A 144,179-nucleotide genomic window follows, 5' to 3' on the forward strand; every position below is an offset into this window, starting at 1 on the left:
AAAAAGTTAAATTCTGGACGTTATTTTGCTGGATTCCATTGTGAATCAACTTGATTCATTCCATTAAGTCACAATCCAATTCCACTGTGATGCTTCAAGCATCTGATGCATCTACATCAGTGTAAATGCATTGTTTTACAGTATACATGCAGCTGTGGTTCTTGATCCGATCACAGTGCATTTAAACTTAGATTTTGATGTGGTCAAATGCTACCTGATTCTGAACCGATCAACCAAAATTGCATTTTAGATGTAAAGGGACCTCTAAGAATGTAAATATGTGGAAGGAAAGGGAAACCACTTTTGAATGCATATAATTGAATGTGTATATCGAGTCATTGTAATAATTTCCTATTGTGATTTTATATTTGATTTGATTCCGTAAGCAGAGAAATGCACTCTTTGTATGTTTAATAATGCTACACTGTAAATATTTGTCATAAAACATTGCTGCATATAAAACAAATTCAGAAAGCAGATCTTATGTTTACTTATGTCTACTTGCTTTCATATTTCATGTGTGTTCTGACACTCATGGAAGAAAGTTTTTTGGCACTCCAGTGTGAAAGGCTTAACAGAGGAAGTATTAGGTTTCAGTGTATTATTATGTTCACTTGTTTCTGAATATTATTACGAAAAAAATGAAATGAATATCAGATGCGATGACGTGCTGGAATAAAATGCATTTCTATGGATGCTTCCACATAGACTGCAAACATATGCGCACCGAAAATGTGAATATTTTTTTTTTTCAAACCAGTCTGACTAATCTTTTCAGTTTCGCAGAAGCGAAATCATGAGCCGTCCAATGAGATTTTAGTTAGGATCATGTGACCGGAGCAGCTGCTGTTGAATTAGCAGAAAGCGAATGAATTGTAATTATAAGAATGGCCCATGTTTCGTGCGTAGTATACGACACTCCTCGTTCTCTATTCTGTTGCTTTTTTACACATGCATTGCTGTACATCAAACTTTCCTCTCTTATAAATTCTGAGGGGTTCTTCATAATCTGCAACACAATTAGATCCTATTCTGCTTTTCCTTGGGGAATTTTAAAGTTTATTTTGGGTACATGAAATCAAAAAGAAAAGACATCAACTATTTAAATCCTAAATGCCTTCTGCATTTCTACTCACCTCCCCCAGACAGGAAGGAAATGCAGGAATCTGCGTGCTTTCCCACCATTCACACTACTCAGACAGGGAAGTGATGTCACAGAGGTACATACCGATCGTGCAGTGCTCACTGACACACGACCAGCCATTAGTCATGTCTGATTTGTGACTAGTTAGAATAACTCAGTTTTTTTTAATGACTTACTGATTGGAAAACTGAAAACTTTAGGTAAATGGTATGACTAGGCACAGATAAAATCTGCTGATACATTGTTCTGGTGTGGGTTTCGAGATAAAAATCTCAGAAACATGTTAAAATGTGTTAAACTGAAGAACCTGAGGGTGCTGCATTCTCTGGCATGCATATACTTTCCAAATCTGCCGAGTAGGGTGTACATTTCTTGTGGACCTGGAAATGACTCAAACAGATCACGGAATTATTGAACCCTTTCTTTAAAATCTGATTTCATGAAGTGAATTAGACCTCTCAGACAATGTGAAGATAACTTGTGAGTTGGTTTCAATTCGGACCAGCACAATGTGCCCTTCAAGTGGAGTTGGAAGTGTAATAATCTGGAAATGCTGTAAGTCTGACTCGGAGGTACGAGTTTCACTAGTGCACTCGAAGACAGAGTCCCAGATTTTATTTTATTAATCATTCTTCTCCTTGTTTGTGGTATAGGTTCCTGTAGCGCACTGCTTTGGTCCCGCCGGTCAGAAGAAGAGGTTCTGCTGTGTTTGTCGGAAACATCTGGAAGGCAGTTCAGCTCTGCGCTGTGAAGGTGTGTGTGTGTGTGTGTGTGTACTTGTTTATGCTACATTGTGGCATTGTCCCCATAAGGATAGTAAAGCCTGAAATTTTTGTAATTGTAGGGACTGGCCTGCCGTCCCTAAGAGGGAAAATAAATGATTAAAAATAGTAAATTATGTTTATCTGAAAGTGTAACAGTGCAGAAGTTTTTCTCTAAGGGGCAGGGGCAGTATAAAAGTAATAGAAGTCTATGGAAAATCCCCACAATTCACTGAAACAAATGTGTGTGTGTGTGTTTTTCAACAGTATGATAGCATCAGGATGTTTTCACCATATTAATGATTTTTAACTCCTAATATAAGGGCATTTTTCATGTCATGAGCTGACTTTGCCACAACAGAATTCCAATCAATAGTGGCGATCGGTGACTTTTCTTATGCACATTTCCTACCTCATTAAATGAAATACCCCTCCAATCCTTCTTCTCTCATTTCAGGTTTATCGATAGTTATTGGAATGCCAGAATAACATCAATCTACTTTTCCAAGTAAACTGCCGAACGATGTTACACGTAGTTACGTTATGATCAGAGGGTGGGGAGATGTTTCTGCATCAACCAAATGATTTTTTTTTTAGTTTTTCCAGTGAATAGGAGTTCCTCTAAAACTCCCACTCAGAAAACACTACTCCAATACCATCTAAAATACCAAAGATAATATCTAACAAAGGTAGCCCTTAAAATAAAATCTTCAGAATGTTCAACATTGTCTAATACCAAAAATGTAAGACATTTTAAGAGGACTTTCAGAATTTTCTTTACTTGAGAAAGGCTAGGATTAGGGTTAATATACAATTATGATCTTCAGCTGGCTGGACTGATCCAAGTGTTTATATAGGAGAGGGGGAACGGAAAAAATAGTTTTTATTTGTTGACTGTTTATTAAGTATAATGCATGTATAGTTTGAATCAAGATTTGTATACTTGTGTGAAATTAACCTTACCTTTTTGTAGAAGGTAAAAAAAAAGGTGAATTACCTTGAAATGGATTCTCTCTTGTGGGCGGAGCCTAGACTATAAAAGAGCTGTTTTATAATATTTCTCATTTGAAGGGAAAGTTAACGAGGACAGTTGATAGTGCAAACCATGTCAGTTATTTGAAAACCTTTTCTTAGAAGGAAGCTCAGCCTAGAGCTGGTAGAAAGTATATCTTATAGTAGCAAAAGCAGTCAGAAATTACAAGGGTCAGAAAAGGCGTGGATTATGTTTGTGTTCAATTAAAGTAGAGTCTCGATTCGAAGTGGTATTTTGGGAAATGAACCAAAATAGAAAGATGTAGGTGTGGCCTACTGAAAGTCAGATATTCTTCTCTGCTAATACACATTACGATTGTTTGCTGTGCAATCTGGTTTGTTTGGCTGGTTTTAGAGGTGTTTTACACAGTTGCGGGGCCAAGCTTAAACAAACATAATGGACGAAACTGGGAAGATTTAAGCAGGGTTTTAAAAAAAATGCTCAACATTTCCACTTTATTTTAATAATCAGATCGTTTCCTCTAAAACCTTTATTTTCCCGTTTCCCCCAAACCCTCTTGTTTTCTTCTTCTTATTTTTCTTCTGTTATTGCTCATTTGTCTGTGCTGGTCGTCCCTGTTTGGAAAGCATTTGTTGCCATGGAAATGGCAGAATGGCCTTTTGCAGTGGGCTGAATTCTAAGAACCGAGCTGAGAGAAAAACACTGCACTTCAACTCTCTCTTTCATTTCTCTTCCCCTCTCTCTATGCTTACAAAAGGCACAAATGAAGCTCAGAAGAAAAGTCGGTCTTTAATTCCCACACCTACTCAAACATTTGTTACACTAATGTGAATTAAATGACTTTTTGTATCATCTCGCAGGCAGTACCAGTTCATCAGATTTCCACTGCCCTGTGGAAATAAAAAATCATTTATGAACTGTTATGCCTCAGATGATGTTTGCTTAGTGGATAAATCACATAAAGACTGTAACCTCACCTCACATGTTTTTCAGTGTGTGAGCTGCATGTGCACAGCGACTGTGCCCCATTCAGCGTTAGCGACTGTCGTTTCTGCCACCAAGATGGAGGGCAAGACATTGTGAGTATGAGAACCATGACTACACCATCTACTGATGTATCAACCTCGACATTTAAAGCCCGTAGACCAGAGAATAAAACCATGGGCGACCTCCACACAGAAATTAGAGCTTGCTGTAAATGAAAGTTTTACTTTGTGTATAATCCAAAATTATTTCTGGCATTTTGGCATTATAATCTGGATTGGATTTTTTTACTTCAGAAACTGTCCCACAGCAAAGGATGCTAATAGGGATTAGAAACGAAGGAATGAAGAAAAGAAAGGAAATAAAATTGTATTGTTCCCAAGAGAAAGCAGGTTTTGACAATGATTGGAGAGAGAAACTAGAAACTCAGAGTGCACCCTAGTGAAATAATACATGGGATTTTGTTTATTAAAATTGGGGACTAGATTGCAAGTTCGCAGTATGTGTTCTTTTGCATTTTCACATTACAAGAAGCAGAATAAAAACTGAGCACCCACCGCACAGTGACTGATTTAATGAAAAGAGCTTTTGCCACTGAAGTTGTGCTATAAATGTCACAGATACAAATCCTTTTACTGATTTTACTGACAGAAAAAGATAGAATTCAATGGAAAATCTATCTGATGAATAATTATTATTTATAGTGCATCCTCTTAGGAATATGCTTTCTGTGTAAAGGTGTTATATTTTGTGGAGTTTTGCATGAGGGCATAAAAGTTCCTTATGTAAATTTAGCTCATGTTCAATTTTTTTTTCATGTAAATTCATTGTGTTGAACAAACAGCAAGATGCTTAAAGTGACTTCTATGTAAGCGCTGCTTTAAATATTGCTATATACCTTTTTTGTTCATAAATTACACTAACTGTACTTTTACACTGGCTAATATTTTTATCCTTGGCTGGGGAATAGTCATTAGATTAGTCAAACAACAATTTTGAAGACTGTTGATCTTGTTCCCTAGCACTCAAAATAATTTGCCTTATCAGAACATGATTTTGTCTTAATTCGATTTACTCATAAATAGAATTATATAATTGGATCATTTCTAATTATAGATCAAACTATCCTACTCCTAAAATTGACAGGAAATGATAGATGGATAAGAATGTTCTTTAACGACAGAATAAAGAGTAACACGGATGTTGATCCAGGAGCCTGTCCTGGGTAAATCACATTCCCTAGCTTTATTAATGCTTTAGATTGTGTTACCGGCCACATGGTTTTTCCTAACCCATCATCCCCTGCTGCTCCGATAGGACACGTACCAGCACCACTGGCGGGAGGGGAACATGTCCTCAGGTGCCCGCTGTGAGGTCTGTCGTCGCACCTGCAGTTCTTCCGATGTCCTGGCTGGCATGAGATGTGAATGGTGTGGCATTACGGTAAGTGTGTGAGTTGTTGTTGTTATTATTATTATTATTATTTTTTTTTAAAGTCCACCCAGCCCACACTAGTCTTATCATTCAGCGCTTTCAGTTTGCCTGCTGTCAACTGGATTCATCACACAAACGGCTTCATTATTTAGTTATAGATGGGCTCTCAGGCTGTCGTGTCTCACAATGAGTCAATTTATTATTTAACAGGTGCAATGTAGGATGCAGCTCCTGTCAGCATTTACAAAAATGTACTCTGCTGAAGCTGAATACAGGCAAGCTTGCTGTGTTTTTGTATTCCTTTGTCATCTTGGCAGTGGAAATTTCTTTTATTGCCTGACCTGGTTTCTTTGTTTCAATGTACTGTAGGTAGTTACATTATGTAATGTAGCTACATTAATATCAACTTCAAACCATGACTATAGCCTAAAATGGGGAAAAAAATATTCCAAGGCAGTTGAACTTGAATATACATATCCAAAAATGTTGAGGTTTTTCTTTGTTTTTGACAAGTCTCTTAATGCAGTGATGCATTTTTAGCAAAAATAAAGTAAATATAGTAATATTGTGGGAATTTTTATTTTAAGGTTAATATGCCTAAAAGCTGAATTAGGAGTAGTCAGTTCTCCAGTCTTCAGCAGCACATGATCCAGTTGCTGCAGTTGTTGCAGTTGAAAACAGTTCAAAACAGTCTTTTGGAATTTCAATAGTAGTATTTTGTTTGACTTAAAGGTCCCATGACATGGGTTATTTCCTTTTCTTTAAATGCTTTTTAATGTTTCCTTAGGTGTACTTATATTGTGTACTTATATATGATTTTTACATTTAAAATTTAGAAATAAAAAGCATTTTTAGATCCTGATATTAGCCCTCTGGCTTGAATGCTCTGTTTGAAGGGGCGTGTCTGCTGTGAGACTCCGAGTAAACCACAACTGTTGTGATTGGCTGACATCTTTGCATTCAATGTGCATTCATGTGGAACCCCTCTCAAATATATATATATATATATATATATATATATATATATATATATATATATATATATATATATATATATATATATATATATATATATTTACTATTACAGCTGTCGAGATTAACGAATCGTGGAAGTGTGGATTATATAATAATTTTTTCGATCTTCTCCCATCACATGAAAGGCTGCAGTGATGAGCATTGAGTAGACAGAGTCTGTTTATCGCGTGGATGCAGTGATCTCGTCATTATTGAAACACGTTTTCTCTCACATAATGCTTTCACCACAGCTAACAGCAAACACATGAATGCAGTAAGAGCTCCGTTGTGCAGCATTACAGCGTCATTCATTGTAACGGCAGTTTGGGCAAGTGTGCAGATATACTCGCGATGTGTAACAGCTCCGGAAAAAAGCAAGCGTTCTTTGATTGCTCTCTGTAGTTAAATCACAATTTAAATTAAAGCTGCAAGCAGCGATGAACGGGCCCTCGCACCCGGGCTCACCGCCATCGTGTTGCTTTAGTAAAAAGGTGAACGTTGAGAAATATGCATTTAATGTCCTAAATATAAGTGGAATATATCAAAGTATATCCCATATATGTGCCAATCTTACCGTTGCCAGCAGGTGGCGCTATCATTATAATGGAATATTGGCCTTCAGATGTGTTCAGGCCAGGACTCTTATCGAACATGTGAAGTTTGGGGAAGATTGAACATTTTATGCTTGAGTTACAACAACTTCTCTTGCTGTGGCAAGACATCAAATTTTGTCATGGCGCCATGGAAACGCCCTTTAACAAAAACTCAAGATCTCCAAAAGTTAACATTGCACAGGCCTTTAGATTAGACTGACCACAAAATGTATGTTAATCTCAAAAAAATTATAGGAGTAGTTTTTCACAGCGTAAAACATGTCACTTCCTGTTGCCAATAGGTGGCGCTATGACTATAACTGAATGTGGGCATGTAGATCTGTTAAGGGCAGAAGTTTTATCTAACATTTGAAGTTTGGGGCAGATTGGACATTGTATGTCTGAGTTACAGCAACTTCCTTTTTCATGGCGAAACATCGAAATTTGTCAGGCCGCTATGGACACGCCCTTTAACGAAATCTAAAGATCTTCGCAATTTAACATCACAAAGGGCTTAAGATTACACTGACCAGGTTTGGTGTTGATCTGAATAAATCTCTAGGAGGAGTTCGTTAAAGTACAACCCCTGAAAATGGCAAAAACAACGCCAATTTTGCAGAGAAAATTCTAAATAACCGACTTCCTGTTGGGATTCGGATTTCGTGCCAAGAGACTTTTTTGTAGGTATTGGTGTGTTACATGTGTATACCGATTTTTGTACATGTACGTGAAATATAGCTCGAGGCACACTCTGTTGAATGTGTATAGGTGGCGCTATCGAGCCATTTTGCCACACCTGATGGAATGTTGGCCTTCAGATGTGTTCAGGCCAGGACTCTTATCACACATGTGCAGTTTGGGGAAGATCGGACATTTTATGCCTGAGTTATAACATCTTTTATTCCTATGGCGAGACATTGAACTTCGTGACGGCGCCATGGACACGCCTTTTAATGAAAACTCAAGATCTTCACAACTTAACATCGCACAGGCCTTTATATTAGACTGACCACAAAAAATACATTGATGTCATAAAATTTCTAGGAGTAGTTCATCGCAGTGTAAAATATGACACTTCCTGTTGCCAGTAGGTGGCGCTATGACTATAACTGAATATGGGCATGTCAATCTGTTCAGGTCAGGAGTCTCATCAAACATGTGAAGTTTGGGGCAGATTGGACATTGTATGTCTGAGTTATAGCAACTTCCTGTTTCATGGCGAATCATCGAAATTCGCCAGGCCGCCACGGACACGCCCTTCAACGAAAACTCAAAAGCTTCGCAATTTAACATCGCAAAGGCCTTCAGATTAGGCATACCAAATTTGGTGTTGATCTGAATGAATCTCTAGGAGGAGTTCGTTAAAATACAACGCATGGAAATGACAAAAATGACACAAAATTTGCTCATAATATTAGTAATAACCGACTTCCTGTTGGGTTTCGGATTTTGCTCCAAGAGACTTTTTTGTAGGTATTGGAGAGTTACATGTGTATACCGATTTTCATACATGTACATGAAACGTAGCTCGAGGCGCACACCGTTGAACGTGTATAGGTGGCGCTGTTGAGTCATTTTGCCACACCCACTTCTGAAACCCATATCAGACGTAAATTTTCGCCAGTTCTGAGGTGTGTGCAAAGTTTCATGACTTTTCGAGCATGTTTAGGCCCTCAAAAATGCGATTCATTTTGGAGAAGAAGAATAATAATAATAAATATAGCTGCAAGCAGCGATGTCGGGCTCAAGCCATCAGTGCAACGCCACCCCGGTGGCATCAGGATAACTGTGCCCAGCGGGCATAAGCATTTACAGTAACCCTCTGACAATCAAGCTTTAAGGGATGCGGCAGTTAAAGGGTTAATCCGACCAATCTAGACTTTGAAATCACATACACAGGACAATATATATAACTTTAGTAACACTTTATTTTAATATTTATAAAAAATGTATAAGGTGTGCATTGTAGCTGACACCTATATGAACACATTACAATTGTTTTATGACTGCAAGTCTTTCTTCTCAAATGCTATTGAGCTTCAAATTTGCATTTGAGCCCATGTGAAAAAGTAGCATAATTTACATATGACTTACAGTTTGTTGTAATAAATATCAAACATTCAATTTAATTGTGCATTATAGCTGTCACCTAGATGAACAATTACAGTTGTTTTTATGACTGTAAGTCATTCTCTTCAAATGCTACTGACGTTAGAAAAGTGTATAACAATATCACATGTAACTTTAGAGACCGGCCCTAAATTTGAGACTCTAGAAAGTCCAATGTCAAGACAACTTTATGCCTGTTTTATTTTCTTTAGTTTTCTTTTCTCTGTGCCGGATTGCTGATGTCCTATACCCAGGCATAGATGTCCATCCATCAATTACGAACATTCAGCCGCAAACATGAGGTGTGAGCGGTCGCGAGCGCAGATGGGAGAATGGCGCATGTTTTTTTTTTGTTTTTTTGAGCAACTGGGATGGTGCCCCCTCTGGGAGTTGGTGCCCTACGAAGACTGCATACTATGCATATAGGGAGCGGCGGTAAAATCTCGAAGATATATTCCTCAAACCATCTTACAAGAGGAGGTGATGCTAATCCTTCAAGAATATACAGTGTACAGTTGGATTCTGAATTCTGAATCAAACTGGGTTGTGTTTATTTATTTATTTTATAAGACAACTGAGACTTTAATCTCCTTTGTAATATATGTGCTTTTAAACCAAGAACAATTTATTTATAGATGTATTACTGCTTAATAATGACTATTATTAAGGGAAAAGGCTTTATAATCATGAACTATTTACTAATGCTTAGCTAATGAGTGCAATTATTATAAAGTGTTACCAATGCATATACTAATGTTAACAAATTAGACATTATTTTACAGTGTTACCAAATCCTTAAATAATGTATTAGTGTTTTGTAATGATTTTAATGACCTATAAGCATTTGTGAAATAGTTTTGCTTGCATTGCAGCTTTATCTGTCAGTTGAAGAGTTTTACTGTTACATCCATGAGATTAATAAATGTCATGTCACGTCACAGGTTGTCATAGGTCAGTATCAAATGAGTTTGAAATTATTATTTGCAGCACAAATTAGGGTTCTTAGGATGTTTTTAAATCCCTAAAACTGTCAGAAAAGGATAAGGCCTAAGAGATTTCTTAACCTGTAATGAAAAGAAAAAACACCACCATTAGCAACAACAAAAACAATAACAATTTAAAATACAGGTTTTTTTTTTTCCTGATTATTAAAGGGATGATTAGGTCTCTCTCTCTCTCTCTCTGCCAGACAGCCCCTCCCTACAGTCCACACACACTGTCACAGTCACCAACCCCCTCACACTCCCCCTCCCTCTCCCCCTCCCTTCCCTCACACAGACAGGGTGGCCAGAGTGAGATCATGTCAGTTGAGAAGTCTGACAGTTTTTTAATTTTCTTTTATCCATACAGTGTTGTAAAGTCGTGAAACTATGCATATTTCCTCAGAATGATTTGATCTTTGTATGAAAAAATGCTTTGAAGTGTTTGGAAGCTGCAATTTAAACATACAAGACAATTAATGTTTCCCTTTTTACTGTCATTTCAAAAATTCACCACGACAAAACCGTTCAAGCTAACCAAAATCCGTTCGCAATTTAAGTTCCTCAATGGTTTTTCTTAATGTAGACAAAGTTTGGTGTGTATAGTGTACTTCCCCTGGGAGGAGTATGCATTAATTCCCAAAAGAAAATTCCCAAAAATCCATATTCAAGTCAAAATAGCCAACTTCCTGTTGGTCGTAGCTTATGACTGTGAATTAGAAAGTTGTCCGTCTTGATAAGAACAATTTATGTACCAAGTTTGGTGTCTGTAGCTAAAACTAATCCCCCCACTTTTGACAAAAGGTGGCGCTATAGAGTGCCTCTTCCACGCCCTTTTAAAAGCTTTTGCCATGGTCTAACTATCTTTAATACTGATACCTGTTTCGAGTTTCATGTAAATCTGAGCTAGTTATCTGCCTAAAAATCACCAGAACAGAACATTCAAGTTTGACACGTTGCCATGGCAACACTATATTAGATATAAATATCCCCATGACAGATTGTCTTCGGCCGTGTTTTGTCATTATTCTGATGAAGTTTGAAGCAAATCAAGTAAAAATAAGATGCTGAATTCAAAGCGTTCTGAAAATAATTCACTTCCTGCTGCCAGTTGGTGGCGCTATAACTTTGACTCCTAAAAGGCACATATATACGATCGGTATCATACAATGAACAAACCAATTAAGTTTGATCAAATTCAGCAAATGTATGTAGATGTTATTATACATTTCCTGTTTCTCATTTCTCGCCATAATTTCAACGCCTCGCCACGGGCAAACCGTTCGAGATATCAAAAATCTCTTCGCAATTTCGCATCCCCAATGTCTTGAGATCGTGTTCACCGAGTTTTGTGGTGAACGGGTGGAGTTCCTCAGAGGAGTATATCAAATTCCAGAGCATGTGTTTTTCATAAAACCCTAAATAACCAACTTCCTGTTGGGCGGAGCTTATGACATGCAGTGTGAAAGTTGTTTGGTTTGATGAGTTATATATATGTACCAAGTTTCATATGTATACGTGCAAGTATGCATGATATATGGCCCTCGGTACTACAGGGGGCGCTGTAGAGCCCCTGTGCCACGCCCGTGTATCAGACTCTGCCCGGCCCTAATGGCCGCAGGTTCCAAGGTGTGTGCCAATTTTCAAGAGTTTTTGAGCATGTTAAGGACCCCAAAAGCCCCCGAAACCTTAGAAAAAAATTAGAAGAATAAAAAAAAAAAAAAAAAAAAATAATCCTAAGGAAAACAATAGGGCTCTCGCCCTCCAGGCTTGAGCCCTAATTAAAGCTGCAAGCAGCGATGAACGGGCCCTCGCACCCGGGCTCACCGCCATCGTGTTGCTTTAGTAAAAAGGTGAACGTTGAGAAATATGCATTTAATGTCCTAAATATAAGTGGAATATATCAAAGTATATCCCATATATGTGCAAATCTTACCATTGCCAGCAGGTGGCGCTATCATTATAATGGAATATTGGCCTTCAGATGTGTTCAGGCAAGGACTCTTATCAAACAAGTGAAGTTTGGGGAAGATTGAACATTTTATGCTTGAGTTACAACAACTTCTCTTGCTGTGGCAAGACATCAAATTTTGTCATGGCGCCATGGAAACGCCCTTTAACAAAAACTCAGGATCTCCAAAAGTTAACATTGCACAGGCCTTTAGATTAGACTGACCACAAAATATATGTTAATCTCAAAAAAATTATAGGAGTAGTTTGTCGCAGCGTAAAACATGTCACTTCCTGTTGCCAATAGGTGGCGCTATGACTATAACTGAATGTGGGCATGTAGATCTGTTAAGGGCAGAAGTTTTATCTAACATGTGAAGTTTGGGGCAGATTGGACATTGTATGTCTGAGTTACAGCAACTTCCTTTTTCATGGCGAAACATCGAAATTTGTCAGGCCACCATGGACACGCCCTTTAACGAAATCTAAAGATCTTCGCAATTTAACATTGCAAAGGGCTTAAGATTACACTGACCAGGTTTGGTGTTGATCTGAATAAATCTCTAGGAGGAGTTCGTTAAAGTACAACCCCTGAAAATGGCAAAAACAACGCCAATATTGCAGAGAAAATTCTAAATAACCGACTTCCTGTTGGGATTCGGATTTCGTACCAAGAGACTTTTTTGTAGGTATTGGTGTGTTACATGTGTATACCGATTTTTGTACATGTACGTGAAACATATCTCGAGGCGCACTCTGTTGAAAGTGTATAGGTGGCGCTATCGAGCCATTTTGCCACACCTGATGGAATTTTGGCCTTCAGATGTGTTCAGGCCAGGACTCTTATCACACATGTGAAGTTTGGGGAAGGTCGGACATTTTATGCCTGAGTTATAACATCTTTTATTCCCATGGCGAGACATCGAACTTCGTGACGGCGCCATGGACACGCCTTTTAACGAAAACTCAAGATCTTCACAACTTAACATCGCACAGGGCTTTAGATTAGACTGACCACAAAAAATACATTGATGTCATAAAATTTCTAGGAGTAGTTCATCGCAGTGTAAAATATGTCACTTCCTGTTGCCAATAGGTGGCGCTATGACTATAACTGAATATGGGCATGTCAATCTGTTCAGGTCAGGAGTCTCATCAAACATGTGAAGTTTGGGGCAGATTGGTCATTGTATGTCTGAGTTATAGCAACTTCCTGTTTCATGGCGAATCATCGAAATTCGCCAGGCCGCCACGGACACGCCCATTAACGAAAACTCAAAAGCTTCGCAATTTAACATCGCAAAGGCCTTCAGATTAGGCATACCAAATTTGGTGTTGATCTGAATGAATCTCTAGGAGGAGTTCGTTAAAATACAACGCATGGAAATGACAAAAATGACACAAAATTTGCTCATAATATTAGTAATAACCGATTTCCTGTTGGGTTTCGGATTTTGCTCCAAGAGACTTTTTTGTAGGTATTGGAGAGTTACATGTGTATACCGATTTTCATACATGTACATGAAACGTAGCTCGAGGCGCACACCGTTGAACGTGTATAGGTGGCGCTGTTGAGCCATTTTGCCACACCCACTTCTGAAACCCATATCAGACATAAATTTTCGCCAGTTCTGAGGTGTGTGCAAAGTTTCGTGACTTTTCGAGCATGTTTAGGCCCTCAAAAATGCGATTCATTTTGGAGAAGAAGAATAATAATAATAATAATAATAATAATAATAATAATAATAAACGGAGCAATTCCAAGAGGGTCCTCACACCATCGGTGCTCGGGCCCTAATTAAAGCTGCAAGCAGCGATGAACGGGCCCTCGCACCCGGGCTCACCGCCATCGTGTGGCTTTAGTAAAAAGGTGAACGTTGAGAAATATGCATTTAATGTCCTAAATATAAGTGGAATATATCAAAGTATATCCCATATATGTGCCAATCTTACCGTTGCCAGCAGGTGGCGCTATCATTATAATGGAATATTGGCCTTCAGATGTGTTCAGGCCAGGACTCTTATCAAACAAGTGAAGTTTGGGGAAGATTGAACATTTTATGCTTGAGTTACAACAACTTCTCTTGCTGTGGCAAGACATCAAATTTTGTCATGGCGCCATGGAAACGCCCTTTAACAAAAACTCAAGATCTTCAAAAGTTAACATTGCACAGGCCTTTAGATTAGACTGACCACAAAATATATGTTAATCTCAAAAAAATTATAGGAGTAGTTTGTCGCAGTGTAAAATATGTAACTTCCTGTTGCCAATAGGTGGCGCTATGACTATGACTGAATATTGGCATGTAGATCTGTTCAGGTCAAGAGTCTTATCCAACATGTGAAGTTTGGGGCAGATTGGACATTGTATGTCTGAGTTACAGCAACTTCCTTTTTCATGGCGAAACATCGAAATTTGTCAGGCCGCCATGGACCCGCCCTTTAACGAAACCTCAAGTCCTTCGCAATTTATTATCGCAAAGGGCTTTAGATTACACTGACCAAGTTTGGTGTTGATCTGAATAAATCTCTAGGAGGAGTTCGTTAAAGTACAACCCCTGAAAATGGCAAAAACAATGCCAATTTTGAAGGGAAAATTCAAAATAACCGACTTCCTGTTGGGATCCGGATTTCGTACCAAGAGACTTTTTTGTAGGTATTGGTGCGTTACATGTGTGTACCAATTTTTGTACATGTACGTGAAACATAGCTCGAGGCGCACTCCGTTGAAAGTGTATAGGTGGCGCTATAGAGCCATTCTGCCACACCCGGTGGAATATTGGCCTGCAGATCTGTTCAGGTCAGGACTCTTATCACATATGTGAAGTTTGGGGAAGATCGGACATTTTATGCCTGAGTTATAACATCTTTTATTCCCATGGCGAGACATCGAAATTCGTCGCGGCGCCATGAACAAGCCTTTTAACGAAAACTCAAAATCTTCACAACTGAACATCGCACAGGCCTTTAGATTAGACTGACCACAAAAAAGACACTGATGTCATAAAATTTCTAGGAGTAGTTCGTCGCAGCGTAAAATATGTCACTTCCTGTTGCCAATAGGTGGCGCTATGACTATAACTGAATATGGGCATGTCAATCTGTTCAGGTTCGGAATCTCATCAAACATGTGAAGTTTGGGGCAGATTGGACATTGTATGTGTGAGTTATAGCAACTTCATTTTTCATGGCGAATCATCGAAATTCGCCAGGCCGCCACGGACACGCCCTTCAACGAAAACTCAAGATCTTCGCAATTTAACATCGCAAAGGCCTTTACATTAGGCTTACCAAATTTGGTGTTGATTTGAAGAAATCTCTAGGAGGAGTTCGTTAAAATACAACACATGGAAATGACCAAAATTACACAAAATATGCTCATAATATTAAAAATAACCGACTTCCTGTTGGGTTTAGAATTTCGCTCCAAGAGTCTTTTTTGTAGGTATTGGTGTGTTACATATGTGTGCCAATTTTTGTGCATGTACGTGAAACATAGCTCGAAGGCTGTTGATTTTCTTGGTATAGGTGGCGCTGTCGAGCCATTTTGCCACACCCTCTTCTGAATCCTATATCAGACGAAAATTTTCACCAGGTTTGACGCGTGTGCAAAGTTTCATGACTTTTTGAGCATGTTTAAGCCCTCAAAAATGCGATTCATTTTGGAGAAGCGGAAGAATAAGAATAATAATAATAAACAGAGCAGATACAATAGGGTCCTCACACCATCGGTGCTCGGGCCCTAATTAAAGCTGCAAGCAGCGATGAACGGGCCCTCGCACCCGGGCTCACCGGCAGCGAGTGGCTTTAGTTAATAGGTGAACGGTGAGAAATATGCGTTTAAACTCATAAATATAAGTAGAATATATCAATGTTTATTCCATATATGTGCCAATCTTCCTGTTGCCAGCAGGTGGCGCTATCATTATAATGGAATATTGGCCTTCAGATGTGTTCAGGGCAGGACTTTTATCGAACATGTGAGGTTTGGGGAGGATTGGACATTTTATGCCTGAGTTACAACAACATCCTATTTCATGGCGAAACAATGAAATTTGTCAGGCCGCCATGGACACGCCCTTTAACGAAACCTCAAGATCTTCGCAATTTAAGATCGCAAAAGGCTTTAGATTACACTGACCAAGTTTGGTGTTGATCTGAATAAATATCTAGGAGGAGTTCGTTAAAGTACAACCCCTGAAAATGGCCAAAACAACACTAATTTTGCAGAGAAAATTCCAAATAACTGACTTCCTGTTGGGATTCTGATTTCGTACCAAGATACTTTTTCGTAGATATTGGTGTGTTACATGTGTGTACCGATTTTTGTACATGTACGTGAAACATAGCTCAAGGCGCACTCCGTTTAAAGTGTATACGCACTCCGTTGAAAGTGTATAGGTGGCGCTATTGAGCCATTTTGCCACACTCGATGGAATATTGGCCTTCAGATCTGTCCAGGCCAGGACCCTTATCACACAAGTGAAGTTTGGGCAAGATCGGACATTTTATGCCTGAGTTATAACATCTTTTATTCCCATGGCGAGACATTGAACTTCATCACGGCGCCATGGACACACCTTTTAACAAAAACTCAAGATCTTCACAACTAAACATCACACAGGTCTTTAGATTAGACTGACCACAAAAAAGACATTGATGTCATAAAATTTCAAGGAGTAGTTTGTCGCAGTGTAAAATATGTAACTTCCTGTTGCCAATAGGTGGCGCTATGACTATAACTGAATATTGGAATGTAGATCTGTTCAGGTCAAGAGTCTTATCCAACATGTGAAGTTTGGGGCAGATTGGACATTGTATGTCTGAGTTACAGCAACTTCCTTTTTCATGGCGAAACATCGAAATTTGTCAGGCCGCCATGGACCCGCCCTTTAACGAAACCTCAAGTCCTTCGCAATTTATTATCGCAAAGGGCTTTAGATTACACTGACCAAGTTTGGTGTTGATCTGAATAAATCTCTAGGAGGAGTTCGTTAAAGTACAACCCCTGAAAATGGCAAAAACAACAGCAATTTTGAAGGGAAAATTCAAAATAACCGACTTCCTGTTGGGATCCGGATTTCGTACCAAGAGACTTTTTTGTAGGTATTGGAGTGTTACATGTGTGTACCAATTTTTGTACATGTACGTGAAACATAGCTCGAGGCGCACTCCGTTGAAAGTGTATAGGTGGCGCTATAGAGCCATTCTGCCACACCCGGTGGAATATTGGCCTGAAGATCTGTTCAGGCCAGGACTCTTATCACACATGTGAAGTTTGGGGAAGATCGGACATCTTATGCCTGAGTTATAACATCTTTTATTCGCATGGCGAGACATCGAACTTCGTCGCGGCGCCATGAACAAGCCTTTTAACGAAAACTCAAGATCTTCACAACTGAACATCGCACAGGCCTTTAGATTAGACTGACCACAAAAAAGACATTGATGTCATAAAATTTCTAGGAGTAGTTCGTCGCAGCGTAAAATATGTCACTTCCTGTTGCCAATAGGTGTCGCTATGACTATAACTGAATATGGGCATGTCAATCTGTTCAGGTTCGGAGTCTCATCAAACATGTGAAGTTTGGGGCAGATTGGTCATTGTATGTGTGAGTTATAGCAACTTCATTTTTCATGGCGAATCATCGAAATTCGCCAGGCCGCCACGGACACGCCCTTCAACGAAAAGTCAGGATCTTCGCAATTTAACATCGCAAAGGCCTTTAGATTAGGCATACCAAATTTGGTGTTGATTTGAAGAACTCTCTAGGAGGAGTTCGTTAAAATACAACACATGGAAATGACCAGAATTACACAAAATATGCTCATAATATTAAAAATAACCGACTTCCTGTTGGGTTTAGAATTTCGCTCCAAGAGTCTTTTTTGTAGGTATTGGTGTGTTACATATGTGTGCCAATTTTCGTGCATGTACGTGAAACATAGCTGGAAGGCTGTTGATTTTCTTGGTATAGGTGGCGCTGTCGAGCCATTTTGCCACACCCTCTTCTGAATCCTATATCAGACGAAAATTTTCACCAGGTTTGACGAGTGTGCAAAGTTTCATGACTTTTTGAGCATGTTAAAGCCCTCAAAAATGCGATTCATTCGGGAGAAGAAGAAGAAGAAGAATAATAATAATAAAAAACAAAGCAGATACAAGAGGGTCCTCGCACCTCGGTGCTCGGGCCCTAATAATAATAATAATAATAATAATAATAAACGGAGCAATTCCAAGAGGGTCCTCACACCATCGGTGCTCGGGCCCTAATAACAGATTTGTTTCATGCTACTAAGAGAAACAACGTGAAGTTGATCGTTTAGTCACTGGCTTGATTCACTGATGCATAAACAGTATTAAACGATTTAGAAAGAAAGTCTGTGTGAACTTAATTAGCTACCCATCAGAAATCACTGATCACAGATCAGGCATTAATGAACACTGTTACTCACTGTTTGTGGCGGTGCTGTCGAATCCATATCATAAAAGTCTGTTTGTAACGCCTCTGCTGACATTGCAACTAATTTATATGTAAATATTTTGGCGGGCAAAGCAGAGAAAGGGGAGGTAACAATTCTCGTTGCAACGTCACAACGAGGAGATTCAAGATCAGCCTGTTTGAGCTTCCATTTTCTCAAAGGCAGAGAATCTCAATTTACACCGATTCAAATTTCTAGAAACTTGGGGAGCATATACAGGCTAGGGGAACTCATATTAATCTTAAAAAACCTCAGAAAGTGAAATTTTCATGTCATAGGACCTTTAAAAATTTCAATAGTAGTATTGTGTTTGTCCTCATGATGTCTGTTTCCAAATCAGTTGTCAAGACATTAATTTTACGTTCTGTATTTTTGCTATTGCAAACTACTACTTTGCTGCTGTATGTCTGTGTTGCAAATCACTCACTTTACAAGTTTCCATTTCACCAACGATGCTTACTTAGAAGTCACCTGCCTATGTAGGCAGTGAGGCAGGATTTGAAACCAATGTGTCAATGGTATTACAGCATGGGGTTCCACTGACTCACTCTCCACTTTTTAATGCATTATGTTTTATTTAGCTCCGGGTGATAAAAAGCTCTGCTCTACTGCACTCCTACTATAAGACCATGTCCCTCTGAACACTAGCGTGTAATGCATTTTATCCCCTCCCTAGCACTAGTTTTTCTTCATGTTGGTTAGTATATGATGTAAGCACTAGTGCCTGAGCGAAAGGTTTTTCAAGGACAGAGACTGCAGGGTACATATTTGTAATGGCCATTTGCAACACAAATACTTTGAAAGCACAAACCTCTAGGATTTAGAGGGATTTGAGAACAAAGACATGCAGTAAGGCCTTACACACACACTCACTCAATGTAGCTGTACTTTTATTTGAGTCGAGATGGTGTGTTGTCTTGTGGCTGCGTATCAAGACTGGTAACCAAAAGATTGTTGGTTAAAACCCTGCAAAGGTCAGTCTGTGAATAGTTGACCATTGTGTTCTTTAACAAACACTTATCCTCTGATTAATAGAGCAGACTTATTACATGGCCAATCCTCCTATATATTGCTTTGTGTTTAATTAATGTAGAACCACTTGATGTTATTATAAAACTGCAGTTGTCTTTAAGCTGTACTGTAGCTCGTAATCTCTTGGCTGGACCACTTATCTGTGTTTATATGTTTGCAGGCACATGCGTCATGTTACATAATCCTCCCCCCAGAGTGCAGCATGGGACGGTTGCAGAACATGATTCTTCACCCCAGCTGTGTGTGGATCTGCTCGCGGAATTTCAGCAAGATGCACTGTTACCGAATCTCAGAAAATTCCCAGCACAGCGAGATGGGTAATGTCTGGACATGTTCACACTGTCACTGAAATTAGAGGGAACGCCTTAAACTTACAGGAGTGTTCAGGTTTACGGCAAGTTCTGTGGAGAGCATGATTGGCACGCACTACATCAGGCTTGTAAAGTAAAATTGCGTTTATAGTAATGCACTTAAAATGTGACCAAAAACCAGTCACAAAACCAGTCATAAGTAGCACAGAGATATTTGCATAATGTATGTACATTGTATGGCTCAAAATTATTGATTTATTCTTTTATGCCAGAAACCATTAGGATATTAAATGAAAATCATGTTCCAAATTTCGTAAATATATAAAAACTTAATTTTTGATTATTAATATGCATTGCTAAGTATTAATTTGGAAAACTTTAAAGGCTGTTTTCTCAATATTTAGATTTTTTTGCAGCCTCAGATTCCATTTTTTTTATCAAATATTGCCCTATCCTAACAAACCATACATCAATGGAAAGCTTATTTATTCAGTTTTCAGATGATGCACAAATCAGAATTTCAGAATTGTACCCATATAATTTTGTTGTCCAGTGTCATAAATAATTATAGGTTTGCAGTCTGTAATAATTTCTAAAAGAAATTAATACATGTATACGCCTTAATTTATTGTTAAAGAGTGTCATATTCACGTCTGATTATCAAGATAGCAAGATCACATGTGTGTAAATGCTCAGAGATGTGTATTTTCTCCAGATAACCTGGATGACGTTGATACTCCGAGTCCAGTAACTTCTAAGGAAACTCAGTCTACGGGATCACCTGACACAGGTACTATCCTGGGCAAAAATATCATGGAAAATACTAATCACACTCATGCCCAAATGAATCACCTTCCTCTTGGCCTGCAGGTAAACAGACGCTGAAAGTGTTCGATGGCGACGATGCAGCTAAGCGGAATCAGTTTCGTTTGGTTTCAATCCCTCGAATAATCAAGAATGAGGAAGTAGTGGTGAGATGTTTTTTACCTATTCGAGTTTCACCTGAATTCAACTTTAACATTGCATACCTCAGAATTTTTATGAATAACACGCAATCTTTTTGTCAGTGTTATGCTGATTTCTATACTTCCTGTCCTGACAGGAAGCATCGCTCAGAGCGTTCTATATCCCAGATGAACCGCAGGATTACGAGCTACAGAGTTACAGCCAACAGGGACTGTTTACAGATGACATCATCAACCGTAACGGCACGCCAGACAACAAGCCCATATTTAAGGATACGGTTTCTGATTCCTGGGTGCTCAGATCAAAACCTAAAGAAACGGAAGTGGTGAAGATTTATTCCAGCTCGCGCAAGTAAGCTCTTCTGCTTTTATTGCATATGTGTTGTTCTGTTTTGTGTTGTCCAGCTGTCTTAAATACATAGATTCATACGGAATATTACAGGTTAAAATCATTGAGTCATTTATTTAAACAATTCGTTCAAATGGCTGATTGATCCACTGTCTTTATGAATGGGAGGTTGAATCACTGACTCATCCGATTTATTCAAAAACACATCATTCAGTTACGAGAAACAGCTGTGTGATTCTCAAAGATGCACAACAGTTATTATGTTGCTTTATTTACAACTATTTTCTTTGGGGAAATAAAGCAAACAACAGACATGATTTTGTCTGAAATGTAACACACAATATGAACTTCTTGCGTATTGAACTGTTGTATAAAATCAATATTACATTTGCAATTGTGCTGATGTTCGAAGAAAACCAAATTTTTTTTGTGTGATATTGGCATACTATATCAAACGAAATAAATAAAACAAAAATGCATAGAACAGCATTTAGATCCCAATATCTTGAATTCTGGGGTCATTCTAATGGTATTGCAGCTCGCACTTCGTTATTATGTGTAGGCGATACATATCGCACACTACTATTTAATAGTTACTTTATATAGCTAAACGGAACACGATGGAAAATTTATTTTACATACAAGACGGTGTTCGATAAATTTTAGATGCTAACACATCGTAAAGATGTGCGGGTCTTGCGTAAAAAGGAGAGTTCTAGTTTACAGTTTACTTATGTAAAGGTTTTATGGAACATCAGTACTCTTGCTTCTCCAAACAAACCATAAATCATCGCAAGGAAATAGACAATAGCTGTGTCGTGTACCACTCAGCGAGTGTATATGAAACCCATCAAAACGCACATGGCCTGACTAATGACAAGCTTGCTGTTGTGTGTCTGGTTGCCACAGAGATGAAGTGACACAGCATCCATGGTTTACATTACATGTTGTTGCCATGCCAGTAGGAAATGGATCACAAATGCTGATGGAACCTCGTCGCCTACAGAAACTCAACAGGAAACCTTTAGAGTTCATGCAAAGAATAGAAGTGCCACTCGTGTGCTTGGTGTTTCCATTAAAACAGGCGTTTAGTTTTGTTAACGCACGTCTGGAACTAATTAAGCATTTTATGTTTTATTAACCGTTTTGAATCAGGGAGGGATTGAGTCAGACTTAACACATGCTGCCAGTTAGCGCCACAGTCAAATGTTAATGTTCTTATGCAATATTTGACCAGAGTAAATCAAAACATTGTCTGAAGTTTCAGTGGCAGACCATTGTATGATTTACGCAGTGCCAGACCGCTGGTGAATCAAGGGATGGAACGTTTTTCAGTGCTTAACGTTTTCAAATGTTAGCGTAATGAGGAGTTCTTTCACATGTGTTTCAGGGTTGAAGTCACCTCAGTCACTGCTGGGAAAAGCAGCACAGTAGACTCAATCTTAAAGGAAGTGCTCCCACGAATAGAAAAACAGGTAACTTGGAATTTAATTCTCAGAGACACAGTTTAGGTTTAACCCTATGTTTTGTACCTCAAAACATCTGGAAATCTGTATCATAAACTAGCTAAATATTTTTTGCCTACCACAATGCAGTCACCTGCAATGCCTTTATATTGTAGTGCCAACATTTGCACAGTCAAATGCCACAATATATATTTATATTTTTTTAGAAAATGCAAAAATCTAGTTATCTGTACTTAATGCACAATTTGTATGTTGATCCACATGGTTTCTGCAAATGTCCATAGAATGAAAACCCTGCCGACTTCAACCTTGTAGAAGTTTTCATGAGCAGCAAACAAGGTAAGATCTCTTACATGGGTTGTGTATGTTCCAGTCTGGTTGATCAATTACCAGGCATGTAAATATTAATTAAGGGGGAAAAAAAAGATTTTCGAGACAAGGTGTTAAAATGATGTAAACCATAAACCTACAAAATAAAAGTAAATGAAAAGATCTCTGGTGCAAAGCAATTTTGGGGCCACTGCTGTGAATGGCTAACAAATGTGTATGTTTGACAGCCTACAGTACATCCTTCATTCGTCTCTCAGTATTTACTCTACATGCATGCACTACATGAATTGGTGGGCGGGGCTAAACAGGCAGCGATGTAGAAGCAGGTGTTGATCTTCAGCGAAGGCACCGATGTAGAAGCAGGTGTTGATCTTCAGCGGAGGCTGTGTTTAGCCAGTTGTACATTCCACAAGCTGTCGTTTTGGCAGACTGGCTTCAATATAAGCTGTTTTAAGACTAACAATAAAGTTTTGAGCTCTTCAACTTACAGGATGTTTATATAGTACAATGACATCTTATGTCTAAAGATCAAGGGAATTTAGTTTTTTTTTTTTTTTTTTTTTTTTTTTTTTTGCAGTTCATGACCTTTTTAAAATGGAAAAACTGACATTTAAAAGTGATACATAGTTAATTGAATCATTGAAAAAAGCTCTGCATTATCTACCCCCTGCATTATCTATTTTGCATGTCTTTCTTGTTTAGCACACCTGATTCAAATCACCAAATCGTTATAAGAGATAACATGATTGAACTGTGGTCCAATTACCATGGTCCCTACATAGTAGGGTGACCATATGTGGCAATTTTATGGGACACCTCCTAGCCAGGATTTTTCTATATTGCCTAAAATGTCCAGGTTTTGGCTGTTTTGCACTTCACAGAAACAAACACATCATTGTATGACATCTGCGAGGGCTATAGTGAGCAGACGGCTGCCTATGCTTTCGAATCACTCTTGCTGAACTTTGAGATCATATGAAGATCGGTCTGCGCAGTGGCGCTTCATATGAATGAGCACACCTAATATGTATGCGTATTTGCATTGCTTTGACATTCTCTGTACACGCCATGAGGTACAATGCCTGCAAATTACTGGTTGAGCATTACCTTCAGCAAGTTTGACAACAGGAAAACAGAGGCAAATACAAAAATCATGGCATGGACATGTCCAGTAAAAATGGCACGTATGGCCACCCTAACCCTACTACACAGAGTTCTCTGCTCTCTACTCTCTGCAAATGGGAAATCATTTCAATTCACTTCAGAACACAGATTTGCACTATACCACTGCCTTCAGCATCTTTACACAGAGGCAACACTTACTACAAAAGTGTGAAGAGTTATTTAACCGTAATCATGAGATATGCATAGTAGTTTTTTTGTCAATGTCTCCAAGTATCTTTAAGAATCTGATTGATATTAAAGGCATTTGTTGCGCAAACCCTGCTTAAAACACATAGAAATGCTTTGATAAATGTGGAAGGGTTTCACAATGTCTTACCCTTTCATTTCTTATCCATCTTCAGTGCAACGGCAAGTCCTCAGCGGTCAGGAGATTTTACTGGAAAAACTGCAGGAGATACGTAAGGTATGTTAGACGGGTCATGATGATTTTGCTTGCCATTTGGAAAGGACTCAAGGTGATGTGCCCTGATAAGTGTGTGTGCTTGTTATGGAATAAATGAGAGCTTCTAGGTTGTCTCAAACTCTGAGCTTGTGACTTTTCAGACCTCGTTGCGACAGATGAACCAGACACGGTTTTACATTGAGGAAAGCAGGAATCGAGTGGCACAAGTCAGTCTGCTCTTGGGAGGCTTTCCGACACAGCTTGAAAAAGAGGAATACACACACCTGCTATCCGAACACCTCTCAGTCAAAAGTGAGTGTGTGTGTGTTCATATGATGTGTGAGCTCAAGATTTAAATGGCTTAAATCCTACAAAAGTTGTACTCTTCATAAATATGCATGTCGCCTCTCTAATGGAAGAGAATCGAACGGATGATAAATTGACTGCTGGGTCTTTACTGTTATTGGATCTGTTGGTTAATGGAGTAGTTCATCTAGGAATAGAAATTTATTTTCTCACCGGTGGTTCTCCTGCAGTGAATGGGTGCCGTCAGAATGAGAGGCCTAACAGCTGATAAAAACATCACAATAATCCACAAGTAATTCTCACAAATCCAGTCCATCAATTAATGTGTTGTGAGGTGAAAAGTGCTTGTTTTTTTTTTTTTTTAAATCCACAATTAAGGCGTTTTAACTTTTTAACTTGTTGCTCCTGGCCAAAATACAAGTTTATAATCCATAATAAGACTTCCTCCAGTGAAAAGTTCCTCAATTCCCCTTTGTCCTCTAACATCAAAATCCACCGACATATTTATTTACAACTGTTTCCTCTTAAACAGTATTGATATGTGCACATTTGACTCCTGATTCAGAAAAGAAGACTTGTTCACTTGAGAAAGCAATGCTATGAATTGGTTTTCACAATTGATGGACTGGAGTGGTTTGGATTACTTGTAGATTATTATGATTTTTATCAGCTGTTTGGACTCTCATTCTGATGGCACCCATTCACTGCAGGGGATCCATTTGTGAGCAAGTGATGCAATGTTAAAGTTCTGCAAATTTGGTTTGCCTAAGAAAGAAACTCATTTTGTGTCTGTATTTCTTTCCCCACCTAGGTCATTTGGTCACCATCACTCACGTGTACTCTGAACAAGGTAAGAGAAACTGCATTCAGAAATCATTGGGTTCTGTGGGAGAATGGCCTGTTTCCTTGTAATCCACAGGAAATGCATCCCTCCTTTAGAGATGGCTCATAATATAAGTCTTTGTTCTGAGCACAGCTAAACTGCTTGACTTTATTTGATAACACTGAAGGTCGCCGGTGCATGCTGCAGAACAAACTGCCTGCTTTGTGCATGGGCCACAGTCTGGCCTACTCTTAGTGCTCTGTAAATGAAAGTCCTTGTTCTACACACAAACGCTCCTACATGCTGGTTGTTCTCAGTCATCCACTACATGCCCACTGGCTCACTCGCCTTGATGCTTTCAATGCATTTTTATATTGTTGTTGCAGCAGTGTGTTGGTTTGTGTGGAGATCTTAAATTTTGACACCTAGAGTTATTATTCTTTTTACTTCTCGCTATGATTTCCTGTTGTTCGCTGCTATGCTATACTTGTGAAAAATGGAACAAAGGGTGTTTACATTTTCAAAAAATACCATTCCGCTTGACTGATGCATATAGAAGTGCTACCTTTTTATGCATTTTGAGTAAATATTATGCAAAAGAAACGTCTCAACGAGAAATATTTCAATAAAGATTCAAAAATGTCTGCAGGAAATATTTATAAATATTTACAGCAATTTTGTTTATGTGGTATATTATTTATAACCTATAAGTGAAGTGAAGTGTATATGTAAAATATAAACAAGTTTATAAATATACTATAACATATAGGTATATAGATATTTATATTTCTGATCAAATATAAAATGATATTAAAAATTCTACTAATATATCATGCTAATTATTAGTAATTATCATTAAAAAATATGCTTTCAAAGATGATCACAAAGGTTGCATTTATTTGAACAAAATACAGTAAGAATTATATGAAATATTACAATTTAAATTAACTTTTGTCTATTCTAATGTATTTTTTTAATTTATTAATTCTTTTTTTTTTAGCAATTTTTTTGCTGCCATTAGTCCATGAATGAATTAGTCCATGGTCCATTAGTCCAATGAACAAATGAACAAAAGAAATCTTTGAAACATTAATTTTTACTTTTGGTAAATTTGATGCATCTTTGCTGAATAAACGTGTACATTTTTTTTCTTTTTAAAAAAAAGCCTATTGAACCTAACGTACTGAAGACAACTTTTTGTCTTGTTCCACCATATCATGATAGGTGGTAAAAATAATTGTGCTCAGAGCTAAAAATAACTGTGTCCCAGGTGTGAGCAGGTGTTAGTGAGTGATTGTGTAATTGAGCTGCCGTGCTGTTTTCAGGAGCTGTGGTTCTGCAGATCAGCTGTTTCTCAGAGGCCGAGAGGATTTACATGCTGGCCAAAGACACCACCATCAGCGGCAAACCGCTCTACTCACTCGTCATACCTGAGATCATGGTACACCACCTTTTTACATTTGACACTCTGTGGTTACAACTGACTTATTTTATATGCTTTTTTAAACAAATAAAAAATAAACATCCTGTCATTTACTACGGCTTTCTGCAAAATGCCTGAAAGGACTGTACTATCTCTTTATTTTATTTTTTTTATGAACTGTCCCTTTTAAGTGACCATATATTGTAAATAACAACAGCTGATTGAAAATAATCACCTGTATTGATTTAAATGTGATCAGTATGTCACATGCTGTTCATTGCAACAACAGAGCTCACAATATTGGCCCAATCCTTTTAGATGCACCCTCTAGTGGCCCACAGAGAAACTACAGTACAATTCAACAGTCATTTCACCATCAGTTGTAACCAATGTTATTTCCTCTCCCCACAGCAAAGCAAGCTTGCCAAAGGAAGTTGCCCCTTGCTAGTCTTTGTCAACCCTAAAAGTGGTGGATTAAAGGGCAGAGAGATCTTATACAGTTTCCGAAAACTTCTAAACCCTCACCAAGTGTTTGAGCTGACCAGTGGCGGACCACTTCCTGGGTCAGACCACATTTCCTTTTGAATGATGCCAGATATAAAGCTGGATGAATAGCTTTAAAATCACCTGCACTTTGCAGTTTTTTGCACTATGCAGTTTATATATAAAAAATCTGTTTTGCTAGACTATTTTAGTCTGTATTGAATTCAATGTGCAGTTGACTATTTTGGCTGTACATACATGAAGCAAGAAGGTTTCTATTTCTATTTTTTATCTGTTTGTTAAAAAAAGGTTAAATGCTGTCATTGCCCTTCTCACATATAAGAGCTTGTGTATTGTACAGGCTGCACACGTTCAGGGATGTCCCTCACTTTCGGATCCTGGTGTGTGGAGGAGACGGCACAGTGGGATGGGTGCTGGGGGTTCTGGAGTCCATCCGGCATAAAATCGCCTGTCCTGAGCCAGCGATCGGCATCATTCCACTGGGCACCGGTGAGTGATGAAGGGAATGTTCCTCATTGAATTCTAGTGTTTACTGCTTTATATTTTAGTATTTGTTAATGCACCGCTAGCATTATTATTTGTGCTCAGTTCTGCTGCATGTGTTTTGTCAGGAAACGATCTGGCTCGGGTGTTGCGGTGGGGGGCGGGATACAGCGGCGAGGACCCCTACAATATCATGCTGTCTGTGGATGAGGCAGAGGAAGTGCAAATGGACCGCTGGACAATTCTTCTGGATGCACAGGAAATGACAGAGGATGGCAAAGAGAATGGCTTCCTAGAGCCACCCAAGGTACATCATAATTTGTTAAAATATTAATAAATGCATATAATTGGGATATTTATTAACTAAACTTTAACAAAAAATGCATTTCATTCTACTTTTGCAAGTTACTAGCATTAAGCATCGATCATAACAGGGTTATGCCTGTCTGTGTTCTAGATTGTGCACATGAATAATTATTTCGGGCTGGGAATCGATGCTGAACTGAGTCTGGACTTTCATCATGCACGTGAGGAGGACCCAGATAAGTTTAATAGCAGGTGAGTATTTGTATTTCACCTCAGAAGTGTGGCTCACAGCTAGTGTGAGGGTGGGCTGTGCATCGGGTATTTGATTTTGTCATTGTTCTTGCAGGTTCCACAATAAAGGTGTGTATGTAAAGGTGGGCCTGCAGAAGTTGAGTCACACGCGAAACCTTCATAAAGACATCAGACTGGAAGTGGACAAACAGGAAGTGGAACTGCGCAGTATAGAGGGACTGATATTCCTCAATATTCCCAGGTATCATTGTATTTCAAACAATGTTAGTAAAGTCACTTCCACACTGTTCCTGAGTTTGCTGTTGAAGACTGACGCTGCTGTGTGTGTCTAGCTGGGGTTCTGGTGCTGACCTGTGGGGCTCAGACAGCGAGTCTCGGTTTGGGCGGCCGAGGATAGATGATGGGATGCTGGAGGTGGTGGGAGTTACTGGTGTGGTGCACATGGTGAGTTCTGATGCTCCATCTTACTCTCTTTTATGGACACTGCACCTTTAAGAACTGTTTAAACATTTTAGTTTGTCATGTTTTTGACCGAATTCTATCATGCTCACCTAGTCTGTGCTTATTTGATCAAACACAGTATATAATTAACACAGAATAATATTGTGGTGATCTAAAATATTATTACAATTTATAATAACTTTTTCATTATAATATATTGTTGAAAGCTAATTTATTCTGGTCATGGCAAAACTGAATTTTCAGCAGCCTTCTGTGTCACACGATCTGACAAAAATCACTGTAATATGCTAATATTGTGCTTAAGAAACATTTATTATTATTATTATTATTATTATCAATGTTGAAAAGAGTTGTGGTGCTTAATATTCTTGTGGAATCAGTGACACTTTTCTTTCAGCTCAAAATAGCATTTATAGATATATAAACGCATTATTGCATTTATAATAGAAATCTTTTATAACATTGTAAATATCTTTGTCACGTTTGATCAATTTAATGTTAAAGTATTAAGTATTGCCAAAATTTGTTTTGTAAAAATTGTTTACTGTATACTTTTTATTATTGGTGTGTGTTTGAATGGTGTTGCATATTATGTTTTCACATTAATTAATTAATTTATTATTAATATATATATTTTTTTCTTTAGGGTCAGGTTCAGAGTGGGATGCGTTCTGGGATTCGTATCGCTCAGGGCAGCTACATTCGTATCACTGTGAACAAACCCATTCCAGTGCAGGTGGATGGAGAACCCTGGATACAATCACCAGGACAGATCATCATCTCAGCTGCTGGACCAAAGGTGCTTTTATATGTTTTTAACTCATTCAATACACCCCCTTTCGTCTGGTTGGCTCACTTTAGCTGCTTGGCTGTATAAAGACAACGCAACATTATGAGGAGGTATATCCTTGATCTGAATTTAACGCTCAAGAAAGTGTAAGCCTCATTAATATTCATGAGACGTGTGTTCCCCCCAGTTTGATGTGTAATTCACATCGTGGCCTCTTTTGTCTTTTCACAATTAATTGCAGAAGGGGAGAATGCAGGATTGTTAATAGAACCAAAGGTCATTCCGTTACAGAATTTAGCTTTCTCACCATCTGTGAGCCTTCAGTTGTAATAAAGTTCTGTATGTTTAAAAAGGCTTTTGTTTTCTTTTTTAGGTTCGCATGCTGAGAAAGTCCAAGACCAAGCAGAAGAAACAATCAGGCAGTTTGAAGGAAGGCCGTTCCGACAGTCCCGCTCCCAGTGACGGTGGGCAGTGACAAACCGCACAAACAGTTCATTGACAGCCCTTTACTGTCGCCTTGACAACTTTTCTTTTAGTCTGTCCTCTGTTCTTTGTTACACTCTGGGTGGGTATCAACATTACTTTAGCTGTGCTAGAATGAGTTACGCAGCCGTCTCTATCATCTCATAGTCTGTAGTGTTCAAACGCCCCGTCTGACGAGTGCACTGCAGTCTGTTTCTCGGGACTCCAGCTGCCCTCGGCCTGTTTCCAGCCTGTTTTTGCCTTAGATATTACTGTTGGTTTTGTTTTGACTGCCAAACCGCGTCTTGTTTTCAAAGGGAACCTTGTCTTAAAGTAGTTCATCACTGAAATGCTACGGCACATGTTAATAAGCAACCAGTGTTTAATCGCATTGCGCCAAAAAATATCCTTTTGTAAACATCGCCAAGTTATCAAGTTTGCCAAGTTTGTATGTTAAGATGGGCTTTTTGGTTTATGGTACATACTGTGACTCACCTGGTCATTTTTGTCTTTATAATGATTAATGTCTTACTTGAGGTTTATTTGCAATAGCAGTCCCCTAGTAGCTTTCCACAAGTATATAAACCAAAATAATGCAGTATAAATGTACAAACGACTCTAGTTCTTCTTCATTAAGAGCATATTTGATTGTATAGGTGGATTATCTTTGTATATCAATTTTGTCGCGTTCTCAACTGTGAGACCAGAGGCGTAATCATGCGCCAGAATCAATGTGGCGTCATCACAGCCGTTTTCGTAAAAAAAAACAAATGAATATCAATGGCTTTTTGAACGTGTGTGGTACCGAATAATACTGTGAAATGCTAAAGAGTTGTTGATTTAACGAAGGGTGAATGTTTGTAAATTCCTACAATGTTTGTGGACACCTGCACCACTTTTGGTGTTAGTAGTAATATAATGTGTACGATACTTGATAAAACATTCCATGCAAGATCACGTAGCATATGCGGTATTTAACGTGGTGCCAGTAACTGGTCATATGAACCTTTAAGCCAACATAGCTTTATCATGTTCTAGTGAAAGCATTGATTTGTAAGTAAATATGTTACTGTTATCTGACATAGTAGACAGTCATGTAAAGCTACTCGTCCAATTGTAAAGCTAAAATTAGAGGCGAGCGCAGTGCTGTAATATATTGGCTAGTGTATATGTGGTTTCTGTACAGTGACTGGTCAGCCCTGGATTCATGAGGCTGGCCTTAGATATTGTTTTTATGATCGGTCAGACACTCCACTTCCCATCAGGCCTGCATTATTGGCAGACTGTTGCCCTGTAAATGTGCTGGATGCAAGGTGCAGCCTCGGCCACTAACTGTCTGACTTCATCTACCTCGTCTCACCGGCACACATCACTCCCAGAACCAAGTTCTGCCAAGCTCGCCCAAAGACTTGCACCTGCTTTTCATCCTGCGCTTCATGGATTGTGTCTGGGAATTTTCGGAATAGCCTATAATCAGATTGGATGAAATATTGAATTTAACACAGATGACATAAAAAAAATTCCTTTTGTGAGAAAATGTGACGTGCTAGAGCAAAACAGACACGGTTTTTGGAACTAGCACTGCAAAATTAGTAGGGCCCTATGAAATTCTCTATGAAATTACTATAACACTGAATGTCTCGGAATTTGCCAAATTTTGTATGGATAAATCAAAAGTAGGTCATTACACTTAAATCAAAACGTAATATGGACTACTATCTGTGAATATTAAGCCACAAAGATAATATTTAAATATGAATCCTGCAGGTCTGTGATGTGAATTAATGGCGCAGATGCACGGTTTCATTTACTACACATACTGAAGCGCGTGTGATTTTTTTTTCAGCCTCTGCTGCCTCATTATATGAGCACATGAATATAATATCTACAGATGCTCATATCATACAGAAAACTAAAATTTCTTCACAGAAGCCCATCAAAATAAAAGTTTGGTTTAACTTGAAGAAACACTGACAGAAATATTACTTAATGTAATGCTGGTACTAGTACTAATTATAAAATTATTAAAACACAATTTTAGGAACATTTTCCTGAAAAATTATTTACCAGAATTTATTCTGCAGGAAATTGTATTGCACAGTATTTCTGGAACAGTTAAATAAAACTGTTTATATATATATATATATATATATATATATATATATATATATATATATATATATATATATATATATATATATATAAAAATCAATTAATTAGAGACTTTTAATAAATTGCTGTTTCATATTGTACGTTTCATGATTTCAATTAATTTAACATGCTTTTTGATTAAAACAAAATTCATTTAAGCATTAAATTAGTATAAAAAATAAATAAAAAAATCCAGAAAAAATAAAATGGATTTCATAGGGCCCTAAATTAGTAAGAAAAAGTATTGGTTTAGGTCTCAGTGGCTTTTTAGGTCATGGTAGATCCAAGATGAAGATGCAGACTTCTCTCGTGTCGTTCTTTTGCCAGCGATGTGTTGAGTGGTGATTTCTGCAGTAGTCGTGCCTGTTGCCAGGACAACCCCTCGGGCTAACGTGCTGTTCTGTGGTGTGGTTCGGCCCGAGCTCTGCGTTTAGTGCCTCATATCAGTGCTTCTAGAACTTCCAGGGTATTTCAGTATGTGTGTGTTTAACTCCATGCCATTCTGTTTGTTCTGCTGGTTCAGTGACTATGAAGTAGAACCGTGCTGTTCTAGGTCTTTTAGAGCTGATGTGCCTCCTAATAGGGTGAATTGCATGAAAAAACTAAAATCTAGATAATTATTTAAAATTATACGACCATTTTAGGACAAATAAGGTTTTATAATTTATTTATTTTTATTTTGAAATTCTGTGCATGAAAATTAAGCATATTTTCACTAAATATTCTCATGACAGCATAATACGTCAAGTCAAATTTTTATTATTATTTTTGTAATAACCATAAACAATTGAATTTGCATTAAAGGGAGTACAACAGTTACTACAGTTCTGTTTACATATCTTGAAAGTAATGAAAAAAGCTAAGTATAATCTCTTTCTTCTTTTGATTTTAGAATGAAATATGACCTTTTTTGAGATTCACCCAATAACTTTGTTCAGTCAGAACTGTTTAAGTTATTTAACCTCCTGGCGTGATTCAAGTTTTCTGATTACTTCTTGTAAAGTGGGTTAGAATTAATGTTTCGAGATCTATATAGATGTATATTTTTGGAGAGAAAATGTTTTTAATTTGATCTATAAAGATATTGCACTGACTGTACTGTTTAAAGATGCTTTTAAGTGTACATTGTGTTTAATGAATATTAAATGACTAAATGTATAGATATATCATCAGCTGTAAAACAGATGGATGTGTCCAGTGAAAAAGAAAAAAGACATAAATTTGGACTTTTTAATACAGTTTTGTTCTGTCTCCTTATTTTGCATGATTTTCAAAGTTTCTGTTCAAATGTGATCATTCAGATTCAGCACCAAATGTGAGCAAAAAAAAAATAATAACTCCGTACCTTCTGTTCTACAAAACATGATTAGTAAGTCAGTCGGTAATTTACAACAGTATAAATTGGTTAAAAAATGATATATGTTGAGAAATCATCAAATTATTTAACACCTAATGATTTTCAAGTTTCCTCAGTTTAAATGATTTAATAATAGTATGAAGTCGTTTCTTCTCAAATAAATAGTTTAAATGAGAGTATGATCTGGAACAAGGGCTCAGCCCAGGCTGATGTTCCCACCATACAATGTGATGAGAAGAATCAGGGCAAATCCTGTCAGCATTCCTGCATTCTGAATGGCAAAAAAACTGATATCTGACTTCGTGCTCTGCACTTGTTCATTGGAAATCATGTTCATTTCAGGCAGCTAGGTGAGAGAGAGAAAGATGGTCAGTATTTGCTTTGCTAACACAGATTTATGTTCTTTTCAATCATTAAAAATGTAGTCAAAGTAACTTACTCCTCATTTTAATCCTAAATAAATCAATAATACATTTGAAAAATATGAAAAAATATATTATATATACATATATGTGTGTGTGTTTGTGTGTGTGTGTGTGTGTGTGTGTGTGTTTAAATAAGTAACCTGGCCATTTTGAGACATTAATAGCTTAATTCTGCTCACTTTATCTCTTTAACACCCATTATTTATAACAGAATGTATTACTGAGGAAAACAAAAAAAAAAAAAGTTTCTATAATGCATCTGTAATAAAAACTACTATTTGATGCAGCCTCTAGGTGTCAATATAGGACCAGAGTGATTGGTCAGGATTATTACAAAGAAGCCATAAATTCTAATAAATATAGTAACATCACATTTCTTATTTAGCTCCAGTCATAAGGGGGAAAAAAACACTAATCATTATAAGTAAAAGAGATCAACAACAACAAAAATTATGAACATTGAAATACTGTTCCATTCATAAATGTAAGGGTTTTAAGGATTTATTTAGTATTTTACGCTCAAGCTGCATTTATTTGATCCAAAATACAGTAAAAACTGAAATATTCAAGTAAGTGTTTACTAATTTAATATATTTAAATATATAATTTATTTATGTGATGGCAAAGCAGCCATTACTCCAGTCTTTATTGATTAGCCACTCATTTCGAACATTTTATGATTATGAATATTGAAAACAGTTGTGATGCATAATATTCTAGTGGAATACTTTATTTCAGTATTCTTGAAAAAGAACATTAAAAATAACAGCATTTATTTCACTGCAAAAAAAAAAAAAAACAGTTTTTATTTATATCCGGTTTTCCATTCCTTTCTTCCTATAATAAATCGAGATACAGTTACTTGAAAAATTAAATGAGAAAAAATTAAGTCTTGTTCTGAAAAATGTACGTTTATGCCTAATAAAAGAAAAATATCTAATATACATAGACAGTAAAAGAAATGGACACAGCGACCCCATTGGAACTCAATTGAGACAAGTGAAGCCCATTTTTAGCGTTTTTTAGCACTTCCGTTTCTGACGCGCAGACTCAAACTAAGCTTGATGACATCAGCAACCTGTCTGACAGATGTAAATCTTCTAAGTGGCTGTGCGTGCAAACTGCCATCGTTAATCTTGCAGAGACGGCGAGCTTGAGCGGGGAGTTCTTTGTCGTGAGTGAGCAGGAGGAAGTATTCTGATTAATTATTTTGTATAGTATTTTAAAATGTAACGCCAGTACGCCATATTAAGTTAATTGCCTGCGAGCTTCTCCTCCTGTCTGTACGGTAATGCGACAGAGAATCGAGTGGTTATGACGCAAACTATTTTTTACAAAAACTGTTTATACGGGGCCATAATGTAACATAGAAGGTAATGGAGCCCTTTATACATTGTCGTGTATCTTTAGAAATAAATAATGGACAAACGGAGTCTTTAAACATCTCAGATGTAAAGTTATTCGCTGACAAAGTGACGCCAAAGTGAATGGGAGTCAATGGGAATGCTAACACAAGTGAAGTTCTGCTAAAAGATGGCAGCCCCCACCCGACTTCAACTTCCGGTCGACTTCCTTGCCGCCTGCTAATATACCATTTGGGTAAGAAAAAATAAATATTTCAAAGGGAAAACAAGACTATCTTTCTTTCACCATTAACAGATATTTTTTCTTGTTTTACGCATAAACTCACTTGATATTGATACACTTTGTTTTTATATCTGTCATAATTTTGTGTCTGAGGTAAATGTAAGTTAAAACTGTTTGTTCTTTGTGTACTGGAAAATGGCAATTCAGAAAAGCATTTTGGCAGTGTTAAAATAATAATCTTTTCTAACATTCTAAATGTATGTACTGCCTCTTCTGATCAATTTAATGTGTTCATACAGAATACAAATATTAATTTATTAATAAATGCGGTAAAACACTATGTGCTGTGCTTTCTAACCCACACTGCTCTTACCATATCAGCCAAGGCGATGTAAAGGAACATGCCGCCAGCAAAGGCAAAGATGATGTTGGGGGCAAAAGCTCTACCCAACAAGAAGCCCAGGACGAGGCCCACGTAGCAGGACATAGAAGACAGCAGGTTGAAGAAGACGGCCTGTGGAACGCTCAACCCTGCGTTCAGCAGGATAATAAAGTCGCCTACAGGGGGAGACAGAGCGCTAATGTGCCTTGCCGTTTTGCTTTTTTTTTTTTGTTTTTTTTTTTTTAATGAAGGTCAACATGCAAAGGGCAGCAGCCAGTCACAGAGGTGGTTTGGCGCAGGGGTTAAAGATCGGAGCGGACAACATTTCTGGTTGGGTAAATGAGTCAGTATTTTTCTTACCCAGCTCATGAGGGAATTCCTCGCAGACGATAGCAATGGAAGTGCTAAAGCCGCTGAGAATCGACACGGTGAAGGAAGCGCCGATGGTCAGTCCGTCAATGAAGTTGTGGAGAGCATCGCTGAGGGAAATCATCCATGCCACCGTCTTCACGCTGGCCAGCCGTCTTCCTCTGAGCCATCTGCAGCACCCCTGCAATGACGTTCACATCTAAATGGAAACCTCATTTCACAACATCTCTTCAGCTTCAACCCTGGGTTCATATTTCAAATACTATTTACTTTTAGCCCCGAGGTCTAACTTTTTGTATTGTTGCAGGGGCAAAATGACAATCCCAATTGCATGGCGCTCGTGATGTAGGTCAAAGGGCAGAAGACAATCTTGTTTCTGCTGGCAGCTGTGACAGATGAAAGCAAACACAGCTGTGTGTGTGTGTCTCTACAGCTGGACTGTAAGTTGCACTGACCTGCAAGCTATCAACTTCTCAATTCTGTGCCAAAAAACTCCAAACACTCCAGCAGTCATGTTGTGTTACATGCTAATGATACTTAAACAGTTGTTTGGGGGCTTTTTGATGATTGATTGATTGATAACCCAGAATTCACTGAACAGCCTGGTCGTCATGACAAATAATTATTATTTATGTCTGTTTGATAATGACAGACACTTTCAAGTAATCTTAAATTGTTTACTGCTGAGATAATCAAACAGTCTTTATAGATATCATAAAAATTTGAGGTGTTTGCTAATCCAAGCATTACTTAAAGCTATAATTGCTTATATGATGATTTGAATAAATCTATAAGATAACAAGTCAAATTATTAGTATTAAAATTCAGTGCATAATTTTTCCTGCACAGTTCGTTCTGCAGACATTAAGGCTGCACAAAATTCGAGGAGGTTCCTGGGCCCTTTATAGAAATCAGACTATCATAGAGACTTGAGGAGGTGGGCTCTTTAAGAGCGTGGGACCACCCACAACACCTTAGAAAACTCAAAGATATTCCTTGGCATCCAGTTTTTTTTTTTCATGGACAAGCACCAAAGAAAATGTAAAAGTCTAATTTTACTACAATAAATTCACCACAGAAGTATTTCACAAGGATTTTTAGCTTCACTTCAAGTGGTAATGGCTGGCCTATTGACTGTATATCATATATTTATTTTTTATTTTATATATTTTATATCTATATTTATACTACCCTTTTAAAAGTTTGGGGGTATGTAAAATTTTTCTGATTGGTTAGATGCATTTATTTTACCAAAATAAACAGTAATATTGTAAAATATTATTACAATTAAAAATAATCATTTTAGATTTGAATCTATTCCTGGGTTGCAAAGCTGAACTTCCAGCAGTCATTACTCCTGCCTTCAGAAATTGATTTGGTGCTCAAAAAAAAAAGAAGTAAAAAAAAGACAACTTATAATTTAATAAATTAAATTAAAATGAAAAAAAAAATTAAGGTTTGATGGAAAGAAAGTTAGCATTTTTTAAATGAAAATATTTAAACAGTAATATGTAATATGTAACAGTATAAATCGCTTTATGTCATTTTTGATTCAGTGTGTTTTAATTTATTTAAATATATTAAAAAATCTTACTGACCCCAAACTTGTGAACAGTAGTGTATTGTATATTATATTTTACTTTTAGTATTATAAATGGATTAGTATGTAATTATCATGGACATGCACCACTTACACTGACAATGTAAAAACCTTTTTTTACTTCATTTTTTTTAAACAAATCATTATTTTGTCCCCCCAAACTGTTAGCTATTTTAAACTGTTTATGTAACTCATGGCTATATTTCGGTCGTTTGCATATCTCTTGGCATTATGTGTAATTTTTGTGAGATCTGACCAGTTGTACCTGCTCCACTGGAGGGTCAGAGGTTATGCTTGCTTTATCAGAGTCCACTATATTGATGGCGCCGTTCTGTTGGATGCCCTCTGAGGGCTGGAAGTGACTGTGTCCGTGGCCCTGCTGGGGTTCGAAAATGAAACGTATGATTACTGCATATGGTTAAAAAGAACATACATGCTAATATACAACATATCTGAGATTTACCATTAAAGAAGCTTTACTATTAGCTTGCAGTTAATTGGAACAACTGTATTTATCAAATATGTTATATTACTTTAAATGTAAATATTTGATTGCATTAGAAACATTCAGTCTTCATAATTCTGAGATGAACCCACCCCATGTTCTGGTTTCAGGACTATCCTCAGGATTTTTTCAGTGACGTACAGCACATAGAATCCACCAAAGATCCCAACAGCTTCGAAAACGTAACCGTCTGCTTTTGGGTCAAACCCAAAGGCCTGTTCAATTAGAGGAAGTAATCATGAAGCAGACATTTAAATCATAACCTGCTTCAGTGTCTTTTGAGAAAGTTAAACCAGATAGCCTGAGTTCCCAGTGTACACATGCACATTATTGGTTGAAGTTAAATGGCAAACCCAAAATAAATATTACAACGTGCAACCATTGCAAAACAAATGTCACATCATGCTACCATCATGTCATCACATTTTAAGAAACACTTGCAGCATTTGCACATAAAAACAAATGAATGAGTCCAGTACAAAGAGCATTTTATTATTATGCAATCATTTTAAGCGTAAATAATCTGCATCAGCATCATAGTGCTGATACAAAGGCGATTAAAGATGTATTAATGGTAGCTTGTCGGTTGGAGGTTGATTTCTAAGAAGCAAGAATGATCCAGTGCAGGCTACTGGGTTCATAATCCTGTTGTGCCACCAATGTGACCTTCAGCAACCTCTGTCCAAAACTGACCTAAATGACTTGAAGAAAGCTTCTAACTATGTGAATGTGATAAACTGACAAATGGAAAAGCATTTCACCTCAGGTATAAGTTGGAGGGCAGCATTGGAGAAGAGTGTGCCAACAGCTAGACCAATGAAGTAGGTGAGCACTTTGGGGAAGTAGGGCTTTTTAGTTAAGGGAACGAGAGTCAGACCCAGCAGTGAGGCCAGATTAATGAAGGTAACAGCCAAGAAGCCAAATCCCCATACTGTGTGCAGAAAGAGAGGGGAGAGCTCAAACAGCTAGAATTACAATTTTGCATATAAAAAAAATTCATCATAATTGTCCTTATTCTTGTCAGTTATTTTAATTACTTTATTACAGTGCTTTATTACTCTATTAAAATGATACAAAGCAATATAAAAATTGTATATGTGCAAAAATATAAGTTTATGTAAAGTCTTTTCAGGTTAGGTTTAAATAAAGAAAATAGTGCTATGCATAAAGATTTTTGCTTTGTGGTATTTTCATTACTGTAAAACTGTATATTTTTACTCCATTATAGTAAGATTGTTTTGTTTTGCATTAAAATAACAAGCATTATTTTAATATTGTTGAGATACTATTATAGTTTTTATTTATAGTTTGAATAGCTTTTTTTTGCTTTCATTTTAAGTTTTAATAAGTTTTCTTTATTTGACTTTTGTTTTTATTACATATTTATAGAAATATGCCCATATAGTTTTAAATAGTTTTTAAATTAAATTAAATTAAATTAAAATTATACATTATACATTTGCCTTGGCAACTAGTTAAAACAAGTTATTTCAGTTACTGTTTATTTCAAATAACTATTTTTTTTTTATTTACGTGACTAATGATTTTAGTTTACTATAATAACTCAGATTGAGAGTTATTGAGACAATTAAACTATCGTCTATAATTTATTATATATTATATAATTATATATCAAAAATTTTAGCAAGTTTTAAATATTACAAAAGTTGCGTTTTGCATCGAATAAGGCTTTTGCTTTAAATAATTCTTAAGCCAATTAGACACAATTGTCTGCAATTGCCATTATTCTCAACTGTGATTTTCATTACTGTAATACAAGATATTCTTATTATAGTATATTATAGTTGTTTTTAAATTAGAATAAAATCAATATTGCACTAATACAAAAACTACCAGTTTAAACAATATATATTTATTTTTCAACTTCAAATATTGTTTTGCATTAACAAATATTTTGCAAAAAGGAAGATTGTTTTGTGATATTATATGTAACTTTTTTCAGGTGACAAACTTCCCATCCTTCTCTGCTATTATTTACACTAGAGGATGTGAGATTTAGAGACTGCTGTAACGTCTTGCAGCAGATGAAGACTCACCACGCAGATCAATGTCCCTTAGGCCTGCTCCTGGAGCTTCAGATGAACAGGGGGGCAGTACAGCTTGGTTGAGCAGAGCCGGGCAGAGAGTGACCAGATGCTCCTCTGTCAGATAAGAGAGGTTCTGAAGTCCATAGTGCACCAGAATATCTTCTCCGGACACACACTGATAAACAGAGACGATGTCAAGTCAATGAAATAAAGCAAAGAATGACAAAACTAGTCAGTATGAATGTTTTTGTGTATGTTCTCCAATGTGAGGCACATCCTAAAATGTCAAATATTTTAGTAAATACTTTAAAGTAACTAAAGTGACCAGATTACCTGAGCATGCAGAGGAATGTCCGGATCCAATAATTTGTCTTGTACAATTGTCTTCAATAAACTGTTAATGCCATTAAGATCCAGTGAACCGTTTTTTCCGTAAACAGCTACAATATCCTTCACGAAGACCTGCTGCAGAGAGCTGGCTCTTAATCCTGAGATTACAGTTGTTAGAAAGCCTATGAACAGATGAGTGAATGATTTGGGAATGCCTGCCATGCTTACAGACCACAGGTTTCAGTCTGAAGTGATCCGAGTGAAGCAGAAGCAGCGAGAGTTTTAAACGGGAGCAGAACAACACATCAGCACCCAAAGTTGCATCTTAAGAATAAAGATAAGAACAATTAAAATAATGAATTATTTCGTCTCTATTAGTATCCTCGGTGTCCTGGGCGATAGGCTACGTCTCGCCTTCATCTGGCACCCGGCCAGCCCTGATAAATTCCGCTTGAATCACCCGCAAACAAACAAGCAGAGCTCAAACCAGCAGCCTCCTGCGGTCAGCACATCGAGCATACAGAGGATTCATCAAAATCATCCAGTTATTTTGATATGAGATCGAGTACAAATTAAATACACTAAAGAAACTTTTGCAAGACTCTATATACAGGCAAAAAATACCGTTACATGTGAATAAAAACGCCGTGCAAACATTGCATAATTTATTGATTGTAGGCAGGACATAGGCGGAGCCTGTAAGTAGGCCTACATAATATTCTGTATGAGTTTATTTTGATTCATTTTCAATTTCGTTGACACAAATTGGAAACATTTGGGGATATTTATGAACACACCTACAGAAACTGGGAGCAAATAGATTTCAATAAATTACCTGCTTGAATCTTGAAAAAAAATTAAACTGTTTTTTTTTTCTTTAGAAAACTTGTTCAATCCATTTTAGTTTAAGTTTGTAAAGTATATAATAAATAGTACATTTTAAAGTTACATGTGTTAACACTATTTACTTTTTTTAGAGTTTTTTAATCATCTAAGGGGACAGAAAAGTTCCATGGAGTCTCATCATAAAGACTTGGACCTCAGAGATTTGTGAACATGTCTTTCTTCTACTTTCAAGAAGATATTAAAATCTATCTTTATCCACCTGCTGTAACAAAAAGACATCTAAAACTTTAATTGCTCATTTTTTGGTGTTTTTGTGTAATTTTACTTGATAATTTATGTTTTGATGAAAGAGTATGTTTATTGTTATGTGAATTTTAATTGCTTTATATTGTTTGGCCATCCTTGAACCTATAGGTCTTTTTAATAAAAAATAAAAAATAAAAAGACTTGTGAACATGTCTGGTTATTAGCTAAACTCTGCAGTGATGCTAAAGATCAAATCGGCCACATTTTTAATATGCAAAATTATGTTCTAAATATATTCCTAAAATAAATTGTTTTATATCTACATATAGACCTATATAAGGATTTTCTTAACTTAAAATGATAGGGTAGGAAACTTCAGCTGGGGTATTACGTTTTAGTCTAGAAATCTTTAAATTTCTTTGGATGTCCAATATTTAGTTCTGCTGGAAATTAATGCTTTTAAATATTTAGTTTATATTGGACTGCTATAAATATAGGATCTATAGGACTGGTTTAAAATTTCACTTGTAGTTCTCTAAGGAATCTTGGGGAGTTGCTACTGTGGCGCGCGACTTTTAAATTATTCTGTACAGCACCGCCATCTACAGGTGCAACTGAATAACGCACCGCCGATCATGAGCGTAGAAGAAGAGTTACTTCCGGCAGTGCGTCAACGCTGGGAGTGGGATGGCGCGTCACCGTCAGATGGAATTCGCCCTCTGTCATTTATACTGATCCGGTTTCTTCAAAGACACCAGCATCCACGTTATTTTAGCTTGAGGTATATACTTATTTCTTCACGTTCATTCAACGCAGTTTGTTTTAAGGTCTTTTGTGGGCTTGGAAAAGCAAGCAGTTTCTCAAACCATAACGTTATATTCAACTCTACTTGCAGCTTCCTCACTGACAGCTAATTCGATTTACAGCACACGGTCAGTGTGGGATGTTCACACACTTTTCTTCTTTTAGGGCAATATGACAAATCAGACAATCATTTTGAGGTCATAATAACAAGAAGAACTCATTGAAGTGTCACTGTCCGGTTAGGCTTGCTCAGAAACTACAGAAATGAGGGCAGTTATGTTCTCGTTCTAAAACTAAGGAAATTAAAGCGCCCGGTAAAGTTTGATAACCAGTTATATATCATTGAACTGTCTAGCAGGAATTCTGTTAGTATGTTGTGTGTTGTGCTCCTAAACCCTGTCAGCTGCTCAATTCTTGTATATTGGAGTGTGTAAAGCCATAAGGCTGACTGATTTATGGATTATGACTTGTGTCAAATTCTGATTAAGTGTATTTTGTTTTTTGCAGAAGAATGTTTTTTTGTCAATGGGTGTGACTCGGCTTGATGTTCTGTATAGAAGGCTTCTCCTCACCAAACTCTTCATTCAAGGATGGGGAAAGCCGGAGGACCTGAAAAGGTAGATTACCAATGAACTTACTAAATATGAAAAAAAAAAACTAAATAAACAATGAATTTTCAATGATTTCACTTATGGTATGATTAAATAATGATCCTTTAATAATAATTAGTGGTGGCATGAGTGGTATGAATTATGTCCAAAGGAGACATATATGGATGAATGACCAAACCCAGTGAAAATATACAGAATAAATAAAATAAAAATATCCATAGTACTGGTAATTTATGTAAAAACAATATGCATGAAAAGTTTGATCTTAGTAATGGTAGGTGCGCCATTATCAAGCTGCTTGACATAGAAAAAAAAAAAAAAAAAGACTAAATTATTATGGATCTTACAGATTATTTGCTTTCCGGAAGATTATTGGCAACAGGGAGAGATGCAAGGATCTGGTTCAGAAGGACTACCCAGTATTTATTGACAAGGTAAATCTATTCTTCTGTATATCTTGTATGTATACACATTTATTCTCACACACACACACACACATAAACATAGTGTGTGAGATTTTTTTTTTTTAATCTCCATTTGTTTTTTAAATAAACACCTATTCAGAATAATGGAAAATTGCCTTATGACCCATTAACTGTGTTACCGCTGTGCCCAAAGGTAGAAGATCACACAGATTGCAAGATTCACAATGGCCATTTCATATCGCCGCTGGAGCACTTTGTCCCGGGCATCTTGCCAGCTGAGTCCGTCAAAGCCCGGTATCCAAAACAAATCACCCACAAACACAGAACTGTGAAGGATTAAACTGGCTTATTGTGTACCTTGTATTCAAAGCTCTTTCAAATGAAGACATTTTGTTTCAACTTTCGCTCTAGTTTCCAGTTTATTGTACCTAAGAAATGGAAAAGACACAGACCAGTCTGTATTCACCTGGCTGGAACAGGAGACCATGTGAGTGTGCAGAAACTGGGATTGTTTGCGCAGTACACACTTTTACTGTACAAAGGTTTTAAAAAACATCTTAGCAATTTGAAACTTCTGAAAAGTAGTGCATCAGTGCATATAGTTCAGCTGATATTAGAATTTAGTTCATGTTTATTATACCTGTTTTTCTACATGAACTCTTAAAAACAGTTATAATAACACTGCTAAATGTAATTTCAACAAGTCTCAAAATGAATATTCACTTTTATACTGTACATTATAAAGTGATGCCTAAATGCCGCTGTAGCACCTTTAAAATGATTTAATGTGTTATTTAATTTTTATTTGTTTATTTTAGACAAATATTTAAGATTGTGAAAAATGATCAATTATTGGCCATAAGTATCATCTATAATTTTATCTGAATGCTTTTTTATGCTTATTCATGCTTTTTCTTGTGTGTCTTGTGTGTGTGTGTGTGTGTGTTGTAGTTTTTCTGGAGAAGACGAACACTAATGGCCAGACCAATGATTAAAGAATCAGGGATGGCATCACTACTGTTGGAGAACCCTTATTATATCCTTAGAAATGTTTAGCTCCAGATCACATATTATGTTTGCCATGTACAGCCTAGTGTCAAGCATTACGAGATCTTATCTGACACCTCCTTGACTCGGCGCCGTACACGGATACAGGAAACCTAAAGACCAGATGTGAGTGTTTGTTTACCTGCAGCACCTGTTGTTGTCCATGACTTCAGAATGAACAATGCATGTTTACAGTGTATATGATTTGTGTTTATGATGCAGTCGCTCCAGTCTGAAGAATGTCTCCGACCTGTTTGTGATGGGTGGAGCGCTGATCCTGGAGTCTGCTGCGCTGTTACACTGGCTGGAGCGAGAGGGTTTCTGGCCTCTAGGCATGACTGGCATTTCTATGGGCGGACATGTAGGTTCTGCGCACCTCATTAACATTTAAATTAATGTCATGTTGTTTCTAATAGGCTTGGGCGATGTCTACAAAATTGGCATCGGATGATGTCTACAGAGAAACATCCTGATGGACGATGACATCAGGGGTGGGGGGAGGGGTTAGGGGTGTGCCCAAGGCATAAAAAAAAAATAACACATTCTACGCAGCCACTAAAAGGGCTTAACATCATGATGTCTGTTAGCCATCGGCGATACATGATGGCATCGTCTTTGGGCCCAACCCTAGTTTCTAATCAGATGTGTTCTGAAGAACCTGTTCCATATCCTGTGTAACATATTCAATATCTCTTGTTCAATTTCATCCTAGATGGCATCATTAGCTGTAACAAACTGGCCCAAACCAATTCCACTCGTTCCTTGTTTATCCTGGACGACTGCTTCAAGTGTTTTTACCACAGTAAGATTTCAGTCTTTTCGGTTTGGTCATATTTATTATAGGATTCTATAAAATCCTAATTACCAGAGAGAAAAACGAACGTGTTTTTCTGCTCAGATTTATCAAGTCAGTCAGTCATTTGTCAAAATTGAATTTCAAAGGTGAAAATTGACAGTGTGAATGTATTTTGTAATCTTTTAATGAACAATAACTATAATTTTAATTTATTTCTAAAAAAAATACTGCTTATTTTATGAAATGTAAGACACAAGAATGTAAGCGATTACACACCATGCATCATAGCTTATGGCATTATCTCTAAAGAGCTTATACCTTTATACCTTTGAACTTACAAGATATTTGTCAGAAAACGAAAATTGAAAGTGAAAGTATGTAGCACTGTTATATTATTATCAGTTAAGAATATGTTTTATTTATATTTCCTTTTTACAATTTTAATTTTTAATAAATGTGTAGTGTTTCTGCCTTTTTTTAATCCTATATAGTTTGATTAATTTGACTTCAGCTTTATTTGAGTACATCAGATAAACTAAATGAAAATTAGTAATGCTGCCTTGGCAACTAGTTGAAATAAGATAAGATTTCTTATTTTATTTCAGGTAGCATTTATTTTTTTAAGGAACATAAATGTGTTTGCTTTTTTTGGAGTTTTAGTTAACTGTTATAACCCTGGTATGTAGGAATTTCCCAGGACTTAAAGGCAGCATTAGTCACTTAGCTACTGAACTTCATAGCTGTGAATACCTTTACGTCTTCATTCATGCCTCAGTGAATCAACAGCATCAGAACATGGTAATATAGACGTCACAAAGTGTCTCTCACTCCCATTTACAGTCGTTCACTGATTGATTTGATTAACTTAAAATAAAAGGGGATTATTTTAGCTAACTAGGTGACTTAGCCCAGTTAATTAAAGGCTTTTTATTTTTACTATATGATTATTTAATCTTTTCAGTTTAATAACTTTAGGTATTTTAGCTTGATTGACCTAAAATACATGAAATTATTTATTTCGTTTTCTAAAACGCATTAAAAATCGTTCTGCTTTTCTGCAGGGTGTTTTAAGTCGAGCTGTGAATTGGAGAGAACTGGAGAAGCAGTACTGCGCACATCCAGTCTATGAGGAAGAAATCATCAATATGCTGGAGTATTGTGGGGTAGGAAGTTTATTCTGTTTTGTTGTAGTTTAGCTTGGTTTTAAATGAAGGACACCACAAAAGATCCCAGAAGAAGATCTGATTTGTTCCTCACGTAGTGTGTCGTATGACTTATGTTGAAGGTGCAACATTTTTGACTAATCTCTCACTGACACACCCATGATTTTCAGACAGACTCTTTCCGGATGGGCCAGGAATTCGTAAAAAATGCCCCAGGCAGCTTTGACAGTCTCTCTGACCTGGATCTTACCCATGACCTTCTTGACCTCCACTCGCCAGAAAGGGACCCCCAGATGGGACCGCGCTCCTCTCGCGCCTCAGACTCTGCCCTATTGATGGGCCGTAGAGAGAGAGACGGGCTGGATCAGATGCTGTCCGCTGTGAGCAGCAGCGGGCCTCATTTGGACATGCTACATGCTAAAAACATCACCTTTGGGGCTGGTCAGCGGCATTCGCTGCAGCGGGAGTCTCTCTGCTTCATGAAGGGCGTTATGGATGAATGCACACACATCGCCAATTTTTCAGGTACAGATCTGTTTGTTTTGTTGCCATGGTGTGGATTGGGTTCCTGTGTTTGATCCTCTTTTTCTTGCATGCTTTGTCTCCAGTGCCTGTAGATCCCAGTCTGATCATCATAGTCCAGGCAAAGGAAGACGCTTATATTCCACGCACTGGAGTCCGCAGCTTACAGGAAATCTGGCCTGGCTGTGAGGTTCGCTACCTCAATGGTGGCCACGTCAGTGCTTACCTCTTCAAACAAGGACTGTTTCGGTAAGTCAGAAGTTAGAAAAAATATAACGTAGAAGCATCAATAGTCCATGTTTCATGCACGGTACTCCAAGTCTTCTAAACTCATATGCCCAGCTCAACAGATTAATTGAAAATGTCCAATTCAAAAGAAAGATTAATTTGTGAATCTCTGCTTCTCTTAAGAATGTGGTTAGTGAGGAAGTCAAGATAATGAGTAAATAACAACAGGCTTCCCACAGGCTTCAGAATATTTGAACACACAAATAATATTCATTAAAATCATTACTCTTTATGGTGTTTTTGCAGTCCAGGGCTGTGTTTCCCACAAGCATCGCATTGAAGCCAATGGAGCTACTATCAACTTACAATGCTTTTGGGAAACGCAGCCCAGATTCATGGTAATTGCAATAAAAAGAAATAGTAATACAGAAATATTAAGCAGCACAACTGTTGCCATTGATGATAATACATTTAAATAGCTGCTGAAAATTCAGCTTTGCATCACAGAAATAAATACAACTCATAAACAGATTTTTTTATATATAATTTACATTGATATTACAGTTTTTACAGTATTTTTGATCAAGGGTTAGGGTTTTGCAACATGCAAATAAATGCAGTTTTGTTGAACATTAGAGACTTATTACTGACACAATTATTAATGCTGATATTTATTTATTTAAACTGTAGCACGTCGCTTGTTATCAAGTGAATGAAATGTATGGTTCATTAGTTTGAAATGTATGCATTAACATTTCAATTTCATCCATTATTGTTGACCCCTAGGCAAGCAATTTATGATGCCTATGACCGGTTTCTTCAGAAGTATTCCAGCCTATAGCCATGGATCTGTTTGGTACTCAGTACAAGACAAGAATTGTTGGATTTTGAGTATGATGTGGAGATGTACAACCTGATTATGATGACTGTGATTCTTAAAGAAGAATGTGTAATTGGAACTAAACCTGGTGCTTCCAAAGGGAGTCAGTGGTAAAAGTGTGTTCCTCGGTGTGGTACACCTCAAAAACTCAGATTGATCTGAAGCCAACTAACATGTGCCCAATCCATACAAAACCTTGTCTTCCTGACCTCACTGCCTTTAACCCTGTATATCCTCATCATGACTGAAAAATATTTCATCAAACAAAACAAAAATGTACCTCCAAACCATTCATTCTCTTACACATCAAGGTGTCTTTAAACCTCTTCAGGTAGCAGGTCTCTGAAATTACAGTATTCTGGATTGTAGGGCAAATGAATTTATTTGATATGCATTCTGTACTTTTGTTTTACCAACAGAGAATATGCACATTTTCTGATACATTTTCTTGCCTGTTTTTATCAAATAATGCATCAGAAAAATGGCCTTGTCATGGGCACGTTTTAATCTTGCAGATATATCTCATATACAGTATATGTGTGTGTGTACGTTTAACAAATTGAGGGGAGTTGTTTGAGTTTTTTAGCAATCACTGGTGCTCATATGAGACCAAACTCAGGTGCTGATGGCAAGAAATATGACCACAATTCAAAATATACATTTTCTGTGAACTGCTGCATGCATTTCAATCCCTTAAATCCTAAACACTGCCAAATACTACAGTAACCGGCCGCTAACAATCATACTGTTTCAGTGGACTGAAATGTTTTACGTTTTACTACTGTCACTTTTTCTGGTCTATCATGTTTAGTATTCATTTTATTCATCATTCATGTGTTTCTCCACTCTAAAAATAAAAAGACAAACCAAAGTATGTGTCATTTATTTTTTCTTGAAAAACAAAAACAAAACAGGCATAGATATTGAGAGTAAAATATAATAATGACAATATGAGATCAGGTACCTAATATAGGCAGCACAGTATGATGTAAAATATAGTTATTTGTGTGAATAACATGCGATTAGAGGTTATAAAAATAAACATAAAATAATGAAATAGTGAATGAAAAATACAATGGTGCACCTTATACAATCACCCATATTAAATTATACATAATTCAAGAAAAATATATGAAAGCCAATATTATATAAAAAAAATATGGTTATCTGAGACATTTAAATATAAGTTTTGTATAAGCTACAGATAGGTTTAAAATGAAACGTAAAATGATAACAAAAACAATCAATCAATGAAATGTTTTTAAAATATTTTTAAACTCACAACATGGGCTTATAAAAGGGATATTTCATTAGAATGTATCATTTTATTGGCGTTGCCTCCACTCAAATAGCGTATTTGCGTGTATTTATTATGTATTAAAGCTGCACGTGTTTACTGTGTTGATATTTCTCTCTCAATCTGCGCTACTGTAGTTCGACCGACTGTACTCTGTCACCTGGAAATCTTGCCCTCATTAAACATGGAGTCCTGGTTTTTCCAAGCCTACTGAAGCCGTTTGCCATCAGTACGTATGACCCCTGAACCTGTTCGAGTGTGTGTGTGTGCGCCAGCCCTCCGCCATATTCACTGTTATCTTGCCTTGTGAGAAAGAACAGGAGCATTCGCGACTGCCTACAAGAACCGAAACTGTGTTTTTACACCGAACCAGTAGACCAGCCGACGGGCATAATACGGACTAAAGCGATGGCGAGGAAAAAAAGCAAGCAGCAGGGCGTCGGGGCCAAGGATTTAGTGTCGGGGCAGCAGCAGTCGAAGAAGCCCGGCGATGCGGGAGCAGCAGCGGCGGCAGGCGGCGGCTCTGACGGTGGAGGAGATGCAGGAGCGAGCAGGACCAATCAGGTAGCTAATGCTAACACGTACATCCAACAACACACCTCCTTGAGCCGGCTCGCGCTGATAGCAACTTGATTTTGAATTATTTTTACGGGCGTTATATCCAGGGCTCTGTTGCACATGCAGTTATTTGTGTTTTCGCGCTTATTTTGCGTTTTGTAGAGTCTGATTAACTTAGCGATGTTCGATTCATGAAAGACTCATGGATCATTTTGTGATCGGTTCACCAAATCGGTCTAAAGGAATCGTTTACGAAGCGGACTGAATCTGTCAGAACAGTTCTCAAATCATTTTGATTGATTGAGTTAAAAGTACTTTATTTTATGAGCAAAGATGGTTAAAAAACGTGATGGAAATATGTTGACTACAAAACAACACAGCTTGTTTTAATGAAAAGTGTTTACTGAACAGCGTTTTAATAAAATTCTTCTGAAATGTGTAAATTAGGTTTGTATTGTTTAATGTAAATTATATTTACATTATAAATGAATTTAGAGAGGTAAATAACGTCTAAAACGAACATAAACGAGACGCATGAAATTACACTAAACATGCTAATTAAAAACTTAACAAAAACAAAAAGGCTTGCGTATGTGCAGATTACGCCGCTCTGAGAGGGACGACGTGCTGTCGTATGGAAGTCCGGACGTCAAGGAATCTCTGAATCTATTTTTGAGCCGGTTCTTTGAAACGAACTGTTCGAATGAACCGTTTCGCGGAAATGATTCGGATTTCCCATCACTACGCTTGCTCTCGCGCTGCACGGGCGGAGCAGCAGTAGCTCGTTCTCCACCTATGCAAAGATATAAATAAATAAAAAATATATATAGCCTCCCAGTCAGTGTAATAGCTCCAATCAGTGCAGTACCTTACTTATTAATGTCTTATACGAAACTGAATGTATGTGTAAAGCTGGTTAAAGAAAGCTAAACGAAGGTACGTGAAGCACAAAGCTAACAGTGTGTTATGTTGCTCGTCTTCTGCTGTGGCTACTGAATTATTCCTGTAGAGATCAGGCTAACGCGGGGCTACTAACCCAGCCATGGAGTCTCACGTTATGTTCTGACATAACTACCATGTGTTTTTTGCATTAAAATTACAGTGGAGGCATATTTACTACGTGCCAACGAGTTGCAGTCACACTGTTGATTTCTGGTAGCCTTTCATGGTTACCAACCTGCTAATTTAATTGTTAATACTTTCAAGACTCTAAATGTTGAACTTCCAGTGCACAAAAACGTAAATAATGTTTGAGCTGATGTTTTTAATGTTATGATTTTGCACAGATTGGATCGTGTCTCACAGTTTTTTTTTATTTTTTATGTAGTATAGTAGTCTTGCTGAACCTTTTTTGTTTGATATAATTGTTTTAGTGTTGGAACAGCTCTATGTATAAAACATATATTTTTGTTGTGATTTATGTTTTGCAATATAAGCGCTAATTTGCAAAGAATCATGCTTTAATTATTGAGTTCAGCCATTGACTTGACAGACAGCACAGTTTAAGTGTAAAGGCTTTTTTTGTTTACACTTGTTTCACACAGGCTTCAAGAGCACCATAACATTATCTCTAATGATCTAGAACAAATTAAAATGAGCTTTAGACATAAGCAAGCAAATATTTATTTTCGTCTGCAGTGCTCATTTCCTTGTAGAAAATGAATCGTAATATGAAAAAAAGTAATTCATGAATTCAATTTTCATTAAATTTTACTCCACTGGATGCTTTTTCTTTAATCAACCAACCACTGAACCACTTATATCTATAGTTCCTATGGTCTTGAATTTTAGATCTTCAGGCATTGAAAATCTATGAAAATGAATAGTTAATGTTTGGTCCAATAATAATAATAATAATAATTTACTAGGTTACAGATGTTGCTAGCTAATCTATTCATTCTGTGTTTTTATTTTTTATAACTAATTTCCTCTCGTCCCACAGTCCATGCACACCTGCTGCTTGCTGTGCCATCGGGAGTTTAAAGACTGGGGGGCAGGCCAGGTGAATGGGCTCCCCAGTCACGGGTCCAAACTGGCAGAGGCTGTACCCGCGCTCTCCCAGGCCCTGCTGAGGGAGGTTCCAGGCCGCAAGCTGGCAGACGCTGTGCCTTCGCTCTCCCAGTCGCTGTTGGGTGAGGTGCCGCTGTGGATCTGCCAGAGCTGCAGGAAGAGTGTGGAAGAGGAGGAGAGGAGAACGATTCAGGAGCAAACTGCGCAGGTAATTGCGATTAGCTCTGGATAATTCATAGAAATTCAGATTTTATGAACTAGGGTTTATAGACAGTCAAAATGCTGGCATGGGTAGGGATGGGCGGATCAATCCTGAAGTATCGATACTTTGACACATGGCTCAAAGTGTTTGTTCAAATAGGGCAGTGATTCCCACAAGTATCAGCAGCATAAGTAGATCTTTAGAAACCATTGCCACAGTATAACATATCATTGTTACTATATATAAAATGAATTCTGAAAAATGCATCACGGTTTCCACACAAATATGAATCAGCAAGAGCCTAATATTTAGAAATGTTTCTTGAGCAGCAAATTAGAATGATTTCTGAAGGATCATGTGAAACTGAAGACTGGAGTGATGATGCTGAAAATTCAGCTCTGATCACAGATGCATTTAAAATTCTGTTTTAAAATGTATATTAAAATAGTTATTTTAATTGTTATTTTTCACAATATTGCTGTTTTATTGATTTATATTATTTTAATAATTTAAAAGATCAGTTTAGTTTAGAGGTGTTGGGGTCAATATCGATGATACTGGGCTTGAAAATATCATATCATTATCGAAAATAAAATAAGAGGTATTGCCAATCCCTATTTATTAGTTTAGAATATGGTGAATGTTGTGTCGAATTTTGTGAAAGGAATAAGCTCTAATTGTAATCTATAAGCTGTAGCATTTGGATTTCATTACATTTAATACTAAATATGAAACCAAGTGGTAAACAAATCATGCTAAAACTGTTCTGAAAACTGACTTGTGCCTAATTTGTGCCTTTTTAACAAACCAATATCGCAGTTCGTACTGGTGTTCAAAAAAGATACATTGTAAAAATTTGCGTATTACATGAAAAAAAAAACATTTAGTTTTTCTTCTTCAAAATATTACATTTAATTCAGTTTGCTGCTTCTATTTTTTAATTGTTAAATTTACTAAATGTACTACTTGTAATTGTGAAAATTGTTTCTACAACATTTTAAGAGTTAAAAAATCTTGAGAGAACAATCCAGAATGTTTCCAAATGCTTAATTTTATACCTAGCATTCTTTTTTGTAAAACATTTTCTCATGCTGTCTTCATAGAAATTAAATAGATTTTAATAAAATTACAAATGTAAAAAAAAAAAAGTATGTATATATATATATATATATATATATATATATATATATATATATAAATATATAAATATATAAATGTATATTTTCGTTAGTTAAGCATTTTAATATTTTATTATCTAATGCAATGACGTTCATATATTAAGTGCGTTCAAGTAATATTTAGTTGTACGTTGTAGTTTTATACTGTATTAAGTGATCCATTTTTTGGGCTTATTTTTACAGGAAGTTTAGCTGACTAAACGATGTTCATTCAGGTTTGCTGATGTTTAGTTAGCTTCCATTCTTTTATTTTATAAATAACACCGTGCCAAAATTGTGACCAATACTGTCCTCTTTTTTTAATTTTTTTTATAACAGAAAGATAAGCATGTCATTGAAGTCAATCCTGTATACACAACAAACAAATAGACCAAAAAAAAAAACCTGATAGCACAGTTTTCCATGCACCCTGTAGATCCTTAACTGTTTCTGTAGACACATTTTGAGGAGTTTTCTGTCATTTGTCTAAAAGATGAATGTGTTGTAATCCAGGTGCCGCTGTCCCACTCGTCCTCGTGTAAGTCTCAGAGTTGTGGGAACGGTTATCCGGAGCATAGCTCAGTGGATTGGGACCCCAGCTCCTTCCTCTCCGCGCGCAAACTGTCTGGCCTGTGGAATTCGGCTCATTCTAACGGAGGGTCTCAGTGCAACCACAGCACACCTACGCTTTCACAGAGTAAGTCTCTTTTATTTCATTAGGCCTACACTGTGCTCTGGAACTCTTGATTCTGGTTGTTCATTTGCAGCATGAAATGCAGCCTGATATTTTTGTATTATGACCACTGAATTGACCTTCTCAGTTTTAGTGCTAGTTTCAACTTTCACATCACTCCATAATTTCTTCTTTCTTCTTAGATTATGAACTCGAATCAATATGTCATGATCATTTATTAATTTATTTGGTGTTTAGCTGTATAATAATAAGTGGGATAATGTAACAAAATAAGACCTGATCAAACTTTTCTTGCATTCCGCCAAGTGGTTTTCTTTAACAGATGTACAAATACTAGTACAAGTACTGTTATTTCTTGTCCTGTTAGGCGGAACGTTGGGACCAGCTTGCCATGAGAAGAGATCCTCTCATGACGCTCCCGGGAAGGCTGCCAAAACATTTGGGACTAAAGTCTGTCCCTATAGTCATCCCGCATCCCAGAATTCCAATGCGGCTTCTCCTGGGACACTGTCTGCCTCCACTGATCTATGTAAGACCAACCCCAAGCACTTCAAGACAATGTGTCGACGACCAACTCCTCCAGGTTAGAACACAGTTCAGGCTACGATGTTAAATATGGGTAACACTTAATGTTAGGTTTTAATTTTTAGTTAATGCATTAACTTGATGCATTCTGAACTAATAAGGAACAACAGTTTTTTTGCAGCATTTATTAATCTAGGTTAATATTAATTTATAAATATACTATTCTTTAATTCAAGTGCATTTATAACACATTTACTCATTTTTATTTATACAACTTAAAATGTGAAAATGTAATGGTATACACTATCGTTCAAAAGTTCGGGGTTGGTACGAGTTTTTTTAAAGGGGGGGTGAAATGCTCGTTTTCACTCAATATCCTGTTAATCTTGGGATTGCATTATCCTTAAGAAATAAACGATATGCAAATCCGGCGTCAAACTGGGCCTTGTTTGTAAAACAAGCATCTTCGAAATGCAGGGAACAAACAAAAACACTTGCACAACTCCGTTGATGCTCTGAAAAATAAACTCCGTCCACTGGTCCCTTAATGCTGTTCCTCTTTTGGTAATCTGTGCAGGGTTGTCTTGCCCTGGCAACCAAAAACACATGTCTTTTGTGACATTTCGCGACGCTCTCGCTCTGATCAGTGAAGTCTGTTGTGCTCTCAGTGCTCTGCTATACTGGAGCGCGCGCTCTTCAGGGAGAAGTGCCCTTAGGACCCATATAAGGAAATTCCGCTCCATCTAACGTCACACAGAGCCATACTCGAAAAAAACTTTCCGAAACTTGTGACAAACCGGAAGGAGTATTTTTGGAACCGAAATACTCCTTCAAACGTACAACTTAATTTTTGAAACTTTGTCCATGTTTAGCATGGGAATCCAACTCTTTAACAGTGTAAAAAACTCAGTATGCATGAAATAGCATTTCACCCCCCCCCCCCTTAATATTTATCTTATGCTCAACAAGTGTGCATTTATTTGATCAAAATACAATAAAAACAACTTGGTGAAATATTATTGCAGTCAAATATAACTGTTTTCTATTTTCAGACAAATTTTATGTAATTTACCATTAAACCAACGTAAGGATTTTGACTGATTAATACGATCAGTTAAATGGTTTAAAAGTCATTTATTTATTGATTAATTTTTTTCTGTAATTTAAAAAGTTTTGCTGCATGTTTAAAATATGCTACACATATGAAAAAATGTCCCCCATAAGTCGCATTTTATTATTTCGTTGAGAAATAGGCCGACGCAGAATGTTTACAAATATTATAATAAACACTGTAAAAACAGCTAGGCACAACAAATCATTTCAATCGAACAGTATTTAGAAAAGAACAAAAATTAAAAATATAAGAAGCCATAGCTATATAAATGACAAGCCAAAATGAATTAATTTAGTCTAAAACGAAACTGAAACATTGCTGGGTCTCTCATTCAACACAAAATTGAAACGGCATACTAGGTTACTTGTTGCACAGTATTTTATTTTATTTTTCTTAATTTATTAAGTAAAAATATATTTCTCATATAGGCCTATTTATTCATTTAGTCTAGCTTTATTATGTTTTCTTCGCTTGCAGAAGCGCTGCAGGTGCGTGATTTGATGCATGTGAATCCTCATGTTCTGTTTTTTGTGCATGTAAAATTAATCCCAGGGTAACAAGTTTTTGTATTTTCAACGGGTCACAGATACTTATCCTTTCTCAATTTAATTATATTTTAATGTAAAATAATCTTGTTGGCTAACGGATAATAATTAGTTAATGAGCATCGGTTAGGAAAAATAACTGAAATGAACACCCCTAAATTCCTGTGATACAAGGCTGAATTTTTCTACAGTCATTACTTCAGACTTTAGTATCACATGATCCTTCAGAAATCATTCTAATATGCTCATTTTGTGCTCAAAACATTTATTAACATTTATTTATGTAACGTTTTACTGCTTTACTGTCACATTTGATCAATTTAATGCATTCTTGCTTAGTACTACTTTCTTAAAAAAAACAAAAAAAACACTAAATTTTACTTAATGTAAAGTTCATTGTTGGTTCAGGATACCTTATGCATTACCTAATGTTATTTACCACTTTGTTTAGACATATTTACATACAGTATCAAAAGTTGTTTTTATTCTCATTCTCAATGCTTCTATTGACGTTGTGTTTAAGAATAGAAGATAATAGGTTAAGGGGTTGAAGTGCTTGCTCTAATTTTAGCGCAGCATCGCAGTAGAACGACTAAAGGAGATGGGCTGGGAGAATATGTATGCCTTCCATACCTGTCAACACTCCTGTTTTCCCGGGAGTCTCCCATATTTCACACCCATCTCCCGCACCCCTGCTGTTTTGTCATTTCTGCCGTGAAACTCCCATAATTTGTGTGGCCCAAACCTCTTTATATGAATGATCACATGAATATATTACCCCAAGGTTTTCCAGTTGCCAGATCTTGTATGAAACCCATCTTACTCACAGAATCAATAAAGCATTAAAATTTAAACCCATTTGCGACCACAACCTGGCAACCTAAATCCCAGTTGCGCTGTTGATATCTGTGCAGGAAGCAGACGTGGGAATCAAGAGAAATGGGAGGGGAAGACTCTGTGGTGCTCCTGTGGAAAAAAAAAATATAGAAAATATATATTTTTAAAATATATAAATACATGTCAGTTTACTAAATGATACAGCATTTATTACAGTAGCCTATAGAAGCTTAACAATATATTTTCTGATTTATTCTCCAATTAAAAACATTAAGTATATAAACAAATCATAAAATTGGCCATTAGAAAAATATAGTATATAAACAAATATATATAAACAAATCATAAAATTGACCATTAGAAAAATATAGGAAAAACAGTTACAGAATACAAATTGTTTTCATCAGTGTATTTAATTTTGTAGCCAACTAAAAGACATAAGAATAAAAAAAACTGTCAATTAGACTGCCACATCCAATGTTACAAATAAGTGTCAGACTACATTAATAAGGAAATTTTGATGTAGCACATAACATTTTGTTGTATAATAAACTGTTATGTAAAGTGAGATTATGAACCAATGTAGTTGCAGTGGGCAGTAACACCGGTCGCAGCAAAAATAGAAACCAAGCGACCGATAAAATGTCCCGTTGCTTGTTGCTGTCACTCAAATTAAGATGAAAGAGAGATGATTTATCACTTGTGTCTGGCTAGGATACAGTATGTGCAAACTTTAAATTAAATAGACATTGCTTAACTACTAAATAATAGAATTAAAGCATGCCATTTTTTACAGGTGAGGCGTTCCACCCTAATGACCACCATCAAGCTGCAGACCTGTCAGTGCCGCCCAACAGTCCAACAGGCCTCTCGTCCCAGCATTCCTCGCTGCTGCCTCCCAAACAAAACTCCAGTCAGCATGTTCACGTCAACTCCGCTAGTTCGGGGCTGCCTCCACATGCTCCCTTCTCCCCGCTGGTACCAAACATTCACGCTCCCGCAGCCAAGCACTCGAGTGGGGCGGACAGTCCGGTAGCCCTACTCAAGCCCAGCTCCTGCAAGAACTCCCACATTCCTGCTGTTAGCACACAACACAGCAAACTCAGCAACTCGCTCATAGGATGCAGTCACCCGTGCAACGGACACAGTAACGGCAGCTCTGTAGCCCCCTCCAATGCTGGCCATCTAACATCTGGGGCGTGCAGGTGAGCATCGGAGGATGTGCACTGAGCATCGGTTGTTTTTATTGCTTAATATTTCTGTGTGGTAAGTTGTGTTTCGCTTGAGCAGGGACCAGGCGTGTAAAGGGCACAAGATACCCAACGGGTCATTGTGTCACGCTCCGCCATGTGAGCTTGAAGAAGGAGATGATGAAGACAGCAGCTCGGAGCGCAGCTCTTGTGCTTCCTCCTCCAACAATCAGAAGGACGGGAAATACTGTGATTGTTGTTACTGCGAGTTCTTTGGCCACAATGCGGTACATTTTTTTTTTTAAGGGTTTTTGTGGGTCTTAGTTCGCCATTCCACTAATGAAAGATTTTAAAATGTCTTAAATCTGAGCAGAAAGTCTTGCAAAGTCATGGCTTCAAGTGTTGCACGCGCTGCTAAAAATGAATATCTTCGTCAGTGTTTTTGTCTTGTGCTCCACCAATACAAATATGTCAGCATCCTTAAATTAAGATAAATTTGCTTGAGATACTAAATGAAAATGTGTACTCTTGTTTTCAAAAAAATGTAACGAAGCTCGGTGGTTATGCTCAAAACAAAAATAAACATCTGCCAATAAGATATGAAAACTTGTTTAAGAAAACTGCAGGATTTATTCTTGTTTTAAAAAACTTTTTAATGAATTTTTAATGAATTTCGCAGCGAACCAGACTTCTGTTCTGATGTCATTTTGTTTATGATGTATCTTGATTTTTTTTATTCTTTATACATTTGTATAAAGTTTGCAGTGTAAAAATAAATTAACCATTATTGGTTGGAAGCAGAGATATTCAAACCTAAAGCTAAATGAATGAAAAGGTAATGGAGATTGTATTTTTTAACTTTGAAATGTTGCTAATACAACTAATTTTGTGCTCCCTAGTAATTTACATTTTGAAAACATATTGATGATTTGTGTTCCCTGCAATTTCTTAAATTTGCTTTACTTGATCTTAAAAAGACCTTAAATTCGTACTAATCTTTATATTTAAACCTGCAAAAACACTGTGCTAATTCATCTTTAATGTTTAATCATTGTACTAACACATTATGTTTGTTCTCTGTCTACCGTAACTAAAACTATTTGTTTTCCTCTGTTCAGCCTCCGGCTGCCCCCACCAGTCGGAACTATGCTGAGATCAGGGAGAAGCTTCGGTCCAGACTGACCCGCCGTAAAGAGGAACTTCCTCAGAGGCAGGATCTAGACCCGGCAGCACCGAGTGCCATAGACCATCGAGACGTGAATGATCTGTTAGACTTCATCAACAGCACAGAGCCCAAGCCTGTCAACAGCGCCAAGGCTGCCAAACGGGCACGGCACAAACAGAAGAAAAAGGTGTTTGTTTTCCAATTCAATTTTGTGTATAAATATCCAGAAAAGAGATGATTACAGCTGCCATTATTTCTGGTTCAGTTGTTACATTGGAAGTGAAAGATCCTGAATTCTGGAAAAATAAGAAAACTGAAAAAAAATAACTTAAGCACCAAATCAGCATATTAGAATGAATTCTAAAGGATCAGGTGATAATGAAAACTAGAGCAATGACAGCTGAAAGTTCAGCTTTATCATCATTAATTACAGAAATATTTAAAATATATTAAAATATATATTTTTTGTAATATTGTATTAATATTTATTGCCTGGGTTAGCATAGCAGACTAAGTGGGTGATGTGACCCAAAAAAAAAGCTCTTTAAAATATTATTTTGAATTTTTTTATACTGTTGTAAGGATTGCTACCAGGCTTCTGTCTCAATATTTAAGCTTCTATTTTAGAACCTCTGCTGCCTTTCATTTCCAGAAATAGTTTATTTTGAAGCCAACTTTCCATTTGCGTTCTTTATGCAAATGCAGCATTAACTCTTCCAGCTTAAATAATATATATATGATTGTGACTTATTTCTCAACCATCTTGATCAGGAAAAGGAGAGGGCTCTTCAGGGCAGTGGTGAGGCAGCCACCAGCGAACCCCGCTCGGCATCTCCCCCCGACCCTGTAGAAGATTCGACTCTGGACGGGGAAGCGAACAGACTGTTGGAGTGGCCTCAGCTGGAGCTGGAGCGAGTTAACAGTTTCCTGACCAGCCGTCTGGAGGAGATCAAAAACACCATAAAAGACTCCATCCGTGCCTCCTTCAGCATGTACGACCTCAACCTGGACGTCAACGACTTCCCTAAAAAGGCGGCGACACTGGAAGGAAACCATCTGCTGTCTCACCTCAATGGATCTTCTGATTTGCAGCAGATAGACTTGGATCTGGCACCTCTCTCACTAAGGAACTTCAAGAGAGACCTGGATATAGTAAACGGTTGGGAGGATACCACCACAGCAGCCAAAGACATCCAGAGGCTCCACTCCACGCCAAGTCTTTCCAAGCTCATCCGTGTGCGGTCACCAGAAAGAAGCCCAGTCACGGGTTCAGAGTCCATCCAGCCTGGCACCGCATCTGTAGCCAAGCCCAACGATGTGGCCCTTGAAACCAAGCCCACAACTGGAGCTGGATCCAAGACAAAGAAGGGTAAGAAACAGCAGAATCAGAGGTACCAGGAGCAGGTAACTCAGGAGCAGGTGACCAGTATAAAAACGGCAAAAACTGAGACGCACAAAGCGCAGGAAACAAGGGCAGCTGATTCAGATAAAAGCACCAAAGGTGGATCCAAACAGAACCACTCGACTCAGCAGCAGACAGACTCCCAGAAAACGGGAAATAAGAGAGCAGAAGAGGTCAAAGCTTGCAAGCAGTCATCCAATGGGGCCTCAAATGGTCACCATAATACAGGGTCTAACACACAAAGGGGGAAGAACAACATCTTGGAGGTATGGGGAAACAGGCCGGACCATGACGTAGACACTAAAACCACCTCCAACACTTCCAGTACACAACCGAAGGGAAAGACTAAAAATAGGAGCAAAAACAAGACGGAAAAATCGAATAACGCAATCGGTAAGTGACCTTTGAGTAAAATATAAATTTGGTCTGATCTTGTAGGTCTGTTGCATGAGACCAATTTACAGCTCTTCGTCACTTTTTCGCCCCCTGATAGATGATGTGTTCCTTCCCAAAGACGTCGATCCTACAGAAATGGACGAGATTGATCGTGAGGTTGAATATTTCAAGAGGTAAAGTCCAAAACAAATCACTCTGCTAATTAGTGGTATTTGACAAACATTACTATTATACATATTATTATTATTAACATTTTTAACAACTTTTTAAATATTTGATAGATGTCTGTTAAAAAAAGATTGCGAAATTATGGTATTTCCATTAAACAGTGTTGTGACTAAAACGCAACTTTTTTCTTCTCCTGATAAGACATGGCAACGGATGTAGGTAGGCCCATTATTAGGGCTTTCAACATAGAAAAAAAATGAATTTCAAATGTTCATCAAATTAAAAATAAAAGGCCACATTAGAATGCGAAAACGTTTCATTTGAATTTTAGGTGTGCGTTATTTATCAGTGGCGCACGAAATGCAATTACGATGTAAGTGTCGTTGCATCATAATGTTTTTGTTAGCCTATCCAGTGGAAGCCACTAGATGCCGCGCTACTGCGTTGTTCATAAAAAATGTTGCGGAAAAGGAAAACATCAATGTGGAGAAGGTCTTGTTTACATCAAAACTGAAACCAAGCCGCTCACACAGAACACCTATTTCATGCATTTTCTATAGAGACATCTATCACCGGTGCACTCGTATCTTGCACAAAGGAGCTGCATGTTTAGAAAGCCATGTACAATTAACGCAAGTTTAACTTTGAAAAAAACATATATCGAGACTTTATGGCTGGGGTTTTTTTTTTTTTTCATCCCACTGCATCTCATGTTTTTAAATGAAAAATGTATTCTGTGTGACTGGCGTTCCACGTTTTGTTTTAAACTATGCATACATACATGATGCTGTTTTGTTCATAGTTCTTTAAGCAACTTAATTAGTTATAAATAAAATTGAAATAAAATGTATGCATTTAGCAGACTCTTTTATCCAAAGCGACTTACAGTGCATTCAGGCTATACATTTTTACCTATCATGTGGTCCCGGGCAATCGAACCCCCAACCTTGCGCTTTATAGTGCAATGCTCTACCAATTGAGCTACGGGAACAATATTTTATATTAAATATTATTTTTAGCATTATTTTTTCACATTTATGTTATCTTATGCTATGAATAAACATGCATTAGTCATATTTTGCTCAATGCGTCCTCTTGTGGCCTCAGAGGAGAAGCCCAAATTATGCATTTTAAATTAGAATATAATTCATATTTCTATTAATATTTAAGTACAAAATTCAAATTACGTTTTTTAGCCATTTTGACAGCCCTACCAATTATACCAAGTAGGGCTTACCCAAGTGCAGATATAGAAAACAAGTGATGAAGATACAGGAGATACGATCTTCTGGTTGAGATTGTATCTTAGATTTACATGGAAGAGACATTAATTGTCCCTTAATCACAGTACAGTTCATTCTTGGAACAAGAATTTTATCTATTTAATCTCTCTATTTGTTTTTTTTTTTTAGGTTTTGCCTTGACTCTGCTAAACAAACCCGACAGAAGGTGGCTGTGAACTGGTCCAACTTCAGCCTCAAAAAGATGCCCTCAAATGCAGCTCAATAACAGATGGGTGATGGTAAACAGACCCCCTCCTGTCTCCTCCTCTCCCAGCAAGACTGTACTAAAAACCAGTTTGGCCTTTGGTTACTGTACTTAACACCTGATGGGCCTAAGGTTTCTCCCTCTCACAGCCCTTTCTGCCTCTATGCCACGGGACCTTGACTTGACCACCAGTCATCAAATACGTTTTCATTTGACCTGTTGTTCACGGGGGATCACACTGCATCCTGACCTCAGTCCGAGAACTTGCATCCTGTTATCGCTAAAACACGTTCGGGTACTGATCTAGTGCATCTACATGCTTTATATGTCGTATGTACACAGTTGTTTTACAATAAAAATGTTTTAAATTCACAACAATGGTGAGGTTTGGCCCGTCACGCTTTTTTCAGCTCTTCATGTGTTTTAGAAGGTACTTTTACGGTTGCACCATCATGCATTTTTGCAGACTCCACTCACCCTGCAAATATACTGTAGTCTTAGAATAGATACGAATTATTATTTTTTTTATAATACAAAATTTGAATTGCTGTATCGTGTCTGATTGTCAAAATGGAGGTAAAAAGGCAGGAAAGACTGTTGTGTTCACTAATGCGTTTTAGTTTGTAGAACTGTCCATGTGAGATACAAAGATCTGGATAGAATATACTACACTCGTGTCATTTCACAGTCGACTTTGTGAGGCCAAGTGCAGCTGTGACCGTTTATATGCACAAAAAGTGAACCGTGCGCATGGACTTTGTTGTCTTTTAGAACAATGAGAACATCCGTACCTTTGCTTACAATGTATGATGTGTTAAACTGTTTTGTTTTATGACTTTGGACATTTTCGAGAAAAGAAAAAAGGAATCAACACTAAAAAGAAACTGATTTTAAAGACCTGTATCTGTTGACTGTGTCACTTTTATACATGAAATATAAGGTTGAGCAAATGAGGTACATTTCCTTTATAGTATAGTATAGGCAACTACAAATCTCTCCCTTGTCCTTCGACTCTTTATGGAATGCTGTTCCAAAATGACTGTTGGCAAAATTCCCTGACCACAATCTTATGGTAGTGTCTCTGCTGATCCTCCCATGCGGTGGCTTGGATATATTTCTGTGCAGTAACCACGTTCTCAATGCTGTTGTTGTGAGTTTTCAGTTTGTAGTTGGTTCTCCAGCAGTGCACCCTTGTTTTGGCTGCATAATGGTATCAAAGCTGAGTTTATACATCCCAGACAGTTACAGCAGTTCTGCTGGTGTAGTTTCAGTCCACTGGTGCGTAACAAGGTCAGAGGTGTTTTCATTTGTTACATTTGCAATGGCATTTTATGATTTACAGGGGCTTTAAGATTCCCTTCAGAGGTACGGCGCTTGTAATATCTGGTGGCCCTTTTCCATAGCTTTGTATGTCTGCGTCATACTGTTTTTTTTTACTCATGTATCCCTTCTGGAAAAATCCCAAATACAGATATGACATTTTTTGGGGGAAATAAGGGTCTCTGGGCTTATGTAGACTACATCTCATTTGAAGGATCTCTTTTGAGAAAACTGAGTGTTTTTTTTTTTTTCATATTTTTCCGAAACCTTTGACTCTTTCCAGGTTATAATAAACTAGACGACATTATCTTAAACATTTGGAATGTAGATTTATACTATACCATTAATGGCCAAGTGTATGTTGGCTTTGTTTTATTTTATTATTATTTTTTATTATTATTATTGTAATTATTATTATTATTCACTTTTGATACTGTGAAAATCTTTCATGCAGAAAGATTAAAACATGACAATTTTGAGAAAAGAAACGTGTTGTGTTTGCTTTCTAACTTTATACTTTGGTATGAAAATGTAATATAAGAAAATGTGGTAATATAAGAAACCGCATGAATGGGAATTAGAAAATAAGATTTTTTATTATTATTATTATTTTTTTTAATCTGTCATTAAGTACCTTCGTAAAACCGTGTGACTTAATGATATGGTACATTGTCTTTGAGTACGATTGGCTGCTTTGGTCACGCTTCACTTTCATTGCTTTTGTTTGCTCTCAATGCAAATGCATAGTGACTGATCTGCACATTTCTTCTATCTACTAGTTTGTCTCACAGAAAGAAAGTCGTACAGGTGCAAACATCATGGTGATAAAAACTAATATATATATATATATATATATATATATATATATATATATATATATATATATATATATATATATATATATATATATATATATATATATATATATTCTTTTACATTTTCAAAATACCTTGGTTCGTACCTTTTGGGTCTACGTAGTGTACGTAAGCTGTACGTCACGCTTCCGTGGAACATTAGCAGCGTGACATGCTAGCTGGCTAGTGTATAAACAATGCTTGTTTTGGGTGTAATGTAACATTTATCTGTCTAATTATTGTACTAAATATCTTCGCTAAATTATAACCTTAAAGCTTATAACAGCGAGTATCATGGGAACGGAAAACCCACCCAAAAAGGTGAGTTTTAATAATAACGCACCTTGATAAGTAAATAAATTCGAGCAACAGGTTTAACCCCATTCACTGTATAAAAAATGTAAAAGATTTTTCTGTACAGGTTACCTGATGTGTAATGACGTTTTAGAATTTTATAAAGCGAATTAAAATGTATCGAAAATAAATAGCTTTAGTGTAATTTATATAAAACAGTAAGAAGATAATATTTGGTTCTGAACTGCTACATAACTTCATGTGATGCTGTATGTATGACATGTATGCAGTTTGTATTATATGTAACACTTTGTGACTTATGTTATTGTCAGAGAAACTATTCAGAGAAGTCAGGATCAGAGGGCTCAGAAGATGATGACTGCCGTATGTTCCTGTTAAGATCAGAAAACAGCAGATGGTAGGCAACTGCTACTAAGATTACAGCGATAAGTCATGCTTTTGCTGTTCTATGTCCTAGCATCCTAATGCCTGTGTTTATTTGATATGACTCTAAGCTCCAGAAGGTGATGCGTTTTCATGGGAAAGCACTCACAGAGGAGGAACAGAAAGATAGTGGCAGAGAGCAGAAAGATGAGGATGAGGGTCTGGGTCCCCGATCAAATGTCTGTCTGCTGGACCAGCACCAACATCTCCAGGAGAAAGCTGAAGGTCTTTACACCCTCCCCTGTGCTTCATTGCTTGTTTACGGTCTAATGCAGTGGGGTCTCAATCAGAGCGTCAATATAGGGAAATTAAGCAACCACAATTCATTTTATGATTCTATAAGTTTCAATAAACTTAAACAACAACAACAAATATTTTTTGCTTTGAGAAAGAAATATGATTAACATCAAAGTTAACATCTTTATTGTATTTTTAGCATTCAATTAATTTTATTAATAATTTAAGTAATTCAATCATGTTGCAGCCACCATGTTTGTTAAGTCCACTTGGTTTAGAACCACTCTACAAATAGAGTTTGGAGAGCGTCATTTCAGTCTTTCTGTTGGGATATTCCGTTTTTAATTTTTGTAAATTGAGTATTTATAATGAGTTCTCTTTAAAAAAGCTTATCACATTATTAAAATGCTTTAGTTTGTCCAACCTATGTGTGAAAATCAATGAGTCAAAATGAAATATAAACCTGGAAGTACATAAAGATCTAGTTTTTATAGAAATTATTATTATTAATTTTTTTTTATGTAAGTGATTCAAGTATTAAAGATTTTTGCACAAAGATTCTAGGCTACTAATCAAATAAGAAAACCAATAGTTTTTTGTTGTTTTGTTTTGTAAATACAACATCAATTCTTAAGTAGTTTCATTTTGTCTTTTTTTATTTTCATTTGTTATTTATCCTAAAATCTTATTAATAATTGCAGCTCGAAAGGATTCTACCAAGGAGAAACGGTTGAAAGAGGAAGAAAAGATTCTGGAGAGCGTGGCTGAAGGCAGAGGTAAGCGACGACAGAATAATTTACCAGATTAATCAATGTATTGGTTATAAGTACTTATCATCATAAAAAAGCATATTGTAATATCTTTATCACCTCTAATGTCTGTGAAGGAAATAGCCAAAGGTATCACATATGAAGACCCAATAAAAACAAGGTGAGCTGCCTTTAACTTTCCATTGATTCATCTTTTTTTTTGTGTGTGTGTGCAAATTATGACAACAGCAATTATCTTATTTTCTCTTCAGCTGGAATGCACCCTGTTACATTCTTTGCTAATGGCCTGCTCTCAACTTTAATGGTCTTTGCAGCAGTCCTGAAAGGACTGAAGACACATGTTCAGATTCAAGGAATACCAACCATGTGAGTTGCATGTGGGCTTGAGGTAATATTTAGCAATTATCATGCAATATCAGGAGGTTATGCATGTGTGTGTGTGTTATGTATATATATATATATATATATATATATATATATATATATATATATATATATATATATATATTTGTAGTTATAAAATGAATTTTTGTTTTAGTCTCTCTGGCAGGGAGGGACATGATTGGCATTGCCTTTACTGGCTTGTTTTCACGCTGCCCATCATTAAGTTTTGTCTGGAGCAGGAGAAACGGCCACCCTTCTGTAAGAGAAAGGGACCATCATCTGTCCTTCTGTAAGCCCACATCCTGTGTCATCTGCCTGAAAAATGAGAAGCCCATTACCTGTATGTAACAAGTATTTCACCATATTTCATCATACAAATCATAAGCCAAGAGCCAGACAGGACAGACACCAGAGAGCAGCAGTATGGTCATTTATTTATTGCGTGTCTTTCTCTCCATCTGTAGAGGGAGCTGGCGAGACAGACACGTAGTATCATTGAATACTACTGGAAACTCTTCGAGGATGAAGGTGCTCCTCAGTTGCGCTGTGCTCTGTGTATTGGGGGCATGTCTGTCAAAGAACAGATGGAGGTGGTAAAACAGTGAGTCATATTGTTTAAAGAGTTTAAATATACACCTCATGAAGTTTAAAGAGGAAAAGGTCAAAAAGATTGAGACATTGAAATGGCTTTTTTTGTGGATTGCTGGTTGCTTTAGAAATCCCTTATAAACCTGAGAATGACTGTGTGATTGTAGCAGGGTGCACATGACGGTGGCCACTCCAGGCAGACTGATGGACCTGCTGAACAAGAAGATGGTTAGTCTCGATATCTGCCGCTATCTGGCTCTGGACGAGGCTGATTGGATGATTGACATGGGTTTTGAGGAGGACATCAGGACCATCTTCTCTTACTTTAAGGTACTTTTGTGCAAATCTCATGGTACTGTTTAGGTTATATAGCATTTAGTCAGTAAATATAGTCAAATGTTACCCTCCCTTTTTCAGTGTTTTCTTAAATATTTAGTGGCTTTAGAACTCGGAAAAATAGTGTTTTAGAGGTATCGAATGTTTTTTTTGTTTGTTTTTTTTTTTTTTATAACCAGATTGCTTTTTTTTGCTCATTATTATGATTTTATTAAGGGTCAGAGACAAACGCTACTTTTCAGTGCCACTGTGCCCAAGAAGATCCAGAACTTTGCCAAAAGTAAAAGCTTTAGTGAAACCCATCACCATTAATGTGGGCAGAGCTGGAGCTGCAAGCTTGGACGTCATCCAGGTAAGACATTTAGATTCAGGCGAGGCACAGCATTATTCTTTCCTAGTGTTCCTTTCCATCCTTTTAGTTGTTCTGTAAACATTGCCAAGGTCAATTTTTGTTTTCTTTGTATTTTTTTGGAGTGTTGCGAAACACACACTACTGTTTTAAAAGTTTGGGTTTTTTTTTTTTTTGAGGTATTAATACATTTTATTCATCAAAGATGCATTGATCAGGTTGTCCGCGGGGTTGTAAAAGGTAGTAAATGAAATTAGCCAAAATTAAGGGTATTAAAAAGTAATAAACGTCATCTGACGAGGTATTACATTTTTGAGCTAAATATTTTTAGATACATTTTAAATTTGTGTTAAGTGCACAAAATTTCTAAAATTTCTAAAATCTAAAATTTAGTTCTAAAATTTGTGTGGATTTATTTATATGTTGAGAGAAGGACCTGAGAGATATCATGTGAGGTGTTCATTCGAGCGCACTGAAACAAACTGGGTAACTGACTGGATTGCTGCCAAACGCAAGCTCGCTTCCATTCAGTCATCAAAACATGGGGAAATGCAAGTTTTCTGACCAATTTTCACAAAAGATCGCACATTTTCATAATTGCCACGAAATACCCGCATAACCTGGAGTTAGAAGTGTCCCGTGATGTCATCGCAATGCATTCAGTCAAAGAAAGACCTTGGTTGTTTCTTACCGTGAGTGGTGTATTTCTGTAAATGGCAACGGGCCACTGGGAGGAGCCAGAGGAGCTTGATTTTTTTTTTTTTTTTCCCACAGATTATCTGTCATATTATACTGTCAGGACATAATGACAGGTTTAACAAATATGTAAAAAATACATTTTTTACAAAAGTTACCTACTGCAGCTTTAATAGGTTTCCCCCATGTATAAAACTAAAAGTTTTATAATGTAGGAAAGTAAACACTTAATAAAAAAAAAAAAAGATGATCACTATTAGATGGCTGCAGAGAAGTACTTATAGGCCATTTCCACTAATATAGCTTACATGTTTTTGTATTCATTAAATTATATTTAGACATTATGAATGACAGTAATAAAAGTACATTTGATCAGATGTAATATATTTATTACATATATTTATTATATTTATCTGCTGTGCACTGGAGCCACTTTCTGTTCCTGTGGCTCAAGTGGTAGAGCATTGCGTTAGCAGCGCAGGGCTGTTGGTTCGATCCCCAGGGAACACATGTTAGGTAAAAAATGTTAGCCTGAATGCACTGTAAGTCCCTTTGGACAAAGCATCTGCTAAATGCATAAATTTAATTTACTCTGATAAACGTCTCAGAAGCGGTTTTACATGCATTCTAATAAATGTCTATTTGACATCTGACATGAAACATCTTAGATATGTACTGCAGATGAACAAGCACTCTTAAAAATACATATTGCATAAATGCAGACATTAGATGTCTCTGAGATGTAAATGTGTGATTAAGGTGCTTTACTGTCAGGTGCTGGAGCCACCTTCTGTAGAACTTAATGGCACTAGTGCAGGTGTCCTCAAACGTTAGTCTGAAGACCTACAGTGGTTCTCGAAGTCAGAAAAGTCATAACAGTGTTAGAAGAATGTTCTCTGTGGTATATTTTCACTGCAAAACAGTAAGAAATGCCGCAAATATAATTGCAAATTTTGAGAAAAGCTGCAGCAAAATCAGTAATTTTGATCGCAAAAATCACAAAAAAATAAAAACAAATTGTAAAATCCTCTAAACCCTGTTTGGTAGACCTATAAGCTTACCTAGTTGTTTGTATTTTAACATTTTCTTGAATTTGTTTGTGATCATTTTATTATTTAGCCTACTGTTGCTTTTCGGTGATGGTAGCTATAATATTGGAAAATGTGTTTAATTAAATGGAGGTTGGAGTAGACTAATTTACCTGTTAAATATGCAGATTCATGGTTAATATCTCCAGTCTAGGCCACAAGCAGGCAGGCCATGGGGTCCTGCTCCACCTCTCAAATTGACTAAATATCTAGCCTCTCAGAAAATATTAGGCTTTCCAAATACCACCATTGTGACTAACATTGACATGGCTTGTGGTGGGCATAGTGTTATAGACTCATTGTGATGCTTAATCTGAAGGTTTAGCATGGCTCTGATAAAGCCAAACATAAATTATAAAGATTTTGTTTAAATGATTTTATTGCATGTTTAAGTGTATCCTGAGTACCACCAATAGTGAGTCACAGCTGGAGAACCAATGATCTAACTTTGACAAAACAGTCCTGACATATCTATCACTGTCAAATATAGCCCAACACTTGGCTCATGTTTTACTTTAGGTTAATAATGCTATAATTATAGGCTAAGGTTGTCTAATAAAGCAATAAGCCCCGTGAAGCCGTGTTTTCTGCGAAGCCATTGTAACATCTTGATTAATCCCTCTGCTTTACTTAAATGTATCAGCTTAATTTATTTTAATAACACATGTGCTTACTTCATGGCCACCTCTTTTTTAGATTGCTCACACATCAGACTTCCTGACTAATGATCTATGAAAAAGATGTCTCCTTCCTCCTTCTATTCTTATCTCTGGGGCGGTTTTTGAGTCCAGTGTTGATGTTAAGATGTAATGACCTCCTTACATTGTGATGCAATATGTTATTCCATTTGGAAAGATATTTAATTTACAGTTGCAGCTTGAAGTCGCGCTGGTATTAAAAAATATTTTTAAGGTATTAAAAAGGTAGTAAAAGGTATTAAATTTAACTTAAGAGGTTCTGTATATACCATGTTAATTCAAATTCAAATCAAACGCCGTGGTATAGACATTTATTATTTTACAAAAGATTTATATTTCAAACACGTGCTGTTCTTTGTTTCAACTTTTTATTAAATAAAAATCCTAAAAAGATAAATCCCGGTTTCCATAAAAATATAAAGCAGCACAACTGTTTTAAATAAATTACGTGTTATTTTGCTTAGTTCAAATCATGGGAGAATCGCGATCTCTGTTTGAAACAAACAAACAAAACAAAAAAAAATCCAGAAGTGAAAACTATATTTTGATCAAATAAATTCTGCCTTTTTTACAGGACAGTGTGTATTTTTTACAATATAAGATGTATATATTTTAATGTGCTAAAATAAATATTTTTAATAATGCGTGTTGTGGGCGTGGCTTGTGCGTGTGGTTTAGGGCGGGGTCAGATTTTCCTTTTTTTGTCTCTAGCTGATCACATGCCTGATATATATACATCCTGTCACTTTTAGGAAGTGGACTATGTTAAAGAGGAGGCCAAAATGGTTTATCTCCTGGAGTGTCTCCAGAAGACCCCACCGCCAGTACGTAGCTTCTTGCTCTTCTTAAAAAATAAATTCTGAGAACCCTACATAATCATAATTCGAACAATCATCCTTCCCGTGTTGTTTTTTAGGTATTAATATTCGCTAAGAAAAAAGCAGAAGTAGATGCCATACGCAAGTATCTTCTGCTGAAAGGTGTTGAGATGGGGGCTATTCACGGAGGAAAAGGTTTGACATCATCCACCTCAATCTGCTTGTAGCACAAACACCATCAATTAGCTTTATGAATGCCATTTCCTGCAGCTACAAGTGCTCTCCACCGGGTGTCAGCTTCTGCTGTGGTCTGGCTCCTATTATAGCACTGTGTGATGAGGGTGCTAAACGTGTTCAAACTATGTCCGAAGATTGTCACCAGCAGCTAAGTGTATGTGGCTTCACTTGACCATGATCATGCACTAACAACTGCTGTTTGTTTTACCTTAAATATATAATCATTATGAATGTGACTGTTTAGCACAAAGGTAAACAGGACAATACAGTTCAACCACACGCTCCTCAATAAACAGTGTGTTATTTTTGAATTATGACTTGCCAGAGGAGATTGAGAACTATGGTACGTTTTTTAGATGATTGGTTTTTGGCCTTATTGGTTTGTATACACTACCGTTCAAATGTTTGAGGTCAGTAAGATGTATGTATTTATTTACACACAAAAGTGCCTTTATAATGCTACAGAAGAGTCTTCTGCTTTAAATAAACGCTGTTGTTTTGAGCTTTCTATTCATCAAAAAATTTAGGGACACCACTGTTTTCAGCATTTATGGGATATGGCAAATTACAATCATTTTTTTTCTGATGGATCATGTCACACTGAAGACTGGAGTAATGATGCTGAAAATTCAGATTTGCCATCACAGGAATAAAGTTATATTTGAAATTAAATTACAATAGAGTTCGCTGTTAGGGCTGTGGATTTAAAACCAATTTCTCAAATCAAATTGGTGTGATTTAGGATTAATTAATTAAATGACTGCTGGACCATCTGAGTTTATTTTGAGCAACAATAGTACAAGCACTTCTTTTAGGCCAAACATTTGACAGAAGTTTATACAACCACTAAACCAACTTTGAAACCAACTTGATAGGAAAAGTGAAGTAAGTTCTAAGATAAACTCCTGCATAATTTAACTGCAGCTGCCAGATGTTTGTAACGCATGCATGTCATTTTTATTTCAAAGTCCATAGAATAGGCAGAACTGGTAGATCTGGAAAGACTGGAGTTGCCACAACATTTATCTACAAAGGATGTGGTGTTTCTTTTTTTTTTATGTATAGATTTATCTTTGGTGTTTGTCTTTCCGTTTTCGTTTCTTGTCATCGTTAACTATCACACACAACACAATGATTTGTTTATTCAGAGAATATTGAGAAAATTGAGCATCAAAATCCTTTTTTTCAGATGAGTCTGTACAAATGGATCTGAAAGCTTTGTTGATTGAAGCCAAGCAGAAGGTTCCTCCTGTGCTGCAGGTTCTCTAGACGCGAGATGAGATGGTGCTGGATATTGGAGGTACACATTATGTACTTATTGCTGAAACAAGCTTATGTAGCTGGTTGAGCACATGCCCAAAATGATTGCAACATTACTGCACAAGAGACTTCGCAGTGCTCAAAAGTATAAGATATTTACCTCTTATTTTTCCATCCTAGGAGAGAGAGTCTCTGGATCAAAGGATCACAGACTGTCCCAAACTGGAGGCCATGCAGACAGAACAGGACACCAAAATCGGCCGCAAGGACTATCTGGCCAACAGCTCCATGGATTTTCAATGCTGTTTGTTACTTTGCCGTCAAATCTTTCTTGAGAGAGGCTCTTCGGTCTTAAATCATTCTGTACAAAGTCGTGGCCTAATGGTTAAAGAGTCGGACTCGCAATCGAAGGGCTGTGAGTTTGAGTCTCGGGCCGGCAGGAATTTTAGGTGGGAGAGTGCATGTACAGCGCTCTCTCTACCCTCAATACCACGACTGAGGTGCCCTTGAGCAAGGCACCGAACCCCCAACAGCTCCCCGGGCGCCGCAGCATAAGTGGCTTCTCACTGCTCCGTGTGTGTTCACGATGTGTGTGTGTTCACTGCTGTGTGTGTGCACTTTGGATGGGTTAAAAGCAGAGCACGAATTCCTAGTATGGGTCACCATACTTGGCTGTATGTCACGTCACTTACTCAGTTACTCAAAATGTATCATTCTTGGAATTGTACATTTGTTTATTCATTTCAGTCAAACTATTTCTTGTATTAATGCAGTCAAAAAGCCTTGTGTAAGAAAAAATATGAAAAAGTTAGCTTTTCCTTGTTCTGAGTTCTCAGTAGGTTTTGCTGCATAATAACATTGTCATATATTATTGTAACAGCTGAATTGTTAGGTGTTTGTCTGAAACCCACTCAGGGATGTTTTTGACAGTTAATTGGTTTTGTTTTTTTGCTGCACATCCAGTGTAAATAAATGATGACCGGCTTATGCCACCCTCTTTATTTTATAATGCAAACTGCAATAAAATTCTTCTCTGACATTGTCCTGTTTACAACCAAGTTTGGATGATTATTAATAAAAGAACACGTCAAGGTAAAGTTTTCAACTTTGGAGGAAATAAGTGGTGACCATTTTTAGCCGCCTGTTGGTGAATGACGTGGTCCCTTAACCTCACAGAAGCACTTGCTTAATATCAAGTTTAGCATCATACATCGTTTCTCTCTCTCTCTCTCTCTCTCTTTTGTCACCTTCTGTAGAAAATAGAGGAACTGGCGCACTTGGAGGCAAACAAGCACAATGGATGTAATCTCTAAAGAGGGTCTGCTCTTTTTGCAGGGGGTCAAGTTTGGGAAGGTGAGGTTGTTTACCGAAAACTTAAAAAATCATTTTACAAAATTCAAGAGTACTAATGCTATTTGATGCGCTAGTTTTTATTCTTTTTATATTACTTCTATTAATGGTATATTATATTCTGTTTCTTGCTCATCTAGCTGAGTTTATTAGCTAGTTCAGGTCATGAGATCAGATTGTGCGGGAATAAAAGTCAGTTAATTAAAATGTCAGACATATATTTGAAGGATATTAGATTTAAATTAATCTGAGATGTAAAGATTAAAGTTTACCATCTGAGGCAAAATCTTACATTTCTCTTCCCTGCACGACTTTCTTTAAGATAAAGTTAAGAGTTTTTTTATTTATTTTTTTGGTCCATAGCTAATGATCTCCAGTGTTGTTTAGTTATTAACATTCTACAAAGTCTTATCATTTGTGTTCCACAGAAGAAAAAAGTCATACAGATTTAGAACAACATGAGCCTGACTGAATTTTCATATGAACTATCCCTGTAATGTAATTTAAGTATGAAGTAATGATATTTTGGTTGGAAAAAGTTGGGATGTACCATTGATAATCACAGTTATAACAGCCTTAAAACATCCCTTTAAATATTTACAACAAGCCCAGCTGTACATTATTACTAGAGAAGGGAAACGGCAGCTGGTTAACCACCTGAGGTGCTTCCATCTTCATGGTAGCGTTTAATGGCCATGAATCATGCATGGGAGATAAAACGAAGAACCGTTTCAGAACTTCTGCTCCCTCTGGCGTGTTCTCCCAAATATCTAACCGGTCTTAATGGAGGAGTATTGAACCAGAGAGTTTGATGTTAAACCCTTCCGAGTTATGTGCCGAAATAATTCATTTTCTTCAGTCTGCCGTAGCCTCAATTAAAACTAACATCTCCCCTTGTTCCTGCAGAAGATCTGGCGGAAATCCTGGCTGATTCTGTTTGAGCCCAGTCCTGCAGGTATCGGCCGGATGGAGCTGTATGACATGCGTGATAGAGGGGGACTGACGGGGTCCGCCATCCCGAGGCCTTCAGGGCTCAGGAAGATGGACAAACGGGTGATCCGCCTGACAGACTGTCTGAGCATCACTCCAGCCCCAGGAGAAAGCTGTCCCACAGGTTGCTCTGCCTTCTTTTTAAACACCATCTCATCCACCTACACCATCGCTGCCCCCTCCCAGGAGGACTGGATAAATGTTCTGTGCCAGGTAGCATTTCAGGTAAGGTCAAGTCAAACAAGCCAAGGCTTTATTTACAATTCGCTTTATACAGTAATAAACAGGGAAATAACACAATCGGTGATGCACACGTCATCAAATATAAGACTTCTGCTCACTTTTACAAAGCCAATAATGTCATCATTCTGATTTATTAAGTTTGAGTTTTTTTTCTCACCCTGTGGTGTAAGTACAGTCAAATCATTAATATCACTGAATATTTAGTCTCTTTTATACCCCAACTAAGCAATCCAAAGGTGGATTATGGATACGGGCAAACCCATATTTGACTTTTATTTGAATCAACTTGCATTGCATTCAAGGAAGACATTTAATCAATTCATGCATTCCTTGGGAATCGGATTGATGACCTCGGCATTGCTAGGACTTTATTCTACCGTTTGAGCTACATGTGTCAAAGTGAAATTGAAAAACAAAAAAAAACTATGCCAGGTAATACCAAGATTGTTTAATCAGAAATATGGATGATAGTGTTCAATTCTGCCAAGACGTTGGATCCAGACTCTTTTCCAGACCCCATCAGTCCATTTTAATCCATTCTGATATCCAAAGGCAAGTTTGTCTGATACCATAAACTAGTTAACACTACATTTTGTCTCATATTCAATCTGCAAGACCAGAAACCAAAAGAAAAAGGATTGGTGAAACAAGTTTATTAAATAATATTTGTTGCATCTCTCTCGTAACATAAAGCAAGTCATAATGAAGGACATTTTCCCACTACTAAAGTAACTAAAGTCAACATATTTATGAAGTTAAGGTACAGCTTTCACACAACTGCTAAACCATCACAGAGGAAGTGTTGATAACCGCACCTTTGAGTATGTGATTGCACAAAAGTTTTCTTAAACTTTTTTTTTTGCAAAGAATGATATGATAAAAAAAAGAGGAATTACTAATGTACTTATCCACTTTCTGATATTTTTAGAAGACCAAAAGAACCGAAGATACCATTAAAGATAAATGTACGACACCGGCTGACAATGACCTCTACTCCACCTGGGGAGCAGGTGAGAATGGGCTCAAATACTCTTCTCTAGCAGCAAAGCTGATGCAGAACTACAGTGACGATTATCTGCTGTTAACCTAGGTGTTACCAAACTGTCTGTTGCAGTTGAGCAAGAGGGTGTGTCTTAATAGTGCAGATGAACATTTCCATTACTCAGTGTTTTTATTGAGGTCAGACATGCGTGGCCTTTTATCTACATAGATCGAAAAAAAATAAGAGCACAAAATGGTCACTCTCAAACATATTATTTGATAATCAGTCGATTGTCATGAATTAAAACAATTTAGTTAAAATCTTCACAAAAATGGCATGTCTATCTATCTATCTATATATCTACATATATCTATATATATATTGAAAGCTGTTAGTATACAATTAAGAAAATAAATAGGATAGTTTCTCAATTTAAATACCTGTTTCATATTGATTAAATTTATAGTGTTTAGATTCAAGTTTGTGTTCAGTTTAAGTTTTTGTATTTTTTTTCTTATTGTTGGTTTCCTGTACACATACAGACGGATATCTTTGGTATTGCAGAATATTTTATGGTTTGCTTTTTCAGCTTCTGTATTTTAATCTTATTTAGAAGAAATTGGTTTGAGGGTTTATCATCTTCCTCATAGAAAAGTTTTAGGTAACGCATACTTCATTTTTAATTTTCTTAGTATTACAATGCTCACCCAGTAGTGTTAAATAACAGATGCTTTTTTGCAAAGTTACTTTTTTTTGGTAAATGATTAGCCGTTGAGTTTTAGAGAAACCGTTCATTCTCAAGCTGATTTGTAACACAGATAACGGTAATGCTTTGGAACACAAAGTAACTTGGGAAATTCCCGTTTAAACTCATTCCGGTCGGTCACTGTGAAAGAACACAATTTTGTTCTTATCTGAAACATGTTTTTGAGCCACACAGATGTACTGTTGTGAGGCAATAAATGCAAGCGTGCATAAAAGTTTTCAAGGTTTTAGGAACTAAGGTCCCTTTGTACATTTAGTACAGTTACAGCACTGCACTAGTAGATACACAGTTGTTAGTAGTTTTATTTTTAATAAATTCAGAAAAGTCTTTATAGAGTTGAAAGACTTCTGTTTTCTTACATATATGAATATGTATGTGGTAATATGTAACTAGAATCAAACTTGGACTGCAGATTAAAAAAAAAAAAATGTATAATTGATGAAGTAGTTAGTTTACTAGGCTGATTGTTATAAACTTTTTAGTTTGTCTATAAAAAATACTTTCTCAGTTCAAATGAATATTTCATGTCTATGTACTGTGCTTATTTATTTAGTAAGTAGTATACTATAAGTAGTAAAAAGTAGTTTAGTCTTTTCAACCCCTTTTGGATATACTGATGCAAGAAATGTGAAGATGATTTGGAGGAAATTAGGTATACAGCCTTTTTTATTTATTTATTTACATTTTGAATATTGAAAAATCAAGATTGTTTCTAGATCAACCTTTCATTTATTCCGTTTCACTGCTCCGTAATTTTTGGCAACTGCTGTAAAATACATTTAGTTCTGTCTTCATGTTAAATTCAAGAGGTCTGACCTCAGAGATTGAGGGGTTTTGTGAAGAGATGTTTTTATGAATTCCACCCCACAGGCCAGTTCCAGGTGACAGTCCAGAGCACAGATGCGTCTCAAAGGTGCAAGATGTCTGGGTCATACCTGCTGTCTTCTGAGAAAGAGGCTATTTGTCTGCTGGACCTTAAGACTGGACAGGCCATCTACCACTGGCCCTACAGGCTCCTCAGGAGGTTTGGCCAAGTCAAGGTGCCTCATGAGAAAAAAAAAATCTGAATCATCATGTTTGCTCATATAAACTATTTACTGTAAAACTATACACTACTGTTCAAAAGTTTGGGATAGATTTATTTTTATGTTATGATGACCAAAGCTGCATGCGAATTAGCTGAAAAATATAGTAATCTAAATATTACGAATGTTTTAAAATGTAAATGTATTCCTGTGATGGCAAAGCTGAATTTTCAGCAGCAATTTCTACAGTTTTTAGTGTCACATGATCTTTCAGAAATCATTCTAATATGCAGATTTGCTGCTTAAGAAACATTTATTGTTAGTAGTAGTAGTAGAAGTAATACTAGAAGTACTATCAGTGTTGAAAATAGTCGTGCTGCTTTTGTGGAAACGGTAAATAATTTTTCAAGGATTTTTTTGATGAATGGAAACTGAAAATTTTTGTAACAGTTCAAATGTATTTACGGTTTCTTTTGATCAGTTAAATATGGCCTTCCTGAATAAAAGTATTCATTTAAAAAAATAATAATAATAATTCTCACTGACCACAAATGTTTGAATGGTAGTGTTTGTGATGAAATAGCATGTGTCTTTTTAAACATTAGTTCACATTTGCTTTATTGATTCAATATTTATTGTTTTTTTTCAGGGGGGAATAATGATTGAGGCAGGTCATCGCTGTAACACTGGGGAGGGTCAGTTCATTTTCTTGTCAAAACAGGGGGCGCAAATAAAAAGGGCCATTGAAGAGGCCATCATGCACCAGAGTGTCCAAGAACTGCTGGCACAAGCCACCGCTCTTCCGCAAGAGACCGCCCCCAAGCCCCCCTCGCCTAGAAGCAAACCACGGGGCAGGCCCAAGGTAAAAAATATTCCTCCGATCAATGTGAATCAAGATCCACCATCCATACCACAAGCCATTCCACCCCCACCACCTTTACCAAAACCCAAAATACAGGGTAGGGACAAAACGAAGATCAGTAAGCAACCTCAAGGCAACAAGAATCAGGAAAGACCTTGCCCACCTATACTTAAAAAACCCGGGCAGCCAATACACAAGATCATTGGAGGTGTTCTCACCCTCCAGAATGTCCAAAAGGGATCATCCACTCCTCCTCAACAAGCCCCACCACTACCGCCCCCCTTGCCTAAATCCAAACCACAGGACAGGCCTAAAGTGAAAAAGCTTCCTCCAATCAATACAAATCAAGATAGACCCTGCCCAACAGTACCACGCAGATTCATCTCCTTACCAGATCCACCACCTTGCGTCAAAAGCCCAGTAAGTAGCTCGGATGAAGTTTTGTATTCGGCAGTTTTTCATCAACCAAAGCCAAGATCAAAAATTGATCTCCCAAAAGTTCCAACCCCTCCGAGTCTACCACCAAACACGGATACAGATGTAAACGTGGATGAAGAGAAGGAATGGAAATTACCACAAGAACCCTCTGAGGACAAAAATGAAGAAGCTCCCTACACTAACTGGACAGAGAAGAGCACTGGTGAGCAGGATCAATCAGATATTCGGGACCTTTATAGCACAGTGAATTTTGCAGCTAAACGTAAGAACAGACAGACTGAGGACAGTGATGATCAAGAGCAGCCTAACACTGAACAACAAGCTCCTGTTATCACTTCCAGTGAAATCCCTGTCGACTTCAAAGAGACCCTTTCTGGCATTCTGTTTAAAGATCTGTCTAAAATTCCACCCCCATTTCCGCCCAGGTCACGTGGGGGAAGCAGAGAACAGTTAGATCGACTAGATGAGCAGATGACTGATTGAGGTTTTTATTGTCTACAGCTGAGGTCAGTGTCATTGCTAGCCTGATTATTGTGAGTGATATGCGTTAAAGTGTGCGATAAGCCTTAACATGAAACTTTTACTAATAATATGCAGAATATGTAGGTCTAATGAGATGGTTAAATATAAGGACAATTATATTTTTTAAATGTAAATGATCTTTATTGAAAATGTTTTGTAAGATATATTGTATAAGTGTGTATATTTGTGTATAAGTTGTTTAAAATGGTTTGTTTTTTAATAATCAACAAATTATTTAATGTAAAGGAATAGTTAACCCCAAAAGGTGATGGTCCCAACAAAGTTGAATAGGGTTTTATTTATGTTTTATTGTTATTTCTTTCCTTTTTTCTTTTTCTTTTTTCCCACACAGGGGACCAGCAACTGTTTGGTTGCCCACATTTTCCAAAATGTCATAGTTTATGTAAAAAAAAAAAAGTAATACAGGTTTGCCACATTTTCCAAAATGTTGTCGTTTGTTAAAAAAAATAAAATATTAATAATATTAATACATGTTTCGAACTTCAGGCTGAGTAAATGATTATGAAATAATTTTTATTTTTAGGTGAAATATTCCTTTCATTTGTTTTATCCAGTGCAATCCGATTTGAAGCTCTTTCCTGCCTCCAAACCCTGACTACAGCACGAGCCAATAGAATTTGATTGCAGACCCTGAATGAGCATTTCATTGGTTAGAATACTTAACGAACTTTTGTCTATGGTGATCTGCTGACCAAATGAAAGACAGTAATAAGAGCCAGTCTAGTACAAAACAAATGAAGTATTGTAACTCATTAGACTATTATTCATTTTAATGTTCAACAAAATTCATACCTCCATACCATTCAAAATGGAGGGAAAATGTATGAATTTGTCTTGTTTTTATTTGTGATGTAAATCCGTTTCAAACCTGAGCGACTCTTTTGAGCGAATCAGTTTAGTGAATGATTTAAATGACTCGTCCAGCTCAGAAAATACGCGTTCTTTGTCGCCACCTTTCGTAACTATGCAACTTAAAGAAAAAAGAAAAAACTTGTCCGGAAAAATAATTTTTCAGGTAAACGGTTTCAAAAGATAGTAGTGATGGTTGTGAAATATGATACCTTTGGTATGAAAAAAAAAATCCGTGTTGTTCACTTAATTGTTATAAAGTACGTATGGATTGAAACTATTCGAATAAATATATGAAAAGAAAATCTTTATTAAACTTTTGTGGTAATAAAAAAAGCACAAAGTTACATAAATAACATTTTTGTCATTGCTGATGGAGGTTTTGTACATGTGAAGTGGAACAAAATCCAAATGTAGATGTCATAAAGTGCAACTATAGGGCTTGTATAGATGTTTTCATTCGTTTCTTCCCTTTCTTGTGAGTTTTCAGTAGTTTTGTCAATCAAGTAGGCTACTAATGAAGCGTTGTCTAGAACTAACCATCATCCATAAGGCCTATCTATTTTGGTTCTTTCAGTGTCTACTAAAACACAGACAGATAAATGATGATTGATCAGAATGTCACAGTTTCTAAGTCAATCCAGCAAAGCCGTCAGCGTCCTCCAGTCTGTGCGTCTTCCATGTCGCTGAAATGGGATGATTCGCCATCACTCGCATTGGACGTGACATCATTTTTCTCGGGAACAAAATTAGAAGAAGGTGCGTCCATTGCGTAAGGGATGCTGGTCCTCAAAGTCTGAGCTGAACTCCTGGGACCATGGTTCCCATGGTTACCAGACGCGCCGCATCCGTCCCGTAGATCAATGCACTCCGACTGCACGACACCTTCCAACAACTCGGACAGTTCAGTGATGTAAATCTGCGCCATTTGAAGGGTGTCATACTTAGACAGTTTTTTCTCGTTCTCCAAAGAAGGAATGACGCTCCTCAGTTTGTCAAATGCTCGGTTCAATCCGTGCATCCGCCGTCTTTCTCTGGCGTTGGCGGCCACACGTCTGTGTCTCTGAGGTCCGGTGAGATTGTGTCTGGTCCCATCATGTCCTTCAGATCTTCCCAGATCGGATTCCGCTGTCAAAGGACTGCTATCTCCGGACATGTACTTGTCTATGGCGGCATCCACCGACGTGTGTGCGTAGTGGTCACCTGAGGGCGAGTACGCAGGGGACGCGGAGGTCATCCAGGCCCGTGGGTCACTGCGGGTCAACCGCGAATGTTCAGAGAGGGTGAACTCCTCCGGTCGTTGGCGAAATTTCCCATCTGACCAGTGCAGATGTTTGGCTTTTGCTGTCATTTCCGGTATAATGTGCTAAAATAAAGTATGGAGAAAGCTGAACTCGAGCTGACTGTCTAGGGTGAGCCCTTTAACTTCAGACAGGATGCCTTATAGTGGCATCACCTCCTGTCTCTCCTCCCCTCAGTGCTCCTGTTGAGTGGCCACAGCCAATAGAAAAGCTCCTCAAACTTCCATAGAATAAAGAATAAAGAGTTGTTGTTTCCTCCCCTCACGTCAATTCTCCTGGAGTGATGGAAGATATTTTCCAAAGAATGATTGTCATTTATTTTATAGCCCTACGTTTAGATACGTGAATTAAAATACAGGCTACAATTATATATGTAACTTAGGACTATATTAACCATAATTTATTTTATACTTTTAGCCTGCATATTTTGTGATGTCTGGTGTTTTGTTCATATATTTTTACAACTTTAAATTAGCCTAACAAAACATAATCAGCGTTTAAATGATTTTGCATCGATTTTGAAAATTTAGAAATAAAACCCAAATGTCAAACTTCCAGGGACTTGATCCAAAATCCTTATCCACTTTATTCAAGATAAGCAACGGAATTGGCATCCAATAAAATCCAGCAAGAAACTTGCATAGCAGCGTCAAATTTCTTCTCAAATAAACTGTAAAGCTTGCAGCAATAAAACGAGCAGGTGGAAAGCAGATTGTGAGGCGCACCTGTCGTCAGAGAAGTCCAGGAAAACTGATAAGTGTCTTCAGACTCATCATAAATCATTTAGCAATGAAGCAAAACAATATTTGGACAAATCATAGGTGGAGTACTATTGAAGTAGCCAAACGAAACGGCCATGAAAAAAAAATGCAATTAGGCTATTGCTGCTTATATTAGCCTATCATCAGCTAACAGTCTACTTACAGCCTAAAACATAGTTTTTCTTTTAAAATTTGCTAAAATTAGGCTACATAAAAGTGATAAACCGCAGCATTTATGTTGTGTCGATATAAGGGTCTAATTCTGAATTATACGAAAACTACTCTGTTGCTATTATACCTCGTCAGGCGAAAGGGTCTTCTGTTCACATATTTAGATAACTTATCACCTTTGTGGTTACTGAAACATTTCAAATGCATTTAGACGCCTTCATTATATTTTAAACAGCTATAGCTGTATATATACTTCTTTCTCAGACAATAACAACACCACGGGCTATATATAACGTCCAAGTCAACGTCTTTTGGACACGAGACTGTTTTGTTCAAATGAGGTGATGGAGAGAGAGAGAGATAGCGCGCGCGCGTGATGACAGTGGCGGCACCTCTGAGGCTGCTAGTCATGAGGGTTGAATAGTAGCAAACTTCAGCCCAGTCAGCTGTTGTCCCCTGGCACCCGTCTCACAGTCAGAGGCCGAACACTAACGTCTCCCATATGCTGCGATGCGTCCAGGGATAGTTTAACAGCATCATCGTTTTAATTTACAGCGGCCAGCAGGCTACTCCTCTTCCCGCCTCATGCGCATGCAGTCCTTACAAGATGTATGAAAACTATTATTAAGCCACAGAAAAAAATACATAATGCCCTTTCACAGCAAGAACCATAACTTTACAGATAAAGATATTATATTAGCCTCGACACCAATAAATAAATTGTTTCGTTAATTAAAAGTTATTGGGTGGATTTGATCGATCATCAGATGGAAAACAACGATTCTTTGTCGTTATCATTATAACTGTGATGTGGATTCCTTAGGCTATTCTCAAAGACATAGAAATCTAAAAACTTTATGGTTATAGTTTTCGTTCTTGATGTGAACTTATAGGCTACTAAATATTTTTTCATTATTATGATTATTATTTTTGTGTATTTACCTAAGTAGCATATCTCATGTAGGCTAGCAGCATCTAAATCTAGCCTACTGCTTTTATCAAAGTTTATTTTTGAAGATAAGTTACCTACATTTTGTTTCTGTAGCCTATTTGTTCAATTCAGTCTTTTTTTTTTTTATTTATAAACAAGTGCACCATGTAACCTAAAATCTGCCTCGACTTCTAAATTCTAAATAGGCTATCTAAGTTTAATTTTGAAAATAGGTAGGCCTAGATACATTTTGTTTAATATCTGTAATTTGTTCCTTATTTATGCTCGTTTTGGTGACATTGTTGGAAAATAACACAGCAACTGTATTGAATATTTTTAAGGGAGAAGATGGCAGCCAAAATAGGCTACAGAAAAGCAGACCTACATTTGCTGAACAAAGAAACGTCAAAACAGATGCACAATAGAAAGTAAAAACATGCTAGAACTAGGCTACTCAGTTTTATCTGAACAGGCAATTATTTTCTGAAACTATAAAGGTCTGGAATTCCTCTCGGCCGCTCTGTTGGTGTGTGTGTTTGGAGACAGGCGGTAGATGTTAAATGTTGGTAAGGAAATCAGCGTGACCTGCTGGCCAGTCATCGGGTTAATGAGGCTTGCGCGAGCTGAATAAATGGGCACGCTCTCAGTCCAGGGGTTCTCCATTCATTTTTTACATGAATATTTAATTCTCGCTACCCTACTGCCAGCGCAACAGCCTGCAGCCCTGAGCAGACAGGGACACACTCCCCATCTGCTGTAGGCCCTGAGACGGGGGGCGGCGGCGGAGGACCGCGGAAGGTGTTGCGAGCACATCAAAGGTCAGTTTATGAGCCCCCATGGCGTCATAGTTATAGATGCACGTGTTTAGTCACGTTTAAAAAATATAATAACAATAAACCAACCTTGGGTCTACAGAATCGTCCAACTCTAAATGTTGAAAATTCATTATTACTATAACAATTAGAAGTGTTTATCCTGAATTTTTTGAGGTGCAAACGCAAACCACTTTGTTTGTTATGCGCTTCGTCAAACATCAGTTTACAGATTTTTTATAAGATTGGTTTTTGGTAAACTACCTCATTAATTAAAATATACAGCCAATGCTATTTTGACAACGCTATGCAACCTTCAGGCTTGGGATCTTAGTTCGTGAGCATCTTTTTAAGGTGAAAATATGCGCTAAGACAAACTTGAAAGTGTGCGTGCTAAATGTAGCACAGGTGCATAGCCTACTGTAGTAGGCAACAAAACTCCAGGAGTAGCTATAGAGCGTGAAACGATGGATCCTTTCTTTGGAACTCAGTCAAGCGCGGGTGAATGATCCTCGTTTGACCGGGGGCGCGCGTGCATCGCCTGTTTTTCTCCAGTTAATTAAAGACCTGCCGAGATCGAACGCTTCCACTTTTCACACAATAGACAATATCACAGGGAAACAGTGAAAATCGCTCGGTCTATCTCTATACCGCCCTTGATCTCAGCCCCATGTAATTATTCCAATTCAGCCCGAGGTACGGACGTGCTTCTTTAGATACTGACTTGTCACTCCAAATCTAATTTAGGGGTTTACCCGCAAATTAAGCAAATTAGCGGCCTCATTAATTTTGGGAAGGGAAGTAATATTGTGTTGAGCCTAAGGGCTCATTAAAATCCACAGTATATTTAGATGGATCAATGCAATCAATGATTTGGCTACAGTAACCATTCAATGCAGTTGTTCCATGTCTCCGTTATTTGTGAAACGTTAATATTTACAAAAAATCCGGAGACAGATAGTTGGTGACATAAGATGGTGTTGTCACCATTTCTGTTTTTAACCTTTGAATCAAAAGTTTTATTAGCCTACACAAAAGTGTGTTTTCTCTGTTAGTAGCTATACTTTGCCTAGGTTATTATTTTTTGTCAATCTTTCTAAATGTTGGTGTCAGTAAGATGTATTGTTAGTATTACTATAATTATTATTAGCCTATTATTAGGATTAACACGTCTCTTATGCTCACCAAGGCAACATTTATTTGATAAACAAACAAACAGATAAATAAACAAAAACAAACAGTAATAGGCTGTGAGGAATTGTTACAACTTAAAGTAACTTTTTTTCCAGTAGCCATTAGGTCTTAGGAATTTTTTTCCCCCTCTGTGTTGAAAGCTATGCTGCTTCATATTTTTGGGGAAACCACAATACACTCTGTGATGAATAAAATGTTTAAAGGAACATTTTTTTGTAATGATTTAAAAGTCTGTACTGTCACTTTTGATGCATCCTTGCTAAATAAAAATAATTTCTTTCAAAAAACTAAGCATTTCTTTTATAAGGTAGAATAGTTGTTGAAGATGGATTACTGAAAGTTATTATACAGTGTTATGGTAGTCTGAAAGTCAATAACTCAACAGCCAGTAAAGATGTACAGTTTGACGTGTCACGATGGCATATGGAGAGCGAGAGGCGTGTGGCACACTCATGACCCTGGGCAAACAATTCAGCAGTGACACCCATAATACAATAACTCCAAATAACTTTGCTTTCACAACACACATGTGTCTTGTGACTGAGGTCTGCACATAATCCACACCTCAATATTTTATATAATCGACAAGTCTTTTTTAAAAATATTTTTTAAATGACATGTGGCTACAAACAACAGAGGAGAGCTTGTTTCAAAAACAAGACCAGGCAAGTCCTCTCTAGAAATATAGTTACTGTATATTAGCTATATACTGATTATAAAGCTAATAATAAGAATACAGGTAATAATAGTAGCCTAGATAATCTTGTAGGCTACTAACAACAACAACAACAACAACAACAACAACAAAAAACCTGCCTAGACTTTTTATCATAGGAAGTACATTGGTTTATGTCTAGTTTTGTTTGCCTTTGGTATATTTAGGTATTAGCAATCGAAAAATAGAACCAATTAAAGTTGGTATTATTTTCATGTATTTATTTTCATGTACTAATATGGATCGCCTCTGGTGTTGAATGGTTTCAAATGGGTATGGTGCTTTCTCCACACTCCTAAAGATGGCAGTAATGTACTGTCTAGAGTCTAGACATAGAAGAGAGCTCGGAACTTCTGAAACCCTTGGACACGGTGAACTTTACATTGCTGAGAAAAGTCGAGAACACGACACTGGTCAGGTTCTTCAAATCAGTTTCTTCAAATCTTCCTGTCACTATTTGGAATAAATAATCAATCAGCTTATATTATAAAATACATTCACAATACATTTCAGAAATACATTACATAAAACCAACAAGGATTCCCATTGACAGTAAAATATTTTAGTAGAACAATTATACTTTGCTACATAGGTTACAGAAATAAAACATAGTCTTAATTTACTTTTTTGAAACTTTTAAAAGTATATGCAGTTTTTTCATTATCTATTTTAAGTGTAAGATACATGTGCTGACAAATATGAGATCACTTGGCTTATGTTTCAGATCAACAGAGGGCAGTAGTGCTCCACTTTGTTGATGTTTTATGGCAAGTTTCTTCCTTACTGTCTATCTTCTTTTTTTTTTTTCTTTTTTTTTTCGTTTTGCAATTGCCCTTAGTAACCCCAGTAATTAAATTCATGGTGAGAGAAATGTCATGACGTCCCGGTGTTTCAAACTTAAATTCCTGATCAGTGAAGACTCTCAAAAATGCCCCCATGTCATACCCCTTTAGTGTTTCAAACATGTCCCTGTCTGTTTAGTTTTTCCTGTATTTGTCTTAATTTCTGTTCACCATCGGTTTATTTAGTAACCTCATTAAGATCACCTGCTTTGCTGTGGAGTTTCACAGGAGGTGCAATTAGCTGTAATGCAAACTAATTCGATATCAAATGAAGCTTGATTCTATGTTTAGTTCGAAAATATATTTCCTTTAAGTCATGCAACAATAGATACATTTCTCATAATTGAGACATTATAAGAAGAGATTTAACAATCTAATCAGTAACATTAAAGTGACATTCACAGTTTGCATGAAAGCGTCTCTCTCGGCACACTGTATTTGATTGAGAGGAAGGTGAGGCGTCTGCGAAAGGCACGTCTTTCACCACCATTTATCTGGCAGTTTTGCTTATCGCGGTGTCATCACCAATCAATAACTCCTGTTCTGAGAAAAAGTCAACAAAAAGGCTGCTGATTAAATCAGTGACAGACTCCTTTCAAGGTCCTGATGGAATGAGAAAACACAGGAAGCTGGATGCACCATGTCTGGATATCCTCTCCTGAACATTCTGTAAACTTCATACGATTTGGGCAGCGTGTGTCAACAGGAATAAACATTGTAGGTTGTTGTAGGGATATGGATGTTTCAGACTGACTCTTGTTTTTTAAATTTGTTTCAATACCATGTTTACATCCTCCATCAGTGTGGTCTTGTCCTAAGCTGTCTTAGGTTGCTGCAGGCAGCTGGAAGGGGAGTATAAGGCAGGCTGTGCTCCCCTTGGGAAAGGTTCTGGTTCAAGAGAGATGATTTTGCAATCACACTCTGATCATTGAGCCATTGCTTATGTGAGTTATGGCAAAATGGATCACGGGGACTCATAAAGACTTTCATGAGCACTGACTCAATCCTCCTTTACTGTTTGGGTTCCCTCTTTAACTCTATCCTTCGTTTTTTCCCTCTTGCTCTGGTGCTTTAGTTCCTCAAAAGGCCCTTTTGTTTTTAACCAGATTCTTTTTTGCTTTCATGGATCATCCCCTTTATCTTTCTGATCTCTTGTTTCCATCTCTATACCTCTCTCTCTCTGCAGATGCTCCTGGCTGAGAGAGGGCTTCTGAAGGGCAAATGTAAAGCCCAGTGAGCTGCTGTCAGCCTTGCTGCAGGGGGAGATGTTGAAGAACGCCAGAGCAGAGACGTCCCACTCCTCGTCCCATTGTTCCTGTCACTTCACTCCCGGTAATTAATATCTCCCGTTAAATACAGACACTGTAAATCATAACATGGCCATTATATCTATGGGGAGCCGTCATGCCTCAACTGCAGACTTTGATTCATGAGTCTTAGATCATTTGACCCAGGTTAAATACATATTTGATGAGTGTAAATAGGAGACTACATCCCTGGACTTTCACTCAAAGCTTTCTATGACCTTGCACACTTGTTGCTAATGAATTAGAGCGATTAGCACGATTAGAAGGTTTGATAGCACTGAACTCTATGTCTATCGATTTATTCTTTCTTTCTTTAGAATTAACTTTCGAATGAGCATAAATGAACATGGAATAATACAAGCCCTCCCGTAAAGATTTATGTTCTCTTATTGTTTGGAGGCGAAATCACAGCATGCTACAAGCCCACAAGGCCAAATCTCATTGTCCCATGGTAGAAAGAACTCCCAACCTTCACCCGAGCTGCAAAATTTGTGAGCACTTGACTAACTAACAAGCCTCTTTGGACTTTGAATAGAAACAAGGATTTAAAAAGTACTTGAAAACACAATCTGCACCAAGAAATCACAATTGTCAGTGACAACAATCTAATAAATTCCAGATGGACAAAATCAAGTCCTTCCCTATGTTTTTTTTCTGGTCCGAGAAGCTGTTTCACTCAAATATTCATCACATTAGGGAAGAAAAGATGGTCACAACTTCTGATTCTTACGACTTTAAGGAAAATGTTTAGTGGGCAATCAGACAGCAGTGTAAATGGGGGTTGGGTGGCAGTATAGTATAGCGCAAGGTACTGCTTGGAAGAAGTCACCCGCTGGGACACAATTCATTTCCGATGAACGTTGGAGGTGGAATGAAGAGTGGGCTCAATCCCATTAAACTGCAGCGAAGGAGCAAAAGAAAAGTGGAGTGCGGGAAAACATGCTGCTTGTGCCAAGATCCGCCCCTGTGCACGATGGATGAGAATGTGAGCTCATAGACATTAATAAATGTATAGGTTTCTTTGGCTTCTTTGGATCAGTTGCTTTGGCTCATTTTTAAAAAAACAATGTTAACATTCTCTAAACTGTAAGTGCAACTGTTTTATGGGACATCCCAACTGCGTTGCATGTCTGAAATAGTAGTAACTCACCAAAAACATTTCAAAACCTATTGTGTCAGTAAATTGGCCAATGCCAGATTTTCTTATTTCTTTATTTTTATGTAAGCTGCACTGGTCAAATGTTTAGATATTTTTTATACCATGTCAACACTTGAACATTTTTTTTACTACTTTTTTGTTGACATCGACAATGTAGAAATATTTAAGTTCTTCTTGCTCAAGGTTATTGTGCATCACACTGAGCTTTTTTACATAGGTTACAGATTTCAACATTAGGTAAAAGTTTACAGGGAAAAGTCAGAATGGTAGCTCATACAAAGTAAGGCCATAAAAAAGCCAACATTTTTCAATTTAACAAACATCGCAAACATTCCATGTCATAGATATAACATAGATGAAATATTCATAAATTAATGGATTATTTTGGATTATTTTGCATGTGATGGCTCACTGAAAGAATATTTAGAAGTGGAGAGTTGCCAGTCTCACTCTCACTGAGGGTCAGCAAGCCATATGCATTTAGTTCTTTAGCGAACTGTAAACACATCCTTTTACATGCATGCTGAACTGTGCAGTTTGCTTCAATAAATTCATAGAAATAATGGTTAAGAGAACTGAACTAATTTTTGAGCAAAAAGAAAACAAACAAACAAATAAATGAGACAAAGCAGTTGAGAAAAATCTCAGAAAATCTATAAAAATCACAGAACGCATCTGAGAAGGAAATATATGAAATATACTGCAATTATGTGAGTATCTACCATAATTTTAAGGTACCGTAAGGCAGGTGCGGCCATCTGTAAATAAAATGTGCGAGGATTCAGGTGTTATCTGTTTCCAATTATTCCAGCTGCACAAAAGCTGGCCTTTATGCTGAATGCTATTTGCTAACTATTTGCATACTTGTTCGTAGCACAATTAGTTTTCACAATTTATTGCCCTTTGTTATTCTTCTAGTTATTTATAGTGGCTAATAAATCAGAAGTCGCGCACATTCACAGAAAATAGCTTACTTCAACGTTGAAAAATAAGGTGGATATAGTCATACAGATAAATAGGCATAGAAAAAAGATGTTTAATAGTTTTTTTTTTTACTTCATTCTAAACACAGGCTTAGAAAAAAGCCTCTGAACAAAAGGTACAAAAGCTGTCACTGGGGTTGTACCTTTTCAAAAGGCACACCTTTTACCTAAAAGTCCATATTGGTACCTTAAAGGTACATATTAGTACCCAAAGTGTACATATTAGTACAATAGTGTACCTTTTGAAAAGGCTTTTGGACCTTTTTGTCTACTAAGTGTAGCTACTGCATACCTATTTACAAAAGGTTCCAAGGCAGTTTGTGTGTGTGTAAGTGAATGTTTAACATCATGATTTGCTACTTTGTTGTTTGTCACGACCAGTAAATCAAGACAACTGGCTATGTTCATTAAATGCATTAAATTGCAATAAATCTACTATAGGCTTACGAAACACTTTTAAGAGCACCGACAACAACTAAGTGGCTAGTGAATACCCTGCTTCATTTGTGTTCATAAAGCGCACAATGTGTTGATAAAGTAAGCGTAGGCATTACAATGAAGCACTCAGTGATATTTGTAAGAAACAAGAGACACTTTTGATTCATAAGTGAGGGCCTATTCTAAAACCCTCCTTAAAAATGAATCTATGATGAGAAGATGCCTCACATTTTTTCATTAATCTTTATTTATGAGGCTTATGCTGAGAAATGCAGAACTCATCTTCAAGTGTCTTATTGCTCTTGATCATCTTCTGTACTGTGTAACGCGCGTAACCTTTTGGCAGCTGCAGAGAAGTCGATAACAATAAGTATACAGTTACAGTCCTCTAGTGGTCCAAAACCACTTCCAACCGAGTCTTAATTACTCATAACACTTCTGCAAGGCCAAAGACAGCTCCGTGTAGCTGTAGTCTCTTATCACTCCTTCCGTCTTATTTAACTACCGATGTTTTCATCCTTACGGGCAGCGCACACTGCTGCTGAAACACAACAAATCTGAGTGATTGGACATTTAATTTTAACTCAGCTGTTTGCTTTATGTTCCCTATAGTAGTGAAATGACCCATGGCATGATTGTGATTGCACAGTGTCTTTGTGTGTGTGTGTGTGTGTGTTATTGTGCATGACTACCCAGTGATGGTACATGTTGATGAATTATTTACCCACCATCTTGTCTTTTTAAACCCACATGTTGTTGTTTTCATTCTAAGGAACACAAAAGGATCTAAAATTTATTTAAATTTCACTCTCTTCTTCACCCTAAAATGCTATCATATGGATTAAAAAAATTGGAAAATAGTGCACAAGTTGAATAGGGCACTTTTATGGTTTTATTTTCATTTTCATAAAGCCACATACACAGATATCTGTCTGTCTGTCTGTCTGTGACCCTGGACCACAAAATCAGTCATAAGGGTAAATCTTTTAAAATTGACATTCCATCGATGTATAATCTGTTAGGATAGTACAATATTTGGCTGAGATATATAACTATTTGGAACTCTGGAATTTTATATATATATAATATTACATTTTTAAATTAAATGAAACTAAATTAAATATATATATTAAAATTGTATTAAGTTTAATTTAATTTACAAATGTTATAAATGTATATATATATATATATGTATGTATGTGTGTGTGTGTGTGTGTGTGTATAAATAGATAGATATGAAAACCTTACCTTTTCAATGAGAAATTACACGTATTGTCATTAAATAAATGTATTTGATTTTCTAAAAAATTTTTTTTTATAATAATTAATTTTACTTTCGGGTATGAATTGCAATCTGCATTCTGTTTTCTTACCTCAGTTTAATTTCAATTGAAATTCAGGAATTTAGCAATGACATTTATTGTCATTCAGAATTGTGCAAATCCTTGATAGACCAACAGTGAGGCTAAGTAAATAATGAATTAGAATTTCTCAAAATATTCCTCTGATAGTGGAGTTGAAAGAAAACACTTTCATCTTATCTGAACTTTTCAAACATAGCAGTTGCACAAATCTAAGCAGCGAAGCGATAGCATGCTGGGCCCTGGTGTGTTACTACGAGAGAAGGCATGGACAGGACAGGACCGCAGCCAGGAGGCAGAGATGAGGAGCACATCTCCACCATCACCTTTAAAATGCATGAGAGCTTCCCCAATGACTGGCGTTCTGTGCCACGCCGCATGACTAATACTGCCTGGAAGTCACTGTCTCCTCACCCGTTTTCCTAGAGCTGAATTAATTGGCTGTCTCAAGCACACATGCACGCAAACTAGATCCCCAAAAAACAGCCCTCCTTAAAGTCAGTGCCTTTAAATAGAATAATTAAACCAGAGGGAGCATTAGTTAACTAGCAGCATTTGAGAGAGTGGCTGTTGTGGATATTTCGGGTTGGCCACACATTCAGTTGGGTCCTTTATGTAAAACATAATTTTACGGATGAGCAGGGTTACATTAGGGGAGTGAGACATCGTCACTAGTTTTAGTGGTAATGGACTTGTAGAATAACGTCTGTGTGTGTATCAGTGGTGTCAAGGGTGAGGAGGAATGTTACTGAGACAGAGAGTGCAGGAGTCTGAATTTTTTGAATGGTGCTGCTAAATTCTTAAATAGGATACATACATATTTAAGGCTTCGCAGGAGTCAAGGGGTCTTTGCTATCAATTTGAAGTTCTTTCAGATTTCAACATGAAAATAAGAAGTTTGAGCATCTGCACAGAACTTTGTTCTATTTTATATTACTCTTTGTTCCATTTTATATCGCCACGCTGTGTGTCTCATTCAACTTTAAGCATTGCATCAGTACATGCATAAATATGTTTCCTGCTGAATGCAGCATTGTTTTCCAACAGGATTTCATACTACACGGCACTGTTGAGTCACTCCTTTTGAAATCCGAATGTGCTGAAAGCTTCTTGATAAATGTAGAGCGCAGGTAAACGGAGATCGTGCTCTGTGGTAAATTCGGCAAAACCACTTTGAAGATATTTTGTCTGGTCTTTGCATAGGGGTGTAGTCATCACTGCAGGGAGAGAAGTATTCAAATTCGGAAACCTCAGCTCAAAGGAGAAAGAGACCCCTGTGTGCTTGTGCTTTGAGTCATATGTAAAACCCTTCCGCGCAGTCGTGATTGTGGGATGGGAGAGTGGATACTGTTAAAACCTGATATCAACCTAAGCAGTGCTGTTTGTTGATCTTCTGAATTGAAGAGGCAAAGTTTCTTCTCTGCATGCGTGTTTTGTTTTTTTTTTGTCCAGTATAAATGTATGCTGCAGTTCCACCTCATTTTAAAGACATTCACAGCATGTGAAATGTTTTAAATGTGTGTTTTTAAAAGATTAGTTCATACATTTACTGATAATTTACTCGCCCCCATGTCATCCAACATGCTTTCATGCTTCAGTCGCAAATAAATTAAGGTTTCTGAGGAAATAATTCTAAAGTTTCTCTCTATATAGTGGACTTCAATGGGACCCAATGGGGTCCAAATTGCTGTTTCAAAGTGCTCTACACCAGTGTTGGGTAGTTACTCTAAAAAGTAAGTTACTAATTACATCTTCAATGGTGTAATTAAATTACTGTACAAATTACTCTCTCAAAAAAGTATTTAATAACTTATTACTAATTACTACTTAAATCCTATACCTTTACAAGTTAGTGATACAAGGATAGACATGAAACAGTTATTTTTAATTCTTTCAAGTAACTACATAAATTATTACTATTATTACACTTTAGATTAGGGTCCAATTTTTGCTATTAATTAATTATTAACTAAAACTTTTGCCTCCCAATTAGTGAAGTAGTTGTTACGTTTAAGAATTGGGTAGGATTAAGGATTTAGATGAAGGTCTTGCAGAATAAGATATTAATAAGTGCTTTTTAAGTAATAATAAACAGCCAATATCCCAGTAATATTCATGCTAATAACCAAATTAATAGTGAGAATTGGACACTAAAGTGTTACCAATATTCTTATTAACTCATCAAAGTATTTAAACTGGGAAGGGTACATAAAAAACATGCATTTTTAGGGTAAACTTAAAATTTTGATGTTAAATCCACTATAGTATTGTGTATAAATGTTCTGCAGTCTAAACACAGTGTTAAGTTAAATTACATAAGAAGTAACAGTAATTGAATTACAATAACTAATCACTTAGTAATTAGTTTGGCCCAACACTGCTCTACACGATCCCAGCCGAGAAAAAAAGTCTTATCTAACGAAATGATCGGTCAATTTACAAAAAATAAATACAAAATGATAATAATATACCTTTTAACCACAAATGTTCATAACTAATGTCGATTCATTAACCACTCTGGGATGCATTTCCAAAAAGCATTGTAAACCTAAGTAGATCTACGTAGGATTGTGATGTTTTTGGGAAACGGAGCCTTTGTGGATTCAGTTCAGTAAAGAATTCATCAGACTGATTCATACTGGTTTAAGAGTTGTTTGTGAATAACACTGCTGTTAGGGCAATAATTTTTGATTCACCGAAAAGGACCCATTAGAGGGTTTCATTCACGAATCAAACTACACTGGAACTACACTGGGTTTATGTTCTTGATTAACAAAGAGTCATCTGTTCATGAATCAGGCTCCATTGGTGGTGATTAATGTTTTTGATTCACTTGAAGAACCAGTTCATAAGAGCCATTAATCAGACTCTGATGGTAGTTGTGCGTTATTGCATTAACAGCCTAATTAGCCAATTACAGCAAGGCTTTCACCAGATGTTTTATCAGTATTTTGATATATTATTTTTTATGTTTTTGTAGTTATATTAATATTATTTTTTATTTGTATTTATAGGAGGCACTGCCTTTCTTACCTTCAGAGTCTAAATACACAGGACCCACCATTCTTCACGCTCAGCATCCAGAGCAGCTTCAATCAAATCTTCAACCACTGTTGTGTAATACATTTTGTGAATGTAGGAATAAGACTGATGGAGAGAGAGAGTAAGAATGACAGTGACACATCTCTGAGGAAAAAGAAAGCCTTCCCTTTTTCCTCATACCCGGAAACTAAATATAAGTCACTACTTTCCCTTACTGCTTTCATCCATGTCCAGTTAGCAGACTGGCGAGAGGTGCTCCAAAAACATGAGAGGGAAAGTGTTTTTTTTGGGCATATGCTGAGAGCTAAGGCTAATGTAGGGGCCATTATTTAGCCTGGCCTGACATTGTCCACATCTATAGTCCCCAGCGTGACTGGCTGTCTGCACTGCGATTACAACATCAACACACAGGGCTTGGGCGGTTGTGCTGCAATCACTGTGGAAGCCTTTAACTCATAGGCGGTCCAGACATTGAAGAAAACACATCCCATAATGCACCTCCTAGCTGTGAGCGTTTGAAGGAATGGAGTCCGAACACCAGCAGCCAAACGCAGTTGCCATAGCTGCACCATTACTTATTAGGATTGGCACTTTGTTTTCCACATGGGAGGTAAGAGCACTGCTGCTCTATAGGGCTCTGTTGATTACTGCTGTCTCTCCACCGGGACAGAATAGAGAAACACACAGAATACAATGAAATGATTCATGAGGAAGTCACTTATAGATTAAAGGTGCTTATAAATCATGTATATTTTCTGTTTTTCTTTTGCTTACAGGTCTGTTTTTAGAGAGAATCTGTGGTGACAGCTTTAGTTTGGAACAGACAGCTGTGCTATTTTTAAGGCCCTGCAATGATCTGTTTGGAAGGTAGATGCACATCCATAGTTATTATGCAACAAATTTCATTCATCTCTCAGTGTTTCTTATTTTTACATCAGGAAGTGTCCCAGTATTATGGTTTTACTATTGATATCATGAAATTTGGCTTATATCAGTGCTACCTGAATAAATCCTTTTCAGGCTGGTTCATGGCACAACTGGGCTAAATACCTCAGATCAACAACTATAAAACACAAAATCACATATATCACAGATAATGATGCATCCAGCGGACTTGAAACTGATATTTCAGGGTAAATACTTTCGTGAAGTTGCTTTAATTCCATATGTTTTGATTTGGTTTGACAATTTAGCATGTTAAGTTAGCAGAATTGCTTTTAAAGAAAATAATTGAAAATCTAGCCTGTACATTTAATTATGCCCAGACCCTTTAATAGTGTAGGTGAAATAGAAAACAAACAAAAACTGCAAAATCTAATTATGTAGACTGTAAGCAATTGCTAGATGTATATTTAGTGACAGATGAAGCATTATATTCTACAATATATGGACATTTATAGTAACTTTTTAATTGTAATGTTCAAAAAAAAAAAAAACACTTGCCAAAGGTTACTCTTTAAGTTATTTTTGTTTAGATTATTTTCTCACCAACATATTAATATTTTATTATAATAAATTATATGAACAAATTCACACATCAAATATTGACAACTCTAGTTTTGATTTACTGTTACCAAGATCTATATGAACATTTTTCCCATAAGAGAGAATAAAAATCTCACTATCACTTAATGAATATTGTATTTTATAATCCATTCATAATGTCTTGGCACCTTTCTACAAAATGGACTCTTTTTTTTTTGTTTTTGTTTGGTTAAGAAAAATAAAGAAATGCCTCCAGTCCTTTAATTTCCATATATAAATACCAGATCCGTATATCACCTGGATGTCTCTGTCATTTTTTCTCCAAATTCGTCATCTCCAGATAAATATTATTGCCATAATGGCCATGCTGCACATTATCCCTGATTGGCTGTTTGTTTTCTGTTGAATGCTGTTTAATTGACAGAACTGTCTTCAGAACTAATGTCGCCGTGGCAACGTGGAGGTGATTAACAGCGCACGGACAGAGGTTGTTTGTGAAGGGTTGCCGGAATGAGTTTTGGAAAAAAAAAACAAGCTCTAGTTTGTTATAGCGGGATTCTATCGACTGCGTCCCAACCTAATGGGCTTTATAATTAACAGCAGCAATTTTCAGTGAATAGAGGCCCTTCTGTTTACAGTACAGTGAGCTGGAGGAAGACGGGGAGTTGACATTTCTGAAAATGCATTTGATTGATCTTCACCTCCCCACTGTGGGCTGTAGATGAAAAGGGCTAAGTAGATATTTCTCCTCTTTAAAGAGACCCCGTCCTTGTGCCTTTCCATTCAAGGTGGGCTTTAGCGCAGTGAATATCTCATGTTTGGCACTTGTGTGGCACTTGCTTTCATGCCATGGCATAATCCGTGATCTCAACCTTGTTGGGTGGTATGAGCTTGTAAATTTCCTTTTTTATTATTTATTACTCACCCTTTTCTTTATATAATAATAGTGTACTGGAACTGTAATCCTCCAAAATAACTGAAAAAAAGTAAATGCTTTAAAATTTAATGTAGTTCGTTTCAAGCTTTTATTTCTATTTTAAATTACATGATAACAAACTAAAATGAATGTTATTATATAAAATTCTGATAATTCCAGTAAATTAATTGATCCAGTTTATGAGCTTGTCATGATCCTGCCCTCGTGTCCTTGATTTTTCCTAGTCTTGAGGCAGGATCATGACAGACCCTTGTTTTGTGTACAAGCGCATGGCCTTGTCTTTGGGCCATGTGCTTGTGTTGTCTCGTTCCCTTGCCCCGCCCCCCTTGTTAACCTAGTCATGTCTTGATTGTCCCATCTGTGCCACCTGTCGTGTCTTGATTGTTCCCCCTATTTAGATCTCCTAGTGTGCTCTGTCTTGCGTCGGTTCATTGTCATTGAGATTTGTACTTGTGTTCATCACTTGTGATTGTTCCTCAAGAAGTCTTTGTATACCGTGAGTGTTTGTTTATAGTTGGTGTTTTGTGTCTTGATCTTGTCTGCCCAGTCTTGTTTGGTTATTTAGTCTTTTCCCTAGCTATTGTTTTCCCCCTCGTGGGTTTTGTTTTCCCCTTTTTGTATTTAATAAACCCTTTGTTTGAGAATCCCTGTCTGCACCTGAGTTCCTCCCTTACCAAGAACCTGACAGAATGAACCGACCAAAAAGGAACTCCGCAGACAGGAGGCAATGCTGGATGGCATCAGCCAGCCAGCGAGTTTGTTTTGAGGGCTCTCGCCTTGTGGTGTTCCGGGGGACCAGGGGAGGTCGTTCCGGAGCGAGCGGGCGAGAGGAGGAGCCCCAGAGGTCCCCACCTACCCAGCTGCCAACGGTTCCAGAGGGTCGTATCCTGGCCGTGGCCACTCTGGGGGATCAGGCACATCCCTCACCGAGTCCTGAGGTGCCTCCCACACCCGTCGGTCTCCCCGGGAAGCGAGGGAGACGGTTATCGTGGGAGTCAGCCTCGGAATCGTCGGAGTCAGCCCTGCCAGAGACCGAACTCCCCCAACCCGCCTCTGACCCAGCTGTGGTCTCTGCACCGCGCCCAAGGAGGAAGAGGAGGAAGAGGGGGCCTGCCGGTCCTGTGACCCCGTTTCCTCCCGTGCCAGCAGCGGAGAGCGCTGGCGTGCCCGTGCCAGCAGCGGAGAGCGCTGGCGTGCCCGTGCCAGCAGCGGAGAGCGCTGGCGTGCCCGTGCCAGCAGCGGAGAGCGCTGGCGTGCCCGTGCCAGCAGCGGAGAGCGCTGGCGTGCCCGTGCCAGCAGCGGAGAGCACTGGCGTGCCCGTACCAGCAGCGGTGGGCGTGCCCGTGCCATCAGCGGAGAGCGCTGGCGTGCCCGTGCCATCAGCGGAGAGCGCTGGCGTGCCCGAGCCAGCAGCGGTGAGCGTGCCCGAGCCAGCAGCGGTGAGCGTGCCCGAGCCAGCAGCGGTGAGCGTGCCCGAGCCAGCAGCGGTGAGCGTGCCCGAGCCAGCAGCGGTGAGCGTGCCCGAGCCAGCAGCGGTGAGCGCTAGCGTGCCCGAGCCGGGAAAGAAGGCTGTATGCAAGTCGGCAGTCGTGAGAGCGGAGGAGAGAGCCGCGGCCGACTCTGCAGCAAAGACTCTTGTACAGTCGGTTTCATCTCATAAGGAGATGCCAATTGTCCTAGCTGCTAAAGCTTTTTCTGATTATTTGTCCCGTCTTGTCCAAATTTTAGAAATCCCCGTCAGTCCTGTCTTGTCCCCTGACCCTGTCCCCAGAAGTCCCAAATGTCCAGCCGTTGTCTCCCCGTGTCCTGTTGATGTGGCCCCGTGTCCTGTTGATGTGGCCCCGTGTCCCGTTAATGTCCCCCCGTGTCCTGTGGTCCCCCCGTGTCCAGTAGATGTTGTCCCCCGTGTCCAGTAGATGTTGTCCCCCCGTGTCCAGTAGATGTTGCCCCGTGTCCAGTAGATGTTGCCCCGTGTCCAGTAGATGTTGTTCCCCCGTGTCCAGCTGTCGTCTCCCCGCGTCCTGTAAGTCTTGCCCCGCGTCCCGTAAGTGTTGCCCCGCGTCCCTTGTCTGCTCCTGTCATGTCCCCTGTCAGTTCTCCTGAGACCCCTCCCCGCCCCTCACCACCCAGACCTGCCCGTACCCCCCGTCGTCAGCCTTCGTCCTGTCCTCCTAAGATTCCTACCCCACCCCCCCACCCTGGTCTGTCCCCCATGAACTTTGTGGTCCCGCCCCCTCCCCTTCCCTGTTTGTTTTTTTTGTTATGTCACCCTAACCCTGCCATTGTGTTTTCATGTTTGCCATTGTTATTATTTGTCATGTCCTGTTGGTTTGTGTCTGTGTCCCAGTCTGTCATGTCAGTCATGTCCCGTGTTTGATGTTCCCTTGAGGAGCGTCTGGAAGCCGCTCCTTAAGGGAGGGGTTCTGTCATGATCCTGCCCTCGTGTCCTTGATTTTTCCTAGTCTTGAGGCAGGATCATGACAGACCCTTGTTTTGTGTACAAGCGCATGGCCTTGTCTTTGGGCCATGTGCTTGTGTTGTCTCGTTCCCTTGCCCCGCCCCCCTTGTTAACCTAGTCATGTCTTGATTGTCCCATCTGTGCCACCTGTCGTGTCTTGATTGTTCCCCCTATTTAGATCTCCTAGTGTGCTCTGTCTTGCGTCGGTTCATTGTCATTGAGATTTGTACTTGTGTTCATCACTTGTGATTGTTCCTCAAGAAGTCTTTGTATACCGTGAGTGTTTGTTTATAGTTGGTGTTTTGTGTCTTGATCTTGTCTGCCCAGTCTTGTTTGGTTATTTAGTCTTTTCCCTAGCTATTGTTTTCCCCCTCGTGGGTTTTGTTTTCCCCTTTTTGTATTTAATAAACCCTTTGTTTGAGAATCCCTGTCTGCACCTGAGTTCCTCCCTTACCAAGAACCTGACAGAGCTAGATTCATTCCTGAATAAAAATCAGTTGGCACATTATTAAAAATGTACCTTTTTTTTAAAAAAAAATGTCATACCTATATAACATATTCGAACGAATAATAGCAGAATTTTCATATTTGGTTGAACTATTCTTTTGTAAGAAGGTATTTGAGAGGAGATGGAAAAAGAGATTAAAAAGAGTCTAAAAAATAAAAAGTAATCTTCAGACATCAGTGAATATGTCATTTGCACCTATACTGGGTGGCCAGATTGGATGAACAAAGAAATTTTTTTAATATACATTACATTATCACATATATATTTAAAACATGTATATATATATATATAAAACGTTAATGAGAACGTGTTTTCTTAACTACTATACTATATACTTAATATGGTAAAGAACAAGCATTTTGTCACATACCCAGCTGAAATGGAAAAAAAAGAAGTGATGTTTAAGATGTCAAAAATGATCTTTGTGTCATTTTATCTCATGCTGTCCTGTAATAATTAAAAGCTCTCATATAATTAGTATGACAGAAGTATGTGTAAATTTCCAATGAGCCTATATTCAACAAATCGTTGGTGCTTGCAAAAGCAAGCATTACTATTGCTGTTGCTCATAGCTTCCTATGTGTTAAACTACAGAAAATTAGCTTGGTATTTCCAAAAACATGAGGTGATTATTAATAATATAATGAATGATTAATTTTTGCCTCTTTCATGTATTACATTGACATATATTGTATATTTCAATTAATTTTCATTTTCTGGAATATGTTGAATTAAATAGTTATCAAATGTATATATTCTAAGTTTTATGCTAGTATTTATTTATGAACACTGAGTTTGACTTTTTGTGGTGCTATGCAGCAAATGGGCTTTGTTAATCATTTTGACAGTGCTGAACTGTCTAATAAGTTGAGGCATCAGACATGATTAGACAAAAGCAAACTTTCCTAAATAAAAATATTCTTTACTTCACACAAATCCATTTTCTTCCATTCAGCATGAAGGCATTTTGTCCCCAAACTCATCAAAATTCCCTGTCATCTCTTGAGGGACTGTTCCCAACTCTTAGATCTGAATTTCTAGCCTTGAGCTGTGTTAGATTGGTCCATTAACAACTCAAATAAACACATACAGACAAACTGATCCTCTGCTCTATGGTTCATTAAAATGGAAAGTAATAAAGACTGCTAATAAGGTGAGTGAGCCAGTACAGAAAAGACCCTCCTTCTCAGTAATGAGCCTATCTGTAGATGCATTGTAGCAAATACCAAAGCTTGCCTTGCAGACCCACAAATCACATGGAAACTAACGCTTGAACAGTTTGAAGTCTAATGTAAGTAAGGGATAAAGCAAAATAAGCCAGCCAGTAATATTATTTATTTGATTATTTAAACAGCTATTTACAAAAAATAAATGAAAATTCATAGCAATTCAGGCTTTTTTTCAGACTTTTAATTGCAAGATTGTGCTAGACTGTGCAAGACAATTTTTTGCTTTCTTTTAAACTTCTGTGGAGGCAACAGAAACAGCCCACATGACTATTAATATTGGAAAATATATGCTCGCTGGATGTTGCAGATGACTAAACAAAATGAAGAATTTCAGAGAATCCTGTAATAAGTCAAATTAGCCCATCATTTTCATCAAATTGGTGGCTCCTTCATTGTTTAGGACATTTCAGACACACTCATGCATCATCTATTGATCAAATGTTCTCCTACAATTCTTGGGACAAAATAAATGAGAAAATTGTTGCCAATTTAAGAGTACTTAGGCATACAATTAATGTGTATATTAAAGGCTCATGTAATTTGGACTTGGAAAAAAATTAATGCACAAGGATTTTTATCTTTTGATGGCAGACTTGCTTTGTCACACCTGAGCACATTTTGAGACATTGCTGAGATCACGTCTCAAAATTAATGTGATGCAGGTCTTGAGGAGAATTAAGGAAAAGTTGCTCTTCATTTAATCTTTTGCTGTCTATAAGAAATAACTGAGATTGTGAAGACATCATATTTATGAGGTTTTTTTTTTTGTTCTTATAGGTCCCCGTGCCCCCTTCTTCCTAAGCAGCCCACCGTCCCATTAAAGTAGACAACCTTGTCTCACATGGCAGGTGTTTTCTGGAGGATGGGGCGATGGAATGGCAGCAGAAGGATTTCTTGTCATGCAATGCACTTGGCTTTGTCCTCACCATGAACATCAGACGTTATAATCACCTGCCTTCAGTGAACTGCCATTGAAAGGTTGTAATCTAACAATGTCTGCACACCAATTATCCTCTAAATGAAGTTTTGCAAAGCCTCTCCGTCAGCTCCAGGACAGGCTCCTCGAGATGTTTTTGTGAAGTTGTCATAATTCTCATCTTTGAGACTAATGCTACGTGAAGGAAGATGATCGCTTACAGCTAAATGAACATTTTTGCACAGAGGAATTCTTAGAAGGGAAAGTGCCAATAGTATGACAAGTGAGGTTTTAAAATAATTACATACTGATTGCACTGTTCACTGCAATACAAACAGGCGTTTTTACAAAATACAGGTAGTCCTCAAAGATGCTGCTTGAAGGACCTTTTTAAAAGTCAACATGAAATCGAAATGCAGTTATTTTGATCTTACTGTAATTAATCAGTGCTCGTTTTAATGAAGAAATCAACTTGACTACGCAATCTTCGCAAAATGCTTCCTTTTTAGCTGTCATATAAAGACCGTATATTAAAATACATACAAAGTATGAAATCTAAATAGAATGCAATAAGAATAGTATTGAATTGGAAGACACAGTAAAGTACAAAGAACAGAAAATAACATTGTTCCAGAAGTAAAATGGGTTGTGAACTGTGTATTATGTTGACTTCAAGGTGATAAACTCAAATATGCATTACTGTTGCAGACAGTGTGAATTGCATTGAAAAGAAGAAAAAAGTGAAGTGAGAGGAGAATGCTTAACATGACAGATGCAGTGGGTGTGTTGACAGAAAACAAAAGAGCTATGTGGGTAGAGATTTGGGCCAGGTTTACTTTAAGGCAAGAACTATAGTGCCATACTGCCTGACTATTCTCTCAAGACCGCAGTAGTAAAACTTCAGCAGTGCGAGCCTCTCATGCAGAAAGAGCAATTATATAGGAACACAACAAATCTATCTAATCTCCAATTTTTTATTTTTATTTTTTTTTTGCAGTGCTCAAAGCTTTCCGATGAAAACCGGTGAAAACAAACAACAAATGAATCCCAGCCTCAGGCATGCGAGTAATAAATAATCAAGGTGAAAAATCTATAATTGTGAACAGAACTTCATTTAAGAGCATTTATTGTAAAGAGTACATACAAAAAAAAACAAAAAACCTTGATCTCAGTTTCATTTAAATGGTCCATTTAAAAATAAATTTCGGGGTTACAGTGTGGCAGAAAATGAAATGTTCTTGTGTTTTTCACACATGCAGATCTCGAGAATTAACAGCCCCTTAGATCAACCTCGAGCAGCATCTTGGTGATTTTCTAAAAATATAATTTCAATCCACTGATTTTTCCATCTTTGTTGCCTTGACAACACGTCTAAACAAGGAACGGTTACCCGGACAACAAGCCCGAAAGACAATCATTAAAGCCATCAGTGAAAAGACATGCTTGTTTTGCTCTGTGACTGAGGGCTAGAGCACTTGGGCAGAAGCTCTCGCTGAACCCAAATTAAACAATAAACAAGCCATCAGCGAGAAAGCGACATCAGTGCGTCTCATGCAATATAATTCTCAAACTTCACCTGTTTGACTTAATGAACGCAGATGCGAATAGCATCCGCTTCTGATCACACCGACGGAATGCGGGATTAGTCAAATCAAAGAGATTGATAAAAGTCATAAATTGCAGTTTAAAGTTGTCACACTCTGTAATGAGTTATAGCAGGTGGGACTGTGTGTCTGCACCCTTGACCTTGTCTCAGGGGTTGTTTACCTTCCCACTGCATAGAAACACGTCAAATTGGCCCAATCAGAGCCACAATTGGTCCTGGAATAGTTCTGCTAACCCATAGGTGATCCGGACCCTTTTCTCCTCGACTGACCATCCCAAACCGCATGAGCTTGTAGACTTACTGAGGGTTTGTTTTCCCTGCCCGCATCTCCATCAATGCCTGCTCATTGTACTGTAACAGTAGCTATCAGAGGAGAATTGTCACGGTGACTGACTCACAGGAAATGGCCATTTCCTTGCTGATTGTGTCTGTTGTTTGCAATTTAGATGCCACCCCCGAACTGGAACGCTCCTGTGCTGCCGAGATTGTTCCTGAGTGGAGACGAGGTCTCTCTACACAATCAGCAGGCTTTAAGAGCAATCTGAATCACAGTCTATTTCACCGGCGATGCTTTTTTCACCTCTTCTCATTCTAGATGTGGTTTCCAGTGATTGTGGATATTCAGTCACGGACGGTAAACAAATGAGTCACAGAAAGAGATTCCATTCAGCTGTTTGGAAAATGAATCAAATTAGCTTTTAGGTTAGTAGTCGGTTATTGCTCAGCTGTTGGTGCAATGTAAATTCCCTTATGTTCTATGTTGCAAACCTAATAAATGAGTTTCTTTATAACCTTGGCCCAGGATAGTGGCTTCCTGGCCTGTTTGTTTTGCACAGAACAAAGAGTTTTGCTCACTTTGTTAAACAGCGGTACCTACGCGCTGCCTCCATCTGCAAGAATTGCATATTACTTTCTTGGGGGAATTAATTAATTCAGCAAAGACCACTATTTAATATTAATGTCAAAAGAATGAATAAACTCAATGAAAAACAGAACATTAAAAGGGCTGGACTAATTCAAGGATGCGGGAGAAAGTGGGAGGATTTTTTTATTTATTTACATTTTTATTTTTTTTGTATGGTGTCCCATTGTAAATCACTATAATGAATTAAGCAGCACAAAAGAGCAGAAAAGAGAAAAGTTTTAAAACCAAACCGCTGTCTCCAAAGACAAACAAAGAGCAAGTGAAGCCATGCATTACAAAGCTAAAGGGGCCTGTTTTAATATGACTTGCATATTCAATGCAGCCCAAGGCATGTTTGTATAGATATGAGAATTTGGAGACAACGCCTGTTGGAATCTGCCGAGACCTCTGCTGGAGTCTGTGAAGGTATACATAAAACATGAAAGGAAACAGTACAATATCATCATTCTACTTTACCATATTAACATTACTGCTTAGTTGTATGGGTGTGCACATATTTGGACAATATTCGGTATTTAAGATGCAGTGTAGCATAGGCCGATAGCATAGGCCTAAATTACCTTAATAACCCAAAAGGATTAAAAATGCAAAATTACATTTTGTTTTTCTTTCAGCTTGGTGAGATCAAGCCACAATGCAGCATACTACTGTATTTATTGTTAGTGCTTACTATTTATTTCACTTATTTTTAAACAGAAAATGTACTGCCCAGAATTAAGTAAGTAGAACTGGTGGCTATATTTTAAGATTTTGCCTCTTTTTTTAAATCGTGAGTTGAAAATGTGAACTATATGTATTAACTAGCTTATGGTAGCTTTAAAAATAAGTAAAAAATACATACATCATCTAAATTAATAGACGCTGTGAGAACATCTCAATAAACTCAAAACCGAGGCGACTTGGGTGAAAATAAATGCACATGGCACCACGCCACCACCATGTTAATTCTTAATTTTTATTCTGAATAGCACAAAAATGCTTTTATTTTAATTATAAGGTCAGTGGTTCTAGAATGGTCGTGACTCACACCTTAATGAAAACTAAATGCCACAGTATAGAAAACACTTCCAATGAACATCTTACTTTAAGGGATGAAACTCATAAATCAGATGCTGAAATTAAACGGCATTTGAAAATGACAAATGGCTCCTCATACCCTCCTCGCAGAGGATGGACTGATGTGTTGCCGCTTATTCCCACAGCATGATGGGATAGCATCAGTCTTTTGATGCTGGCCGTCGCTGATGGCTTGGCACGGTGGGAGCTTCAGAGCTCCCGGATAGCTCGGACGACACAGTCTGCTGATGCCCAGACTGGTTATACCTCACTAAGGAGCTCTGTACGTCTTGAAGAAAGAATAAAATGAGAATAAATGGTAGGTGTCAATCCCAAAGGGGGGGCTGGTCATCTGGAGGAGAAAAGATGTATGAGCACATAAGGATGGGCAATTCCATCTCTCCACCAGGAGAGGAGACAAAATGACTTCAACAACATCTGTGGCCTGGCCTGAAGTGGGACATGAGCATTTCTAGTTGTTTCTCTTTCATGTTAAAATCTCTTCGTACAGTGACTTAAGTTTGGAATTTAAGATCTTTCTTTGTGTGCAGGTTAAATAAGAATACCAAGCGGTTTTAAAAGTGCATATAATTAAATATATATTATATATTCTAAATATACTACTCTCTCTCTCTCTTTATATATGCCAAATTTCAGCAGTTGTAGATTACACAGAGTTGCATGGACTTTTTTATGGTGTTATATTGTCAGTTTTTGAGCTTGCTTTTAATTGATTTGTTTTAATGATTCTATTTATTTATTTGGTATACCGCCTGTAAAAATTTACAGCATTATGCTGACGCACAGGTATTTTTCCCCAGAATTATTTCAGCATGGCTGGAACGCTGTATTGGCCAATCAGAATTCAGTCCCAGAATCAATTTTATAATGTGATATAAAGCAGAATACTGAATGAACATGGAGATAAAACCACTGTTGTTATCACATTACAGTACCTTTGGGATGAAGCTTTAGGATTGAACATTGATGGATTGCACTGGCAGAACTTTAATAAAGAATATACAGAGAATAAATTGAATGTAATTTCATTGATTTGAGGGCATTCTTCTTGATTAAAATAGCTCAACGTAATGACAAGGGTCTGCTGAACAGATCCTCGTTGTGGCAGAGCAGAAAAATCATTCGTGTTTTATCCCCGTCTGGTGGGTTTGTGGTGAGGACCGAGTATAATCAATCAATGAAAGACAAGAGGAATGGAAATACTGGCTGCAAGGTTGTTAAGACAAAACACTGACATTGTGAGGGACTGTACTGTCTCTAGTATGCATGATTTGGAAAGGGTTTAAGTAGCACTCGACAGCAATTTATAAAACTACAATAAAGCGCTTTGTCCATCCTATCCATTGCAAAGATTAAAGTTTGAGCATGTTTGCCAGTCTCTGCACACTTCAGCTTCAAGAGTTGTGCCTCCCAAGCTGTTAAATTAAAAGAAATAAAACAGAGGAGATGGCTATATATTACCAACAAGGTCATCTTGCATTTTACACCCTTGTGTTAGAGCTTATTTTGCACATCAGACACAAGTTTGACAAATTTTGCTAATGAGGCTTTTGTCTTTGGACTTTCTTTGGAAATGGGGCCCTTTTGAATGCAAATTCAGGAGGATTTGGGATGAACTCCAGTGCAGAAGCCCACACATATACCTGCGTGAGTTTGTACAGTTAGAAAAGCAAATGAAAAAGGAGATTTGTAAAATTAGTTTCAATGTTGATTTAAAGCACTCATTCACAGTGATGCTTTGGGTGTTGTATGAATCACAATGCTCGCTGATGAATGCAAAATGTAATAACTAATGACTGATTACTGAAGTGAAGTGAGTAAAATGGGGGTTTCCTTGGAGACAGTCAAAGCTTTCATAAGTTTGGCGTACAATGGTACGTTAAGAATTGATCTTGCAAGCATATTCAACACATTCTACATGAATAAACCATGCAATACTGCAGAGATGTTTGGAGGCCATGCGGTCGGCAAACACAAACCGATATTAATTACAAAATATTGTCTACGAGAAAGATGAAACGTTGAAACAAATAGCAAAACAGTATATATCACCAGTGGGAAGTTGTAAAAAATGACCCTCCATTTTTTTTTGTTGAATACATTTCAGTTTATTGAACCATAAATCCTGGTCGCTGCTTTGCCAAAGTACAGCCCCAAAATAAGTAGTGTAGACATGCGGAAGGAAATATGTTTGATTAGGCCAAAAGAATGGACTTGCCCTTCCTCACCTCGTGTTAACGGTTGAGCCACTGCAGTCAGGAGCTTCGTAGAGGGTTAATGAAATCTCCAAATTTCCCCTTTGAGGAAAAAGAGCGTATCGATTGAAGACTGCTGGAGGAATCCAATATCTCCATGGTGATCAGATTAATCATTGCAAACAGAACTTTACATATTGGTTGGATGTGGTCAAGAATATCATATCTTTGATACATGATACACCCGGATTTCTGTCACCTCACCCGGCATAAACAAGAACATAATGCTTCAATGTCACAACAAATGCAGGCATGGTGAGAAATTCATATTATGAGGGTTTTGTCAGCTTGTGCAAAGTGGGTATATGAATGCAGGGTATTATTAGTCAAGATTGCGCTTTCTTTTATGTCCTCCTCTATATTGATACTTGCGTAATCAATAAAAGCAATTCGTCTTTAGCGATTCTCAACTAGCCGCACCGGTCGATGCAGACCATGAGTTGTGATTCTCAACCCAAGCCAAAGAAAATTCATATCTAGAGCCGCCATGTTGCAAGAAAGAATCGTTGAGGAGCCCATCAAGGACACTTACTCAAGCATGCAACTGTTGAGTAGTTAAGGACACATTACTAGAGCGATTCAGATTTTTCGAAATTGATCGAACTGGTCCAAATCACATGAATCAGATCAAGGGTAATAGTGGGCCTCATCTGGCAGGCTTTTCTCCCTGACGTGGAATTGGGAGGGATAAAAATGAAGCGTTCGAGCTGAAATGTAAGGGAGCTGATCACTCTTTTGTGCAGTGCTGCAATCAGACGGAAGCCCCCAGGACTTAGTGCGAGGCAAATGTGGCCAATAAATCTACAGGTTCCCAGAACAGACTAATGAAAACTAATGGACAGCTTGTGAATAGACTCATCCATCCTGCTTGTTTTCCCTGACCGGCATCATGTCAGATGTAACTGCTGTGCCTCTCTCTGCTTTTAGGGCTCTTTAGACGCAGGCTGTTCTTGGAGCAGAACACAGGCCACTTGAACAGACTACAGTGATTCTTTGAGTTTATGCTGACGCACGTACACGCTAACAAACACGCTTTGCAGAATATACATCATGGTGGGCCTGGAAAACAGATTAATCCGGAGAACAGACATTTTGTGTGAAATTCCATTTCCAGCCTGTAAGGGGAAGGTTTCGAGTGTATCGCGCCAATCAATTCTGAAGCCAGGAATTCAATGATCGGCAGTGATTACTGCTGTAAATTGCATTTTATCTGTGATTTGATACGGCTGGGATTAGTTGTGAATTATTAGTGTGTTGCTGATAGTATGAATGGGCAGGGGCTCAAGCGTTTGGAAACACACACACACACACACACACATACAGACGTGCACAGTCTGATCTCAGCCCAGACCAGACAGCTGCACACACAGTCCAAATAGAATGTGACTTTGATTTTTCACCTCATTTCATTCGCAACTGTCAAATTCGTTTCCATTCCGATGACATCTCCTTTACCGCACCACAGCCGTTATGGTTTTGCTCACAAAAAAAAAAAAAAAGCGATGGAGAGAAGATAAGGCAGCTGTTGCCCCGGTGCTCGTTCTCGTTGAGTGTCTGTTCTAATGCTTCCCCCTGCACCATTCAAATGACTCACGGCGGAAAACAATGAAGTCATGCAAATGCCCTCTCTGGAGTGCCTCCCTTCCCGTGGACAAAAAGTGTTGACAGGCCAACCTTGAATACGTGTATGACCGCAGCTTCTGATTTCTGCTAGCTATTGTTGCCACATGAGAAACTGTGTTCATCAACACAGAGATTTCTGAAAATCAATCATGTGATCTGTGCACCTGGAGGAAAGTTGTATTGTGTTTGTCAATTTGTGTACTTGTACACTATTCTATGCCATTTTAAATAGTGTGAAAATCCCCCCCCCCCCAAAAAAAAAAACCCCAACAAAGTTCACTTTAAATGGTAATACTTTACAATAAGGTCCATTAGTTAACATTAGTTCACTTCTTTAACATGAAATAAGAATGAACAGTAGTTCTTTAGCATTTATTAATCTTAGTTAATGTTAATTTCAACATTTACTCTTACATTATTAAAATCAACAGGTGTGCTTGTTAACAGTTAATGCACTCTGAATTAACATGAACTAACAGTGAACAACTGTATTATCATTAACTCACATGAAGAAAGTTTTATAAATACTTTGTTCATTGTTTTTTCATGTTAGTTAATACATTAAATGTTATTAACTAATGGAACCATATTGTAAAGGGATACCCTTTAAATGCATGTATAATCCACTTAGCTGAAAAATGATGTGAGGACAAGGGGCTATATTCTTGGCATGGCTTTTTATATCACTTTTCACAATATACTTGTTTAAAGCAGCTTTACAGAAAATAATAATGTAAATGTCAAAATCTCAATATATTAATGCTTCAAACCACCTTTCCACCATCTCCAACATTGGTTTACAATTGTGCCATTTTGTCCCTAGTGGCAGAAGCATGGAACTTACAAATTGGTTGTGGAGAGACTTATTCACCATGGTTTAATGAGTGATTGAAATAAATTATCTTCAAAGCTAAAATCAGAGCCAAAATTTCTGCAAACGCATATAATTGGAGCTTCACTCTACTCCCATTCTACTCTCCATTCAAAATGAAAAGCTTATGGTCTGTCACTTGTTGGAGATGGAGAGGAAAAACCCTTTATAGTAAATTAGGATTAGAGCTGGGCGATAATATTGTTGCATTTTGCAATAGTACAAGCAATAAAGCCGCTGAGATATATGTGATGATACATATGTATTGGATCAAGTTAAACAGTATATTCAACTTTATATATAGCACTGTGCAATTCATTATATAGTTACAATTTGCTACAAAATAAAAAGACGACTTCTGAAATCGATTGTTAGGGACGCTAGCCAGAAACACTTTGTCGAGGTATAAATGGTGCACAGATCATTTTCTCTTAGCTGGATTTATCTGTAACATGCTAGATTTTTCATAGCGTTGAAATGTATTTACTCTTTCTGTAATGGTTGTCTGGCCTGGTTCATCCCCTGAGGTACACAGTAAATAAAAAAAATAACAATGGTGGCAAATAGATGACCTCAAGTCCCAGGAGGATTCTGACCACATGAATAAGATATGCAGGCCATAACTACATCCTGCCATTGGCATCTGGCCGTCTTGATTCCTCTCGGGTCATGTGATGAATAGCCCTGAGACGATAACCAGGTCTTTGCTGGACTGACCAGTGCTTGGATAAACTAGCTCATGTTGCAGCGTTGTCTTGATGCAGAGATTTATTAGCCATTGGGGACAGTTCAAGCCCTGCCTCTGTATTGTGCAGCTATCTGGACCGTCTCACGGTAAGAGACACCGTCGGTCTGCCCTTGTGAGGATTTATTTAGGGGAAAGTGATAGACTGTATATCAACCCTTGTTCTCTTTTTTTCCCCCTCCTTCTCTCTCCCTCTCTCTCCTTTGTCGCACGCTTCATTTTCCAGCTCTGCCTGAAGTATAAGTTTGGCTGTAGCTGGGGCTCTGTGACAGCTCGGCAGTCTCCTGTTGTCATGACGGCCGTGGTGAGTGATGTTACTGGGGCTCAGGCCCCGGGTAATCCTAATGAGGCACAGCATTAGGGCCTGCTCTCAAATGCTTTGTCAACAGGCTTCAAGCTATCTTCCATTAGGGCTGAGCTGCTGCCGTATTAGCGGCTACATCCCTTGGTTTCGATAAGGGACTGGAATGGTCTTGTAAGAGGTTAGATGGCTTCAAAGTGCCGGTAGTGATGGCTGGTGTCCATATAATCAAACACACAGGTGCTATTGTTATTCAAATGAATGTCAATTACATGCTCCGCTCAGTATGTTAAGAGGTGTAAACACCTGGGCTGATGAACTCTGCCTGGGGCGGTGAGAAGCCGGAGTCATTAGTATGCCTGTTCATTTATTTGTCAGGTTGATGGAATGGTTTTTGTTTTGCATGTGTGTTAATGCATTTATTATTTTAGTATTTGTTTAGCCATACTATAAGTACATGTGTGATCAAAATCATGGCTATGTTCAGTATGAAATCCTAGACCAGTGCTTAGAGTGAAGTATATTCTGTATACTTTTTTATAAAAATAGTAAGTGAAACCTTGTGCATTATGCAGTGAGTGTTTGTCGTCATCACTCTGCATGTTTGGTAATACCGTGTGGTGTTTGTTTACCTCAAAAATCCATGTGTTTATTTATCATGTTTATGTCAAGTTTGTATGAAAATGTGTTCACTTACTATTCACCCAAGAGTCCTGAATTTTATTTTATTTTTTTTTGCATGGTTTATACCACGGTTTATGATACATTTCTGTTTATGATTTTGTTAATAATAATATGTTTTTTGAGAAGCATGCCAGATTGATTTTTGAATGATAAGGCACTGTGGTTAAGTTAAATCTCTAAATTGTAAACTGGTATTTTAAAGTGATATTACTGGTTTAGTTCATCATATAGCCTATACATTTTATTTATAGTTTATTTGATAGGGAGAGTGTACAAGTGCACCAAATCCTTATCTGATAAGAACCAGTAAATGCTTTTTAATCACATTATAATCAGATATTCCACTTGTAGTTGCTCATGGCCAACAAACACTCTGTTTATTCTGTTTTTAGGAAGGTTACAACTTTGGTATTCAACTTGTTGTTTCAGAAATGCAAACAATTAAATATTGAAATATAAAGGAACACTCCACTTTTTAAATAGGCTCATTTTCCAATTATTGCTAGATTTAAACAGTTGAACTTTACCATTTTTGAATCCCGATCTCCGGGTCAGGCGGTAGCACTTTTAGCGTAGCTTAGCACAGATAATTGAATCTGATTAGACTGCTAGCATCTCACTAAAAAATTACCAAAAAAAGTTTCTATATTTTTCCTATTTAAAACTGGACTCTTCTGTAGTTACATCGTGTACTAAGACCAATGGCTTTGCCGATGTGTTACATTTGACGGCTGCAGTTGGGGATAATTAAAGAAAAACACTGTAGTTTAAATATTAATATTCACAGCCTATGAGCCTGTGCTTATTTTATCTCAAAACTATACAGTATTCCACCATTTTTTTTTAAGATTTGAAACATTTAACTTTTAACATTGTTATATTATCCTAAAGAAATGGTGGGTTACTTTTCTTCAGAGCATTAAAAGTGGTATCTTATTTTAGTGAGCTAGGCTACATACATGGATCTAGTATATGCAAAATGTAAATATTCCCACATATTAGGCCTATATTTGTCATTTTTTTTAAATGAATATTTTAAAATTCCTTTAATAAAACAGTATGCATTTTTGACACGCACATACTTTGTTATTTGTTACCTGTCCTTTATTTTGACGGTTAACTACTTGGGAAAAGATACCTGTTTGTACACTGATTAAGAAATTGTTGCGTGTTTCATGAATTATTTCCTTTATTTTAGTAAAACCTGAGGCACCGTATTTTGCTCCCATTATTTAGGCCTAATTAAAAACAAGAAAAAAATAAATTAAACCTGGCGACGATTAACTAAATCACTGAAACTGAAAATAATGGACGGATTAATAAAACGTTGTCACGTTTTAACTCAAGTTATCTCATTATCATAGGGATTAACTTGTATAAACTTGTATTAAAGGGAAAACAAGATCAACAAATAATTTGTCATAATCTAATTAGGGTGATAAAAAAAAAAAAAAAAAAAAACCTTTGACTCCTTTCGCATGCATAACTGGTGCAGTAAAGTAACGACGTGATTTGCAGCTGTTGCACTTTTCGTTATGTCATTATAGCATTTTATTACAAATAAATAAATGGGGCGCTTCCTTGTGCTAAGTAGGCTTGTCCTCTACTAAAGATTTTTCTAGTCAACTAGTCTCAAAGTTATCCAATATTAATTTAATTCTGACTACTGATCTGCCGATACCAATTTTTTTCGTAAGAGATAAAATTGACAGCATATAGAAACAAAAATCTACTTTTCTTCAACGCAAAGTTTAATAAAAAACAAAGCAAGTGAAAAGTCAGTAATAAAATAAGAAGAGATAAAGGAATATTGGACTGCGGCCCCTTTAAGAGTTTACCCACGGACCCAGTATATTGTTATACAACATACCTTCTCTTTCTCAACTATTTAACATGCCAAAACTGACTGATTAACTGGATACTCGCCAAGACAGGCATTTTGATATAATTTTATATGTATTTGAACATTTTTGCATAGTTAGCCACTCATTTAGGTATTTGTGGCTCTGTTTAAGACTGAGCGTGGCTTGTGCGCTCCACTATACAGTATATAGATCAGTGGTGGTGCGCGTGATTTTGGTGTAATCGCAAAACCTGCAGGAATTACTAAAATATTGTGCTTGTACTTCGTGAGTAAATTATGATGCAAATAAAGTCTCATGAAAGTGCAGCCTTGTACACATAGATATGTATGCTTGTACAGTGGACCAACGCCCAAGGTCAGGATTTTTTGTTCAAAAACTTTAATTATCCTGTAGATCGAATTCGAAATGAAAGCCCCTTTAATACAACATAAGTAAATTGTGTAGTTTTAATGGTTTTCATAATGACTGTTTAATAACCATAACATGCAGTAAAAGCCTTTGTGTAAATTATTATTATTTTTTTATTATTATTCATTAGGATGCAGCATATACGATTATCTCATGTTTAGAAATTAACTCTCTAAAAATTTATTTTATATAATTTTTCTAATGATTTTTAAGGATGTTATATTATTTTATAATATTATTATAATATTATTATATTTTTTTGCTTTTTTTGTTATTTGATTTCCGTTTACAAAACAAAATATACTTCCAGTCAGTTTGCAAACTGACCCTTTGCGCCACCTGGCGATAGTTTCATGAATGACTTTAACACACAACTGACTTGCCGTTAACGCCGTGGCCCTGCAGCAGTGGTACACGAGGCGGTAATAGGCATTTTGGTCGGCCACCTACTGTAAATGTATATATTTATATATAATGTGTGTGTGTGTTTACAGTCAGCCAGGTAAGTCCAGTAACAAACTGCTATGCTGCAATGTAGTTATTTAGCAGAATGCTAACAAGAAGATTATTTTGATTCGCTAGAATAAAATATGGCCCTAACATGACAATTTTGATCAGGCTACCGACTGGGTCTAGGATTCGACATAACGCTGGGATAAAAATGCTGTACATGCTTTTCCACTACACAAACACCTGACGTCACACGGCAGCAGTTTGGCTACAGAATGACAAGTGAGGTAAGCAGTTCTGAAAGCACTCTAATGGAAACTCAGATGTTTGACATCATCAACCTGGTAACTATGGATTATGGGCTGAGTTTGAACACTGTAGTACTTAGTCCTCACAGATATGCTCATCTTACAGTATATTGAGATCATTTAGGCAGCTGGCAACTCTGTAAACTCTGAATGACATTGCCAAACAGGAAATGTGACGGAGAGAGAGAGGAGAAACTCATAAAATCCCTGTTCAATAATTCAGCTGGTAAATGTGATCTGGGTGTCCTATGTTTATAAATCTTCTGCCACCCACAAATGCACACAATGCCTCTGGGGTGCCAGGTTTTGTGAAGATCCCACAATAACAAAACTCTGAGCGAGGCAATATTACAGCGAGAGAGAGGACAGGAAGTTCATGCGGACTTCTCCAATATATGTGTAAATGTAGGCATTTTTAAGCAGCTGGCTGATGAATAATGGAACTGATCTGCCCTTGATATTCATTGGAGTAACCAACGCCACTCAAAACCAGAGGAGCCGGGGTTGCGACCCCTCCCTCTGCTTGCTTTCCCTTTCTATTTGCTTGGTAGGAAGTTAAAAGTGAGATGCAGAAACGGGGCCATGCACTGATTCTGTTGGTCATCTTTGAATGCTAGTCACACTCTTTCTGTTATCACTCTTCATACACGGTGTAAATGCACACTGCTGCAGCCAAGTTTTCCTCTCTGGTTCCTCATTTCTACCAAAACCTGATGTTTGTTGTGGCAGAACTGGTTTCAGATCTAGCCGATGTGTTCAGTGACTTTAGAACTCTATAATTATCTATCTAGGGAAGCATCACGCTATATCTGGTTTTTAATGCATTGTTGTTTATTACTACAGGTGCTGGTCATATAATTAGAATATCATCACAGAGTTGATTTATTTCACTAATTCCATTCAAAAAGTGAAACTTGTATATTATATTCATTCATTACACACATATTTATTTCAAATGTTTATTCCTTTTAATTTTGATGATTATAACTGACTACTAAGGAAAATCACAAATTCAGTATCTCAGAACATGAAAAGTATGAGCATATGCAGCACTCAAAACTTAGTTGGGGCTCCTTTTGTCTGATTTACTACCGCAATGTGGCATGGCATGGATTCGATCAGTCTGTGGCACTGCTCAGGTGTTATGAGAGCCCAGGTTGCTCTGATAGTGGCCTTCAGCTCTTCTGCATTGTCAGGTCTGGCATATCACATCTTCCTCTTAACAATGCCCCATAGATTTACTATGGGGTTAAGGTCAGGCGAGTTTGCTGGCCTATTAAGAATAGGGATACCACTGTCCTTAAACCAGGTACTGGTAGCTTTGGCACTGTGTGCTGGGGCCAAGTCCTGTTGGAAAATGAAATCTGCATCTCCATTAAGTTTGCCAGCAGCAGGAAGCATGAAGTGCTCTAAAACTGTTCTGGTATACGGCTGTGTTGACCTTGGACCTCAGAAAACACAGTGGACCCACACCAGCAGATGACATGGCACCCCAAACCATCACTGACTGTGGAAACTTTACACTGGACCTCAAGCAACGTGGATTGTGTGCCTCTCCTCTCTTCCTCCAGACTCTGGGACACTGATTTCCAAAAGAAATGCAAAATTTACTTTCATCAGAGAACATAACTTTGGACCAATCAGCAGCAGTCCAGTCTTTTTTGTCTTTAGACGCTTCTGACGCTGTCTGTTGTTTTTGAATGGGTGTTGTTTCACAATCCTATCCAGGGTGCGGTTATCCCTATTGCTTTTACACTTTTTTCTACCACATATTTTCCTTCTCTTCACGTCCCTATTAATGTGCTTGGACACAGAGCTCTGTGAACAGCCAGCCTCTTTTGCAATGACCTTTTTTGTCTTGCCCTCCTTGTGCAAGGTGTAAATGGTCATATTTTGGACAACTGTCAAGTCAGCAGTCTTCCCCATGATTTTGTAGCCTACAGAACTAGACTGAGAGACAATTTAAAGGCATTGCATGTGTTTTGAGCTAATTAGCTGATTAGAGTGTGGCTCCAGTTCAATATTGAACCTTTTCACAATATTTTAATTGTCTAAGATACTGAATTTGGGATTTTTCTTAGTTGTCAGTTTAATCATCAAAATTAAAAGGAATAAACATTTGAAATATACCAGTCTGTGTGTAATGAATGAATATAATATACAAGTTTGACTTTTTGAAAGGAATTGGTGAAATAAATCATTTTTTTGATGATATTCTAATTATATGACCAGCACCTGTATATTAGATATTTAATTGTGCATGTTGACTATTTAAAGGGATAGTTCACCTAGAAATGAAACTTCTGTAATCATTTACTCACCCTCAATTCAGTTGTTCCAAACCTGTATGAGTTTCTTTCTTATGGTGAACATAAAATAATATATTTTGAAGAATACTGGTAATTAAACTCTTGATGGTCCCCATTTCTTTCCCTACTATGGAAGTCGATGAGGACCAACAACTGTTTGGTTCTACAAAATTCTTCAAAATATCATGTGCGTGTATTTTTAGAAAGAAAGACACTTCTACAGGTTTGGAGTAACATGAGAGTGAATAAATGATGAGTTTTTTTTTTTTTAACCATTCCTTTCAGTGTGCTCTTTTTTTTCTATTTACATTTAGAGTACTTTAGCTGTCATGCTCACATGATACATTCCCCCCACATATCTACATCACAATGCAGGAAGATTTGCATAACGCTGCCCAAATGTTAACGCAAAGAAAGAAGCTGTAACTTTTATTCGCGCTGTTGCTGCTGCTGCCATGTTGTGGAGAAGGTGTGTGTTTTGTTGCGAAAGCAAAGCTACTTTGTTTGGCCTTGCAAAAGAGGACACAACTAGAAATCAGTGGTTAAGTCGTATTTTCAACACTGTTCTGCATATGTAAAGGATTTGCCACAGATGATTAAAACACAAGTTTTAAGCAGTATAGGGTAGTGCTTGCTGTTTGTCGTTTCTCCGATCACAAATGCAGAAATGGTTTTATGTTTATGCAGCGCGATACGCAATGTGTAATAGGACAGTGTAAGTCATTATAATCAGTATTTATGTCTCCACTAGATGCAACTAATGCCTCATTTGTAATGGGTTTTATTGTTAATGTTTTTGTCTTGTTGTGCCGGGACACACGACACCACAGTATGGTGAGGGGCATAACATTTCTGTCACAAGCTTGATGCATTCGTCCAATCACAATGCACTGGATAGCTGGCCAATCAGCACACACCTCGCTTTTCAGACCAATGAGCTTTGTAAAAATCAATGCGTTTCAGAAAGGCAGGCATGGAGGAGAAACAATAATGTACGTTATGTGGAAAATAATGTGTTTTTTTTAACCTTAAACCATGGTTTTGGTTGCATAACACCAAATACACCAAATAATGTTATTTTTAGCAATGTCATATGACCCCTTTAATACTGATGCATCCCTAGATGTAAATTACTACATAATTTAAGATAGTAAATATAGTGCACTGTGGTCTTGGTTTATGAGTCTTGTGAGTCTTAAATCCTCTGGTGTCACTGTTAAACAGCGTTACTTTAAAGCGTTTTCATCATCATTATATTTGCCAATTATTTTCTCATCCGAATTTTTTCCGGGGGAGGCGCTGTCTCTCTCTGATCCTCCGCAAAAACGCCCCTGCTGTGTGCAGAGCTGCAGTTTAGGGCCACAGAAAAAGGACAGGGTGAAATAAATTTCAGCACCCTGCTGAGATGGCTTTGTTTGCCTCCTCTGAGGGAGAGACACACTTGCTTTGGCGTGCTGCAACATGAAAAGCCGTTCTTGTGTTTCCATTAAAAATGAATGAAAATAAATGAAGTGGATCAGCATATAGCTGGCATGAATGATGGGATGAATCGTGTCCCATGTGTAAGTCTTTTGTTGTAAATAGATATGTTCTGTAAAACCCTGTTTAGATATTTACTGTCATTGTAATGTATTTTCAGGCGGCTGGTGTTCTAAATCTTGAGTGGAAGATATAAAGCATCATGTACCCCGTGCAACTGGAACATAATATTATTCGATATGAAATGCGATGGGAATTGCCTCATCGTGAATCTTGGATAGAGAGCATTTTCTCTCTTCACACTGCACTGCACCTTTGATGGAGTTAAACTCACTGCAAGTCATGATAGCAAAAACATAAGACGATATTTCCCATTACCTCTGACACATTTCAAATCTAGCGCTGAGCACGGCGGCCTGGTCTGATGCATCATGCTGATAGCTGGCTAACTAACCCTCCTATCAGATGCAAGGTCCATACATTACATCGCCAAAGCGCTAATGAACGCCTCCAGTTTATTTATTACCCTTTTGTAGTATGGGAAAATTTACATAATCAACTCTCATGATTTAATTCAACCATAAATACTTCGTAATACTTTTGGAATTGCTGGCATAGCTCTTTTTATGCATTAACCTTTGAGATGTTGTAATGTGCTAGAGTTTTACCAAGATAATGCTTTTGTGGTCCAGTGAAGTTTTTCTCAACTGCTTATGCAATAAAATCGGACTAACCAAAAGGATAGATCATTTATCAAAACTACAAACATTATTGTTCTCTTTCAACGTTGCAAACCTATTTTAATTTTCAAACCATTCAGAATTTAACATCAGGTGTTCATGTAGAAAGCATTAGCATTTGAAAACCATCCGAATGTAAGTACACTTAACTCGGTTTTGACCATGTAAATGCTAGTGAGCAGAATAGTTCAGGTAGAACTTTTAGGATGTATAAAAAGAGTCACAGATGAAAGCAATGCAGCAAGTGCTCAAATTAGAGGAGGAGTATGAGGGAGAAGAAGGTCAAGGATAATGTTTGTCTTTGATGAGATCTGTTCTACTAGTTGATCTTCTTTGTGGAAGGTTGGAAAGTATGTGACAGAAATCCACATATTGAGCAGTAAAATCTTTTGCAGGCTGTGGAGGAGGCTTGTGAGGACATTACCTTGGAGTCTTGCCTGAAGTTCATGAGGCAAACAGGAGCCTTTTCCTCCTGCTGTCTGGCCAGAGCTGCAGTCCTGTTATATTGCCTGTGATGTAGATGAGGTTCTCTGGCCTGACCCTGAAGATGCTGATTCACATTCTCAATACAAGCTCTTTTTCTCTTACTGCTTTTGGTTAATGTTTTAAAGGAATGGTTCAGCCAGAAATTAAAACTCTGTCATTTTCTCAATATCACTTTCTTATGTGGAGCTAGTAAGAGGATTTATTTTTTATTTTTTTCAAATAATGTCCTGGGTTCTCCTTTTAATTGCATGCAAATGAACGAGGACCGAGGCTGTTAAGGTTCAAAAAAGGACCCAAAGACGTCATAAAAGAATCATAAATGTGGTCCATACTCCATATGTTAAGTCTTCTAAATTCATAGGAAAGTTTTTTTTAAAGAAATTTATTCATTCATATTCATAATTTCCCCCTCCAGTGAACCGTTAACTGTTGTGACCAGATTGAGTCATAGTGAGTTTGACTCAAGAACCAGATCAGACTGATTTTCAGAGTGAATGGCAAATTACATTCGGATCTGTTTCTCAGCTTTTGTATCTCTTAAGAGACACAGTATATGTCACATTTTCAGCAATTAGAATGAAAAGCAGACATTCATATGCATAGTTTCACATTGTCAATTTTATGTAGCAACCAAATCAGCAATGATACTAGTTAAAGATTCATTTATCTGTCTGTCTGAAGTAGTTCAGTTAAACATTTCAATTTTTGGCTGTGTGTTATGTGGCATAATAAAATGGTTCGGCAAACATATCTGGCTCCCCATAAAGGAGTATTTCTGGCATTTTTTGTAGCTATTTATCACCAATAGTACATATTATTTGCCATCCATCTACCCAACCACTCACCCATCCCAACCCAAAATGATCTGCTATTATTCTTTTTTTCTCTCTCTGTCATTTTATTGATTGCCAGTTGAAAAATAAAAAAGTCATTGCATTTTAAAAAAGCAGCACATCTCTCGTAAACAAGCTGCAATATTTAAGATGTTATTACTGTCTGTATCACAATAGAGCAGTGAGTTATGTGCCAATAACAACTTAAACTTGACCTGAACACAAAGCTATTGCATCACTTCTGTAGACTTACACAGCATAGAAAACCATATCACATTTGTCATTCCAATGAAACAGTAAGATTAAGTTATTAATGTGGTTCTAAACATCAATATTCGGTGTTGCACATTCGTAGTCAAATTTATGTAGTAACCAATATAGAAAAGATGCTACTTAAAAATGTATTTATCTCCCTGACATAGTCCATTTCTAGTGTATTATAGCAGATAAGTGGAGTTATAAATATTCTGTGTGCTTTGTGTAAAGCTGAGAGTGTATTTGTGGTTCATAGGAGGTGCAAAAGACTGAAAGGTATGGACTGAAGTGTGGAGTTTGTGACAAAGCTAGACAGCTTTTTGAAAACATCAGAACAGCAATTTTGAGATTAAAACAGGTGCACCACACTATTGTGTCCTGGGGGGAACTCAGCTTTGATGTGCTCAAAAGGAACCATTGTTGGCTGGTAACGCACCTTTTTTTGAGTGACAAATCAATCTTGATGATGTGAACCAATTCATGTTCTGCTGCCTTCAGCTTTTTAAAGGCTTTTCATTCCTTTTGATTGAGAATGATGTTCAGTGGGGGGAACTGAAGCGCTTTCAAAAGAAAGCGAGGGAGGACATGGACAATTTCACTCAACTTTCTTGAGATGAAAATGATCATGCATATACCTAATGAGAAAATCAAATGAGAAAATCTTTAGGATGCAGATTATTATTTTTTTCATCACAAAACGGTATGTTTCAATTTGGATATTTTCCTTAGCAACATTTATAAACATTCATGGTCCTAACTGGTTTCATTTCCTGTGGTTAAGCCGATTTTTGTTGCAGATGCATGGTACTTCAAGATACAGTAACATGTACCAGGTTTGACACCAGTGTTGGCTTTAAAAGATTTACAGTGTAGTCTTATGAAGTACTTTTATGGTACTTTTTGCCTGTACAAACATAGATGTTTTGCTAGCGTGAATAATGGCAGGATTATTATTATTTTTTGGATGAACTATCCCTGTCCTAAACCTTTTTTTATCAGGTAAACAAACAATTTCATCAGATGCTCAGACATGCATAAATATTAATGTATTCATTATTAAAGGGCTTACTTGAAGTGGATTTTCTTGAATGTTGCTTGTTTTCTGTGGTAAATGTGTTTGCAGTCGAGTGATGGTTAGCTGTGAGAGATTAGCTGACGGTTTGATCGGTGCTTGGAGGGAAGATCTGGCTCACCGGACACCAATTTTATTCTTCTGAGCTAAAACTGTGCCCTCAGCGCCAGCCTCCATTTTCTCATCCACTCCATCATCTCTCACACTGTTCCCAGGTGTGCTCGCATACACACAACACACATACATTTTCTGCCTCTCAAACCTTTCGTTTTATTATTCTTTTTCTGTCCCACACTATTTCTGTACCACACTTATTTCAATATGGTTTTTAGTATAGCACACAGAACTGGAAGAATTTCTGTGGCGCAATAAGCAATATGTGGATTTATTCCGTAAATTTCAAAATAAACTACATAATAATTATACATCAATTAATTGCTCTTATGGTCTTGTGCTACCACATAGAATTATTAGAAATCAAGTATCAACAATCAGTTTTTGACAGGTTTTTATCATATACAACAGTAGTATATGTACTGTATACATATATATACGTGTATATATATATTTATATATATATATATACATACATTTTTTTCTGTTTTTAAATCCAATGCATCATTTATAGTCTCCAAGTCAAAATTCTTAAGTCTCATTCACAAACTTTCTGTGAATCTTTCCAGCTATTTGTTGACTGCCAGGTGTATTTGATTTCCAGTAAAAAAAAAAAAAAAAAACCTTCAACACATCTCTCCTAAACAAGCTGTATTATTTAAGAAGTATTGTTTATATCTGTAGCTCAATGAGAGCAGCAAGTTATGTGCCAACTCTTAACACTCGGGGTTAAGGATTTGTTAAAATCCCTAACCCCAAGGATGAGCATAAGCAAGCACTACTAATAAGAGAATTAACTGGATTGAACTTGAGCAGGATGTGTGTGGCGGCTCTCAGAAACACAATAAAAACCACAGTGCTGAGAACAGACATGGAGCTGGTTTTAAGAGGACATAAGGGAAGGAAATACTGCCGGTCAGCAAAGACAGACACAGACGACTGTGTTTTTGTGAAGCAGTTCCTGACAATCTTGCACCAGACGTGTACTTATCTTCAGCTGGGACTGCTGCTGAGTTACAATACAGGATCGACTTGTTTGGCCTCTTTCTTCCTGAGCTGTAGACCCACAGAGACTCAGTCTGCAGTGCTATCAGTAACTTATATAGTCGTGCTATCGGCTCGAAAGTGACTGCCACAAATATCAGGCTATCCGGATGAAACAGTTTATCACATTTCATTGCTTTTCAGATGTATTTTAAGACAAGGACAATGCGATTTATTATTTATGTTTGCATGGCCATCCTATACCTCTCTTCCAACAGACTAAAAATACCCTATTTATTTAGGATCCCAAACACTAATGATGGTTCGCATGCGGCTGAAACAACACATAAGTGTGAAATAAATTGGCTTTGAAGATTGTTTTCATTAATGCACAGCCGAGCTCATGGGAAATGCAGCACTTTTGGTTCTCAGTCCCAACCGGACGGCTTGTCTAGACTCCTCATTTGTTCTAACTTCCATTAGACACTGTGAAATAAAGCTGAATGAGGAATATCTGCTCTGCGAAATCCTCTTATGTAATCACGGAGGGAGGAAGTTGCTCCGAAACGTCTTTTGTGAAAGAGGTTAATCAGAGATTTGTGTGTCATCTACATTAGCCAAGACTTCAAACGTCGGATGAGACATCAGGCATCAGGGATATGAGATAAAACTCTTTCTTGATGCCTTTAAATAGCGACCTTACTTTTTGGGGATTTTCACACATGAAATTGTTAACCGAAGGCCATTGTAACCTCTGGTTTATCTTGTTTCACATGTCATGCTGTTCACACTTTTTCCTTTGATAGTGGGTGGGCAGGTTTGGAGATTTCACACTATATATTTGTAAAAAACTCTGGGTTAATGTTCTTATTTGCATATATATGAGGTCAAGGCATTGATTGAAAAAAAAAAACAGCTCATGACAGCGGTTGGGTAATTTTCAGAATTGGTTCTCTTTCATCTGTCTACATACACTTTTGAAGTTGTTTGAATGTTTAATCTATGTTGTAAATAAAGATTATTCAAGTATGTACAGTCATGGCCAAAAGTTTTGGCAGTGACATAAATTATTCTTTTTTTTGATAATACTAATCATATCAGCAGCACATGTGAAAGGGTGAATGAGTACAAGTCAGGTAAAATCACTATTATACTAATTAGATTTCTAAGAGCAGACCGATTGCTATAAAAGGTGGGAAGAAGTGCTTCCAATCATTGTGTTCTTGTTAGCAATAGTTACCTTTAGTGTATCAAGTCAGTACAAAAAAAATGAAAATGTTACGGTACCATTTTTTTTTGGTACCAGGTACCCGGTCAACTCAGTTATATATCTGAAAGGTGCACAGATGCGCTCTCTTCCTAAAAGCACCAAGGAGGAAACACACCAAACTAACAAAACACTTTAATGACAGATGCCTAGATCAAATGAAAGAGTTCATGCAGGTAATTTTATTATGCCATTTTGCCATTTTATTCAGATATTTCCAATTTTACCTTGTTTTAGTTATTTTATTTGTTTATATTTTATTTAATTTCAACTTTACTTTAAAACTATTATAAAATTGTTTTAGTTAATAAAAACAACACTTTTTAATTTTTAATTTAACTTCCTTAAATTCATATTGCAATTTAGCATCATCCGGTTTAATAATAATTTAAAAAAAAAATAGTGTCAAATCAGATCTGATGAATGTGACGTTTCCCATTTTTTAAAATAATGCCATCCAAGTTTACTCTGTATGTTTTAAGTTTAGGTAATGTTCAAGTTTACCTGTTTTCTTTCTCCATTTACTGCTAACCCTCTTTCAGGATCGCAAGTTTGAAATGTGGCTTTGCCCAGGGCCTTATTTTGAGATTTAAAAAGACCCAGGTATAAGCAGCACAGTCTGAATTTAAAGATCTATAAACTCTAAAGCTAGTTTTTGTATTGTCATGTAACTGTTGTCTCTTGGTGTGGAACTGTGATTTATTTTCGGTATTCTCATTTGGAAGCACAGCGGCTCTCAGAAGCCCATAATAGCCTGGGTTACCGGACAAGGTTACCTTGCCAAGCTGCTTATCATGGAGAAAGTGGCCTGCTAGGACAAAGCATTTCAGAATTTTATTATCATTCAAATTAGAACATATAGAGGGCTTCTCTGCGATTGGTGAAATAATGGTGGTCATTTATCTAACTAACACCGACCTTTCATTTCCCATTCATGTCTTATTAGGAGGGCATATATCACCATCTTGGCATAATTAAAAAAAGAAGAAGAAAAAAAAAAACTCAATTGATTCATAGTAGAAATGGGAATAGGTGGTGCTGTGCTTGGCAGGTGCTGCTGGCTGTCATTAGTTTCAGAATCTGGCCTTTTGCTGTTGACTTTTCCCATCGTTGCCGTTAGCGGTGGGAGAATGCGGGCCCAAGGCGACATGTATCCTTATCAGACTCCTGAGTCGTTTATAACCCGCAGGTTAAAACATAACCAAACCATGCCACAATGCATTAATGTGATTTTTTATGGACGTAGCATAGTTCTTGTTTGTTTATCCGTTTTTATGATGGATTTGTACTAGATTTTGTCTCCCTGTGTGCTCATAAATGGCTTTATAATGGCAGTAAAGGTGTGCCGTTAGAGTGAAGGGGTTTTACATTGCTATGTATTTATAAATATAAACACTGTTGGGTCATTTGGTGTCAACTCAACCAGAGATCCTAAGCTGAAATTTTTTTTTTTTTTTTTTTTATTAAGAAAAAAAGCTGAAATTTTAAATTCAGTTGATGAACATTCACTGAGTAAAGGACTGTTTTGTAGAGGAGAGTCAAAATGACAATTTTCTGATATTTGGAGCCAAATTACAGGGGTTTACAAATGAAGAGGGTATCATCAAATGCGATGTTTATATTCATTTGAGCAATCCTTGTTGCATTGTATCAATTATGACAGTTGCTCGATGTTTACACTCGTGTAACTCAAGATGCATTTATATTATAGTGCATCTTTTTTTTTTTTTTTTTTTTTTGGTAGTAACTAAAATTATTGATGCTACTAACTGTAATAGCTCAATTTTGGAAACATTTGAAAGTTTTGATTCATTTTAGTAAACCAGTTATATTATTATCTGAGAATTAATTTGAGTTTGTCAGCCTGTCTGTCATGTGTTTTCTTTATACTGTACATATTTTTAAGGAATAGTTATGGTTAGCTTTAGAAGTGGGAGTGGGATTAGAGACTAAAAATCTATATATTTTTTAATATTATGTTGTTACTAAAATAGTAATTTCCCTGCATATTTTGGTTTATTGAGTTTCATATTCACTAAAATGGGTATACTTAGGTTTGGGGGAAAGTTAAGGAGTCTAAAAATTCAAATAAATTCTCTATAGAATGATAAAAATGCATCAATACACATATCTTATAGTGTTGGGAAATATGCTCCATAATCATACTGTCCTATTGTCAGCCTGTAAAATCACCGATACATGTTGATGCCGATAGTGACATACAGTACTGTGGCATTGTGCTACAGGCGTCCTGATGTCAAATCCTCACTTGGAAGATCTTTTCAGACCCCCAAACCCCCCCCCCCCCATTTTGCTTCCTGTCAGCTCTGATCTAAAAGCAGCTAATGTTAGTGCAATCTACACTACATCTTTTTAGTCATGGATATTTTTTGTATGACCAAATTTGTATTTAATGATAACAATTTCTTAAAAACATTAAATGTTACTAATTATTATGCTTTCATTTCCTCAGTTGTTCTAACAGCAGCTACAGAAAAGCAAAATATATTTTTATAATCAAAGGACATTATCACTGACTTCCATTATTATCAGTGAAGCCGACTATATTGTATGATGAACAAATCTCTTATACTTACATCGCATGTACATACACACTTTGTGTATATGATGAGAGATTTCACAAGTAAGCAGAATTCAAAGCTCTGGGATTTCAGTGATGACTCATCTGAATGCCTCTGATTGGCCACTGCATTCATAAACTTAATGGAATCGTGTGTGATTGGTCATGGTATGCAACACTGTAAACAGAAGTATGATGGGACAAATAAGCCCAAATATTAGATAATACTAGCCTGATGATACTAGTACTACTACTACTAATAATAATCTTGATATCGTCAAAGGCATATCTCTGACTATTGTCGACACTATACTATTGTCTATCAGCACAACCCTATATCTCAATGAAACAAGAGATTTGTAAACATCTTACATTTTTAGCTGCAAATACATTTCATGTTTTAAACGAAATACCACCAAATTGTACATTTCAGTAAATTACTTGCAAATGTTATGTAGTCTAATAATACCTACGGATAAACAATAAGACCAGGGTGGTTAATCAGCGTGTTTAAATAAATTATGCACATGTGAGCATTTTTTGTAGTACATTTTAGTTGCACTTGAACCTGCATTGTCCATATGCGCACCACGGCTCAACACATTTAACACCTGTTGAGGGAGACCTCCATTATGTCTGAAGGTAATGCACACCTGGGTGGGCTGATGGGTGGATATAAATGAATGAGAATTCCCCCTAAAGCTTTTTCCTAATGAGTATACTGCATGAAACCAGTTCTCTTTCATGTGGACTGATGGAAGGAAGCCATTCTCCCCAAAGCCCTTTTAAAGACTAATTGAATAGTAAAGCATTGCCTGGGGCGTTTTGTTGTCAGCTCATTTGGCTCCCCATTCATCTCAATCCATCATAGCATTTTTTTTTTTTTTTTGGCAAAAAGCTTAAGGAACAGCCCACTGAATGCGACTCTTAATATGATGAGGCTGACATAACAAACATACCAAACCACCTCCCCAACCCGACCCAAACACGTCTCACTTTAACTGTTTCTAATCAATGACAGGGACGCGTGTCCCGCGAGCTGTGGTGCCGTTAGCCCCGATCAAGATTTTCTCTTTCCTTTGACATTACTCAAGTGGAGCAAATGGATTCCCTGAAAAGATAACTAAGTCTTATCTCACTGCTGCACTAATAAAAATGATGGATAACGTGGGCCGGAAACAATTGAATTTCATGTACGTCTCAGTCATTCAGAAAGTCTGTGAGAACAGACAGGTTTCTTTTCAGCTGTCATTCTGACACGATTCTAAAACTGTGATCCTATAGACATAGGACCACTTCAAGTAGAGGTGGTTTTATGTTCCATTCGTTCTATATTACAGATTTAAACTTTTTTGAAGGTCACATTATTTATTTGTTTTTATATAGAATTTACAGTACTCTTGCTTTTTGTATTTAATTTTATATAATTGGTTGTTCTATTTGACAAGTTTATATTCTATAAAAATTGCATTTATTGAAATTAAATATATATATGTTCAAAAGAATTAACAAAATGTATTTAAAAATATGAATTAGTTTATATCCAGCCTCTTAGTATTCATAAGATAATGCCTATGAGTATTTTGACATCTTGTACTATCTTACGTCTGATGTTCTCTAAAGAGTGCAGTAGAGCGTTTCTAGCAGTTGTTTGACCTTTAAATAATAATCTTGACATTCTTGACATCCTCATTACAGTAATGCATTGCCAAAGGCAGTAATGTGGTATCTTTAAACTATGTACCAGCTGCCCGTGTGTGTAATTAACCCTGCATCCTCATCAGGATTCATATACTATGTTTCCTGGGGCGTCATGCACCTATTTTTCTTCAGGGGGCACCAGTGACAGTTCTGGCTCACTTGGTGCCCTTGGCAAGAAAAGACCAAAGGGAAAAATAGTTCCTGGTTTAAGTGTCAGTCTAATGGTGCAATTTTTGTTTAGAGAACAAGGAGACCCATGTTCAAATCTGAACAAAAACATATTTATTTTTAAACCAAGCAAAACTGACTTTTTTATTGAAAATATCAGATTTGACATAACACTAACTCCCTTTATGTCAATATATGAGTTTTGAGCCATATGAGGGTGGATGGCTGATGCAAATTATTAAAGCAAATGATATGCGAAAGGTGCAGATGAATGGTAATTTCTGCTACAATGTGTTAGATGTTTTCACCTACAGTAATGTTTCGAAATAATTATTTGCATAGAAATGGGGGACATTTGCATGGCACTTACTGTATATGTTTTACATACGGATCTTGAAAGATGTTTATTTTGTGTGTGATTTAAAAAAAATAGTTTCAGTAGAATAGTATTTTGCTCACCAAGGCTACATTTATTTGATCAAATTGTTAAATATTATAACAAGTTAATAACTGTTTTAATATATTTTAAAATGCATTTTATTACCATGATGGCAACGCAGAAATGAATCTTATATACTGATTTTCTGCTCAAGAAACATTCCTTATAATTATCAATGTTGAAAATGGCATATTCTTTTTGAAACCATTATACATTTTTCAGGATTCTTTGAAGAATGGAAGTTCAAAACAATATGTTTTTAAAATGTATTATATTTTCACCGTATTAATGTCTTTAACGTCAATTTTGATCAATTTAATTCATCTTTACTGAATAAAAGTATACAATTTCTCTAAAGGATTAATTCCTATGAAGGAGAGTCTATGGAGCGTCTGCAATGGAGCTGTACATTTATGAGCAGATTTGTATCATGGCTTTTATATTTAACATTTTCTGCTGGTCTGTGGTCTGTTTTCCATTTATGTTTGTCAATTCAAATTGACTGTGTTTTATATTATAAGACAGTAATCAAGAGAGAGAATGATAAAAATAGAGAAAAGCAACTTCAGTCTTTAACATTGGACTTCAAATTGTTTGCTAAGATCTAGCTTCGAAAATAAATCAAGTGTCTAGCTGAAACAAGAAAAAAAAAATATGGAAAAACACCCTGTGGAACTGACTGTAATATGAAATGCACAAAATTTTATACGGTATGTGTAATTACTGTAATATCCCAAGCAACAGTAGAGCTGATTTGATCAGAGCTTGGGGCCAAGGTTTGTCATAAGCTCACACTCTTCTGCTCACAGTAACCCTGTTTTGCTAAAATACCAAAATAAACCGCAAACATTCAACACGCTTATTAATTTTCATGTATATGATCCGACTCTTCTTTGTTCAATTGATGCAGTGTTTGACGGTGGATTTAGCTGTGTTATGGCACAGAATTCAAGATTCTGAAATGAAAAAAAAAAATGTTTTCCGTAAAAGCTTTTGCATTTCGCTTTGCAGTTTTGAGATAGCAGCACTCTCCAGTGACCTCACTGGGGTATTGAATTTATCTGAAATGCAATGGAGTTTGACTGCTGTCCTTTGGCCTGTGGTGATTTCCTTATCAAGCATAATTAAATAAACAAGATCTGTTTTTCCAAGTGATTCACTGAAGGTTAAGTGAATGGGTGATCGAGCTGATTTCACCCCGTCTAACATTCTCCTGTCTGCCCCTCTCTGGCACGCGATAGGTCTGGAGCAGCTGCGAGTGAGTGGACGTGTGTGTAATGTGGATGGCTTTGTAAACATTAGTCCCAGAGGCACAAAAAGGGAGAGAGGGTGAACTGCAAAAAAAAAAAAGCCCTGTCAGTTTGCAGCGTTCAATATGTCACCAAAGGCACACTTTGCACAGTTAATACGACAGCAGGATGTGGCATAAAATAGCGAGTGCAGACTTGACACATGTATAGATCAGAGGACATCAAAGAGGCACTTCCAACCTCGTTATGAAGAGAGACGCCAATTATAACAGCCTTATGTCTTAATCTGCGCATGACTGTTTGGTGGCTGGCATTATCATCCATCCGCAGTAACCCGTGTGGAGGCCGTGTTGGGGAAAAGTATCTTCATACCTGAAAACTTCTCTGATATTCCTTCAGTCTGAGTCTGCAAAAGAGGCACTGAATGCCAGACCCCCCTCCCCAACCCCTTAATCTTCATTTGTTACTGTCACTCCTCTGCAAAAGCAGTATATCTGCCGCTTGCAGAGCTATTTGGTTCGAGATGGAGTCACAGGCCTGCCTAAACGGGTTGGATTAACGGCACTTTCAGTCCCTGTCTGTCTCGCACCTTTACAGCACTGTGACCAAGTAAATAGCCTCCTTTCAGCCGACTGCAAGGAAGTTCCCCTGGGAGAGATGCACATTCAATCATATATCATCCTTCGCCCTTGGCCTGCGCTCAGGCCCGATTCTGCCTACATCACCCATGTGTTTTTCTCAACAGCATGCCAAAAAGACACAGTAACAGAATGTGCGCTGTAACAGTGACGGACCACTTTAAAGTCACCTTGCTTCCACAAACAATTTACTCTTTTGTTTTTACCATATAGATTTCCCAAGTGTATTCATAGTTATCTTCAATTTGTTCAAATTAATTTATTGAGTAGGTATCATAAACTAACAATGAACGAAAATTTTACATTTGTTCCTTCATGTTCACCTCATAATATAATAATGTTCATTTGTACATCCTGAAATTGGAAAAATGCAATGTGTAGAAAATTTCTTTAAAATAGAATAAGTGCAATAAAAATGTTTGTTTATAAACTCTGTAAGATACTAAAAGCATATTGCAAAAACTGGACAACAAAACCAGTCTTAATTTACTGAGGTATACTTTTAGCAATAGCCAAAAAAACATTGTATTGGTTAAAATTATTGATTTTTCTTTTATGCCAAAAAAGTAAAGATCATGTTCCATGAAGATATTTTGTAAATTTCCTACCGTAAATATATCTAAACGTAATTTTTGATTAGTAATATGCATTGCTAAGAATTCATTTGGACAAATTCAAAGGCGATTTTCTCAATATTTAGATTTTTTTCACCCTCTGAATGAGAAGGGTTCCTGTTCTTTGTTTTTATTTGAGCTCTGAAAGTAGGTACTTGAGGTGCTGTATTGTGAATAAGTCACGGCCAATACTTTCATTCAACAAGGACACATTCAATTGTTCTTGCCATAACAAGTAAAGACATTTTTATTGTTACATAATATATAGTTTTAAATATTGTTTTTCTTTTAAAATATCTGTTAATCAAAGAATCCTGGGGGTAAAACAATGGTTTCCATGTAAATATTATGCAGCAAAAACTTTTTTCAACATGGATAATAAAAAGAAATGTTTCTTGTGCAGTGAATCAGCATATTAGAATTATTTCTGAAGGGTCATGTGACATTGAAAACTGGAGTGGCTGCTGAAAATTCAGCTCTGCCATTCACAGGAATATATTCAAATAGACAACACTTATTTTAAATTGTAATAATATTCAACATGATCTCATGATAATTTGTATGTATTTTTCGTAAATAGTGGTTCTATAAAACGTACATTTACGTACGTTTTTACAGACACTAAAACATATAATACTTACATATTTTCAGCATTTAAACAAAATAGAAGTATTGATGACACCTAAAAATGAATCCTTATGAATATTTAAATCTCTGCATTAATTTTATTATTAGCTGTTTTTAGTTGTCATATAAATTACCTTGTTTTCAGTTGCATTATTGATAAAATTATAAAAATGCATTAATACAAATATCTTGATATGTAAATATTTTTACGGTTTTTAACTAAAAAATACATAGCGATTTGTACATTTTAAACGTTGAAGTATGTCTAAACTGTACGTGTTGGCATCAATAAAAATATAAAAAAAATATATGTTTTGTGAATGTTAGATATTAATACCACAGATTGATTAATATCTATGTAAACATGAGACCAGTCTGTAATATTTCACAATATCCCTCTTTTACTGTATTTGCAATCAAATAAAAACAGCCTTGTTGAGCATAAACCACATAAAAAAATGCAAAATCGCATTGACCCCAAACAACATTACATTTTACAACAATATTACATAATTTTACATATATATTATCATTTGTTTAATTATTATTATTATAATTATTGTTTATTTTTTTTTGCAATAATCTTGAAAAATTGTCTTTTCATAGATGGCAACTTAATGCCTCTAAGCTCACAGTGGGTGCATCTCAATAGGTTTATACACATAATTGCTAAAAATAGAAAATGAATGGTATTTTTACTTCTGGAACCCTGTTGCACTCTATTACAGTAGAACTGTTTAGATGACATCATTATTGCATTGTGGTCTGCTCCGTTTTGGTGAACTCCTACTGAAGCTGTGTTAACAAGGACTGATTATGGTCTTTGCGAGGCCCCAGGGCACCAGGTTCTCTGGAGGCTCCTCTTGTCACAATTAATGTCCCAATACCAAGAAATTACATTGAACCCACCATGGGAGTAATACACTGCAAAAGAGGTGACAATGTATCACAACTGGTATACAACATTATAAGGTCATTTCTTTGTGTATTTCTCATTGTTGCACTGGATGTTTGTCTATATATCAATTTTAAATGTGCAGTGGCTTGTTCCCAGGTTTCCATCCACTACTAGCCTCTCTACTTGTGAACATAGATGCTCCATTGGTCCATATTCCACCCTTGGTCTCTAAATGCAGTGTGGAGTGCAGCAAATGTTTGATTTCAAACGGCAAAGTTTCTTTATGACCACAGAATGGAATATACAATATATATATGGACAATAATACTGCAGAGAAATAAGAATGGATTTGATTGTAGATCACATTGAGATGGCAGCAAGAAATTGTTCTTTTCTTACCTCTCCTAAAGTTTAATGAGGCGGGTTATTATGGGCTCACAACAGTATAACTCATGAAAATCAAAGTGAGGTGCGTTCATTGCGTTTTCACCTGTTTCACACCCTCATACACGCCTTTATCACATCTGGAGAAGGAACGAGTGACACCACTGACACTGTTAATACATAGTTATCTCGAGTGGTTTCGAATACCTCTTTGACTTTGAAGTCTGGAAATGAACATAGAATCTTTAAAGGTCCCCTGAAGTGTCTAGAAACAAGCAGCGTTATTCTTTGTGTTGACGTAATATCAACTGAAACATCAAGAGAGGGCGGGACTTTAGTTTTTCCATAGCGTTCTTATTATGTCTGCTCGGGCCAGAGACCAGTGTTACCAAGTTGGATTATTTTATCACTGTTGCCAAAGGTTGTTTTCCATGCCTGCGGGTTAAAGTGACCCTGATAATATTTAGCCACTGGAGTGAAAATTTGACCAGGGGAACCCTGCCAAAAATGTATATTTTACTCCCTGGAATGCAATTTTTAATGGGGAGGCCACTCCCATAAACTCCATAAAGCCAAATTTGAAAGCCACAGCCATTTTGGCGGAAGAGATGAACTGCAGTTTTGAATGCTCGTATATTCTAAATGCATTTTTTTTTAAAGCACACTGCCTTATAGATAGCCTTAAGACTAACATATTGATGCTAACACCCAAAAAACTTCCATTTTGGTTTCATGGGGACTTTAAGAGACAGTTCTGAAACTGAAAAATCATTGCTAATTTTATGCTTAGAATGAGTTGCACATGCTTTAGCCGGACAAATGCAATTATTGCTTTTATGTCAGATAAAGATCTGATAGCGAGTGAATGCTTTTATCACATCTGGAAAAGAAACTAGTCACGCCATTGACAGTGTTAATTCATAGTTATCTCAAGTGGTTTGAAGTGCCTCTCTGATTATATTACAGTTTTAAAAATGAACATCGAATCTTTAAAAGACAGTTCTGAAACTGTGAAAAATCATTGCTAATTTTATGTTTAAAACAAGTTGCACATGCTTTAGCCGGACGAATGTAATTATTGCTTTTAATATTTGACCTTTGACCACAAACCAGTCATAAATAGCACAATACATTATATGGGTCATGAGCAATTTTTCTTTTATGCCAAAAATAGGTAGGATACTAAGCAAAGATCATGTTCCATGAAGATATTTTGCGAATATCCTACCATAAATACATCAACTTCATTTTTTTTTATTAGTAATATGCATTGCTAAGGACTTAATTTGGACAATATTTTCTCAGATTCCAGATTTTCAAATTGTTGAACCAAATATTGTTCTATTCTAACCATCCATATATCAATGAAAACTTATTTATTCAGCTTCTATTTTGAAAAATTTACCCTTATGACTAGTTTTGTGGTCCAGGGTCACATGTCGAATGTATGGACATATATAATAGGAAAAGAATACCTTTATCACATCTGGAGAAGGAACAAATCGCATCATTGACTCTGTTAATTCATAGTAATCGCGAGTGTTTGAGTTTGTTACGGTTTTAAAATTAACATAAGATCTTTAAAAAACTGTGAAGAAAATCAGTGCATACACTTTATATTTAGAATGAAAATTAAGCACCACAAGTCATTTCAGCATCAACAATAAAAAATAATTATTTGTTGAACACTGAATCAGCATGTTAGAGTGATTTTTGAAGGATCATGTGACACTGAATGGCTGCCAAAATTAGTCTGATAAATTATTTCTTTTTACGTCACGTTTTTGGAAAGATCTAATAACGAGTGAACGCCTTAATCACATCTGAAGGAGGAATAAATCACACCATTGACACTGTTAATTCATAGCTATCTCAAGTGGTTTTGAGTGCCTCTTTGACTTAATTACAGTTTGAAAATGAACATCAGATCTTTAAAGTACAGCTAAAAAAAAAAAAAAAAAAAAAATTGTGTACACTTTTCATGATTCGAATGAGTTGCGCACGTTATAGTCAGCCAAATGTAATTATTGCTTTTACGTCACATTTATGGAAAGATCTGATATCACGCAAATGACTTTCAAGCAAGTTGTAGAAGGACTTTCTGGAGTATTTAAGAGCCTGCAGAATTTGGGGTCAAGCCATTACCCTCTTTAATGTGCTGTGAGATTGCATGCTAATTGATGCTGCACGCTAATTGATATTAGCGCTTGCCATATCTGTTTTACACATTTGCGCACAACACAAAGGTATCTTTAACAGGAATGTTTCGGGACAAATCTCTCTCACATATCTTGGAAGAATCTGCCATATCTGTGCTACGTTACCTGCTAGCGGGCGGATTCTAGAAGAGAAAAAGGGCTGAGTAAATCAGTCGGAATGGCACAAAACAAAAGGAGCAGGTAACTAGCAGGGGAGCTTTCCAGTCAGAGGTGTTGTTGTGTGATGAAGTGAAGGTTGGTGCGGTGCCCTCTCTCCTCCCCAACTCCCCTGTAGCGTAGCGCCCCGCGTCCTGGGGGAAATCTCGGCAGGCTGTCTCCAATAAGAACATGTGCTGAGGGAGAACTCCGATAAACAATCCAGATCCTCCATTGCTCTGTCTTTTCACTGCACTTTGGGCACCAGGTAACCTTCTGCCAGGAGCTGAGTGGCAGGTAGAGATGTTTCTCTCTATTTTAAGCAGCGTCTAACAAGCCTCGTCAGACAGACTGCAGGGGCCTTATACTCACTGCTGGCATAACTCAAACAGAGAAGCCAGCAGGCTCACCATCAGCCAAGCACCACCTGCTGCCCAGCACCTCCGCAGAGCTCTGTAGAAACCTGCATGTATATATACACACACATGCAAGCACCCACATCCTTCAGAGTCCGCTGATCGATATGAACCCCCCAGTCGGAGTGCGGCTCTGCAGGGAGGATGCGTTCTGAGATGAGAAGGTTAATTTGGGGCTTGCGGCCTCAATCACTGCAGACTCCAAGTAAATATGCTCCTCAGATTAATAATGCAGATTCGAGCACAGCTGAAATCTCAAGTTGAGGGATTTGTGATGTGATCGGGGTGTAAGAAATGTCGCTCGATGAAGGGGAGGTAAGTCTGCGGTTTGAATTGCGCATCATTTTTGGCACGTTGCAACTCTGTGGCGTAGCAAACAATGTCTGTGCTCGAGAGGATAACTCCACCAATGAAGACAGTGCTTGAGCTCATGAAGGTTGCTGGAAAAGATCTGAGAATTTGACAGTGCTGCTCTTCTAAAATTTTGTACATGACGAAAGAAACCAGAAATAAGTCTTTGTACAAAATTAGCACTACGTGCAACCTTTTCTTTTAGTAAACAAAGTGAAGACTGCATTGCTTCAGAAAATCTTTTTAAATGAATTCTTTAGGGAGCATTAAGGAGCAGGTGGCAGCGTGGGCACTTGTTGAAAATGTCAGCTGCACCTTTAAGAGGAGCTCAGGGGGCAAAGGGAGGGCCGGGTTGTCAAGTTGAAGACTGCTAGAGACAATACAGTCTACGCCAGGCTTGTTAAAAAAAGTACAATGCACAGGTATGAGTACAGAGCAACTTGATAGAGATGTGTTGGAGGAAGAAAATCAGGCAATAAATATGTTCAGAAGTGTTACCTGCCAGTACAGCTGTGGGGGTGTACTTTAATTAGGGACTGATCCATGTGATGTTTACGGTTCAGTGAATACTGAGCTATCTGTGGTAAGTTGTAGACATGTTCTGGTTTATGGTATAATCATCTTTAGAAGGCTTGATCCTTAAGCTGAGGGATCAAAGACACTTTCTTAGCTAGCGTACTCTCTGAACCGATCTCTGCTTGTTTAATACCATGTTACTTGGGGTAAGTTATGCTGCAATTGATTAAAAAAGGCAAAAAATAAATAAAAATAAAAATAAAAACAGGCCATATGGTGTAGGCAACTGTCCAAAAAAACTATAATAACAACAGCTTCACTTTTTGTAGAGTAGCTTATGTAGGCTTTGACTGCGGTAATTCTCCAAATCTAGGTTGCGATGTTCACTGGCAGAGGTTGGAGCGAGTTCACGTTTGCGACGGGGAGTGTCAGAGGACAGGGAGCGAATGTTGCACTCTCACATGACACCAGGCAGCCGGGGCACCAGGGGCCGGAGAATTGTCAGTCGGTGTCTGGGAGGTGTGACTCGTGTGACATTCACGTCCTCCGCAATTATCACTGCTATGATGTGTGAGCATTAATGATGTATGAACGTTCAGTGGGAGGTTGGAGGGAGGCAGGGAGTCTGGAATTTCAAGACCTCGTTATCTGGAGGAAACTAAAAGAGTAAACCCTGCTTTGTTGTACTAATCAAAATAGCCTTCTTTGATTAACACACATTTCCAAAGTCAATGTCTTTGTAATCTTGCATTCAGATTTAACAATCTGAATTGGGGATGGGCAGTATAATTTCCTTTTCCTGATGTCAGGCATTATCAAAGCTAATACTGCTGATATCGATACAAATAAAGTAATTTCTGAGGATAAAACAAGTATTTCAACTCTCTAATATTTAATTAAACAGACATGTTACTGTAGACCCCCCCCCCCGCATTTATTAACAATAATAATAGAACATGATCAATTATTTAGCTACTTCTGTAGTTATAATTATGTCCTATTATTATTCTATATTAGTCATAATAAATGTAACATTTAACTTAGTCTTTATTTAATTACATTAAATATTTTAATATACACTTCTTTCTCTGACAGCTTTCAGCACTTCTTTTTGTGCAGACGAGTGGAAGAAAGTTTTGATCTTTTTTTTTCACATCAAAAGCATTAGTATTTGAAATCTTAGTCATTTTAAAAATGCCATCAGTACTTTAATGTGAAGCTCAATCCTCTCAATGCCACATCTGTATCGGAAATGCCAATATTTCAAGACTGATCCGCCCATCACTACTTTGGAATGACATCTCTTTTAAGATGATGATGTTAAGAGCAAGTTCACCCACAAATGAAGCTGACGATTTTGAATGCATTTTAAACATTCCTTTCTTCTGTGAAACACAAGATGATAATTTGAAAACCCTTTTGCTTATTATTGCATAACCAGTGAACAGTTCTGTTTAGATATTTTCTTTCTTGTTCCACAGAAGAACATAAGTCAACATGAGGGTGAATAAATAATATTTTCATTTTCATTTTTTTCCCAACCCCTTAAGCCAAATAGTTTTAGTTTTGTTCCATTTTGGCTTGAAATGCTCACTTTTCATGTGCACATCAGTTCCACGTAGATACAATTATACTGTCCACATTACAGATATAAAACCTTCAAGTGAGGTCTGCAAATAAAGAGAATATTGTGTAAAGGAGAAATGCTCAATATATATCCAGGCTGTAGGAGTAAACAACATAAGCCAATTGTAAAATATTCACCCTCTTTTCCAGAAACCAGATAAAATGAATCACAATTAAGCCATTTGAATGGAAAACTTGACCTAACAAGCCTGGATTGCTGCCCCTTTACCGAAACAGACAAGATGTCTGATTATCACTAATTAAAAATGATTAAGCACCTACTTACCTGCGTCAATAACCATTGATTGAGAGGAATGCTGATGCAGGGAACGTTCTGGAAGAATTCCAAAACACTTTCAAATTTCTACTCTCAAATCAGAGCGGATGCTCATTGACCAAACAACTAATCATTAAAGTCCTTTGCTTCATTCTCTCCTGCAGAAAGCTCATGGGTTCATCTGCTTCCTCAGCTGCTCGCAGGTTGCCATATTAATTGAAAGCAGAGGGAAGTGTGACGGTAGTCTATTTTAGTCTTCCAGCATGCTGAAAAAGTCATTTGTCACATTTTATAATACACTGAGATTGGCAAAAACTGCAGGCCTTAGCATATAAGTCAAGAGACATCTGGTTTATAACTTGGAAAGTTTCATTTTAAGGCTGAATAGAAGCGCTTCATTGATATGCTGGGTGTTTGTGAGCTCTGAATTTAAACTTAACTCATGATGACTTTATTTTCACCCCAGGTTCATGACACAGCATTATGTTATGTTAAAGGGACAGTTTACCCCAAAATTTTAATGCTGTTAATAGATGCTCACCCTCATCCTAATCCCATCCTGTATACAGGAAGTTGCACAAAAAGGGAACTTTTTTAACAGGTTCTGGTTGTTTTTCAAGCTTTTCACAGCAGTGGCGTAGCCACGGGTGTGCCAGGGTGTGCCTGTGACACCCACAGTGGCAGCTGGCACACCTAAAAATAGATGCAGAATTATTTTTTATAGAATTATTTTTTATAGTCTCAATAAAAATGTTTACTAAACTTGGGCTATTGTTGTTTTTTTAGAAAATATATATATTTTTCAATCAACCCTTTCACGTGTAAATTACAAATATTTTAACTGACCCCTTGTTTCCATGGCGAAGCGTCATGATTGTCACGTGACACACCGCAGCCACTAACAGATGTATCGGTATTCGTTTTATTTAGTTTTTCATTTTTTATTAAAATATATACACAAACTTGCTTACCATGTCAACTAGCTGATATTCCGATTTTGATCTTGATCTATAACGAGATGAGCGCTGCAGAATAGAGTAAACTTTATTGTTCTGCTATGTGTGTCTGATATATGAATAAAACACGTCTGCAAATTACATTTGATTCGATAGTTTTTGCTGCTTCCATAGACATCAGTGTGTATTTTACAAACTACCAATGTATTGTTTTACTAATGATTATGTATATTTAAATGTATGAAACCTAAAATAAACATTATGTGATTGAAAACACTGCATATTAGTTGTGATATATGACAAGCGCTGCAGCGCGTCCGTCTCTGGCTCAGCGCCAGCTAATGCTGATAGCTATTTGAATCTGGCAGTTCTGTGACGTCACTGAACATTCTAAATCTCAGGGGCACAGAAATAAGAATCCAATATATGGTGCAATAATGCTAAAAATGTTAAAATGTAATTTACATTTTTTATTATTTTTGTTAAAATATATCTGCCGACATTTGGACTGCCAACCAATCAGCAAACAGCAGCTGACTGTGACCCCAGCAGTCTATGATATAAACAGATAATTTTTGATTGCACATTGCTAGCTAGCAATATGTCGCAGAGCTCCTTTCTTAATTTTTTTTTTTTTTTTAGCAAAAAACCTTGGCTTGATGGACAGCCGGACACAAGGCCTTAGTGTTACACCTGATGAGGATGTTTCTCCCTCCCCGGGCCCAACATCAACAGACAGTGTTGCCAGATTGGAAATGTCCAAGTATCGTACCAGAAGTTCAAAATTATCGTATTTGGAAGAAAATTATTACATTTAACAATAAAATACATTTTAACACAACCTGCAAATTACCACTAGGAGTATGGTTGGACGGAAGCAGTGCAACAAAAATACTATCCCATAATTTTGCACAGTAATCTGACAATAAATGTGGCACACCCAAATTTTCATATGCACACCCAGATTTCTCTTTTCTGGCTACGCTACTGGTTCACAGGTAAACTTTCCCTTCAGTTTAATGTTAACTCTGACATGACTGGATCATTAAGTCAGAAAAATAATGACTTTGTACAATATTTTTGTTTTCTCTTTTGTGTCAGTCATTGCAAATTCACGAGAGTACCATGATGCATATGTGTGATTCTGCTCATGCAGGAACCGGTGTTGTGACGTAGAACCCAGAAGCGCTGTATGTTATTTACAAGCAGAGAATTGCGCTTGCAAATGCATCACAGTGCTCTTAATAATCCAGAAGAGAATACACTGTTGAATAAAGCCATTATTTATTTGTTTTTTGCACAAAAAGTATTCTCATAGCTTCATAAATTACACTTGAACCACTGATGTCACATGGACTATTCTAAAGATGTCCTTATTAACTTTCAATGCCTTGAATGTGGTCGTCGT

General features: G+C 37.3%; 6 protein-coding genes, 1 long non-coding RNA gene and 1 pseudogene across 9 annotated transcripts; 6 read left to right on the forward strand and 2 right to left on the reverse strand.

Annotated features, from left to right (window-relative positions):
- The first annotated feature begins 1,771 nt into the window (after positions 1 to 1,771).
- Positions 1,772 to 32,395, forward strand: LOC113113827 (diacylglycerol kinase theta-like). Its single transcript, XM_026280320.1, has 21 exons — positions 1,772 to 1,897; positions 3,893 to 3,978; positions 5,201 to 5,326; positions 19,639 to 19,795; positions 20,505 to 20,579; positions 20,660 to 20,760; positions 20,892 to 21,106; positions 22,494 to 22,578; positions 22,854 to 22,908; positions 24,426 to 24,487; positions 24,628 to 24,778; positions 25,584 to 25,622; positions 26,921 to 27,036; positions 27,430 to 27,581; positions 27,863 to 28,011; positions 28,134 to 28,312; positions 28,463 to 28,563; positions 28,658 to 28,804; positions 28,896 to 29,007; positions 29,672 to 29,824; positions 30,189 to 32,395. The coding sequence occupies exons 3-21, from the start codon at positions 5,234 to 5,236 to the stop codon at positions 30,288 to 30,290; spliced, it is 2,244 nt and encodes a 747-aa protein (XP_026136105.1). The 5' UTR covers positions 1,772 to 1,897; positions 3,893 to 3,978; positions 5,201 to 5,233; the 3' UTR covers positions 30,291 to 32,395.
- Positions 32,396 to 33,078: 683 nt separating this feature from the next.
- Positions 33,079 to 41,690, reverse strand: LOC113113828 (zinc transporter ZIP8). 2 transcript variants are annotated; one of them, XM_026280322.1, is made up of 8 exons: positions 41,035 to 41,690; positions 40,711 to 40,876; positions 39,415 to 39,584; positions 38,746 to 38,868; positions 38,414 to 38,524; positions 36,540 to 36,729; positions 36,171 to 36,355; positions 33,079 to 34,131 (listed from the first exon to the last, which is right to left on the reverse strand). In XM_026280322.1, the coding sequence occupies exons 1-8, from the start codon at positions 41,251 to 41,253 to the stop codon at positions 33,982 to 33,984; spliced, it is 1,314 nt and encodes a 437-aa protein (XP_026136107.1). In that variant the 5' UTR covers positions 41,254 to 41,690; the 3' UTR covers positions 33,079 to 33,981. The 2 variants fall into 2 exon arrangements, with proteins under 2 accessions (XP_026136107.1, XP_026136106.1); XM_026280321.1 differs by having other exon boundaries at positions 38,414 to 38,527.
- A 1,098-nt stretch (positions 41,691 to 42,788) lies between these two features.
- LOC113113830 (protein ABHD18-like) lies at positions 42,789 to 49,462 on the forward strand. Its single transcript, XM_026280323.1, has 13 exons — positions 42,789 to 42,904; positions 43,435 to 43,544; positions 43,888 to 43,972; positions 44,157 to 44,257; positions 44,375 to 44,450; positions 44,915 to 44,999; positions 45,109 to 45,136; positions 45,233 to 45,371; positions 45,723 to 45,812; positions 46,868 to 46,969; positions 47,140 to 47,494; positions 47,578 to 47,740; positions 48,506 to 49,462. The coding sequence occupies exons 2-13, from the start codon at positions 43,453 to 43,455 to the stop codon at positions 48,558 to 48,560; spliced, it is 1,371 nt and encodes a 456-aa protein (XP_026136108.1). The 5' UTR covers positions 42,789 to 42,904; positions 43,435 to 43,452; the 3' UTR covers positions 48,561 to 49,462.
- A 665-nt stretch (positions 49,463 to 50,127) lies between these two features.
- Positions 50,128 to 63,864, forward strand: LOC113113831 (protein FAM193B-like). 2 transcript variants are annotated; one of them, XM_026280324.1, is made up of 10 exons: positions 50,128 to 50,460; positions 52,397 to 52,672; positions 54,337 to 54,520; positions 54,885 to 55,100; positions 58,335 to 58,743; positions 58,829 to 59,015; positions 59,847 to 60,080; positions 60,665 to 61,688; positions 61,789 to 61,864; positions 63,272 to 63,864. In XM_026280324.1, exons 1-10 carry the CDS (start codon positions 50,305 to 50,307, stop codon positions 63,366 to 63,368), a joined length of 2,859 nt encoding a protein of 952 aa, XP_026136109.1. In that variant the 5' UTR covers positions 50,128 to 50,304; the 3' UTR covers positions 63,369 to 63,864. The 2 variants fall into 2 exon arrangements, with proteins under 2 accessions (XP_026136109.1, XP_026136110.1); XM_026280325.1 differs by lacking the exon at positions 50,128 to 50,460 and adding an exon at positions 51,230 to 51,390.
- Positions 63,865 to 65,678: 1,814 nt separating this feature from the next.
- On the forward strand, positions 65,679 to 73,643 carry LOC113113309 (probable ATP-dependent RNA helicase DDX41; annotated as a pseudogene).
- A 662-nt stretch (positions 73,644 to 74,305) lies between these two features.
- LOC113113832 (docking protein 3-like) lies at positions 74,306 to 81,288 on the forward strand. Its single transcript, XM_026280326.1, has 5 exons — positions 74,306 to 75,073; positions 75,977 to 76,285; positions 77,232 to 77,313; positions 78,922 to 79,091; positions 79,726 to 81,288. The coding sequence occupies exons 1-5, from the start codon at positions 75,017 to 75,019 to the stop codon at positions 80,857 to 80,859; spliced, it is 1,752 nt and encodes a 583-aa protein (XP_026136111.1). The 5' UTR covers positions 74,306 to 75,016; the 3' UTR covers positions 80,860 to 81,288.
- A 113-nt stretch (positions 81,289 to 81,401) lies between these two features.
- On the reverse strand, positions 81,402 to 83,447 carry LOC113113833 (protein Fer3-like). Its single transcript, XM_026280328.1, has one exon. It carries the CDS (start codon positions 83,117 to 83,119, stop codon positions 82,421 to 82,423), a length of 699 nt encoding a protein of 232 aa, XP_026136113.1. The 5' UTR covers positions 83,120 to 83,447; the 3' UTR covers positions 81,402 to 82,420.
- A 6,249-nt stretch (positions 83,448 to 89,696) lies between these two features.
- Positions 89,697 to 97,651, forward strand: LOC113114491 (uncharacterized). The gene is made up of 3 exons (XR_003293748.1): positions 89,697 to 89,827; positions 96,758 to 97,395; positions 97,562 to 97,651. It is a non-coding gene; the product is annotated as an uncharacterized LOC113114491 (long non-coding RNA).
- Positions 97,652 to 144,179: the final 46,528 nt, after the last annotated feature.

The sequence above is a fragment of the Carassius auratus genome, chromosome 14, assembly GCF_003368295.1.
Source record: "Carassius auratus strain Wakin chromosome 14, ASM336829v1, whole genome shotgun sequence".
In the NCBI taxonomy this organism is placed as follows: Eukaryota; Metazoa; Chordata; class Actinopteri; order Cypriniformes; family Cyprinidae; genus Carassius; species Carassius auratus.

Coding starts and splice junctions, on each gene's coding strand:
- LOC113113832 (XM_026280326.1), top strand. CDS start 75,017: ATGGATGTAATCTCTAAAGAGGGTCTGCTCTTTTTGCAGGGGGTCAAG. Junction 76,286..77,231: donor TGTGCCAGGTAGCATTTCAG/GTAAGGTCAAGT, acceptor TGATATTTTTAG/AAGACCAAAAGAACCGAAGA. Junction 77,314..78,921: donor CTACTCCACCTGGGGAGCAG/GTGAGAATGGGC, acceptor TCCACCCCACAG/GCCAGTTCCAGGTGACAGTC.
- LOC113113833 (XM_026280328.1), bottom strand. CDS start 83,119: ATGACAGCAAAAGCCAAACATCTGCACTGGTCAGATGGGAAATTTCGC.
- LOC113113828 (XM_026280321.1), bottom strand. CDS start 41,253: ATGGCAGGCATTCCCAAATCATTCACTCATCTGTTCATAGGCTTTCTA. Junction 38,528..38,745: donor TCCTGAAACCAGAACATGGG/GTGGGTTCATCT, acceptor TTCGAACCCCAG/CAGGGCCACGGACACAGTCA. Junction 34,132..36,170: donor ACATCGCCTTGGCTGATATG/GTAAGAGCAGTG, acceptor TCTCTCACCTAG/CTGCCTGAAATGAACATGAT.
- LOC113113830 (XM_026280323.1), top strand. CDS start 43,453: ATGGGTGTGACTCGGCTTGATGTTCTGTATAGAAGGCTTCTCCTCACC. Junction 43,545..43,887: donor AAGCCGGAGGACCTGAAAAG/GTAGATTACCAA, acceptor TGGATCTTACAG/ATTATTTGCTTTCCGGAAGA. Junction 47,495..47,577: donor ACACATCGCCAATTTTTCAG/GTACAGATCTGT, acceptor CTTTGTCTCCAG/TGCCTGTAGATCCCAGTCTG.
- LOC113113827 (XM_026280320.1), top strand. CDS start 5,234: ATGTCCTCAGGTGCCCGCTGTGAGGTCTGTCGTCGCACCTGCAGTTCT. Junction 19,796..20,504: donor TTCCCAGCACAGCGAGATGG/GTAATGTCTGGA, acceptor TATTTTCTCCAG/ATAACCTGGATGACGTTGAT. Junction 21,107..22,493: donor ATTTATTCCAGCTCGCGCAA/GTAAGCTCTTCT, acceptor CATGTGTTTCAG/GGTTGAAGTCACCTCAGTCA.
- LOC113113831 (XM_026280324.1), top strand. CDS start 50,305: ATGGCGAGGAAAAAAAGCAAGCAGCAGGGCGTCGGGGCCAAGGATTTA. Junction 50,461..52,396: donor GAGCGAGCAGGACCAATCAG/GTAGCTAATGCT, acceptor CTCGTCCCACAG/TCCATGCACACCTGCTGCTT. Junction 54,521..54,884: donor CACACCTACGCTTTCACAGA/GTAAGTCTCTTT, acceptor TTGTCCTGTTAG/GCGGAACGTTGGGACCAGCT.